This window comes from Notolabrus celidotus, chromosome 15 (assembly GCF_009762535.1).
Source record: "Notolabrus celidotus isolate fNotCel1 chromosome 15, fNotCel1.pri, whole genome shotgun sequence".
NCBI lineage: Eukaryota > Metazoa > Chordata > Actinopteri > Labriformes > Labridae > Notolabrus > Notolabrus celidotus.
The window spans coordinates 20,053,041-20,156,820 of NC_048286.1; the positions used below are offsets into that span (position 1 = coordinate 20,053,041).

Sequence of the window (103,780 nt, forward strand, 5' to 3'; positions counted from 1 at the left end):
AAATGTACAGAAATACGACTGGCATATTCTGACAACATGTTCAACCATTTTGCATGTGAAGACTTATGTGATGAACTAATGCCTAAATGTTGTGGAGGGTGAGACTATTCAACAGAGACCCATTATAATACATTTTGATCAACATGACATAAGCACAGCAGAGAATTGTGCATTATCATTTGCATGGATGTACTAAAGCATTTGCAACTTGTTCAAAGAAATGAGAAACTGCTTTTTTGATGTGCACAAGTGACACAGTGATGTGAAGATTGAACAAGTAGTTTTGAGAATTTCAATTCTTCTGAAAGCGACTGAGAAAAACTGTAAGATAAGCTTGCCCTCAAATTGAAGAGTTATCATCCAGACCTGTGGGGGCGGTAAAGAGCGACAGAAGTCCTTTCTGAGCCAAAGAAGAAGAACGTCTGTAGTGACGTCAGCAGCGTGTTGTGGGAACAGACTGGAGGAAGATGGCGGGGTCCAAGGTGAAGCAGGACATGCCTCCTCCGGGAGGCTATGCCGCTTTTGATTACAAGAGAAATCTACCGAAACGAGGACTTTCTGGTATATGCATTACACACTACACACAGGTCCACACCTGAACTCCTGATAACGAACAAGCAATAGACTTGTGGTACCATGTAAATATAAGCTAATGCTAAAGGGTCAGGGAGACAGACACGGGCTTTAATTAATCTACCACAACTAGAATGTCAAATATGAATGATTCTCTTACATATATATGGAGGAACAAGTCCAGTATCTGTTCACTGTGAAATTAATTTAATATATTCAGGTTACAGAACATCTTTGTGTGAACTACTATCGACAGCGATGATAGCTAAGTGGCTAACTCTTTGCTCTTGGTGTGTAGCTGTCAATGGCTCTGTTGGATAAACTTCCTTTAATGGGGAATATTATATTTTATATACCCCTGAACACAACAGCTACGTTTCAGTGTGAGACCATAATAATAACCAGTGGTGGACAAAGTACACAGCTTCATTACTTAAGTCAAAGTATAGATCCCCCAGGTCAAATATTACTCCAATACAATTGAAAGTTGCTCTGTCAGATTATTACTTGAGTTAAAGTACTGCAGCCTGTTGCACCAGCAGTGCGCAAGTTGTGTCCTAAATTAGGGTGTAAAGTCATCTTTAAAGTGTACGTTGAAACTAGTTAGTTTGTAACTTAAAGCTGCTGTGAGGAACTTTTGATTTATATCAATTTTGGCGCCCCTTTGTGGAAAAAGTGATACCTCTTATCTCTCCTTCTTTCCATGAAAAAGTAGTGTTTTGAACAAAAAACACACCCTGCTGTCTTTTAATAGCCAGATGTATCACTCAATGTGATTATTTGCCATGAAAACAGACAGAAAAAGGTGTTTCTAAAGCCAAATGTCAATCATGTGGTCTCACACCTACCCCCTCTGAGTGGTTTAAGGCATTAAAAATGACAACAGAGAAGGTATCAGTGTTGTTGTTTATGGTTTTGTTTGCTTTTGAAGGTCATAAAGAGGCATCAGTGTTGGTATCAGTCTGTTTCTTAGCTGTTGAAAAAACTCCTCATACTGCCTTTAAGTTGTGTCATTGTTTGGTTGCACCACAGAGATGTAAGGCTCATTCTAACTAGTAGACTGTAACGTCCAAACTAACCACAAAATTGTCGCAGATATGACGTTTACACTTCCAGGAGCCAATCAGAGGAAAGCACCAATTCTGATGCAGGGATTATATGTGTTATTTTTTGTGCCTAATCTTCTCGGAACTGACCGACAGCTGAAACAAACCAAAGTAAAGTGATAACTATAGCCTAAATCCTTAATCTGCAGTGTCTATGATAACAGTGACTTCGAGTGGTAAAATTATCAACTACAACATATGTTAATACTCAGGAGCCTGTTGCACCAGCTGTGTGTAAGTTGTGTCCTAAGTTAGGGTGTAAAGTCCTCCCTAAACCATACGTTGAAACTAGTTAGTTTGTAACTTAAGTTGTGTCATTGTTTGGTTTCACCACAGAGATGTAAGGCTCATTCTAACTAGTAGACTGTAACAACCAAACTAACCAAAACATTGTCGCAAATATGACGTTTACACTTCCAACAGCCAATCAGAGGAAAGCACCAATTTTGATGCAGGGGTTGTTACATTTTATTATGTGCCCAATAGTCTCAGAACTGACTAACAGCTGAAACGAACTTCTGCCAACCGCCGCTACTGTCACAGAACAACAACAACAAAAGGTATCTAAATCTTGATGAAGTGTCACAGTAAGGTCATAACTAAAGCCTAAATCCTTAATCTACACTGTGTATAATAACAGTGACATGGAGTGGTAAAATTATATATTCTATAGTGCAAATCTTGGTCATCTTATTTTTCCAAAAGATGTAATCTCTCTCGCTGATATCGCATTGCAGGCATAATCTAGCTGGGAGAACCCTCTGTATCTCCTCATCCTCCAAATCATCCCACCTTTCAAAATGACGCGCCATGGCAGCCGATATACTCTACGGAGGACTTTACACCTACTAGGAGCCAAGTGTAAGAATTAGGTTGTATCTTAGGCTTATGTTGAAACTATCTCAGCCGGTGCAACCTCCAAAACGTTGGCAGAGTATAAACTCTATCCTAAATGAGAAATTACGTTCAAACTAGGCTACGTTTGAGTTTACGCACAGCTGGTGCAACAGGCTGTTGGAGTACTTCCTTTTAAAATTACTTAAGTATTCAAAGTACTTCTTAAAAAATCTCAAAACGTTGTATTTTCACAATACATAAGTGCAGTCAAGAATACATAGAAGTGCATTCTGTTACATCATGTTTATCTAGAAACCATTACTTGAAATCTCTAAAAACTATACCATGGAATAAAAGCAGAAACTAAGTTACTCCAAGCACAGACAACTTATTTTGAAATGTTCAACACACTCTCTCAGGTTGGACACTGAATTTTTGTATGTTTGGGCAGAGTGGGAAACAGGGAGAACATTTGTCTGTGAAGGTTCTTAGTCATCCAGGTCATGAGAATCCAAAGCTTGATCCGTGAGGCAACTGGACTGGTAGAAATTCTTGAAGACGTTTCACCTCTCCTCCGAAAGGCTTCTCCAGTTCTGACCAGACTGGGGAAGAGCTAGAAAATATAAGCCTCTAACAGTCGTGGGTGTGTCCAGGAGTCACAAAGGGTCCTAAGTAGGGTCATTAGTCTAGTTCCTGACAGTAGTTCTCCTATCACCTGACAGTTGTTCAGTACCTCCTGGCAGTTAGCCTAGTTCCTGACAGTCATTAAGGTGATGGGTCAGCTGTGGGTCGTTAGAGTCACATGGTCTCTGGTGTGAGTGTAGTCTTACTTGTTTTGACAGAGAATTTAAAACAGCATTGTATGTAGGAGACAAATGGTGTCTTAGTCCACCACCTCTGTTAAGAGAAGGGTGTTCAAGCTTAACATAGATGGCTTCCTTGACCCCTCTTTCATACCAACGCTCTTCTCTGTCCAGGATCTGAACATTGCTGTCCTCAAAGGAGTGTCCCTTGTCCTTGAGGTGCAGATGTACGGCTGAGTCCTGGCCTGAGGAGCTGGCTCTTCTGTGTTGGGCCATGCGTCTGTGGAGAGGTTGTTTAGTTTCACCAATGTACAGTTCCCTGCAATCTTCGTCACACTGTATGGCATAAACTACATTACTCCGTTTGTGCTGAGGTGTTTTGTCCTTGGGATGAACCAGTTTCTGTCTCAGTGTGTTGGATGGCTTGAAGTGAACAGGTATGTTGTGTTTGTTGAAGATCCTCCAGATTTTCTCAGAGACCCCAGATAGGTATGGAATAACGATGCTTCGTAGTTTGTTGCTGACTGTTCTCCTCTCTGTTGGAAATCCGCTTTTTGGAGGTCTTGATGAAGGCCCAGTTGGGGTAACCGCAGGTTTTAAGTGCTCCCTTGATGTGCAGTTGTTCCTTCTTCGTTCCCTCCGTTCTTGTGGGTACCTTCTGAGCCCTATGGTGAAGGGTTCTTATTACCCCTAGCTTGTGTTCCACAGGAAGATGTGAGTTGAAGAGCAGGTACTGGTCTGTGTGGGTGGGTTTCCTGTAGACTTTAATGTTGAGGCTTCTGTCCTCTTCAATTTGCACTGCACCGTCCAAAAAGGCCAGACTGTTACCTCTGACATCTTCCCTTGTTAACTTGATGGTGTTGTCTTCTGAGTTAAGATGAGTTGTGAAGCCTTCTACTTCCTCAGAGTGGATTTTGACCCAGGTGTCGTCAACGTATCTGAACCAGTGGCTGTGGGTGTTTCCTATGAAGGAGGAGAGTGCCTTGTTCTCCACCTCTTCCATGTAGAGGTTAGCCACTATGGGAGACACGGGGGAGCCCATGGCACAGCCATGCTTCTGCCTGTAGAAGTCTCTGTTGAAGGTGAAGTAGGTGGTGTTGAGGCATAGTTCCAACATGTCACAAATGTGGTCCGATGTGAAGGCGGTCCTGTTGAATAAAGTGCTGTCCTGGAGCTAACGTCTCCGGATGGTCCTGACTGCCTCCACAGTGAGGATGCATGTGAAAAGAGAAGTAACATCAATTCTAAATCTTCCCTGATCAGAGGGAAATTTGCTGTGTTCGCTCCACGTTCAACCGTGGAGATGCACAATGTACAGGTATGACTAAACCACTGAGACAAACAGAACTACACAAACACATTTTACTGTCTTAGGGATCAGATTTCAGAAAAGAGAAGGAAATTCATGATCTGACTTCAAAGCAAAGTAGTGAGTAACTAGAGCACTGATAGAAATGTAGTGGAGTAAAAAGTACAATAATTATCTTCTGAATGTAGTGGAGTAAAAGTAATAAGTTTCCCAAAAAATAATACTCAAGTAAAGTACAGATACTCAAAAAATGTACTCAAGTACAGTACTCATGTACATTTACTTTGTTACTGTCCACCACTGATAATAACACATTTAAAAACTAATTTGACTTGAAGTCATGTGGCCTATCAACTTATGCGCAACTACTTGTTAAAACCCCCCCAAAATCTTCAGTACAGATCATTTTGAAGCCTCGAGTATTGAAGGATTTGATGACAGTTTATGTAGAGAAATCTTAATTTCATTTGTTGCCACCTTGTAGAGAGCAGAATTAGATTTGTGCCTAAGGGAGTCAAGAGCCGTAAGTGTAAACAGATGATACAGGTATGTAAGATGAAGTGTGAAATTGCAGCACATTGTAAATATAAAAAATGTGTAAAAATATATATATATATGGAAGATCACTAATTACAAACTTTTTGTGAGAGTTAAAAAACAAACAAAAAAACAACTTTTTACGCAGTCTATAAAATGCTGTTATATAAACAATGGTTCCCTTGATGGTTAATCTGCTGATAAAGTTACCAAAGACTATTGTTTTTGTTTTTTTGTGATTAATGTGAATCACAAATGTATTGTAATTACTTTCCAGTCAATTGCCTAATAGAACAGAGGATACAACAGTTTTATTCTGACAGTGTCTGAAAACACACAGCTATGGATTGGTGATAGCAGAAACAGACATCAAACAAGCGGGTGCAACTTTGATCAGTTCCTTTGATCAGTACCAGCATTAGAGGTTCCGGCTCAAACGGGATAACTCAATATAGCATCTTCAAACCCACTGTGAGGCTCCAGATTCTTCACTCCCTCACAAACAAGTCCAATTCTGCATCTCCGAACCTGCACTGAGGGTTTCACTTGAAAACTAGAGAGATCTCAAAATATTTTGGTGCTCTTTTGAACTACTTGTTATCAGTTTACTTCAACTTTACTGAGTCAGGGGTTTGCTATACAGGCAAAAAAAAAAAATCATAATAATGAAGATGCAAGTCCTCCTAAAGTTTTAGGGAGGGGTAAAAGTGCAACAAAGTGTTGTATAACTGAAGACAGTGAGAGATCACCATTTTAAAATGAAAAAAAAAATCTAACTAAAGTAACTTATTAGTTTTAAATTTTTTATATGTGATCATTGGACACCAAAATGTGTGCAATAACTAATGAACTAGACTTGGCAGGGAAGGATCAAGGACACAGTATGGTTTTTTAACCATCAGATGGAGACACTGAGCAATATTTTGTGTTTGTATTATCTTGGAAATCAACTTGTGAAACCCTCAAACTCTGAATATACTACAGATTGTTCGTAAACAGGCTGATCTTTGTCGAATAAATCAGACAATGTATCAGCAAGATTCCCCTCTAACAGATCAGCTGTTTACTTCATGTGTTTGTTGTGAGTTAGGAGGAGACAGTTTAATGAGGCTTTTTTTGTGCAGCAGTTAACACAGCATGTAAGAAAAATCCACTTTGCTTAAACACCTCATTCATTCAAACATAAATCATTTTGGTTGGACTTGTTTTCCCTTTTTACTAGTATAGTTCACTCCAACACACCCAGCAGGTTCTGGTTAATATTAGGTAACTTGTTTTCTGATAGGCGGTAGCTGATCATAACTGCCAGACAAATATTTTTACACAGAAACATCCTTTGTCAAACCGGTTTCATCAGCTGCTGAAGACTGAAGCCTTCCGATGAAGGAAAGCAAAAATCTCAAGAGACTCATTCTTTGGACATGTGTCACATAAGAGAAAAACAATGGAGAGATATATAGGGTTGCAAAGGGGTGGACATTTTACGGTAAATTTCCACAAAGTTTCCAGTAAATTTCCACAATTTTGGAAATTATGGGAATTAATGTGAATTAACTGGGATTTTAATGGTAAGGTATTATATCCAAGCATAAATATTTGTTTTGTTATAAGCAGACATCCAAAAACAGATTTATTTGTAAGTAGAACTTTATCAAGTGTTAAATATTTTATTGAACAATCAATTCTTTCATTGAAGAACAAAAACATGAATGTTGAGTTAAATTTACTCAACCAACCCAACCCAACCCAACCCAACCCATTCAGAACTTAACAATACTGCAATCCCAACAAAGTCCCATTCACAGGGCTCTCGCATTTCAATCTGTTCACACGCCACACTTTGTATTTCTCACGCACAATAATTACTAGGACAACGACCACCAAGTTGCACCGCTTTTCCCTCAGAATGAGCTTGCCACGCACCAGCTAATCAAAAAGAAAGACAGGGATATAGCTACCCAACAGCCAATCAAAAAATAGCATCACTGTATCTGGGTAAAACAACGCAACAACGATACGTTCCAAAGAAAAAGGATGCACATGCTCAATGCAGACTGATCGCAGATTCACAGATTACAAGACGAGGTCTGTCTGCACCACCACCACCCCCGCTGCCAAAAATGAGTTCAAAACTTGGGAGCCCTGCATTCAAAATGTTAAATGAAAAGTGCATGTTTTTTTTGTCAGGATTATGCTAAAATATATTTTCCCCAACTATATTTAAGTTCCCTATTAAGAGCCAACCTTCAATTAAGTAAAATCCTGATTTATTCCCATAAATTCCCATGGAAAATTTCCAACTTTGAAAATTCCTGGAATTTTGCAACCGTATTGATATAATTTTGAATATGAATGGGCTCAATCTATGCTACTATTGTAATAGGGAACTCAAACTCAATATCCCATCATCAGTTGTTGCAGTAGTAGTTGACATTTGGGCTTCCTGTTACCGGTGTTATTGGATGTATTTTCAATGTGTTAATCTGTGCAAAGAGTATATATATGCTGTTTTGGGGTATGAATGTGTACAGATGTAGAGTTTGTGTTTTTATATTTTCTGTGTATTTTGGCCTATAAATACACTGCCTCAATAAACTGAGTAACGCCATCTGCTGGAGGTTTTATTTCTAATCACCACCTACAGACCACTCTATGCTCAAATGGAGCTTTCCTATAGGTGGAGAATCATTTTTAAAATTACACGTAGAAGTGAGCTTTCAAGGTCAACATGACCATGCCTTGAAAATAAAGGCATTTTAACCATTCAAATGAGAATTCCTTCCATTGTTTTCTAAGTTTTCTACAATGAAATCATCAGTGTTGAGAGACATTGAATTAAACTGTCACTAATCACTTCTTTATTCAACAGGATATAGCATGTTTGGGATTGGCATTGGGATCATGGTGTTTGGCTACTGGAGGCTTTTTAGGTGGAACAGAGAAAGGAGGTAGGATTCTTCTATTAATTGTAACTATCACACATGCATTGTAACAGTATTTGTGGGTACTTAGGGATTATATGTGTTTGTGCGTCACAGGCGTATGCAGATTGAGGAGATGGAGGCCCGGATAGCTCTGATGCCACTTATTCAGGCAGAGCAAGATCGAAGGTGACAAAAGAAAAAAAAACACCCAAACATACAAACACAGATTCATTGTATTTTTTTGTTGCTAAAAACCTCTCTATCCAAGAGTTACATTTCATGATTTTTCCTTCTGAACAGGACCTTGCGGATGCTGAGGGAGAATTTAGAAGAGGAGGCGGTTCTCATGAAGGACGTTCCAGGTTGGAAGGTAAAGAAAACATTGTTGTTGTCATTGTTAGAGCTTTTACATGTGCAGAGAACTAATGCTGATTTTAGTCTACTTGTATTTCTAAATATTCGATGGCTCAAAGCCAGTTGCCTGATTTTTAGATATGTTATCCACGAGTAATGAAAACTTTCAATGTACAGCTTGATTACAGGTGAAGTATTCAGTTTGTTCAAATGGATTGTGCTTTTACTTACCTCGTCGTTCACGTCTAGATGAAGCTAATAAACTCTTAAAAAATGTTATATCCATCCATCCATTATCTTGACCGCTTATCCCGTTAGGGGTCACGGGGGGCTGGAGCCTATCCCAGCTGGCTTCGGGCGGAAGGCAGGGTACACCCTGGACAGGTCGCCAACCTATCACAGGGCTAAAATGTTATATTAGTAGTATTAATACTTTGGGTGTATTGATCCTTATTTCTTAATTCTGTTTGAGCTGCATTATGCACTGCGAACCACATCTCAACTCAGCCATATATTTAAATTACTGTCCGAATTCTTACCTCTGAAAATTAAAACCGTTTAGAAACTGATTATGGAGAGCACATATCCCGGACCCAGCTTATGATTGGGATAAAGTCTGGGCAAACATTCTATTGACATCTAGAAACCCAGACCATCAACAAATACATTATAACTTTGTACACAGAGTTTACTTAACACTAAGGAAGCTTTGTTCAGTGAAAGTGATTTCTGACCCTACCTGCACTTTGTGCTCTGAGACTGCCTCCGGTACTTTTGCACACATGTTTTGGGAATGCCCTCCGGTGGTCAGTTTTTGGGGGATGGTTGCCTCCAATCTATCTAAGATGTTTGAGATCAAGTTACCGCTTTCGCCTGCTACACTTATTTGAAATGATCTCACTAATACAGGCTTAACAATTAATTAAAAAAAAAAGGTGATATTAGCTGGTCTCAGCGAAAAAGCTAATCGCAACGCACTGGAAACCCCTGCATGTACTTTCCTTTTGAGTATGGGTTCTAACATACTTAGATATTGTTTTATGATATTGACTATGGTTTGTTTTTGCTCTTCTCCCCTTATTTGTGTGAGGTTAACCTTTATCACAAGCATGATGTTTCAGCTTGCGCTGATCAATATATTGTTTGTAACAACCTGCATACAAATATAAAAGAAGAAAAATTTGATCACAAAAAAAATAAATTATTTATATTTTCGATAACAGCAAATCCACCTTATCCAAAGCCAACAGTTTCTCCCTCACCATAGACAGCTCAACAGCGTCCCCCTCCCCTCAGGTGAAGAGTCTGGGTGTCATCCTCGACAGCTCACTTTCTTTCCACTCTCACATCAATCAATGTTAATTTCATTAACGAAACTAGGACGATAAATGACTGTCAACAACTCATTTTTTCATGACAAAAACAAGACTATGACAAGCTAAAGTGCTTCACTGATAATAAAAAAACTGACGAAAATGTTTAGTTTTTGTTGACGAGACGAAAACATTAGTGGCCAACTGTTGGACATTAATAATCCATGTTTCTCCCCACTGTGCGTCTTTAAAGATAAAAGTGATGCATTCCTGTGACAGGCTGAGTTGTTATCTGAGGGGCTCAGTGTTAGCTTGGTCTCTACCTGCAGCAGGTGTGCTTTATGAACCAGCTCTCCCCGCCTCCATGCATCTGTCTCATCTTCATTGATGATTTTTACCCTCCGGTGTGCGTTAGTGACAAAGACACAACCGGGGGACGTCTGTACATTTGAGATTTGCTGTTTTTGCCGCCATTACCGTAAAAAGCTCTGTGTCTAGAGCTTGATTTATTCCAGTTTGATGATGCATCAGAAACCTTCAGTAAGTTTGGATCAACTCCTTGTCATCAAAGATGCGGATGCATTTCAGAGTGTCGTGAGGTGACTGTCTGTCTAGTGTGCCTGTCACTGCAGGTACATTCAAGGACCATCGTAAATGTGCAATACAGTCCTTTCATGGCATTTTTCTGAGTCAAGAGAATCCAAATACAGTCACAGTGGTCACATCAAGAATGTTTTCTTTTGCCTTTTAGCAGGGACAGGCTGAATTATTTAAATTAAGATATTACACAAGCAAAAGTGTTAAAGGAGTGTAATGTTGTCGATTTCAACTCTTGGTATAACCCTGTTACCAATATCTGATCGACTACATGAATTATTTAAAGACTGAAGGTGTTTCGGTAAAAATCAAAGACTGAAATGTTTTGAGTTTCCGCCGACTAAAACTATAAAGGGCTGAAAAGACTAAAATGTGACTAAAACTAACAAGGCATTTTCGTCTTAAGACTAAGACTAAATCTAAGATAGCCGCCAAAATTAACACTGACATCAATAACATATCGTCTCCGCCCCTCTCTCACCTCTCACACCACTGCTATCCTGGTCCACAGCTTCGTCACCTCCTGTATCGATTATTGTAACTCACTCCTCTATGGTGTCCCTCACAAATCCCTCCATAAGCTTCAACAGCTCCAGAATCCTGCAGTCCGCATCATCACTAGAGCCCCCTCCTTTCACCACATCACCCCCGTCCTCCAGCAGCTTCACTAGCTCCCTGTCAAATTCAGAATCACCTTCAAAATCTTCCTGTATACAACTAAAGGCCATACACAACCTCGCCCTCCCCCTGTATCTGTCTGATCTCCTCCATATTGCCATCCCACCTCTCGCTCTCTCAGGTCTTCCTCCTCCCTCCATCTCTCTGTGACCTCTGCGTGTCTTAGCACCCAACTCTGGAACTCACTCCCACCAGACATCTGAAATATTGACTCTCTACCCCTCTTCAAATCAAGACTCAAAACCCATCTGTTCCAATCTGCATTCTGTTTAATTCCACTGCTCCATTTTAACTTGGTGTTACTTTGCTTGTTGTTTTTATTAGGGCCCGAGCACTGACATGCAGTGTCGGCGAAGGCCCTATTGAAACCCTAGGGATTTTTCTTTTTATTTGTTACGCCACTTCGAACGCATTTTTGAAGCCCTGAACATGCATGAAAGCACGGATATTTTTGCACAGTCATCAGGCCTGGTGAAAAATTTGGGTCTCGCACAAAAATTTGCAAAAATGTGCTCACTAGCGCCCCCTAAGGTTTTAAAAAATGCCTCCCCATTGAGGTTATTTTGATCTACATGCTTGCAAAATAATACGCATATTCATGGCATCAGGACGCACAAAAAAGCCTCTCACACCCATATCCGAAACTCAACAGGAAGAGCGCCACTTAGCTTTGAAAATTTAAAATGGCGCCCAAAAACGTCCAAATAAGGGTGCATACTTTCATACATACATTCTGTTCAAACTAGAATTGTGGGCGCGGCACACTGTCAAGAAGGGATGTTTTCTTGGCAATCTGCCAAAGGCAGTATATAATCTCAGATCTTGCTTTCAAATCATGTGGTGGCAAATATCAGGCGGTGGTTTACATGTGGCGGTGGCTCACGTAGGCAGCGGCTGCAGGTGTGCGAGGGCCCGTTCATCACCGCTTGCAGCTTTAATTGTTATTGTGTTTTAGATATATTACTAATATATTACTATCATTATTATTGTTTTTTTTGACTTAGTAACTAGCCTAAATATCTGCACTTGTGGATAGTTGCATGCAGGGAGTAGACACTAGACAACGTATTAAACATGCCTGTCTATCTCTGTTTCTTTTGTTTCCTCTTAAACTTTTGCATTTTAACCTTGTGTTTAAAAAAAGTTATTTAGTTGAACTGATGCATCTTTTTTTTAAGAAAAATTGTTGCTTTGTATTATACGTGTTACTTCATTTGTGCTATTGCTAAGAAACACTGATTCTGATACAGGCAGCTCTGAAGCTCATTAAGCTATGGCATTCAAAGCAAGCCCTGTGTTTTGTTTTGTTGTTAAAGGTGCTGTGTGTGGTACTTAGTGGCATTTAGCAGAACAGACTTTGTAAAAATGAAATATAATATTTACATGTTCACTTGTTAGGTACATGTTTTTGTATTTAGTGTGTGGCCATGCAAACTGCACCAGATGGAGGAAGAAGAGTTGTTGTTGTGCGCCAAATAATGACTTACTTGTGATACTTACCATGCATCACAAGAGTTGTTGTCCTTGAAGGCCACTGTTGTTTTACTGAGGGGAGGGCTGAGCAAAGGAGCATTTCAGTCTAGATCGCCTATTCCTATTTCTATGGCCTTGAGCTGATGTAAAAACAGCACACCAAAAAAATGCATGCTTATCTGTGAAAGGACCTCTTTGGTAACATGTTTTTGAAACATGCACAATTGATTTTCCAAATATGTGTAACCAAATTGAAGCTGGAGTTATGTAGATGTACATTAAGATATAAATCTTTAGATTCAATAAGCATTAACCATCCCAGCAGCAGCATGTAGATCTTACTGCAGATGTTTGTTTTTGGAAATCAAGGCTGTTGTATAGTGACATATGTTTACCTCACTGCAGGTTGGTGAGAGTGTCTTCCACACTGACCGCTGGTCATCCCCCATGTCAGAGGAGCTGTTCAACCTCAGGCCCCGGGAGGAGCTCTTGCACAAGCGCTTTGGCTTCTTGTCGTACGTTTGAACACCTGTGTCCTGCGCTCCACCAACAGACGCCTCATGGACCTGAGCATAATATGCTCAATTCAGCTTGTAAATGTTCAATATTAAAAGTATTGTTTTTTCTGTACCTAACTACCGTTTACCTAGTGTCATTTTTTATAATCTGGTTGAATTTCAAGACTCATATCTCGTGATTTAATATAACTTCTAACAAGAAGTAGCAGCATTTTGCATGGATTTGAATTTATGCCTAGTAATATAATAACCTAATTGATGTTCAGACTATGATTAAACAAGTCCCCCCACCCCACTCCACACCAGTGCTGATTAATCTGTAAGGGATTGTAATATCAAGTCTTGTCAGCTCAACCAAACAAAAGCAGTCTGCAGCAGCACAATGAATTTCTGTTGTGATGACAGAACTTTGCCCTTTGTACTTTGATATTGATCCCAGAAGGGAACGAGATTAGTGTCCTCGTATGATTTTACAGCCTCCAGTACAACTGACATTTACAGTGTTGACAATGAATTACCCAGAAATGACCACACCCTTAGATGCCAATAAAAGAATGTTTGATTGTTTTGAGGCAGATCTACTTCTCCTGTGAGGGAGTGTATGTTGAATTCATTTATTAACAGAAAAAGTATGAAGTTCATGCATTATTAAAAAGGGACCATTAGACAGCTTTTCTGCTGAAATCACTCTTGCAGTGAATCACCTTGTAAAATGACCAAACTTAAATAAACAGTTCAAAAAACTAGAATGAACAGGTAAGGTTTTATTTGTTTTATTGTAATACAAAATAATAAACCAGCAAAATGCTGTTTTAGTAAGGCCCATTGGTAAGGAAGGCCCCCTCAGTACACACCAAGTGACCAGAGATGACTGTTTAGCTATTGGGGCTGACTGACTTCTCCATACTTTGATTTTATCAAAGAATAAAGCCCCAGCTTTACAGTTTGCAGGATCCTGGCAGGCTCCTCCCATGTTGCTGTTGCTTACAGCTGCCGCACATCGGACCTGAAACAGCATTAAAAACAGTTTTATCAGTTGGATTATTTTTCTAGACCTAGAAAAAGTTTATGTTTTTTTCCAACCAGACAGGGTTTTACCTGCTGTCTGCTTAGATGACCGAAGTCTCAAGCTGCACACTTCACCCTCAGGTTGATCCAGTGACGCCTCCCACAGTCACTTTACTCTAAAGAGAAACAAAGATATGGATTAAGCCTTGCAAACCACATCAGGCACAAGAAAAATCAACACAAAATGCATGCAACCCTATTTAGAGTGTCTGAAACTCACCGCTGAATCATGTGTAAGGATACAAAGAGAAACTAAGTACAGTCTTTACATCAATAAGGACTGTTGTGATACATTACTGGAGCAAATCTGACGACTAGTGCTGTGAGCAGAGGTGGACTGAGCATGTAACTACCCACGACTTAAGAGGCTGCTTTTTGCGTGGTGGACTCAGGTGGAGCACTACAATCCAGAGGGGCTTCATTGGGACATTTTCTCAATGGACTTTATGAATCACAATTTGGGGAAGAGGCCATGGCATGTTTTAGGCGACATCTGCAGCAGAGTTCTACACACGACTAACTTGAAGGCATTCATGGAAACAATGAGAACTGAGTTGGAAGGATGTGAGCAAAGCAAAAGGAGATTTTTACCTCACGTGCATTGGACTATTTTCTCCACATATGACCTAGGCAAGAGCAGCTTTCATCTCTGATGAGCACTTGTTGGTAGGCGCAACACTTCACTCTCCAAGGACTTGTAGGTTTTTGAAGTAGCTGACCTCTTGAACGTAATGAAGCATTAACATGACCAGACACCAGCTGTATTATTCTTGTGCCACTGCAGAGGCTCATTACTCAAACCTCACCGGGGGTTTGATCAAAACACATTACAGTTTTTAGACCTGGACAGGATTCACTGGCCCAAAAACCATCAGTTTACTATCCAAGAGAACCAGTCAGACGGCTTCTTAAACTTGGTGGAACCTTTAGAATAAACCCAATTTCAGATTACCCCCCTTTTTTTCTTAATACTATCCCAACTACAGTGACTTGGTCCTGTCGCAGTTTAGACTCCCCCATGCGATAAGTTTTGAAATGCAAAGGAATCGAGATTATTTTCCACATTCTGTTTAATAGGCTCCATGAAGCCAAACTGACAAAGAAAAAAATATATTGATCATACAAAGAACATAAAGTACAAAACTTTTCCCGGTTGAATTATTACTTTGTGGAAACGTAGTTACATTTTCGATCACTTAAACAAGATTAGTCCATTTTACAGCACATTTAAAATGCAGATGTTGAGCAGAGCACAGAAGATACCTTGGACAGACTTCATGAACAGCCGGCCACTTCGGATGTGTAGTTCACCAGTCTGAAAGGAATTCACTCTTTTGGGAAATTGAACACACAGGAGCCTCAGCTATAGTAAGCTTTTAGTTTAAAAAAAAAATCCCCCAAATTCCCATTTGAGCAATTTAAGCTCTTATCGTCACTCAGTTTAAAACCTGGCAAGAGGTAGTCCAGTCAGAGACTGACAGGGGAAAGGGAACAAACAAATCTAGCCCCATCGGATATTTCAGTCAAAAAAAAAGAAAAATGAAGGAAAAAAAAAAAAAAAAGAAAAAAGGTTACCAAGGAATCAAAATCAGGAGACACTAATGTGCTGGACAAAATGTCTACAGCAGTGGTAGTGGCTGATCAACGAAAGCCACTTGGAGAGCTGTTTGATCCCCTGATTGGGACTTGAAGTACTAATCAGATTACACAGATGCCTTTTAGTTAACAAACGAGCTTTGAGGAATTAAGATGCCCAATCAAGCAAGATAAGAGTCTGGAACTGTACTTTGTAACATGGTTTGTTTAGGAATGACCAAAACTCATGGCTACATATTTTTTTAAGATGCTTGAGCTACTACAACAGAACTACAAAACTAAGGTCAGCAATAACACGTGGACATTTTTCTTGAGGAGCGCATCTTTGAAATACAGCCAGCCAAGTGATGATCTTGAATCAGGGAGATGTTTACTCTTGTGTAGCTGAGGATAAGAAGTGGGCACACAGGTAAAGACACTGAAAGTTCTGGAGTTTCACAACATCCCCTCAACCCACCAGACAGTCCAAAAACCCTCCCTCAATTTGTTTTAGGGGCTCCATCAGCTTAGATACGAGATATATCCGATTAAGAAGGTTTCATCAACAGCTCAAATGGTCAGAGGAGGGGGGAGGGGCTGATAATTTTGGCAACGGACATAGAAAGGCATCAGCTTAGGCTCAGGTACAAAACTGAGGGGCATATATTATAACATGATCTCATGTTGGGGCTGTATGATAGTTTGTTACTCTTTATATGATGCCTAGTGTGATTTAGTGAGTCTAATGAATATTAAAGAACACAATTTTCATTGTAATTTTTTAATTTGAGAATTAAAGTTAATCATTGTCTGAATGCAGGTTAATCTGTGAAAATGTGAAGACAGCCCCAACATAAGCCTACATTCAATGTATAGAAGAATATTAGTCAAGCTTACCATAGGCATCATAATCGCGGTAATTTCCACGTTCATAGCCAGAAGACTGATTAGTCCTGAAATTAGACAAAATGATTTTATATATAGCATATATTGCATTAAATTCTACATTGCTCTCAATCAGGAAGTGACCTTGTCTTACCTATTTTCTCTGTAGCTGCCGCCGCCACCACTTCCACCACTGTATCCTCCACTCCTGTATCCACCGCCGCCGCCGCCGCCACTTCCACCACCAAAGTTCCTCTCTGAACCAAAGCCCCTATCGCTGTAGCCTCTGTCGTATCTTTCATAACTTCTGTCTCCATTGTATCCTTATGGGGTAGAAAGAAGCACAGCAATTAAGTATATACACAATATACAATGTTAGCAAATTTTTGAATACTGAAAAAGTAAGTAAAGTTATTCCCGATGCAGACTGACAGTCTTCACCTCTGGAGTAACCACGCCCACCTCTACCCCGTGATCCGCTGAATCTTCCACCACGTCCTTGTCCCTGGAAAGTTCCCCTGGCGCGTCCACTCTTTCCAGCTGCATCCACGCGAATCTGACGGCCATCAACAGACTGCAACACAATGGTTGTGTTTAGAAAAGGAGACAATTGAAAATAAAATAAAAATGAAACTATATCCAATGTGCACAGGGCACTGAAATGCATAGGCAGTAATAAATACTATACTAAAATGGTGCAGTTACCTTTCCGTTCATTCCGTTCATTGCATCCTTCGCATCCTCGATGTTATCGTACTTCACGAAGCCGAACCCGCGAGATTTCCCGGTCTCTTTGTCTCTGATTACATCCACTGATGGAAGGAAGGGAAATTGAGTCAATAATCAATTCGCACAGAAAATCATATGATTTGATCTCCGGGTGCTATATCGCACTTCGAACTGTGCGGTAAAAACCTAACATACCTTTTTCGATGGTTCCATATTTGCCGAAGGCCGCGGCCAGAGTCTCCTCGTTGGTCTCAAAATTCAGTCCTCCGATGAACAATTTACCCTCGTCCGACATCTTCAGTGGAGCTAGAAAATAATCGTAAAGCAGAATAAAAAAGGTTTATTACAAAAAAACTATCATCGCCGCCACATAACGGTCCTCGCCAACTGAAGTAACGGAACAAAAGTAGGTCACTGATCCTTATATAATAACGGCTAATCTTATCAGAATATCACGTATAAAATCTCCAACTGTCGCTATAATGCATTTAATTCGACAACATGGAGAAAATAATGGTCTGGTATATCATCGACCTTTGTGGTCTCTGCAGAGTCAGGCCTCGGGCCTTGTGAACGTGGTTAGCGGATTAGCAATGCTTGCTAGAAATTTGCGACCGGCGCCATTTTGTAGCGGCGAGCTCGTGGTCGTCCCTTTTGTTTCTCTGACCCACTTTGAGTTAGCTTCAACTGCGGCTAACTGCTCCATCAAACAACACTCAGGGCCCAACGAAGACACAATATAGGAACAATATGGAACCACTTCTACTATTTTCAACAGAATTACATATTCACGTTCTACCATTTACTATTAAATTACAAGGCTTTTGTTCGCAGATTACTTTTTAAGGTATCATGAAACATACATTTTTTGAGGGATATTGCATAACCCTTACTAATATATCAAGAACATATATTAATGTGGTTAGTAATAATAATATTGCAAAGAGAATTCGAAGAAAAAAAAAACGACATTAAAATTGTATTTACCTTTTCAACGACAAGTACACGACTGAGAAGGAGCTCTGCAGCAGGTCGAATGAGAGAGGGGAGAGAGCGCGCTTCGTTTTTCACTTCGCAGTGACGTCTTCTTCTTCTTCCCTTTACTGTCGGGTCGGGTCACAAGAAACATGGCGCGTCAGTACCGCCACCTATCGGTGTAACTGTATACTTATTGTAAAGTCTTATCTAATGCCCTATCTTACCGTTGCTTCACACATTGAATATGTCACCACTAAGAAATTGAAACATGGATATCAATTTACACTCCATCCTACCATGTAGCCTACACAGTGGTGGACAGTAACAAAGTACATTTACTTGAGTACAGTACCACTTAAGTACATTTTTTGAGTATCTGTACTCATGGCCGTGGGAAGTAGGGGTGCTGAGGGTGCTGCAGCACCCACTGTTGGAAAAGGCATCTTACAATTTTCTCTGGATGCATAAATAAGTTGAAACAAATACATTGATTAACACAATAAATCCGTTTTTTATTGTTTTATTTTCTGCAAATGTAATGCCTGAGGAAGATTTGAGAAATAATTATAGCAATTTTAAATAATTGTTCGTTTTAAAATAACCTAATGCATGGGCCCTGTGTGTGCCTGCTTAAAAACTAAACGTATTTGGATAAGTTCTGTTCAATGCGCTTTACTGCCTTTTGGGCCTGTTCTACTAGGTTTGGCTTGTATGCTCTTTGCTGTACAACGGGGTATGAAAGTAGCAATTTGTGAATTAATAATGAAAAGTTCTCTTGAAAGCTTGTATTCAAACCAGATAGTAAAAATAAAATGTATGTGCACTATAGCCTATCAGTTGCATAAGTAACCTAATTGCAAAAAGAAAAAAAAATTGCACCTCTTACTACAGCACCCCCAACTTAAGCCACTTCCCACGGCTCTGTCTGTGCATTACTTGAATATTATTTTTGGGGATACTTATTACTTTTACTCCACTACATTCAGAAGACAATTATTGTACTTTTTACTCCACTACATTTCTATCAATGCTCTGGTTACTCACTACTTTTGCTTTGAAGTCAGCTCATGAATTTCCTTCTCTTTTCTGAAATCTGATCCATAATCCGTTAATCATCTGTTCTCATCTTTCATTCCACAACATGGAAGTTACTATGTGACTTGGCATATTCACAAATAACTACTGTATCCATCTGAATCGCACTGTTCTTCATACTGTGTATGTCTGTTTAGATAATCTGGTGCATTTTGTATTGTGCAATAACTTACCTCAGTATCTATTTATCAGATGGAAGTGTACATAGTGTGTATACATCTGTAAAAGTTGCCATATTTTATTTCATTTTACTTAATTTTATTGTATTTTATTTTATTCTATTTCTATTTTACCTTTGTCATTGTCATATATTTTTTTAACTATGTTAGTACATTGTTGTATTCCCCTTTCCCGTGTTGTAAACTGCTGTAACAAAAGAAGCTGCTGTAACAAAAATAAAGTATATCTTATCTTATCTTATCTTATCTTATCTAAGACAGTAAAATGTGTTTGTGTAGTTCTGTTTGTCTCAGGGGTTTAGCCCTATCTGTATATTGTGGGTCTCCACACTCTGCCCAAACATACAAAAATTCACTGTCCAACCTGAGAAAGCGTGTTGAGCTATGTAACATTTGTTAAAATCCAGATGACAATTTCAAACTAAGTTGTCTGTGCTTGGAGTCACTTAGCTTCCATTTTTATTCCATGGTATAGTTTTTAGAGATTTCAAGTAATGGTTTCTAAATAAACATAATGTAACAGAATGTACTCCTATGTATTCTTGACTGACATCATGCTTTGTGAAAATACAAAGTTTAGAGATATTTTAAAAAGTACTTTGAATACTTCAGTATTCTTAAAAGGAAGTACCTCAGTACTTTAACTCAAGTAATAATCTGACTGAACAACTTTCACTTGTATTGGAGGAAATTTTGACCAGGAGGATCTATACTTTGACTTAAGTAATGAAGCTGTGTACTTTGTCCACCACTGCCTACATATGGAGCTCCCTACTTAAGTTGTGTGCGTCTGCTCACTTAATGCTACAACCCTTCACATCTCGGTATGTAAAATGTCCTGCTTAATCCCAAATACCAGAGTACAGCTATTTGTTAACTGTTTATACAAAATATACTATACTATATATATATGTATATATTCATCTGCATACCTGATCACTGTCTGTTCTTGTCAACTGACAACTTTTTTAAAATTACAGCTTTTACACTTTTCTATTTGACAATACCAACACTTCTATTTGGATATAGGGCGACAGATCTAAGAGTCAGTGTTATTCATAACATTACTGCACATAAAACGAACAAATGTCTGAATAACATCAAGTCCATTACATTGACACATATATAAAGATATTCATGTAATCCATCCATCCATTATCTTGACCGCTTATCCCGTTAGGGGTCACGGGGTGCTGGAGCCTATCCCAGCTGGCTTCGGGCGGAAGGCAGGGTACACCCTGGACAGGTCGCCAACCTATCACAGGGCTTATTCATGTAATGTTATCCATATTTGAAAAGCACTTGACACATAAACATCTCTTGGTTTCCATTATTTTTCTTCTTTATTATTTGCAAGTATTTTCTTGACTTACATTTACATCTAAATATTGCATAAGAGAAATAATTTAGAGGAACATCCTCTACACAGAACAGAGCAGTTTAACATCAGGACATGTACAATTAAGGCATTGAAATACATAAAAACACACATTTAGAGGTTTTGCATAAAACACAACATCTAATATGACATATGCTACATATCAATGACAACTGATGTCACTTCAGGTCAGTCTCAGCTAAAGGTAAACACTCAGAATACTGACAGTCACAGAATAAAGCCTCCTTGAATATTTCAGACGTACAATCTTCAGAAATTAGAATAGAAAAGAAACATCATTAATAAAAACATGTCTTAATAGCCATCCCGCACAATACTCTAGGTGGGCTTGGGTGCACTGGCTGCTGTCTCACCGTCTCTGTAAAATCAGATATCAACTTAGATTTCCATCTATGATGGTACGACTACTATCTCAGTGGATGTATTTTTTTGTCCACCATCCAGAGGACTAGGGATGATGGTGACGATGTTGGTATGGGTGAGATGTCTGTGAAAGATGTGATTTCCTACGAGTCCGCCTCTGTTGCATCAAAAACTGCAGACGTTCCAGCTTACAGTGCAAAGCCTGATTTTCCTGTGTGGGTGTGTGGAGAAGGGGTCTCTCTTCATCTAAGGAGACAGATTCACAAAGTTAGTTTCGGTGTTCTTGATTAGTCATCAGCAATACATTCAAGACTTTGACAGAGTAAAAGGTGGAGAAAAAAATCTCCATACAAGAGATTCCAATACAAGAAATACAATTATTAAGCCAAGAGTTATCTGGCCAAATATTAGTTAAGTATGAGTTAAAATAAGTCAAATAGAGCATGTAACCATAGATGGGGACTATAGCCTATGTACAGTGGGCCTGAACTGACAAAGCAAGGCCATCTGACCCCCAAAATTATTAGATGTTAGCTTTGTTTACCGTGCACAAACTTCTTTGCAGCACCTACTGAAATGGCTGTTTTGAAACTTGATATTGGAGTAATAACTGACCAGTACTATACTTTTAAGTAAGGGAGTTGTGTACTTCCCCCCCCTTAATGAGCCTTAATGTATGTTAATTGTTTTCACATCTCACACAAAAGCATGGCTTTTTATCATCACCAGCCTAAAAGCTTGGTCTGACTCTTGGTCATCTGAGCCAACTGAAATGTGTATTTGCAGAGAGGATGTATGTTAACCATTATGCAATAATTATACAATCACATTTGTTTAAAGCTCACCTGGAGTTTTACTGAGATGCTCTGTGCTCTGGGTCTCCACTGCTTTACTTTTTGCTTTGTTCTGCTCCTCTGCAGAGAGCAGTGGGCTGACTGGAGGGTTTGACGCAGCAGAGTGAGAGACAGCAGGTGAAGCCCCCTGGTGGTGGAAGGCAGCTCTGAGGAGGTCATTGAGGATCTGGAGGATGATGCCGATGCCACCTCTAGGATGGGTGATGCTGCTCTGACTGCAAGGGGCCAGGGTGCCTGATGAAAAATAAATTCTTTGTTAAGTTTTAAAGACAAAATCTGATAGGTTTAGTGAATCCAGCTGCTCTGATGTGATAACTTTGTGAGTTTCTTTGTCATGTCTCCTTTGGCTGTTTTAAAACTGTATGTAATGAAGCAAAAAAAATAAACTGGAGAAAATGGAGGCAAGAAAGAGAAGAGAACAAAGGCAAGGAGGTTTAAATGAGATGTAGTAGATGACTCCATAGAACAGGGGGACCCACTGGTCGCTTGTATGGGTTTCAATAGCTTTCTCACAACCCCCAACCAGAGTGTCTGGGTCCCCACCCATCATCTCTGTCCATATTCACACCACTGCAGGGGGGCAGGATCTCAGTCCCTCAATGCAAATCATCATCAGGCCACCTCCCTTTCATTTGGTAAACACAAACCTTCAGAATACAATCCCCTCTCAGCTGAAGGTGACCCAACATTTCCATAACACTGAGTGTTGCAAAACGACCCCCGCCTTGCTCCACAGCATGTTAACAACTGCTGGAGTATCAGCTATGCTATTAGAAAATCCCTCCCTTACCCCCAACCAGGTGGGACAAGGATCACAAGGCCCCCGACTAAACAAAGATAAATGAATCAGATCAGATAACAGACAGCCAGACAAGATCAATCAATCAATCTATTTCACTACTTCTTCAAGAAATAGATAGATAGATAGATAGATAGATAGATAGATAGATAGATAGATAGATAGATAGATAGATAGATAGATAGATAGATAGATAGATAGATAGATAGATAGATAGATAGATAGGAACTTTATTAATCATTTGGGAAGGTTGCCTCAGGAAATCCTGATTCCAGCAGCAGGTAACACCAAAGGACAGAAAAGCAGTTTAAATAAGGAATACCGGTGCAGGTTTATAATATAGATGACTATTAACCCATGAGTCAGGTTCTGATCAAGGTTTTGGCCTGTTAAAAGCTAGTTATTCCGTACCTTTGTAGCCAAATGCTGCTCAGCGTTTGCTCATGGCAAATTATATTGGTCTATATAGCCAAGGTTACAATCTAGACCTTCTCTTTTTAGCAAAGTTTCCTGAGATAACGTGTGTTATGAATTTGGCACTGTGTTAAAAACGCTGGCCCATTTGATGGACCGGTGTTTCCATAGGCAAAATATGTGGAAAAGCTCCTGCATGTTCATGATTTTTTTGTGGTACACAAGGATGCATCGAGTCATTTTGTACAAGCAAATAAAAGTAAAGAGTGAATCTCCTGTGTGAATTTCTGAAAAGCCATTTGGATTCTAAATGAAAAACCAGCACTAATGTTTGTGTGGCCAAGCCATCCCCAAAGGTGCTGACAATTTGGCTCTCAATAAAAAAAGTGCACACGTTCCTCTATTCTACTATTTATGTTTTGTAGAATATGTTGCTGCAGAAATTGTATGTGTTATTGCAAAGATGACCTTAACATCCTCCAACATTATTATCTGCTGCAGAAATGGAACCCATGAAATTATACATTTTTGCCAAACAAAATTTCATATTCCCAGAACCTGACAATGCATACTGATATGTTTGTTAGTTTGTTTATTTTTATTAATCATGTCATGCACCAGAAAGGTGCCAAGCCCAAGTGGACTTACAAGACAATCTAAAACCAAAGAGGAGCAACAACATAAGAAAAAAGCTGCATGAGGTGAAAGCATTCAGTCTTAAAGCCCCCTTAACGTCAAGGATTGCACCTCAACCATGGAAGGAAGTCTCAGCACTCTTTGCCTGCCGACCTGTGGTACGTCATGTGTCACATGTAAACCTTGGACAGACTGGTTCTGTGTTCAGCATCTGAGAACCTCATGAATAGATTTCCGGGATACTCTGAAGCTTGCATAGCAGTAACAACTGGTAATACTGGTCTTCCTGCCACACAATAACCTCTCTCGCTTCTGAGTGAGCCTCGAGAGTCGCTTTTCCTTGTCTCCTCCAATTATTTTAACAACACCCAGACTGTCTCCAAGAGGAAAGATTCTTAATCCTCCTGTTACGTTGCGGGTCAAATTGACCTTTTTAAAAGTCTATTTTAGGCAATATATGCCTTCCAAACCAGCTAAATGTAGCATAAAAATCTGGGCAGCATGTGACAGAAGAGGAGTTGTGTTAATTTATCAACATCACTTCATAAAAATAATTTTAAAAAAATTAAATTAAATAAACAAAAATCTATATCATGTCAAGCTATTGTATTTATATTTAAGTCTTTCCAATGTACATTAAAAAAAGTTTTAACATGAATTTTAATGAAAAACGAGTGAGTTATCCTCATTGAATCATGATCTCTGAGAATTAAGGAACACCAATGCACTAAATCTTGATTTAAGTGGTTAGTAAAGGAGTTAAAAATTAGATTTAAAAAAAATGTGGATTTGGATTTTTGGCGGTTTTGACACTTTTGGATAACTGAATATGCCCCAAATCAAATTGACCCGGGAACATTATTGCTGTTCCAGATAACGAACACAACAGGAAGGTTAATGCAAGCGTGCGGCATCAATTCATAGTTTTCAATCACGTGACCACAGCAGCAGCCTGGAGGGCAAAAGATACCAACATGACGTCTTCCATTCATTCAGACCTTATTTATACAGTCTATGATTCAGACGTGTAAACCCGTCTCTCCCTCCCCGAAGTTCACTGTAACCTTCTCCTTAACTTACCAAAGAACACTTTATCACCACACTGTCAGGATAAAAGTGTCTGTAATATTCTCACAGAATATCACTATGGTTGCCCAGCTACATTGTTTTAGCATTAAGCGTTCCTATTGGCTGTTGAACATGACTGACTGTGATTGGTCTACGGAACGTGCAGCCCTGGCGCAGACCATACATATATACGACACAGGGGCTGTTTCTGAAACGGCCTGCAATATACTACCTACAAATGATAGGCTGATGATGATGATTCAGTAGTTCTACTCCTATTTTTCAGTCATTACAAATCCTCCCCATCTTTGACCTTCACCGTCTACGAATTAATATTTTTGTCTCTCAATACATTCACAACTTACTCCCAGTAAGCTTTCGGGATTTATTTCAGTTAAACTCTCAGATACATCTTAACCAAACAAGGTCTGCAAATAAACTCCATCCAGCTTTCTATCGGACAACATTTTCTCAGTTTTCCATCAGATGCAGAGGCACTCACTTTTGGGACAGTTTACCTGGTCATATAAGAAGTAACACAAATTTCAACTAATTCAAGAAACAAACCATAACATTTCTATTAGGTGAGTTAAGTAATGCAACATGATTCAACTTTAATGCATATTTACAAACACATACTCTCCCCACTTTCCTAACTTATAAATAAATATTCTGTTCTTTTGTGTTTTGTTTGTTTCTTAATTTTCCCTTCTTTTCTTTTCATCATTGTTTTAAATATTAATCCCTCTTATTAATCTTTTTTTGTTCTGTATGTAGATATTCTGTTTCTACATTGATACTTTGTCTTTGTGTTGATTGTTTCTATGGAGGGCCACTCGACAAGCCTTTTTTTTGGCTCCTCCTGCAAATAACATGTTAGTGGTTAATTTTATTATTGAATTGTATCTGTTATATATTGGATTGTGTTATTTAACATGCAATGTTTGTTTTGTTCTTTTATATGTGCAATAAATGAATAAATGAATAAATAATGCAGTAACTACTGCGTACTGCCGGCCGTACTGCCATAAAAAAAAGTGACTTTTAAAAATTCACTCTACATTTTTATGACGTTTTGGAGTTGAATGTGGAGAAATGTTGCTGTTATTTTAGGTGTGCACAATGCAGTACAAAGTAGTTACTACCTACTTAGTACTACTTAGTACTACCTACTAATGCAGTAGCTACTGTGTCCTGCATAAGTAGTATGTAGCAGGCCGTACTGCCATAAAAAAAGTGACTTTCAAAAATTCATTCTACATTTTTATGATGTTTTGGAGCTAAATGTGGAGAAATGTTGTTGTTATTTTAGGTGTGCACAACTTTACAAGGCGCCCCATAAGTCTGCTAGATACCAGCAGCAGTGTTTAAGATTTAGTCTTAGTCTTAAGACGAAAATGCCTGTTAGTTTTAGTCACATTTTAGTCTTTTCAGCCCTTTATAGTTTTAGTCTAGTTTAGTCGACGAAAACTCAAAACATTTTAGTCTTTGATTTTTGCCAAAACATCTTCACTCTTTAAATAATTAATGTAGTCGATCAGATATCGGTATCAGGGATGTACCAAGTGTTAAAATCGTCAAAATTTCACTCCTTTAACACTTTTGCTTGTGTACTATCTTAATTTAAACGATTCAGCCTGTCCCTGCTAAAAAGTCAAAAGAAAACATTCTTGATGTGACCACTTGATTCTCTTGATTCACAGAGAAATGCAATGAAAGGGCTGTATTGCACCTGCAGTGACAGGCGCACTGTACAGACAGTCAGTTCACGGCACTCTGAAATGCATCTGCATCTTTCAACAAGGAGTTGATCCATACTTACTAAATGTGTCTGATGTAACACCAAACTGGATTAAATCAAGCTGTAGACGCGGAGCTTTTTACCGTGATCACGGCCACAATGGCAAACATCAAATATTAGACAGACATCCCCCGGTTGTGTCTTTGTCACTAACTCACACCGGGGGTAAAAATCATCAATGAAACTGAGACAGATGCATTGAGGTGAGGAGAGCTGGTTCATAAAGCACACCTGCTGCAGGTAGTGAGCCAAGCTAAACATGGATTTTGAATGTCTGACGATCCGCCACTAATGTTTTCGTCTCGTCATCGTTTCGTCAACGGAATCAAAGCATATTTTCGTCAGAGTTTTTATTATCAGTGATGCACTTTAGCTGGTCATAGCGTTTTCGTCATGAAAAAATCAGTCGTTGACGAACATTTATCATCATTATTTCGTTGACGAAATTAACACTGACCAGCAGTGTTTGTTTTTGCCTTGTAGTTCTGTAATCAGGCATGACTGAAGTTACTCGTTTGCTGCTGTTTAATCCATTGTGGAAGTCTCAAGGACGTTGGAGATCCAAACGCCATCATGTTTGCTGTCACAACCAACACAACATAACACAGAGGCTCAACACCTTGGTTAATCTCACTGCCTGCCCCTGGAACTGCAGCCGGAGGATAGACGCTTCCAGAGCAACTTGAGGCTAGCTAGTTCCCAGCTTGACGACCCGTGAGCTTGGGACTAGTGATGGGCAAATGAAGCTTCATGAACCTGTTCTTGTGTTTGTTGAGCCCCCTAGATGGCAAACTATGAAGCCCATGCGGAAGTGTAATAAACTGCAATTCATCGAGAATCCGCTTGAGGCTGGCTGCAGAAACACCGGAAATCACATAGACATAAGTGGGAAAAAGACGATCTTTGCAGCATTAATAAACATGTTTACAGCCTGGTTCAAAAACCGGCATGGCTCTACATAGCTAATTTCTCTATCGCCACATACAGGACGGGGAGTGAATTTTATTCTAACGCAGCGATTCAGAAAATATTAAGTTTACGAGTTTTTGCCCAAATAAGGACATGCCTGACTTGACTCCCGGTCGGGAGTTGGCTAGGAGGCCCAAACCCCGCCCCTTTATGTCACACTATGCCTGGTTGAGTTCCTGGGCCCAACCCTAAAACACACATTGTTTTTGTCATAATGATGCTGACAAAGCTCTCACTGTGTAAGTGTGTTATTCTGAACTAACGCTTTTTATTTCTGCAGTCTGTCTATATTGTAGCAGCCTTATCAATACTCAAATGAAGTCAGATGAATAAATGAAAGTGATGTAAGTTATGCACAATTCAATTCAAACAGATTAATTTCTATAAGTTTATAATCCGCTACTGTGTAGATGTAAGCTTATACAGTAATACTAACCCAACAGATACTGGGTACAATACAAACTGTCTTCTCCATCAGTCACTCAGGCTGAATGTTTCCTGTTCTGCAGGTACCACAGGTGATTCCTACATAAGCCTGGGCAACCGCTCATGTATTGAGATCCTCCCTGTGGAATGCATTGAGGTGAGGAGGAGCCTCTGCCTGGCCAATGACAACCTGCAGCCAACACCTCAGCAAAGAAAGCCATACATGCAGGAAGACCATAACATCCTCCTCCTCAGTGGGATGAAGTGTTGCATGCCAGGAGATGTAGTGCACAAGCATATTTAAAACGGCTCTTTTAAGAACCACCCACCCATACTATGAGGCACAGCTCCTGGAATATTGCTGATTGACATTAAAATGATGTGATTTCTGTTATAATAACAAGAATCATAAAGACAGAAATGACATCCGTTTCAGAAAGTATGAAGTATCTCATGTTAAACTGATGGCAAAATAAAAAAGAATGATACCATGTTAACATTTAATTCTACATAGGCATCTTAATGTAGACAAGAATAATGCCATGTCTTTTCTATTGTAGCAATCACTTAATCACAGCAGTGTAGTCTCAACATCTGACTATAGTTTACTTAATATATTATATGCAGTACATATTCTGTGACTGCAAGTATAAACACATATAGCATCAAACACCAAGCCAAACCTGGCTGTCAAACTATTTTTTTGGTGGAAAAAAATATATGTAAGTTATTTTAACAACATCCAGTGCCTTTATTTTGCAGACTTTATAAACCAAAGACATCTTTGAACTTTTGACCAACACAAGTGGAATGATGAGGATATGAGGTGTGTCTGTGTATGGGGGAAAGATTAAAAAATAGATAATGGAAAACCTGACTCAGTCCCTACAGAGACTGTTGCCCCAATTACCTTGTTTGTTCCACATAAAGTAACACATTGCTGGATTTATAAGTTAGTTTATGATTTGGAATATAACTTTCCTTTGGGTGGGGCAGCAGCCTTTGCATGGGAGGACCAGGGTGTCTGACAAAAAGCTAGGTGGCTGGCAGATGAAGCCTCCTCAAAGCTTGCAGAGGCAGCATGAGCACCACTCAAGCTTTGTGAATATACATTTGAGATATTTTAAAAAGTACTTTGAATACTCAAGTATTTTGAAAGCAATTACTCCAGTACTTTAACTCAAGTGATAATTTGATGGAACAACTTTCACTTGTATTGGAGTAGTGTTGTAATGAAGACGTGTACTTTGTCCACCACTGAGTATATAGCAGTATATAGTGCATACTAAAGCTCAAAGTAAATCAGGGAAATCAGTCGCTGAGTGCAAGGATAATATCAAAGCTGTAGTAGTTTAATTTACCCTCTTTATGATGAATAGTTATTTTTTGCTCTTGATTCATACCACCTTGATGAAAACCTGGGTGCTGGGTGACACTCTTTTATGATTTGTTTCTCTATTAATCAACGGTTTTCTTTGTGGAAATGTGTGGAATAACAAATTTCCCTTCTGTTAATCACTAGCGTAGCTACATACATTAACATACTAACTCTGCTACCAAACTTTTGTGATACAGTAGTGTTGTTAGCTGTCTTAAGGCCCCCCAAACTTACCAGAAAAAGTCCCAGAAAAGACTCCTGGAGAGTGGCTCACAAAACTTTCAATGACTGCACCAGGCTGCTTGCATCGCTCAGCAGGAGATGAGGCTTGAATATTACACTGTAACACAATCAATCAATCAAGTTTATCCATCATGTGTGTAAGATATAGTGAAATGTAATAAGAAGGAGATCATGTCTTAAGTCATGCATTGATATAATATAATATAATATGATATGATATGATATGATATGATATGATATGATATTATATTATATTATATTATATTATATTATATTATGAATGTAAATATTATATAACATAGAATATGTAGCTAACCTCGTTTAAGGTCGTGGCTGTTGCTGGACTTGGAGGCCCAGGATTGGAGCCAGAGGGTGCAGGTGAACAAACGGGTGTGGCTGCTTGTAGTGGAGATTTGGGATTTGGATAACCAAGAGGCAAACAAGGGGTTGACAGGACCAGAGAAGGTGTACAGGGAGTGTTGGGAGGACAGGACTGATGTGAAGATGAGTGATGATGACCATTCACCGGGGCAGGGGAAGATGAGTGGGAGTTGGGAGCAGTTGAGTTTGAAGAAGTTCTGGTTCGTTGAGTGTTTAACTGGGTCATTGATGTAGGGACTGAGGAGTTTTGAGTTTGAGTAGAGGATTTGGAGATAGGAGGGGTTGTTGATGTTGCTGTGTTGGCGGAGGCTAAGGCCTGGGGGGGCCCAGGGGGGCTCATCCCAGCAGTAGTAGGCAGCCCAGTTTGAAGCCCTTTGCTGCTCCTAGTCCCTAGGTCCTGGTGGTGCTGATGCTGCTGTTGCAGATCTGCCACATTCTGTGCAGACAGCTGCAGCTGAACATACATCACATGGGCACCAATTCCCAGATTAAGGGTCAGAGGTGAGCGCCCTGACAAGAAGTCCCTGATCTGAAGGACAGTCAAGAGAGAAATACATTAGGGTTTACAGTTAAAAATATTAGAATTACTGTGCTGTGTTGTTTGGCTACATGAGTGGTTAGAAGACAGACTCACTAAACAGCTACTTTACAAAAAGACAACTTAAGCAAATGTTGTATTGCCTGTGCAGGACATGTTTTCCCTCTTAAAGATTAAACTCATAATGATTTACTGATTTACATGTTTACAGTCTCTTTAAGCATTTTACTAAATGGCTGATACTATGTAGCTTACATTATAGCCATGGAGGCCATACAGATAGATATTGAAGTAAACAACTTTGAATATCTTGAATAGCTTTTTCATAAAAGTGAATACCAGCTCTTTGCTTCATCTTGCAAAACAAACTTAGGTTAGTGTTTATGCATGTGTATTAGTGTGTGTTTCTTAAAAGCTACATAACTTTTGGTAAACAGGAATAGTTTAGTAAAGGAGCTTATGCAATAAAGTTTGCATGCATATTTATATTTCTCTTAAAACATGAAAAGAAAAAAAATCTTTAAAATCTCATAACAACAGAATCCTATTCTGTAAATGTCCTTAATTGATTTGGTTATTGTGTCATACTCTTAGAAAAAATAATGATGTAGAAACCAACATGATCATCTGAACAATACATTGCAAAGTGGATGTTGTGTGTTTTTCACAGAGCATTGTTTACATGGTGGAAAACACATCAGTGAATGCACAATGTAGACTGTTCAAGGAATAATTCAACTTTATTCATGCATGCATTCAACTGGTGGGTATTCATATACACTAAACTCTTACCTGGACTTCTGTTAAACTTTCCAAAACATCCATGATACTTCTCTCAGCTCTGGCAGTAGAGCACTGAGACAGCAAAAAGGAAAGAGAACAAAAACAGTACTCAACATAACCTATAACCAATTCAAATTGTGCATTGAATTACTGAGAATGTTTTAGTCCTCCAGTGTAGGATGGGTTTACTTACTACTAATCCAGCCTCCACCACAGGGACCAGGGTCAGTTTGCTGCCATCTGTTACACCTAGGTCCAACAATCTACCTGCTGTCAGTTGCCTGAAACACGCCCATCATTTAGTCAGCACTTTTTGATAAAGTGGTATTTTTGATTCTTTATGCGGAAAAGCATCAGTGTAAAAAAAATGAAAAATCCTTCACCTGTCTTTATGGAGGAGGACGATTCTGTCTGTTTGCATTCTGAGTTTGTGGGAGATGTGTGTCCTCAGTCCCTCAACAGTCTCTCCTCGGGGAACAGTCAGCTCCACCGGACTGCCGGTAGTCGAGGTGATGGACAAACGCATGTCAAGCGGACCTGTGGACGCCCCATACCCGCAGCATGCAGACCTTCCCGGAGTGAAGCTACTGAGTCCCCGCTGCTGCTGCTCCTGCTCTTGCTCCATACAGCTGACTTTTATGACAGGTCCAAAAAAAAAAAAAAAACAGCAGCAGATCTCTAGATTGAACTAAGTCGAGGGACCACAATGTCTGTCTTCTTCACTTCTTATCCCCATTCCCCACTTGTTACAGTAAGGCATATGTCAACATTAACAAAAAAGAATATATAACGTTTTCTCTGGAAAAAATCTGTAACAGTTCCTATTTCAGGCGGTGACATACGCGGCACTACTCCTCCGAGCGTAAAGCACCACATCCCTGTCTGTTAGCCCCGCCCAGAGTGATACGCAGCCAATCAGCAAGCGCCTCAACACCGGTCAGCCTGCGCTGTCCAATCCCTGCACACAGTTTCGTACATAGGTCAACCCAGTCTTGTGCCTCACTCACCATTCATAAATGATGCAATCTGCTTAGAACTATAAGTGTGTGTACAGGCTATCATCATGCCAACAAACCTTCATATTTCAAATGACTGGCATGCTGTTTAGTTATTATTATTGATGAGTACTGGTTGTATCGTAGTTTGTCATGAGATTAACCACAGTAATAATGTGCTTTGCTTCTACACATCACAAAGTCTCCACCCAAAACAACCAAACTGTATGATAAACTGTGGATTTATGAGCATGATCATGAATTTATGAGTAAAGAGAAAGGATAAGACTTGGAACAGTTTGAACAGATTTTATGTGGTTGTCTATTCCTCAAACACATTTTACATTCATTCCTGCACATTTCTGGGACATTTTAAATGTCAGAATGTTACAAAAATTTAAATGAATCTGTTTTTTTTCTACATTTTTTTGTCTTGTTGAGATACATAAACAATGAGATTTTTAGGTGCCCAAGTGTGTTGTAACAGGCCATGTCTAGCAATTACACTTTATCAAAAATGATGAAAATAAAAAGCAAGAAAGAAAAAATAATGGCTCAACTTTTCAAGTAAAGTCAGTTCACGGTGAAATTTAAATTCTCAAGCTTGAAGGAGGCTTGGTTAATTTTCAATAATCTCCCTTTTTCTCCTTATATGGGTAATGATAGCTCTGAGCTTGCACTATGCTAAATCCAGGGAAACACCCTGACAAGGTAATCTCATGCACATTGTTGGATGCTGTGTAGTTTCCCTGTCCAGCCAATGTGAGGACACCTTCACACGCAGCCTCCATCCTTTTCATTCTGCAGTCTTTGTCACCCTTGGCTGTTTAGTATTCCTGTCCCTCCTCTGATGGTTTGCAGCAGAGCCTGGGGCTGCACCTGTCACATGATGCAGTGGAGAGGAGCAACTTGGAGTAACGTGACGTAAGAAGCCGGGGCGGACAGAGAAATGCAGCTAATATCAGTCTCCATACGCTGGCTAAAAATAGCAACACCCACAACACCCCCACTTTATCTAGTCTGCGTCACTCCACTCCCATATCGCCCACCTCTCTTCCTCTCCCCTCCCCCGCGCTCACTCCTTTCCACACTCTCCTAAATGCAGACATGTCGGCTCACTGTGTCTTTTTTTGTCTGACAATAACACAACCATCTTTTGGTTTTTGATCCATTGCATGGTGGTTTTTAGTAGAGTATAATCATCTATTTGTCTCATACCCTTGACTGCTATGGCTCATAATTGAGAGGCGGCCTTTTAAGCACTGGAATGAATAGGCTACACGCAGTGAAACATATTTCGAACCTCAATTTAATCCTATAAAATCTGCACAAATCTCTTCCCTTTTTTTTCCTATCAAATTACTTAATGATGGAGATCTTCTCCTCCCTGGGCCTGTCTCTCCCCTTAATCGTTTCTGTGTCGGCACACATCCCTCCTACGTTTCACAGAGTGGAGCTAGATGGGAGAGGTTGCTGCTTTACATTCTTCAGGCCTAGCTGAGAACAATTCCACAGGATGTCCTGCTCTCCAGAGCGAGCACAGACGCAGCTCTGACGTCAACAAGTCCAGGAAAACACACACACACACACACACGCACGCACGCACGCACGCACGCACCCTCTCCTCCACATTCCTGCTACCCCTTCACAGCCTCTCCTGGCATCATTTCCCAGATGTTTCAATCCTCCTCTGGTATTTTACACCTTACAGTCCCCGGGCTTGTGTTGATAAAAATATTTGAGTTTATGGAACCAGTGATGGATATTTGAATAAGTATCTAATTTACAGACAAAGATAATCACCAGATAGCTGACGTGTTGTCTAAAAATACAGACACAGATGGAAAAGAGCATTTTTGGCTCTTTGCTAATCTTCAGTGAGTTAGTTTAGATCCTTCCTCATGATGAAGATCTGGATGAACTGCAAGAAATTAATTTCTCTTCATTGTTTTTAGCTCAACCATCTGTCCACCCCAGACCCCCAAAATACAACCCTCTCCTTTATCCTATATATTTATTTGTATTTGGGAATAGATGTTGTGATGAATCATTGGCACATATACCCAATTATTTCAAGGCCGATGCTGGTGCTCATTTTGGTATTTGCAAATGCAGAAAACCAAAGAAGAAATTTGTTAAGCAGATGTATAAAGATAATGTTCCTAACTATGTTGTGCACTGACTAATATTCCTCCAGTGTGCTAATGCTACATTTTGTTTTAAAATGAGCCCTGTTCCTCAAGAATCAAAAATTAAGAAAGCTTTATTTATCAGCCAAAGATAGGTAGGTAAACTTTAAAGCAATAGTTTGTAGAACTGCTGACCAGGACTGGGGATACTGTCAAGCAGGAACGTGTTGAATCCAACCAACAGAACCTCTGAGGAGTAGACAGAGACTGAAGATCAAGGGGAAACCTCATAATTGGCAGAGGTTGCTCAGGTAGTGAAAAATCTCCTCAGTGGCAGGGCACCAGGTGTGGATGAGATTTGTCCTGAGATATTGAAGGCCATTGCTGGGTTTTCCTTGGCTGACACGCCTCTTCAATGTTACATGGAGGAAGAATATTTCATTCATCCTTATGTGGACCCAAATCAATCTTTCAGGGCTTCTGAAGGGGGCATTGGAGTTGGCCAAACCAGTATACATGTGTTTTCTGGACTTGCAGAAGGCCTACAATAGTGTCCCTTGGGGGGTCTTGTAAGGGGTACTGCTGCAATATGGTGTCCCGGGGCAGTTACAATGAGCTATCCAGTCCCTATAAGCCAGAAAGCAAGCTGTGCCTGCACAAAGTCTGCCATGTTTCTGGTGTGTGTTGACCTTTGCCACAGTAGCGGTTCTAGACCAATTTTACTGGGGGGGCCAGGCTGGGACCAAGGGTGTTGTCAGAGGGACACATTCAACCCTGACAAAAGACACTGAGAAGGGCTAGGACCGGCTGAGAACAAACTGGCAAAATATCAGTGCATCCTTATATACTAGACATATATACAACTGTGTACTATATCACAATGCAGACTGACAGCAGCTGTTTGGCTGTTTACATTCAACATGAGTCCCTTAGTGCTCTAAGGGACTGGAACTAAGTTCCACTCGCATGTGTTCCGCCTGTAACATCAGCGCAATACCAAAGCTTTTTTTATTGTACAATATTTGTTTGGTGTGGAGGGGGGGGGCACAGGGGGGTCCAGGTTCAGTTTTACAGGGGCACTGGCCCCTGTTGGCCCCTCCCCAGAACCGCCAATGCTTTGCCAGGGTTGCTGTCAAGTTACAGGGGCCAAGAATTCTTTCTTTGCTCTTTGCAGACGATGTGGTTCTGTTGCATTGGAACTATGAAATCACAAAAGTTGATGTCTACAGAGTTAACAGCTACTATGTTTGCTTTAAATAGGACATATCTAAGACAGAAATAATCTTTGCTTAAGAGGAAATGTATCCAAGTAGTATTCATGTTATGTTTATTCACTTCTTGTCATTCTTGAAACAATCCAAAAAGACAAAAAGCTTCAAAGAGATACAAAATCACAAATCAACTTTATAGATAAGACTAACAAGAGACAAATTTCTAAGGAATGGTACTGCACAATACGTCTTCCTTCAATGTTTGGGCCTGTGTCCATTTTTTCATAATCTGTCCATAACAAATAATGGGAGACACAAAATAAAAATCAGACACATATTTGGAGTAACACTTTCTTAAACATAGAACCAAAATGTGACTATATAGGGAAAAAGTCAAATGTCTCTACTTTTACAGTTATATCTTGTAATCAGTCCCAATTATCAAAGTACATGTTGAAAAAGTTGATCTGTCTTTGTAGATGTCTTTTTTAGGTTTAGAGGAGACTAAATGTATTTCCCTTTGAGTCGATAAATATAAAAAATGACAAAGCTAAGGGCATTTCTAAAGTTACTGCTACTTTACCAACAGCAGCAACATTTTTTCCTTGACTGTGATCATGTTTCAGTTTGTCCTGAAGGCTCTGTTCTTCCAGAATAAACTGAACCTCATAAACGAATGGAAACAGAGCCAGAGGAGCTTAAAATGTCCTAAAATATCCTGGAATGTAATTTACATAGCCTAAGAAGTTTAAACATCCATGGCGGAGGTAACATGAGGTCACATTCCTGAAACAGCAGCACCTCTACTGCATATGTCCTAAAAGAGTGAGGCCTTATTTCCCCATAAGGCTTCGTTATGTCGGGTAGGTCCATTGAGTAAATACATGTAGGTCATTGAAGTTTCTCTGATCTGAGTTCAACTGTGGAACCAAACTGAACATGTGTGCTGTTATTTTGATTACACTAACAGATGTTTCAGTCTGGGCCCATTTGCTAAAGTTTGGGTTGAAAGTTTTTTATATTATAACCTGAAACGAGTTCCTCTGGTGTGGCAGCCCCTTCTCTGTGGGACTCTCTCCCTCCCGACATTCACAGCGCCCCAACCCTGGACAGTTTTTAAAAAAGCAGTCAAAACGCATATTTTCTTCAAGGCCTTTCCCCATTAACTAATGTTGTCCCAACCTACCCCCCAGACCCCCTACCTGACCCTGTGAAGCAACCTTGGGTTTTTTGAAAGGCGCTATATGAATCCCAGTTATTATTATTATCATTAATAATAATAATAATAATAATAATAATAATAATAATAATAATAATAATAATAATAATAATAATAATAATAATAATAATAAGACTTTCTAGCTCAGATCCAAGTTTATCAGGCCTTCTGTTATAAAACAGGCAGAGTTTAGACCTCCTGCCTCTTTGCTGATCACACATTCTTTAGCTCCTTAATTTCCACATTGCAGAAGAGTCTGCTACAGAGATAAGGGTAGAACAAAAATGTTTTTGTGTGATAACATCAGAAGTGCATATTAAACATTTGTAATGCACAAAAAACACCAGATAGACACAATAATGGAAACTAATGGAGGTAGTTAGTTGTTTTCTTGATATCTCATATTATTTACTGGATATCTTGGGATAACAAATCTGGTTGTCTCATACTTGGGATAATTTTGTGGCCATTTGGAAAATGAAACAATAAGCTCGTAGTTTTGGTAGGTCTGATCATGACATGCCATGCTGCCATTGCCTACACTAATAAGTGCCTGCAGACAGATCAGTTTGGTATCTGGGCTCTTCTACTACTGAGCCATGCTCTTGCAATACGTTCAATATTGTGATTTGGAATCGTCTTGCTAAAATATGCAAGTTTTGTCCAAGAGGCAACCTCCGGCTGCGAGATTTGAAGCCAATGCGGAAGTGTTAAGAACTGCAGTTCATCGAGTGTCCGCTTGAGGCTGGCTCCAGAAGTACCGGAGACCACATGCACACAAATTCAAAAAAGCGATCTTTACACCAGAAATAAACATGTTTACAGCCTGGTACAAAAACTGAGTGTAAGAATATGAAGTTCAGCATTTCCCATATGGCTGCCGCCGCTGATTGACCTCAGAACAGCATTTCAGAAACAGATGGGTGACGCCACGGATACTACGTCTTTTATTTATACAGTCTATGGTTTTGTCTCATTTTCCAGAAACAGTCTTAACAGTCATCATTGCATGTTTGCAAAACGTAGTGAGTCACCCAAAACATTTCTTTACATTTGAAAAAACCTAATTTTTCCATCAGTTTTATTGACCAATGAAAAGTTGTTTTGTTATAATTTGAGTCATTGTTGTCAAAATCTAAAGATACTCTTTCACCATGATGGTCACAAATTATGATTATGATTACCACAAAATGATCAATTTTTGGCACTACCAGTTTTGCTGATTCTTTGAATCTTGGTTTCCTTAACATTTACATTGCTAGTTTACACACGGGCACTACTATGACCCGGATTTGCAGCTGATTTTTACAACTATAGGCAATGTGAATCCATTTCAAAGCCTCTTGAAAATTCTGTGAAGGTTGGTCATCAAAATCATGGTAACTCAAAGCTTGATCCTGAAAAGTGAGTGGGTTTCACAGACAGACAGACAGACAGACAGACAGACAGACAGACAGACAGACAGACAGACAGAGTAATTGTTTCTATTATATACCATACTGCTATCATCAAATTAAATCTGATTAGATAATTGAATTAGCCTGGAGTCGTGTTTAAATGTTGTTGTGGCCTTAAAAAAAAAAAGAAAAAAAGAAAGAACTTTAATCCCAGAATACCCAACCCAACAAACAGTGCAACGCTGCCCCCATGTGGTGAAAAGCTAGATTAAAAAAACGCCCACCGTAGCCGTCACCTCAATCTCTTTCTGCATCATGTCCCAAATAGAAAATGATTAATATACAGTATATATTTGTTTAAACAGCATTCATCAGTTTGTCTATACGATATACAAAAAAGTCAGTTCAGAAATGACATTTAAAAAAATAATAAATAAAACGGACAAGCATTCAGCCGGATCAGCTGCCGCCATTCATGAGCAAAGAGCGGAGACAGAGGGCTGGCTTTCTCCTCCATCTCACATCATCATCACCACATACACCACCACCATCATCATCAGCAGCGCAGGTCACGTGTTGCAACGGGAGCGGGCGGTGGGTGTGTCCAATCGCGTGCGGTTTCATTCATAACTACAGTCTTTATTTGAAGCTTCAATTAAAGTATGCAGAGGGCGCAGGTTGTCAGTGGAGCGCCGCTTCAACAGGAGACTTCACCTGGGTGAGTCCCATCTCTTACCCTGTCCGCATCAGGAGTAGTCCACGCACCGGTACCGCGTGAAATGTGTCACTATTTCATTATGTAAGATGTTTGGAGAGGTGGTTTGAGCGGGGTAATGACTGATCGTGATGTGTTGTTCCCCTCCAGGCTGAGAGTGCACGAGACGGAGATGTGGGACAGCTGTGATCGGAGGGTTTTCGGAAGAGAGAGGAAGATGCTGCTGATGCTGATGGTGATGCTGAGGCTGCTGCTGCTGCCGCGCGCCGCCGGCTGCAGAGTGTCTCTGTAGTCAGCCTGAACGGAGCCTCAACACCGCTTGCATACACCGTAAGACCCTGCACATCTGGACACCATCGTCATCCCCGCCTTCCTCACTTCTTGTATTACTGATGCTGCTCATAAACATCCTCAACATCGTCCCATTCAGTTGGTGGAATTAACCAGAAGTAGCTGAGTGACTGTCTGTCTGAGCTTCCTCCATCTGTCTGTCTGTCTCCTGTGCTGAAACGCACGCAAACACACATCAATAGAAGAATACGGTATTTTTCTGGCTGTTTGTGTGTGTGTGTGTGTGTGTGTGTGTGTGTGTGTGTGTGTGTGTGTGTGTGTGTGTGTGTGTGTGCGTGTGCGTGTGTGTGTGTGCGTGTGTGTGAGAGTGATTTAGTTTGGGGTGTATTCTGTTAAAAAAAGTGAAGCTACGAAGTTGATCATTGAAAGTTATTATAGAACAAAAATAATATTGATAACAATGAAACTATACTGCTATTATAATACAGATACTACTTATGACAATAATGATAATATTCAATAAATACAAATGACAAAAATAACAACTTATAACAATAGCAATAAAAAAATAAATGAGGACAAGGACGACAATAACAAGAAGGAAAAAATGAAAGAAATGGAGTTGAAAAAAGAAGAGAAAAAGAGGAAAAAAGTAGGAGATGGTGAAGATGAAGAAATATAGGAAGAACACAATAGAGAAGAGGAAGAAGAGGACACTTTCAATGTGCCAAAAAGATTTAGAAAGTTACTCTGACAACTTCATAATTCAGTTATAAAAGTAATTACAAATTGAGTAAGTGATAAAGGTGTAAAACTAGTTTGAAATAAATGATAATATAATTTTAAAAAGTGAATACAATTTTGAGAATGATGTCCTTTTATGTTGCTTTCTAAAGCCTTAGATGGAAGAAAAACACAATACTGCATTTCACAGTGGCTTACATGTAGAGTAAACCATGTGTTGCATTGAGTCTTATTTCTACACAGAGTCAAAAGAATAAGTCAGTGTTATTTATTTTGTACCTTTAAATTATATGATTTTTTTTATGGCAGCTGTTGTCTTGTGATTCATTTTAAAACAAACCCTCTAAATACAGTCAGTCATGTCTCATATGTGGAAACCTTTGGACTGTTACAAGAATTGAATCAAAATTGTGTCCCATTGGGGATTTTGTAATGACTGACCCGACATGGATTAAGTGCATAAATTAGAGTAAATGCTTTAGGTTGGAAAAAAAAAAATCTTAAATTGTACCCGCATAATTATTAGGTTGCAGGAATTTTTTGACTGAAAAATCTTATTAGACTTCTCCATTGTCTCAACTGTCTGTCAAGAAACAGAAGAATGAAATCAGCACTTCAGGAAGTCAGGAGGATTTAATTAAATTCCTCAGTGAGGTGGCTTTGAACCATTCTGTCATTCAGAGAGTTAAAGAACAAACTTTCTCACCAGAATCTTGTAAAAGCTACAGCTACTGTTTATTTCTTATCTCTTAAACTCAGGTAATACTTCACTTAAATTCACCCTGTTTATCATGTATAAGTACAAAAACATTTAATTTAATTTTTGTAACATAATGCCAAAAAGTTATGAGTGTTAAGAAATGTGTGTTTCAGCAAATAATTAGAGCTCCGCATGAAAGCAACTGTAAGTGAGGCTGGTTCACAAACTGATAACCTTTTAAAATGAATGAAACATCTGTTATTATATCAAATATGACTTTTAGGAGAGAAATAAGAGTATATCAATTTTATTTATATATGCCTTTACCAAAACTGTTTTGTATTTTGTATTTTTTGGAATGTGTGTGCCTGTGTGTGTGTGTGTGTGGTTTCTATTGTTGGAGTGTTCTTTCTATTCAGAGCTCCGTCCTCATCATAGTTACCTTGAGCCATTATATGTACAAGATGTTACATAAAACATGACTCTCACATGGTGAGGCAGTGTGCAGCAGAGTTGGTGTGTGTGTGCGGCAGAGTTGGTGTGTGTGTGTGTGTAAGGTATGCAGTCATAGATCGATGTTACACAAGCTGCTCTCTGTGTAAATAGTCATGTACTGTCGACTTTTCTTTCTCCCAATTGAATGAAAAGTGTGTTGTTCTGATGATCTGGGAGAGCTTTGAGAAAATAACGTAGTGATGCCACTATATTCATCTTTTTGATGGAGCGATGATGTTATAGTTTTAACGGAAGATCTGGATTACTCGCATGGGAAATGAAAAGGCATCAAACATCTAATTATGGATGCTGCCCAATTGCATGTTTGAGACTGCATATCAGGACATTTCATGCTCTGCTGTTCAGGGTTGACCAGCCTTGTGTTTTTAACTGGCTCCATCACAATAATATATGAACACTATATAGGCATAGTGGCTATAGTTAGGACTTTCAACAGGCTGAGACCATGAGTTAAAATTCCCAAAGTGTAACATTAGAACCGTAAGTAGTTTTATAAAGACATCATTTATTTTTCACGTTATGTTATACTTACTTCATGAAACTACAAATTTTGTTTCATATATAAGTGTCAAGAAGATAAATACTGAAGGATTTTAATATGACTCTTTCTCTTTTTCTAAGGGGAAAAGAAAACAGAAAGAATCAAGCTATCAGACAAAGCCTGAGAAACACACAAGTCATTTCTCTATTAATGTAAAACAAAAATAACTTTTCAGGGTATCAAATAACCCAAATTCTCACTAGGGACAGGACATAGGTGTCTTTAATCAGCTCAAACCCTGCATTGAAATGCAAAGGATGTGCTTTAGGGACTGTGATTCTTACCACATAGGCTATAATGGTACAAAAGGGTTACAATTCAATGCCTCCAGATTCTTCTATATGCTTTTCTAAACAACAGGGGTCCACATAGCCGACATCCCTACTCTTTAAGAACACTCAGTGATAATTATGAGCACAAATAGAAGTAGTCTCATGCATGGTTCTTATTTAAAAAACACAAAGCTTGCTTGCAGAATCTCATTTATTCAAAAAATGTTGTTAATGTTAACATATGCTGTGAAAAATCCTCAAATATCTTGATTCTCTTACTCTTTTGCAGCGTGTATTTGCCTCCCAGCCCAAGCCCCTTTCCTTACTGATGACTTAGAAGTCACACTCTCTAAAAATAACTAAAAACAGGCTAATTTATTTCACAAAAACAGCTGGGCACTGTAGTTTTTGTGACAGTTTTAGGGAACTATTTACAGTGGTGGACTGATACATATTTGTTGCACTAGTGTAAATGAACAGCAGAAAGATGATGTATGCTTGGAATGAGTTTAAAAATATGATCAATGGCCCCACATTTTCCTTTGATCTCTTTTGACAACTGGAAAATAAACTTCTGAAAATCATCTTCAGAGTTTTTGCACAATTTTCATGTCATTTGAAAAAAGTGTTGGCCTTTTCTAACTGTTACTCTCTAATCCTCAGCAGGGTTCATCACGCTGACCTGGACCATGAGCAATGATTCGCCTGTTCTAACAAGTCTGACCGACAACTCCACCGTGAGTATGACTGTGTACACCCATCTACTCCCTCCCTCTTCTCCCAAACTGTGAAAAGACATCACCCACACTATCTTCATCTTTATATTACCTAGAGTCTGTAGATGCTCCTTCAAGGTACACTAAACTTGACTTTAGTCAAGAATGTCAACCAATCAGCAGCCATTAAAAAAAACACCAGTGTTCCAGTCACAGATATTTTACTCCATCTGTATCCATGGATGATTTGACTGAAAGACTGAACTGTGTATACTGCTCTCTTTGTTTGTAATGCAGTCTTTGGGGAAATTGAGGAGGGATTTATCTGAGCGGTGATTATCAGACAGTTAAAGCCATCTGGGTGGAGGAAGAATTGACAGTCGTTTGCCTCCATAGCGAGCGAGTTGGAAACATGGCTGCAGCTGATTGATTGTGTTGTTCTTCCTGTTTGGCTATGCTTGTGAAAACAGCAGATTTCATTAAGCTACAGACAGCCTGCAAAACTGTGTGCGCTGATGTGCAGCACACACATATGTTACTGTGGATGTATCAATGTGTGCATTATTATGCTGTTTTTACTCATACACACAACCAAATAGCTTTAAATACATTATACTGTATCTACTTATACACCTCAACTGAAAGGGGGCCACTGCAGCATCTGCTGAATGCAAAAATATTCTGTTTGTGTGACATGAGGTCTATTTTGGGGAGGTTTGAGGTTTGAGGTTGAATGAAAAGGGGGAAAATATTATGTTTTTATTTGCCATGATGTACACAAATGTCAGCCTTTACTAGCTTTCTCTGTGCAGCTACTTCCTGCTATTAGATTGGGCGAGTGATTGAAGCTGACAGAGATTGATTGGTGCATTTTTTTAAGGAACTACCTCCACCATTTACAGTGAACGCAGAGTCAACATAAAAAACTGCTGTTCTCGCTCTTCATCACACCTCTGCTTTCTGCTTCACCAACATTGGATGGCTGTGAGGACACTCAGCGCCCATTGATGAGTTTTTTCAGACTATTTTGAACAAAGTGTCAGATAATTGGTTACTACTTTCCTTTTGAAATGTCTCTTGAGTCTGAACTGATTGTAAGATGACACACAGATATAAAGACAGCAGCTGTAAGTTCTAAACTTTCAAAGACCATTTGAGAGTCAAAAGATGAATTGAGAGGAGATTAATCAATCAAATAATCTCTGGTTAGCCAAAGTGCAGTCAGCGGCCATTTCACCCTGCTGCTCCTCCTGTTAAGTTATCTTCATCTAAAGGTCAGTCTGTGCTCTGTGAGGGGCTTCTCCACACCTTTATTCCCTCCAAAGCTGTGCAACCTTAAACGTTAATGTTGCAATGGAGAAGTTTCCTAGTTGTGGTGGTGAAAAGAGCTAAATTATTTTCCGCCCTCTTTTGATGCTGACATCGTAAGAAGAGCCAGGAAAGTCTTATGTGGGGATTGCTTATGTGTGTTTGCATCATCCTCCTCCAAATTTCCATTTTTAGCCTGCGAGGCCTCATTTCCCTCTCATTGAGAAGAGCTGGGAAATTGAATTAAGGGTCTTGCTGACGTTTCGATTAGCATCCCCAAGCTCCCTCAGCCGAGACTGAGAGTATTAATCAGGCAGAGTAGCTGTCTCTCTCTCTCTCTCTCTCTCTCTCTCTCTCTCTCTCTCTGTGTGTGTGTGTGTGTGTAAGCAGCCAAAATGTATACAGGCGTGCATGTGGATAATAATCACTATGTGGAGTGGGGACTTAAGGACGTCTTTCGGTACTAATTCCACCCCTTATTAAATATTACGGCTCTTATCTGACGGAGTAATGTGACAATGACATTCCTCATCGCTGAAGAGTTCAAAAGGAGAAGAATGAATTAATGCAGGTTTAATGCAGCCTCGGAGCTCACAACAACAAACGACAACATAGAGAAGCATGCCAAAAGAAGCATGTGTTGTAGGCTGAAGGTGCAATTTAAATGCAAAGGATGGAGATTTACTGTAGTTGATTTAAACCGGCTCAAAAAAAGTAGACTGAGTGAATCAGTCATTATATATTTTAATTAATCAATCAAATGTAATCTATACAGCCTTCACCAAAACAAAAGTAATATCAGGACACTTTATAAAAACAGCAAGTCAAGGCCGCACTTTCTGTTAAAGACATATCCTTAATCTCCAATGAGCAGGCACTCGGCAACTTTGGAGATGAAAAACTTTTAACAGGTAGCAGGGGCGTGTCCAGAACCTTTTGACCGGGTTGGCCAAACTGAGGCTCTCACATAGGCAGGGGTGGCCAGTGCACTTACAAATAAATAACATTTACCCTTTCTGTCTTCACAACCTACTTTCATTAAAGTATTAAACAGTTGTTATATTCCTTTTGACTTAAAACAAAAACATGACAAAGTGGCATAAATAAATCTTCTAAGCTTAATTCTTTAAGGACTTACAAAAGACATTTTTTCAAAGTCACATTTGAGGGCACTAATAAAGAAATTTACTGTCAGCGTTCTAACTCATCCCAAGTTATAGATTTTACCAGAAACCCCACCTCTGACAAGGCAAACAGCCCATCATAGTTTAGGATTTTGGGGTGGCCCCTGAGGTGGCCAATTGGCTTTCAAGGGGTGCCAGTGCCACCCTTGGCCACCCCTCTGGACACGCCACTGACAGGTAGCAACCTTGAGCACAACCAGACTCGCAGGTGAACAGCCATCCTCCCCTTCACAGAAGGTGGTATATAGAAGCAGTTTGCAGGGATACAGTTGATACAGTATTTCTGTGATATTTCCCTTTTAAACTGTATTGTTTTAATACAGGAAAAGGTTCATTTTTGGTTTGGTTTTTCATCACACTTGAGGAGTTAGGAAAGGGGGTTTTAGGAGCCCTGTACTCAGCATTTTTGGTTTAGTTTTGAGCTTCTTGAAGGCAGTCTTGTTTTTGTTTGTCTCTAAATTGTCAAGAGAAAGAAGGTAAAGGAAGAAGACAGAAATCAGGACAGTCATAGCAGGTTAAAATCCAAATTATATTGTTTCCATTGTAAAACCTGATAAAATCTTTATTTATTTATTTTTACAAAATGTGTTCATTATTCACTACACAACAAATATGACGAACTGAACCCTGGGATCCAGTGCTGGCAAGTCCTGAATTCTGAACTCCACAATATAACTTAAATAAGAGATTTTTCATGCCTTTCTCTTGAGGGATAAGTAAGTGGATAGAGTCTGCAACATGAAGGAGAGAGTTAGGAATGACATGCAGCAAAGGGCTGAGGGTGGAGGTCACATTTTGGGGTCAAGGACTGCTTGAACATGGACGTGTAATTTATAACTAAACTATTAAACATTTGTGCTTTAATGACTTTGCATGGTGTTAGAATAGCGGAGTGACTACTTTGACACTTTTGTAGAAGTATCTATTTTAACTTCTATACATTCAATACAATCCATCATTTTCCACTATTTAGTTTTCATATTGATTTTAAAATTCATTATTACATTATAAGGCATGCATGGCCTAGCACCTGACTTCATTTCAAAGATGCTTTTAGTTTATGAACCAGGAAAGCCTCTCAGATCCTTGGGCTCCTCTCTTTTAGTTGTTCCTCAGCAGAACAAAAACTTTGCATGACACTGCCTTTAACCACTACGCTCTGAGATTCTGGAATAGACTGCCAGAGGATCTCAGAGGAGCTGGAAATATTGAGACTTTCAAACATAAATTAAAGAGTCCATCTATTCAGTCTGGCTTTTATGTAGGGTTCTATAATTTAATTTAATTTAGTTTAATTTAATTTAAATTAATTTAATTTAATTTAATTTAATTTAATTTAATTTAGTTACTTTTGTTTTATATTTATTTGAATATTGTATTTTTTAATAAATCTTTAACTCTTAATGTTGTAATATTTAAGTACACAATTGTATGGCTATTTTTATTGGTTTTATTGTTTTATTAATACGTTTATCTTTAGCTTTTTTATTATGTTATCTTTAGTGTACACGGCTTTATGATGTTGTGAAATTCAAATTACAATACAGTACAACACACACACCACACATCAATCTAAAGGACACATGATTAAATGTGTGGACTAAATGCATTACCTTTGTTTCTGTTGCTCTCCGTCAGGATGTGCCTGTATCTGCAGGCCAGGTGGAGAACTATGTGTTGCTGTTGGTGCTGCTGAGTGTTTTTGCTGGGGGGACGCTGGTGCTGCTCTCCCTGCTGCTCCTCTTCTGTCACCGCTGCTGCATGGGAGGACGACGCTACTCCAGGTGGGTGACTCACTGTGTGGGACCTGACAGGCTCTGATTCTTCTGCAAACACACACGGGGATTACAGGAGCCAACGTGATTGTGACAGCCGAGGATTAAAGCCGTGTAGAATATGAAAAGTGAAAGCAGTGAGGAGTGTTTTTTTGTTTCTGTGAAAGAGTAGAAAAACTGAAACTTCTTTCTGTCTCACAGAGCCAGCGATGACCTCGAGAAGACAAACACCACCTATGCTGAGGACTCTCAGCCCACCCAAGGTCAGATCTGGGTATTTTATTCAGTTCTTACATACATATTTTTCATCCCTTTTCGTAACGAACTCTTTCTCTGACTGTCCTTGTCCTCTTTGTCACTCAGAGATCACCATTCTTCTGGATGAATCAGACGCTCTCTCAGCTTCAAGCTGTCACGATGGAGAGTCAGAACGATTCGTCTCAACCGGATCTACTGGCCGCAGAGTCTCCTTCAATGAATCTGCACTTTATGAACAGGAGAAGACAACTCAGGATAAGGGACGCAGGTACTGCTCAGCTTTGCAAAGGTGAAGTTGTACATCTTAAGAACTCGGTGGTTGATGTAGCGAGGTATGATGATTCATCCTCTCCCTCAGGTACACTCTGACTGAGGGAGACTTCCACCACCTGAAAAAAGCCAGGCTGACCCACCTTCACCTTCCTCCAGCTCCATGCGATTTAAAGATCCTCACCATCATGGAGTGTGACTCAACAGAGAGTAGCACTGTCAACATCAGTGAGGCTGGCGCTCCCAAACTGCCCTTGACAATCTATCGGGTAACTGAACACATACTCTGCGAAATCTTTCACAGATCAGGTTGGATTTCTCATCTCTAAGCTGTGCTGATTTCTCTTTCCAGCCCACTGACAGAAGAGTCCCTGACTGGAAGGGACAGAGCCTGAGTGGAGGTCTGCCAGGAGACCCACATCACTCAACTATCCTGGACCAGGGCCACAGACCGGCCTCATCAGTCCTGAAGCCACAACACACACGCTCCCAGACAGTGAGTTCACCTTTTCTCACTTTGCACTGAGAATCTTAAAATGTGTACATAAAACAAATTAATACTTTGGAGCTAAACTTAAACAGCTTAAACTCAAATGGATGAATCACTGTGTAACTGAGTAGGCTACAGACTCATGGTTTTTTGACCATGAATCCTAATGACTTTGATAAAAGGACTTACACCCTGGTTCCTCCATGGGGCTTACATTTTTGTTTCTTAGAAAACATGTGAAATGTATTTGGTATACAGCATTAAATGAACCCCTTTCACTAATAATCCCTTGACCATGAGACCAAAATAGTAATTTATGGTACTTTTTTAAGTAGGCACAATGGTTTAACCCAAAAAGAACTTTTACATCCAGAAGACTAAAACTATGACTGATGTCTAAATTAAATTAGTATATCCTTGCATGCTAACACACGAGATGGTAAACATTTAAGCCAAAATGTTAAACATGGGCATGTTAGCATCGCCAGGGATTTTGGGCCCCATGAAAAAATATCACCTCAGGCCCCATCAACAAAGGCCATAAGAACCCTGTGCAACTGCTGTAACCACATCTCCAGGATCCAATCGACCCAGTCAAAGCTTTACAGAACTCTACCTTTTCAGCTGTCTTGCCTCTTGGAATCAAATATTTACTGTATGACTGGCAAAAATGAAGGATTCACTGCACACAAGGTGACTGATTTGCCCCTTCTTTTATTATGTTATGCTCACCTTCTTGTTCATTGGGTTGGGGGGAGTTGTGGGGAGACAGTTCACCTGCTGACATATCAGCTGCTGAGTCTGGTAGGGAGGGAGGGGAAACCCATTTAGCATAATTAGCATTGTGGACATCAAACTAGCAAACAGGTTGATTTTAACCACTCAAAGACTATACCAACCTTTCCTGGAGAAAAACTGGGTGACATACTGTCGCCCTGTCTTCTCACTCTCCTCACTCTCTTTTCTTTCCCTCCTTTTCTGGGACCCAGACCTTGTCTTTCCAGACATTTTAGCTGCCCTTAGCGCACTCTGTGCACTGTGGTGATGTGCAGATTGATACTGAAATATCGATACTTCCAATACCAGATCTTTATGCCCAAAATCGATTCTCAAATCAAAATATCGATACTTCTGATACTTCAATCATTTGAGGCAATGTGTATCATTAACAGGAACACAGTGGAAAGTAACTAAACCATTGAGATCTTGTCTAAATGATACGTGGTTGGTGGGAACTACAAGTTCTAGTTCTTAATAATTAAACAATAATTAATTTTATTGGTTTTATTGTTTTACCTATTTTCTTCTTTTTAGTGTTTAAAACAACATTTTCACATATTTTATATGATTGTGTCCTCTGCTTGGTTTTTCTGTTGTTGTTTTAGCTCGGCTATATTGTAAATGAGGCCGCTACCTTGATATACTTACAATTTAAAATTAATAAATAAATAACTCAGAAATACAGTACTCTTCTTAGATTTACCAGACACATTGCACAAGTATTGGTATCGGATCGGTATCACCGATACCAGACTAAATTTTACTCATTATCGGATCGGAAAGGAAATCGGTGGTATCGAACATCACTAGCGCATTCTGTGCACTGTGCAACTTCTGTCTGACTGCGCGGCACAGCTGATTCCATTTTATGCCGATACAGGTGGGTGGGTGGGGGGGATTAATATGAATTTGCCCAAATAAAGTAGAGATCTCTGATATACATTTTATGAAGACAACAGGACTGTTTCTTTAATTACCTTATTCTGAATAATATTAATTGTGATTTTTTTATTTTTATTTTTGTACTACTATTTCCGGGCCCCCTGTCAGTCATGGGCCCTTAGAATCATCCTAACTCCCCACCCCCCCCTGCCCATGTGCATGATAACATTAGCATTTAGCCAAGATCACCTTCTCTAGTTTGTTAATTTGGCCTGAGTTACATGTGTTTCACCACCCATATGTACATTTGCCAACATGAGGGAATCATGTCTATCTTTTCTCATCATAATTTCATCATGGAGTGTTACCGCTATGAAAAATACAGTCAGACCTCCAGACTCTGAGAAAAGTCTGAAGGAAAGGTTTCCAATGGAAGATGATATTTTATTTCTGTTTCACTTTTCCTCAAAATCTACAAAACCATGCTCCTTTTTTAAAAAAAAAATTTTTTACCAGTAAATCATAAGTAAGTACAAATTTGCACAGTTGGTACACATCTTGATTTTAACAGATGGGGCCCTTAGTGCAGATCAATCCATAAACAGAGCTGTGAAAAGCCACAGACTGAAAACCCACTGATGCACTGTGACATCAGTCATCACCGCAACTAAGTGACAATATGACAAACTGCTGTCCCCTGAGGGATTTTACCTCAACCCATCACGATTCATTCCAGCCTGTCTACATCAACTCCTTCTTAATGTCTCCTAACCTCCCTCCATCCTCCTTCACCTCTCCTCTTCTTTCTCCCTTCAGTTGGAGGCTGTCAGGGGAGAGAATGAGGGTGAGAGGACCATGAGAGGAGAGTTGACTCAAGCTCTGGGACAAAGTTCAGTTCTGCATTTCTTCAGTAAACTGCGGCGCCATGCAAGTCTGGAGGGGGCAGGACCTTACTTCAGGAGGTGGAAGTTTGACAGCAGTCACAGAGCTGCTAGCTTGGATGCTAAAGGTTTGGATAATGTCATACAGTATGTGAGCTTTAATTGGGGGCTGAAATCAAACAAATGTGAAAGAGTAGCATTAAAAAGTAACTCTGGGGTTTCGCAGGCTTGTTTTGGCCACCACATCAGGAAGAATGCCAATTCTGTTGTAATCATTATTTTGTAGGTGTAACTGTAGGAACAGTCTCTGATTGGTTGACAGACTGCACTAGTGAGAAGTGGAGAAGTAACAGTTTCAACAACAAAAAAATAATAATAGAAAATCAGAAAAATACACAGTGTGTTTGATTTATTACTGATTTATCACAGGGTACTGTGTTGAGTCTGTTCGAAGGACTGTAGTTTCAGGCTGCATTGGAAAGCTGCTGAATAAGAAATGATTGCACCAGCTCTCTTTAGCGTGGCACAGGTGTGAGTCTAGCATGCAGTAGCCAAATATATTAAAGTTACAGGAAAAGCTATTTACGATACCACAGACCTCTGGGTTTGATTACTTTGAGTGTACAAGCCAGTCAAGAGCTAGATGACGTACATTACAACACCTGTGGGGGAAATTAAGATAGTAGGTCAACTCTTCAGAGAAGTGCAGTGATTTGAAAGATTGTAACATATGCAGAGGTATTGACTGTGTTTTGGTTGGTTGTTGCCATTTCAACCTGTGGGGCTGATGAAAAATGTCCTATTAATAGTTGTTCAGTAAACAGCCATGATGTCATGTGATTTCCTGCAGGGTCTCCCAAGAGAAGGCCCTTTCAGAGACAGAGAGCAGCAAGTGAAACCACGGATCACACTGATGAAGACTCTTCTCCTCTTGAGGTTGAGGTTGTCGAATCTTTCCCACCAACTCCCAATCAGATGAGTGGCCTCCAGGCACTCTCTGCAGAGTCTCTGTCTCATCCTGCCACTGCACCCACATCATCTGTCTTCCTCAGCAGGTACAGCCCTTCCCCATTATTATGACTAGCATGATGAAATTCCCAGAACTGTTTATTAACCGACTGTAACGCCCCTCTGCACAGGCTACAACTGGAGGCCATGGAGGAGGTAGGTGGCAGCAACAGTGTTAGAAAAGAAGATCCCTGTTCACCAATTAATGATTGTCAAGCCCAGAAGCAAGAGGAAGCCACAGCAAATGGTACTGGAGTAGAAAAAGAAACAAAGTTTGGTGCAGGTATAAAATCAGAAGCAGCAGGGGGCGAAGCAGAATCTGCAGAAGAAGATGACTTGTTTGGGGAACAAAGAGACGTCGCCGTACACGAGAGGTTTGAAGACCTATTGAGTAAAACTGAGGACACAAGAAACGCTAGTGTGACATTTGATTCAAGGAAAAACACTGAGGTGGAAGTAGATGATGGAGATGAGATGGTGTTTGGAGCTCAAGCCAGACAACGAACGGACTCTGGCTCCTCTCTTACCTTCATGATTCGCCAGGAGAGTTCTGAAGCCCCTCCCTCCCTCTATAGAGACATTTGGAGCTTGCGAGCCTCTCTGGAGCAGTATGCCTCCTCGGACCAGAGCAGCACAGACCGGGAGTCCATCCGCAGTGACGCTGACAGCGTTTCATCCCTTGGTGGTGCAGGAGCTCGCTCTGGCTTAGACAGCTGCTTGTCCCAAGACCTGGACGATGAGCCTGAAGGAGAAGGGGAGGGAGAGGGGTTGGAGGGGGGGATCAGAGGGGCATCGGGTGGTGACAGTGAGGTGGGAAGTGGAGCTGGAGGGGAAGGAGAGGTAGGCAATCGCAAGCTCCTTCAGATGGACAGTGGCTATGCTTCTATTGAGGCGCCATCAAGGGCCCCTGAGGAAATGCGACTTTTTGGGGCTCCTGGAGCTCCTCGAGGGAAGACAGCGTCTGAAAGAAGGTTGTTCTTCACCAGCTCAGGGAGAAAAGGTTCAGTGTGTGAGAGCATTGAAGCCCGGCTGTTTCAGGAGGAGCTGGAGGATGAAATGACAGACGGCCCAGGGACAGAGAAGAAGCTCAAGGACCGATCTCAAAGTAGTGGCCCCTCTCTGATCCTTCAAGAACCACATCAATTTCTGAAGTCCCTCCATCCTCAAAAACCTCTTGAGTCTCAATCCCAGCTTATGTCTCCACTTACTAAGCCAATCCAGCAGCCCTGTAGTCCACATAAACCTCGTCTCCGCCGTCGTGACTACAGCATCGATGAAAAGACAGACGCTCTTTTCAACGAGTTCCTCCGTCATGATCCACGATTTGATCAGCAGGATTCTCCTCTGCGCACCCGGCACCGTTCCAGGGTTCACCTCCGGAAACAATGGCAGAGACACAAGCAATACAGCGACCCAGGGTCAAGTGCTGGTGGAAGGTACTCCCCCTCATTGGAGAGGCAGAGGTTTACTCCATTGCGGAGAGGTGACAGCGCAGGATACCCTCTGGACACCAGGTATCACAGCACACTATCACGCATTGCAAGTGCGGCTGACGAAGAAGCCAGTGAGGTTGCGGCTTGTGAAGAAGCAGCCAAAGAGAGCACAAAGAACAAAGATCCATCAAGTGAAGGAGCCCCAGGGGACGCCACAAAAAGTACAGCCAACTCAACCTCTGAAGGCAATGACACTACAAAGAGCCGCACAGGATCGACCGGTGATGCTGTAGGCTGCCAAGTCTCCACAATAAAGGAGACAGATAGCACAACAAGCCAGACTTTGACCAGTGTCACTACACAGAAGAGCTTCATGGATCCAAGAGTCAACAACAGGAACAACAACAGTAGTCAAGCGATCCTGTCAGAGATTTCCCTGCAGACAGAAAGCAGCCTGACAGACAAGCTGGTTGTGTCAGTGGAAGAGAGGCTCTACGGCGACTTACGCACTGCTGAGAAGCTTAGCCAGGGAGGAACTGAGGGCGTGCTTACCATGACCAACACAGCCTCACCTGGCTTCAATCCCACATAACCTGATATCAATCTGCATCAACTTTAATTTAAATCTATTTGTCCAGAGACAACAGACTGGAACAAAGTTGTCTAAAACACTTAAAACATGTTAGGTACTTGGTCATTCTGCATCCTTTACACTTGGACAAACCCTCAGATAAACACTCATAGCTGATGCAAAACACAGGTATACTCTAGAGCAGGGGTTCCTAAAGTATGGGTCAGGACCCCCAGGGGGGTCGCGAGACACAAATGGGGGGTCATGAGATGTCTTGAAGAATGTTTTTTTTTTTTAAAGTTATCTAAAAAATAGCACATTTTACCCATTATAGTAAAAAAAATATGGACAAAATAGTAGCTAATCTTGAAATAAAACCTTGAAAATAGAAAATGTAATGAGTTGTCTGCCTTTCTTTTTACCAGATGACTCCTAAGTTTAGAGTTAGTGAACAGTTATTTATCAAAAGCATCAGTAGCAGTAGGTTAATTCATAAAGGCACAGGAAACACAGCCACATGCTCATATAGGTAGGCTAATTTACTGCAGACCAGCTAAATGAAGCCACATTAAATCTCTTTGAGGGACAGTGGGGGTCCCGAGTCTTTGGCACCTATATTTTTTGGGTCACGGGCTGAAGAGTTTGGTAACCCCTGCTCTAGAGAACAGATGTATCTTTTTGATGGCCAGTTTCTTCCAGTGTTTCCATTCAGAATTTAATTTCAACTGTGACTCCATGTGACATGTGATGCCCCCGTGTTTCTTTTTTTATTTACCAGTAATACTTCTAGACCCAAATGCACATATTCCATAGCTTTGAAAATATAGGCTCTGCAGAAAAAAAAAGAATATTTTCAGACTTGACTGTGAATCTTCAGCATGCTTCTCTGTGTCCAAACAAAGTTTATGTGAATAGTGTACAGATTTAACTTTGAAAACATGAACTACTTTGATGGAAAGAAATAGAATGAGGGGGGTTCTGCCAACTATTGTTCTCATATTCAGACCATATCCTCCTCAAGTGTCCTTGTCACAACCACCATGAGGGAATGTGACTTCATAAAGAATTGTGGTTTCGGGTTTTAGAACATTATTAGAAAGAAAAAACATTTCTTTAGAGCTCTCATCACTCATATAACTCACACTTTCTGCCAACACAGCACTGAAAACAAATGTATCAAAGATGTTTATACTCAAATTACCCATAGATTTGTGTTTAATTTATCCCACTTAGTCATCAGAACAAGGCAAAACAAGAAAATAGAAGGTATCCAGGAGCTTCCGTGGGCTCGGCTTAGTGTTTGTATCACTGCTGGGACTCTGATGAGGGGGAGACTGATGGATGATACTTTAAAGGACTGACACAGGAGCCTCTCAGGCTTTTACACAGATGGTCCACAGACAGAGAGTTGAGGCTGTGAATGCGGAGGCTGAAACTGAATAGCAGTAACACTGTTGGCTTGACGATCCAATCAGAAAAGGATACGCTCACTCTGTATTAATCAGGTCTGGCAATGTTATGTATGTCTTGGTCATAACAAATGCCATACAAACAAAACCAATCATAAAAATCACACATCACAATTTGCCTTTTCTGGGTGCAAAGGCTGACCGAAGTTTGTTTTGAGTGAATCCCACATCGCTCTGCTGCTGTAAACACACACACCAGAGAACAAGATATGTTGATCCACAGCTGAAAATACTTTCCTAATACTTCAGGTCTCATGGTTGTTGGAGTCACATGTGAGACAAAAAGCAGTGCCCAACTTATAAGACAATATTAAGGTTTTCTTTAAAGTAAATATTTACGACTCATTTGTCAAGATTTATCTTAAGTAGGAATCACAAACATATTGGTTTAGTTTTCATGACTTTTGTTATTACAAAAAGAACAAACACATGCACATACATACTGCCAGCTTTACTCTGAACCTGAAATTCTGCAGGTATATTTGGTCTTAACATGTTAAATCTTGCAATCTCATAGGTGTAATAGCTTTTCTCGCTCTCTCTAACCCAATATGGATATAAAGTGTAATTAATCATCTTTATCCATGTCAAATTGCATCTCTTCAACACGAGAGCATTGCTTCATTTTACATGACAGACTGTCTCATGGGAAAACTGGAATAGGTACAGCTTGTCCCTCTCTCCCTCTCTCTCTCTCTCTCAAACACACAAACACAAGAGGTTGAGCTACAGAACATGAACATGTGCATCTTATGAAACTCATGTATTTGTTATCATTCATGATGAACCACCTGCTTTATTATAAAACAGATGAGCAATGCAGATCATTCTAATGTCTTGCAGACTTGAGAGGCTAGACCTTGTGGGACCAACTGAGGTAAATATTGTTTTTGGTCTGAAATCTTTTCTGAATAAAAAATAAAAAGAGAGGAAAAAAACCGACTCCTTTGACTGATTGTACACTGTTATACGAGTCATGTAGGATGTAAGATGATGTAATGTTAAAAAAACAGCTGGATGCCGTCATGAAAACAAAAGGCAAAAAGGTCCCCCTGCCCCTGCCCCCCCCACACACCCCACACACACACACTAATCATACGTCTGTAACATTTTTCATCCTTGCTGCGTTGTTCTCGTGCGTCTTGTTCAAGGGAGAGCCTCTCTTTCGACCTTGCTGACGTGAGAAGCGCAGCTCCCTCCCTCCCTCAGAGTTGTGACTCACCTGCTCTCTGATCTATTCCCAGTGAGTGGCTGATGATGATGATGGGCCTGGCTGCGCAAGAAGGGGGCAGGGCTCCCGCTGATGTGATCCGCACAACAAAGAGCATCACTAGAAAACAGGCGAATGGGTGGTCGTGACGACACAACACCCTGCAGCTGAGTGGCTTCGGCTCTTGATATTCTATGTTCTGACTCAGTGAGAGTGGAAAATAGGATTCTTCTTAACCTTATAAGGGCAGCATTTATAGTAATAAAAGGACAGGACATAAACCACTGAAGTGTGCAACATAATAAAAATGTACCAAAATTAACAGAAAAGATCATCCAACAAAACAGCCTGTTTGGGACATATTTTATATAAATAATAATTAAAAAAATATTCATTGGAAAAGAAAAAAACGAAACTAAATGGAAATCAAAAATCCCCAACAGGTCAGCGTTGGTGGATCTCAAGGCTTCAGTCTGTCAGTCCGTTCACAAACCAGGTGCTTTCCCTTTCATCCAGCTCTGTACAGCATGCAGTTTTTTAATGTTGGTGGTAGTAGAGTACTATCATAATTATTCTCATCATAGATCTAAATATAGAATTATTCATAACTTTTGTCATTTTTTTTTAACCTCTTTAATTTTTTACACATCACAATGTGTCTTAAAAACCGCCATTAGGGTTCTGTAAAAACAAAGGAAGTCAAAGAAACAGAAGATGGGGGGAGGGTGTGTGTGTGAATGGAAGGGGGGGAGGGGGGGGGCACGGTTGATGGTGTCTGTAAAGTTCGGTGCAACACTTTGCCCTCCGAAGAGGATGAAGAGGAGAACTAGATGACAGAACTGGATGACAGGAGTTGATAGGAGCCAAAGTATGGGAGGAAAAAATCTTCACAGCCAGTGCCTCAGTCTCAGAGCAAAAAAGAACATTTCATGCTGTCCTCCTCCTCCTCCCCGTCACTTATATTGCCGCTTCAAAAAAGACTCTGCAGGCCAGTGGTCCAAGGAGGTACAGGGGCATTAACGTCAGCAGGTTTTTCCCACAACTGTGTGGACTCTGGACACAGAAGGACGGGGATAGATCAACCTGCGAGGGACAAAACCGGAGGACACATTATAAACAGACACCACATGGACTTTTATTTTTTATCATCATGTCATCACATATCCAAACCAAAAGTAAGTTAAAAGTAGAATGTTTCACAGAGTTAGGAAGTACTAATTTAGTGCTGTTAAAACTGAGAGACTCAGCTACCAGGTGAAAAAGAGAGAGACAAACATCCCACAGCCACTTTCTCTCAACCAGGGTGAGTCATCGCCTGAACAAATTAATACACAGCATCTCCTCTGCAGTGCACCCATGACAAACAGCCTCATGCTGTGAGTGGTTTGTATGAGAAAGAGACTGAAAGAGCAAATTGTGGGCGGGAACTAGAAAGAGAGGAGCACAACCTGTTAAACTGGTGTGGTATGTGTGCTTCAAACACGTATCTGCCTCATTTTTTTTTCCTAAATAAATCAGCCAATGACAACCCAACAGATAAAAAAAAAAAAAGAGAGAGGATAAATCCAAATGTTGCAAGACCAGCCCAGTTTAGATACCATGTTTCTGACTCTTTAAAGAAACCGCCCGTGTGTTTGCCCGGGTAGAGGTGGTGAGTCAGAGTAGTGCTATCTGAATATCAACACAGACTCCCTCTCACTGCACTGTGTTCCTCTACTCCTCCTCCTGCCGCCTGGCACTCATCTCTACATGTCTGTCTGTTCAAACTTATTCTCAACCCCCGTCTAACCTGTCCACCTTAATCTTTGCCCTATTTGGACTGTACTAAAATGTGTCCTCTAAGCACTACTGCAACACAGTTCAGGTAGACCTTTTGTGAACAGTCTGCACACTCACCAGGTGGGTTGTTGCAGAGGGAGAGAGGGGAGGGGGTCATTGCTGTTTGCAGGTGGAGAGCTTGCGGATCTTGCTGGCTGTGGAGACTCCTTTACGCGAGGGGTTTGATGACGAAGAGGATCGGCGTTCGGCTTTGGCCTTGCTGTTCAGAGCTCCCCCCTCTGTGCCATTCACACAAAGTGGCTTGGCAAGAGGTGGACTGTGGTCTGCGTTCCCCTGATCCAGATCTTCTTCGGCCACTTGTCCTAAAAAAAAAACCACACATATACCGAGTCAAGATCATCTCGCTCTCACACAGGTTTTAAGCAGACTGCTGCTTTATTGTTAAATTAGAGGTTAGAGCACGAGTGTTAGGGGTAACATTTGTATTATCAACAGCAGGTTTGCAGCTGCTGTAAAAACTGTTAACATGGTTTTTAAGAGGAGACCTTTGAAAAGTTAATTAGTCAGCAGCACGAGCAAAATGTCAGGTCATACAACCGTGAGAAAAAAAACAAGAGAAATACAACAACAGGAAATCTGCTGACTGACAAAACAAGCCCCAACCTCACAATTCACCAACAGTGCGTACACACAAACGTGCTTAAACTGTGCATACCAACTAGGGATGTCAACAATTAATCGTGTATCGATTCATTGATTGTTAAGAACTTATTCGACCGCAAACATCATGTGGTCTCATATTTTGTTCTGCTATCAGGGAGGTGTTTTAAGTTTAAAGCATGTTTTGATGTGGATCAGCTGACTTAAGGTGTTGCACACAGCAAAGACGCCTAGCTGGGGGCTGCGGCTGAGTGACAGGTCTCCATGAACGCTTTTTTTCTCCTCCGCCTGCGGACTGATTATGACCCGGTTGTGCTCCCGGCTGAAACCTGACTGTGTTCACACGCTTATTTTTCTCAATAAGAACAAGTAGACAGAAAACTGGACACTGTGAGTCTAAAATCTGTTTCTGTTCAGTTCACTTTTATGACTGTATGCCTGCAGAGATTATGAGCCTGCTTCACATGTTGATATTCAGCCTGTTTAACATTTTGATCTGTAGATATTCAATACTGTCAGTTATATACATTGTGTCGTGAAGGAAAGTTTGATTCAGGGGAAAAAACACATTTGGGATTGTTTTTCAAAAAGGAAAACGTTTAGTTTTTTTTGTAATGATCAATCGATAATTGATCGGTAACATTTCCAAAGATCGATCTAGGAAAGTACTTGAAATGTACATCCCTAGTACGAACGTTTGAAAGACAAATGTAGTATTCATCAATATACTCTTACTTGAATTTATTCTTACACTGCGAACAAAAATAGAACTTTCTCGGACCATACTTACGCACAAATGATGACGACCAACTTTCCCAGAAAATGTAAGCACATGCTCTTTTAACTAAATGCACGACATATTTAAACTACCTTCAGTAAAAAAAAAAAGCCCTTAATAGAATTCAATAATAAAAACTGTGAATTGACTTAATGTATTAAATAGCCATGAAATTGCAGCTTTTTCACCCTTATCATACGTAAATATTGAATCTTAAATTAAATACTTTGTTTACAATTAAAATATGACAATGCACAGATTAAAATGTCACATTTATGTTAATTCAATCATCGACCACTCCCACTAACAGTGCCATGAATGAGTGCATCTGTTGCCAAAACCAGTTGATTAGTTGGAGCCTATTTAAGGTCATGCAGTGAACAACATTGATTACAGTTTATGTCCAAGATATTAAACGATAGCAGATCTAGCCTTGCTTGAAGATATTCATTTTTAACAACAGCACTGTGGGATGCGTTTGGAGGCAGGAGCTCTAAGAAACGAATGGCTTGTTGGTGAGCATATTTATGTTATATTTCTAAAGTCTCTATCCTGTTTATTCTAAAATGTTGTTTTTAGGTGATCTGGGATATGGTCTTAAAACCTGGCTTATGACTCCATTTGCGAATCCTGAAACCCCACCAAGAGGTGCGCTATAACAACGTCCATGCCCACACGCGTGCTGTAGTGGAGCGCACATTTGGGCTGCTGAAGGCTCGTTGGATGTGTTTGGACACAGCTGGTGGCAAGTTACTCTACGCCCCTGAGAAGGTGTGCAAGATAATTCTGGCGTGCTGCGTTAATTAAATCAAATGAATTACCATTAGCTGACAGTTGAATATCATCACTTGATCCCTCATTTCAGGAACATATTCCTGATATGGAGGTGTCTCCAATAATCGCAGGCATTCTTTCATCCTGAGCTGTCAGATCAGGTGGTCCTTGTCCTCCTCCAGTTTCCTTCCTTCTTTTCTGTTCTGCTAGCCTTTTTTTTTGCGTCCACTTTAACATCAAACGATTTTTTCTTAACCTAAGCCACGGTGCGAACCTCAGGAGACACAGCATTAACAGTCTCAGTAAGAAACCCAGGCTTGGTTTTCTTGCCTCAAACTCACGCAACCATCACTTCTATTTCTGCCAAGGTGGAATTATTTAGTTTTTTCCCTTTTGGTGCCATCTTTAGCAACTTAGTTTTTCTCCAACTCAGCACTCTTGTCTTGCTGCACAGAACAGATGTCCTTATATGGAGGAATTGGGGCGTGGTAGTATGCTGATTGCAGGTTCGAGCACACGCCTGTCAATTTTGAATGATTCTGATTCACTGATATACGCAAGGAGGTCAGAACAAAATTGGCTGGTACGCCACGGTGTGTCATGAATCCGAGGTTGATTTTGCGTACGTACTTATTTCCTGCGCAGAGTGAGAACATTTCTATGAATGTATTAGTGAATGAGGCCCAATGACTTAATTTCAGCTACAGGTGTGCGTTCCTGTACATGAGCCTGAAACTTTAAATGTGTTCACACTCTGTAAACAAAACTAACACTGCAAGAGAAGCAATCAACTTCCTATTTAAGAGAAACACCAGCCCAAACAGTTGTTTGTCTTTATTACCACACACACTATTACTGCAGCATTCTGTGAGCAGCAGTGCTAAGCATGTGTGGGAGTGAATCCTGGAAAAACCATTCAGACTCCCACACCAAAACCTCTTGTACTGGACTATTTTTAGACCACTTCATTCACATTCTGCAGCTCTATTTGGTTTTTATGTGGGGCACCACTTCTTGATACCCGACACAGACTACTGCAGGGATTATAACCGGCTGTTGCCTAGCAACAGATAAAAGATCTGAATTCTGGGTGAAAAAAAAAAGAAGATAAAAAGATGAGTCAGGAAAAGGATTTAATCAAATTTGAAAATACAGTCATTATCTATTTACCAAAAATCAGTCAACAGTCTGGAAAAGCTTCACTACAAGAAACACCTCAGCTTCTTGTTCAATGACCTTTTAGAGTTTGAGACTTTAAGTCAAAGTGTTTCAGGCGGATGAGGGTATGTCGTCTTACGCAATCATCAATAAGTAACGATCATAGCTGTCCACCAACATTCATGGACTAGCATTCATAACATCTTTACTTAACTCATTGTGTTACATTTTGTGTAATGTGGTACTTTTGAATATGACACAAGATGGATAACGTGGGGGCAAAAAAAAGTCTGATTTAGGGACGTTTAAATACTATATTTTTAAACTTAAAATCAAAATAAAGTATATAATTACATAGAAAAAATAATCCCTCTCAGTTACCCTTCTGAACCTCTTCAGGTACGTTTCTTTGATAATCTTTCATTGTCAGGATGTGTCTGTTTGGGAACAAGGCAGAGCTAAAGCATGTAGGGGACAGAGAACACACACAGCTGGCAGGATGAAGAGTGCTTTGGCAACATTACATACATTCAAACTAAATCTTCACACAGGGTAGACGCCTATTTCTTACATTCAGGTTCTCTATGTCATTCCTACTCTTCTTCAACTGGCTCTATTGTTGCTCCACTCACTTGTTCTCACTCTGAGGCTCAGGTTGAAAATAAACACAACTAATCATATACATGACAAAACTTTTCACTTTCTATCACAACCCGCAGCTGGATTAGTACGGGGCCAGACCTCAGTCGGGGTACATTAAAAAACTCATTTCAGTCTTCATCTTTAACGACAGTCTGAGACACAAGTAGGGATGGGTACTGAATTCAGTACTTTTAAAGGTACCGACCGAATTCCGTCGGTACTACCGATTCACGTAAAATCAAACGGTACCATGTTTCGGTACCTAAACGCATCCTTGTGACTGTGAGGGAGTGGAAGAGGAGGCGATTTTCCATACGTTCACCCTGTAATAAAGTTCGAGACTGATCGGGTGAACGTCTCTGCTCTCTGTTCCTTGCATCTGCGCAGGAGCGTGCCAAACAGAGCTTGCAGCTGACGGGCACGCACACTCAGCTGCAGGAGGATTAAGTTGAGATGGACTCTCTTGCTCCGACTACCTGCCCTATTTATAACCGTTCCTGTGTGCGTGAATGCCCAACAAGCAAGTTGTGTGTCCTGTTATTATAAAGAGACAGTGAACTGACTTTTCCCGTCCGCAGGCATTCACGTGTGTTAATTGATAAACTCGCCACGAGCACGTGTCAGCTTATATATCTAATCACCTATATAATCCTGTTTCTGTTCATTTCATGTTAAATTAAATAAATATGTAAAATTTTAAAATTTTGAGATTTTATTATTAAACAAATAAACATTTATTACCACATAAACACATAAAAGTACCGAAAATTGGTACCGTTGAGTACCGGTACCGATTCTCAGTTACCAGGTATTGGTACCACATCGGTTCAAATGTGAAAGGTACCCATCCCTAGACACAAGTAAGTGGTTATGTGTAGGATTGCAGTTGCAAACAACAGAGCAATGTCTTTCCCGGCTTTTTGTAAGAGAGATGTAACTGTCATCACTGATGTGGAGGAAGCGGCTGACAATGAGACAGCAGACAGACAGCTAATTATCTTCTCAAAGTCAAATGGGAGGAATAGAGGACTAAACAAAGTGCATGTATTATTCCCTATCATAACCCAACATTCAGGGAAAAAACCATCAACAAAACATTTCAAACCCAGCCCAAGTTCAGCTGTACACAATGATTCCAGTCCCCCCTCACCTGGCACTGTGAAGTCCTGAGTGTATATGATCTCATCCTCTCCGTCGTAGAGCTCATCGTCGTCCTCCTCTGTGTAGCCGTGCAGATCCTCCAGGTAGGGCACCACCGTCATACTCCGCCAGGGATCCCTGCTCTCTGCGCTGGCAGGGATGGGCACAGGGGGCTCAGATGGAGGGTGTTTCTTACGCACCCAGCTGGAGAAAAATTAATGTTAGACACAAATTAGCCAGGAATAATGCTTCTTTAAAATGTACTGTAGATAGGGACTTATAAATGTGCACTTCATCCACATTGTCAAATTTGATCTCTTACAAAATCACTCACTTGTGTTGCCTTATGTTCTGTATGGAAAACCTCTTGGCGGGGTCATACTCGAGCATTCCTGACAAACAAACGTCATAAAGGTTAATCAAATCGGAACAATCCTGGACAATTTCCACACACGCATCTCTCTGTCAAGTGTTTAACATAAAATGGTGGGAGGCTGCAGAGGCTGTGAGTGGTGAGCCGACTGCACGCAGACAATAAACTCATCCTAGGAAGATAAATGAATGCACGTTATAATCTCCTTCATCACTGCGTATCGAGGCATCCTGCAAAGCTTGAGAGGCAATGAGGTACAGTAAGGAAACATCAGAGAGAGAGAAGCCTAAACAGCTGTGCCAATGTAAGGAAGATTTTGTTCCTTAATTATCATAATGTGGGCTGATTCTGTGGGAAAAGCAGAGTGTCTGAGTGATAAGGCGGCAGTGATGCAGTGCCTATCCAGACCTAATAATGTAATTGTCTCCCAGTAGGCAGAGAGGGGCAGCATGCAGAGTGCTGATAGTAGTGCTGCGCCTGCTGAAGGACACCTTTTGTGGCGCTGGGCTTATTTTAGACCATGTAATTATGGACTGACTATCTCTTAGGTGCTGCGTCATCACACACGGACGTCACACGCTCACACAAAATGGGGGATGGGGGACCGATGAGTTATCCCAGCACCAGAATGTGGTGTTTTTTCCCTTAGTCATGGTTCACAGACAAAGAGACAGTACTTAAATCCTCCCTGTGATACAAATAACTCTAAAATAGAAGACAATAAGACAGTTGTTGGCTACTCCAAAAATAACCATCACAAGATTCTCTTAGATTTTACGGATATACTTTTACTCTGAACAGTCGCTCAGTGGCAGGAGCATTGCAGCATTCTTCTTGGTGAAAAAGCAATGCCTGACTGAGGTCTTTAGTATTCTGCTTGTGGCTCAAGATCAATGGAAACTACGTCAACAGCTGAAGGGATTTCTACAGTTTGGAGGGAGCCTCCTGTGTTGAGGAGTCACCGTGACTTTAAGTGTTACAGCACCACCTACTGGACATACACAGAAAATATCACAATATAAAAAGAAGGGGTATTTGTATTTTATGACTGCTCTCACAACATACCTGACCAATTAAGTTTCCCCTATTTATAATTCAAAAGGCTAAATGCTGAAATTAGAGCAAACCTGTTCACTACTGAAAACAAATGCCTGACGTAGTCTGACGCAGGTATACACTATAGACTGTATAAAATATAGACGTAGTATCCCTGATGTCACCCATCTGTTTCTGAAGCGCTGTTTTGAGGCCAATCGGTGGCGGCAGCCATATTGCTGCTGTCGAGCGATTGTGACGTAAAGAGGTGGGCTTTGAGCCTCCTAGCCAACAGCTACAGTGTTCCCACCTGTCAATCAAGTCAGCTGTGCCTCTCATTGGAAGACTAGTAATCTCAATATCTTCGAAATTGCCGCATTAGAAATAAATTCGACCCCCTCACAGTGTGTGCCGATCGAAAGATGAGCTATCCAGACTACACTCGTCTTTTGTACCAGACTGTAAACATGTTTATTTCTGCTGTAAAGATCGTCTTTTTTTAATTGGTATGTCTGTGGTTTCCGGTACTTCCGGAGCCAGTGGATCCTCAATGAACTGCAGTTTTTAGCACTTCCGCATTGGACTCATATTTTTTAGACCGAAGGTTGCCGCTTGGTATACACTGATGTATGCATGTAATACTACACCCTTCAAGCTTTATGTTAAACATTTAGCTCTAAAGCACTCTCACCTCGCAGCAGGTCCGACAGGAGGGGTCCACACTCCTCAGGAATAGTGTAGTCACCTTTTCCAATGTTCTCAAATAGCTTATAGATGTTGTCCCCTTCAAATGGATATAGACTAGTCGTAAGGTTGTATCTGAATGGAGTGAAGCAGAAGTCAACAAATTCTGTTAGTGCACCATAAACTGTACGTAAAAGAAAATGTCTTCTTCATGTTCAGTTGGAGAACTCCCTGGGCCTCAACGAGTTTGTTTACCAACACCAGCAGAGTCAGTAAGGGTGGCAAGCAGTAGAGGAGGTTGCATCACCATCTGGTTGAAAAATACTTTAACCAACTTCTCTGACAGTACATTCCAGGGCAGGGTGTCAGAGCAGCTGATACACTGGAGTCATGTTGTCTGACATCGTGCCACACTCCGTTTCTATCACCCTACAGTCAGTTTTGTGGTCTTAAATGGATTCTAAGACTCTGTTGGTGAAGTTTAGAGCCTGCAATGCTGATGCACTTGCATTTCTTTGAGTGCAATGGTGCTGATAACTTGCACAGTGAAATCTGAACTGATGGTTTCAATCATGCAGTTTTAGGGCAGCACAGCTTATTAGTGTTATAACTCACTGTTCTCTAAAATGTAACAACATATTTTGATATTTTATAACTACAGTTTGTCAATACCCAACAGTATGCCTACATACTGCATGCCTTGTCAAACCTCTCTGTATCTTGTTGGTATGTGAATTCATTCCTTTATATCCTCCTAATGAAATGGGATAGGAAAGGAGGGCGAGGTCCCACAATCTGATTGTTCCAGGAAAGAAAACAACTTAGCTAATGTTGTGTTTTTTAAAAACTGTGCAGTTTAAACCTGTTCAGACTACTCACAGTGTTACTCCAGCAGACCAAATGTCCACTTTAAACCCTGAAAAGGTGTCCAGTCCGTTTGCGATCTCTGGAGGCTGGAAGGCCGGAGAGCCCTGACTGGTGCGACAAGTGTCATCCTCTGCAAATGGGTGAAGGGCCTGAAACATTTTAAAAGAAAGAGATGAGTATGACTTTGGATTAGATCTTTCTACTGAACATTAAACAATATTAATTACAACACAAGTGGATAAGCACCAGTAACTATATTTAGATCACATAAAATGACTGTGTCTCACTCTGGGTCAGTGACAGCGCCGTTTTACTCCAGAGAAATTAACAAGTAGAATACAATAATAACAATCCAATAACAATAACACATATTGAATGTTTATGTTCAAGCCCCATTACAAACTACTATCAATAAAGGAATGATTAGATGTTTGACTAGCTGAATTCTGGTAGTCATGTTTAATGAAAGAAACAAAGTCCCTCGGTTTTGCAGCTTGAGCTCACCTCTGCTACTCCCAGGTCGGAGATCTTAAGTGCCCCGTCTGTGGTCAGCAGCAGATTCCCTGGTTTAATGTCTTTGTGAACTATTCCCTGGCTGTGCAAATATTCGAGGCCATCTAAAAGTTGGCAAAAGTACCTAAAAAGTGAACAGAGTTGTTACTGGAAAGAAGTGAAAGATGAGAGGATGCTGTTCTATATCTCTGTGGTCAGATGAAACAGTCGGACCTTGACTCAGTCCTTAAAGTGCAACTTGTAGGTTAGAGACTCGGATGAATCAATGGGTAGGAAAATTATTTTCCAAGTTTTTATTTAATGAATGTATGGATTAATTAACTACAGTAACTTTTGGTGTTATTTTTGAAAGTATTATTTTACTCCCACGTCAAAAACTGTCAACCAGATGTGACACAGAATCAGGGAGTCCTGCCGGTTAAGCTAATGTTCAACTTAAATAAATATGGATCTGAATGGCAGTCTGGTTAATACGAGGAAGAAATGATTGTTTTTAAACTAATAAATAGTAGAACTATAAAGATATCATCATGCTTATAATTTTTGTTTATTTCACTGTCACTTCAGTCTGTAATTATCCTCCACTCTGCACATAATCTTAGCTCACTCTGTGTCAGTGTCTGTGTGCGTGTGCATGTGTCTGTCTGCATCTTTGTCTTTTTTCAGTGTGATGTGAAGGAGAGAAACAGACAGAGGAACAGACAATTAAGGAGATACGGTGATATCAGTGCCCAATACTTTGCTTTATAGGTGTTGGTGTTGGAATAGTCAACTTCCTACTATGCAAAAAAATATAAATGCATAAAGAAATAAAAAAGCTTTTAAGTGGCTTAAAATGCCCTCTTTCGTCTAAATGTGCGCCCTTATGTCTTGTTAAACATATAGAAACAATTATCAACTTTCTCAGCAGCTATTTTCAGATTTATTCATGTAAAAACTTGAACCTGCAAGTTTGATTTTTTAAGCGCCAGTGACTTTTAGGTGGTGATCACATATAGGGTTGCAAAATTACAGGAATTTTCAAAGTTGGAAACTTTCCATGGGAATTAACGGGAATTTATGAGAATAAACCAGGATTTTACTAAATTGAAGGTTGGCTCTTAATAGGGAACTTAAATATAGTTGGGGGAAATATATTTTAGCATAATCCTGACTAAAACAACCAGATTTCATGAAAGTACAGTTGAATATCTACACTATTTCTCAATTACATGCACATAGCACACTGCTTACTGCAGGGCTATTGAGACCACGCCCCCTACATGCAGTGTGCATTCCTCCATCAAATGCACAGATGATTTCTAGAATCCTGCAGAGGCTTGAGAAGCCTGAGGGAAGATGCTTTTTTACTTGCATGTTGAATGGCACTTTTATGGGATTGCATTTTTGTTAATTTTTGAATGGGTTTGGTCGGATTGATGAGTAATATTTAACTCAACATTCATGTTTTTGTTCTTCAATGAAATAATTGATTGTTCAATACAATATTGAACACTTGATAAAGTTCTACTTACAAATAAATCTGTTTTAATTGTATTATTTTGGATGGATGTCTGTAACAAAACAAATATTTATGTTTGGATATGATGCCTTTCCATTAAATTACCCTCAATTCCCAGTAAATTCCTATAATTCCAATAGAAAGTTTCCAATTTTTAATGTTTCCAAAATCTCACAAGCTTAACTTCCTATCGAAATTTAATGGAAAATTTCCCAGAAAGCTACCGGTCAATTTATTGTAACAGTAGAGGCCTTGCAGTCTTTCTTGAATCTAAACTTAGGTTTGGAGCCATGACTGCAGTGAGACTCAAACTAAATTTAGCAGAGGCACTGAGAGAAAGAGGGAGCAGATGGGGGGAGGGAGGGGGGAAAACAGAGACTTACCCGTGAGCTTGAAATACTGGAAACCTTTTTTCTGGGACGCTGTCCAGCATTTCTTGCATCCCACAAACGCAATACTCCATCACCATATACGTAGACTGGAGTCAAGGGGATTTGCCAAACCAAACAAACAGATCCTTTAATAAAGTGGGCAAACAATAAAGCTGGCCACTTACAATCAGAAATATGTAACCACAGAAATGACCCCCACTATGAGTAGCATTTATTGTCTGCAATGACTGTGTCATTAATTATCTAAAACCATCTCAGCAACATAAGGATATATTTTCTGCTTCTCTTCATTATAGAGCACGTCCACCAGCTGGATCACATTCTTGTGTTGGAGTCTTCTTAGCAGCTGAATCTCTCTATATATGGACACAAGAGCAAAAATAACATGTAAGGGATTGATTAGGCAAATATCAAGGCAGAGAGCTGTTTCATGAAGCATTGGCCTGGGCTATGTGAATGTTGGCGATAGACCAGCTGCCATACAAAGCACTGTTTTACTGTGTGATACTAGCACAACTGTAGAACTGGTTTACAACATTTCTAATGAGCATTGAGCTGAGGTGAAGAAGGCAGTCAACTCATGTCACTTATCATCACTCACATTAGTCAGTCATTATGTTTTGATTTCTCATTCATCACCAACCAATAACGAAACTTGTGTATCCATTAAAAATGAAGAGCTAAAGCACACGAGAGACTCTTTAAAAAGACGATCTCAGGAAACAGAGTTGCAGGAATGATACTGCAAGGCTCGATTTGCCTGACTGCAGCAGCAGCAGTGAATTACAGCAGACCCATAAAAGCAGAGATTCTGACAGATCACTTTGCTATCTATGGAGAAGGAGTTTAAATCAGCAGCTGAACCACCAGGAGACTCAGCATTCATCAGAGCGCTGTGAGAGGGGGCGCTAATGAATTTGGACTGGATTGGAAGGAGCAAAGACAACAAAACGGACATCCCTGGATACGTTTCCCACAGCCACGACATACTACTGCTACAATCACACTAGTCAGCTTTACTGTGCTACAGTTGTGAGTGTGTGTTTGTATTAGCGATGCACGATATTATCGGCATGTTATCGGTATCGGCCGATATTGGCTTAAAAATTAACGCCAGCACGCCGATATCCATCCATCCATCCATTATCTTAATCGCTTATCCCGTTAGGGGTCACGGGGAGCCTATGCCAGCTGGCTTCAGGCGGAAGGCAGGGTACACCCTGGACAGGTCGCCAACCTATCACAGGGCTAACACAGAGAGACGGATAACCATTCACACACACACTCACACCTACGGACAATTTAGAGTGACCAATTAACCTGGTAAGCATGTTTTTGGACTGTGGGAGGAAGCCAGAGTACTCGGAGAGAACCCACGCATGCACAGGGAGAACATGTAAACTCCACACAGAAAGGCACCCGCCCGGCCGGGGATCCGAACCAGGAACCTTTTAGCTGTGAGGCAACAGAAATAAACACACTGCACCACCATGCAGCCCAACACGCCGATATCCGCCGATATAATTAACGGATAAAATAATGGGCTGCTGCACACATGTTGGGCCCATGTCTGAAGTTAAATTTGAATTTAAGCAGCAGTCTGTAAGGTACATGTAGCTGACTAATTGAGGCACATTTACTGTCAAAGAGTAAACCATTTTATTTAATTTGGGTTTAACTGCTGTACAGTTGCACTTTTCACATGTTCCCTGTGAACAGAGGTTAGGTTTACTTACTATGTCAAATGTGAAATTGGCCAAATTTGCCCTGGTTGTGTTGTTATGATTGTCTCCGGGAGAGCATCACTACAGTTTTAAGTAGGATGTATCTTTTTGTATGAATTTTGTTTTGAAGCAATTGTCATTAATAAATATACAGTTTTAAGTATTAAAGTATTTTTCTTATTTTGCACAAGAAATAAATATTACATAACAAATGTGATAAGAGTATCATCATAATACTGTACGCTAATTCCAATGCAGAAGAAAATTGATGATCTCTGCAATTAGGTATGCGGGAAAAAAACATCAGTATCAGTAATCGGCTAAATAAGTTGTAAAATATCGGCATATCGGATATCGGCAAAAAATCCAATATCCTGCATCCCTAGTTTGTATTAATGCAGAGCCCAAAGAAGAAAGATGCTGATACACTGTGACTCGAAAATCTGCTGTACCGTTTGAGTCATGTCATGCTTTGTACTTATAAGACCAAGACATTCAAGACAACGGTAATGATGGCATTAATTCCCCTCCTCAAATGTTACATATTTAGCAGCAAAACCCCAAACTGTGTCTGACATCATATAGGCTCAATGTGCATGTAGAAGAGTTCTGTCTATCAACATAGCATAACAAAAGAGTTAAAACCATGCACACACAAGTGAATGCATGTTTTGATCTGTGTGAATACTAAGAACTGTGCTTTTAGAGAATATGTTTTTCACCTCCTGGAACCCCCCATTAAATTTAAGGTATTATGCAATAACACTTCAAAGCTTCAAAGGATGTGCCTGAGTTGAAGAGAAATAAGATTCTCGTGGCCCGTACAGAGTTGGGGAATAAAGATTCTCCTTTTTTCTTTGACGTAATCTAAATAAACACTTTGGAGCTTCTCTATCCCTTATCAGCCTTCAGTTTATGAGCTGTGTCAGTGCTCTGCCTCATACACAATCTTACCCCTGACAAATGGATATTCAGAGCCGAGTCAGAGCCGAGTCAGCCCCTCACTTGCAAACGGATGCACACAAGCAGTTACTGCTGCATCACTGCACTGGTAAAAAAAACCCAACAAAAAACAGAGCCACCACAAACACACATAAGAGCATAACTATGATTGCCATGTGGTATGGCGTAATTAATAACCTTGATCGAAGCTGCTCATCTCTGCAGATGACATGTGGACAATATAGCAAACCCAGCTGCATCTGCACCACTACATGTTTCCATAAAAGCAATCATAACACAGAGGCTCAGTGACTGCTGCAGTCCATCTGCAGTCTCTGAGTGCAAATCGGTGCTGATGGACCTTGTGCGCTCAAAACCTGCAGGCAGCAGAGCTTTAAGGATTTGAGGAATCAGCGATATGGCAGCTCCTCTGGCACAAAGTAGCCGCATAGTGACTTGATTAAAGTCTGCATCACTACTATGATGGTCAAGGTTTTGTGTATGGTACATTCATAGACTGTATAAATAATGGACGTAGTATCCGTGACGTCACCCATCTGTTCCTGAGCGCTGTTTTGAAGCCAATTGACAGCGGCAGCCATATTGGAAATGCGGAACTCTACCAGGCAGTGTGACATAAAGGGGCGGAGTTTGAGCCGCCTAGCCAACAGCTATGTGTTCCCGTCCGGGAGTCAAGTCAGTCATGTCCTTATTTGGGCAAAAACTTGTAATCTTAATATCTTCTGAACTGTCATGTTAGAAAAAAATTCACCCCGTACAGTGTGTGCTGATAGAGAAATTATCTACGTAGAGCCATGCCTTTTTTTAAACCAGGTTGTAAACATGTTTATTAATGCTGCAAAGATTGGTCTTTTTTGAATTGGTGTGTATGTGGTTTCCGGTGTTTCTGCAGCCAGCCTCAAGCGGATTCTCAATGAATTGCAGTTTATAACACTTTCGCATGGGCTTCATAGTTTGAGACCGGAGGTTGCCGCTTGATTTTCATGTGTCCGTGTGCACTACTGTCACGAGGGCTCGGCATTCCAGGAGTGTTGCCGTAGAAACAGGAGTGGCATTGCTCAAATCAGTGCCAGAATGAGCATGCCCATCCCTGTGGCAACCCTGACAAAGCAGGAAGTGTTTGGCAGACAGGAATGCTAAACAGAAGCTGAATGGAGAAGCTGAGGGGCTACTATGGCATCCACTCACAGACAAGCCTTCACTGAGTCCTCAGGCCGGGACACATAAGGTCTCCACCAAATGAAACACATGCACACATCAAGACACACAGCAGTGATCTAACTCAAGGACACAGCCGTGTTGCCTATCACTGCAGCTTTGCCCTAAATATATAAATAAAGCCAGGAAGTGAAGGAAACAGACACCTCTGAGGAGAACTAAGTATGGAAAGGGCTCCAGATTATCCAACCTGTTTTTTCTGAGAGAAGATAAGTAAGTGAACGTCCCTTTGTCAGCAGTAACAACTTTGAGACCATGCTGATATTTGTTATCAGTTCTGAACATGACAGTTACTCACTATTCTTCTCAGAAAAACGGCTCAACCTGCCGAACCATAAAGGATTTGCCACAACACATTTTTACATTGTTGTAAGTTATTAGAGCTGCAAAGCTCAATCGTCATTTTTCAAGAAGAAATGTTAAATGTTAGCTGGTTTCAGCTTCTTAACCCTCCTGTTATGTTGCGGGTCAAATTGACCCTTTTTAAAGTCTATTTTAGGCAATATATGCCTTCAAAACCAGCTAAATGCAGCATGTGACAGAAAGGGTGTTGTGTTAATTTATCAACATCACTTCATAAAAAAAAAATCAATATGTAAAATGAAATAAGCAAAAATCTATGTCATGTTGAACTATTGTATTTATATTTAGGGCTTTCCAAAGTACATTAAAAAAGTTAACATAAATTTTAATGAAAAATTAGTGAGTTATCCTCAATGAACCATGATCTGTGAGAATTAAAGAACACCAATGGACTAAATCTTGATTTAAATGGTAAGTGATGGAGTTAAAAATGAGATTAAAGTAATGAGTATTGGGATTTTTTTTGGTTCTGACACTTTTTGATAATTGAATTTGATAAGGTCAAATGGACCCAGGAACATTATTGCTGTTCCAGAGAAACGAACATAACAGGAGGGTTAAAGTTATAATTTGCTGCTTTTCTTTGAGATTCATGGCCATAGATAAAGAGTCTCTAGGTTTCAGACTGTCAGACAAAATAAACTATTTGGACTTTTGGAAAGTTAAACATGTTTTTTTTTCAAACTCTTATGACATTTTGAAGAGCAGATGGATCAATATGAAGTACTTGTTAGAGGCAGGCCTTTAAATAATTTCTGTGTAGCTTTCCGTTTTGTGACAATAAGTTAGCCTTCGTCTCTAGTAGCAATTATCTTTCACAAAACATTAGGGTTTCCATAGTTTCTCTTTTACAAGTTTAATTTCCACCTTTACGTCACTCACCAAACCGTCATGTGACATGTTTTCAACCCAGGCAACAGTTGTTAAATGCAGTGTCTACTCCACAGCACCTTTCAAGCTGTAATAGGGCTCTTGATGGCCTCTCACAAGAGGTGCATTTCGACCAAGAGTTCCAGGGTCTTTTAGCCCCCAGAACTACTTTTTCCGGAACTAAAAGGTTCCTGTGCCCCCATTGTTGTCTGCGTTTTGACCGCGGGGTGAAGTCCCGGGTAGATTGTGCAAATCAGGCCAGTGATGTATGGAGAAAAAAAATTATATTAAATAATATTTTGAAATCTTAATAAATAACTAAACTAGTATATATTCCCAGGAACTCCCTCTGTGTTTCTACAACTGTGTTAACTCCACAAACACTGTTACGTTCAACTGCAAGTCCAAGGACCTTTGAAAAGTACTACCCCCTAAGCAGGGGCTTTTCAGGGGGAGGTTAACTACCCCTGAACTAAATTTAGACCCTGGTTGCTCTGGTCGAAACGCTCGTAGTTCAGGGGTTAAGTCCATAGTTCTGGGGTAAAGTTCCTGCGGTCAGAAAACGCCTAAGGACTCTTTTTAGAGGGATTTTTGTATGTGATAACCTTGTCTTGACAACTGAGTCTTGGAGGCGGCAGGCTTTCTTATTGGTACTTCAAATAACAATGTCGCAGATCATCTTGAAATACTCTCTTGTCTTCATGATTAATGACTTTCTGATTGAAGACATCTCAGGCCAACTTCTCTCTAACAGCAGTGTGTGTCATTGTAAAGGGACTAAATATGCAACAAACTATTGTGCGGTTTGAGTTTGCAATTTTTTATTGTTTTCACTCCGAAATTAAAAGAGCCCTACAGACATCAATTCAATTTTCTCCCAACCTCATCGTGTTAATAAAGGGTGGATAAGGCTGCTAGTGCTCTTTAAATGTGTTCGAGTGAGAGAAGCAATATGACTGAAGGGTCTCAGTGCAGTCAGCTGCTGCTGAAAGACTGCTTTCAGTCTCAAACTTTAAGTTGTCTTTCTTTGAATGGTTACCACAGTATCTAGTAGAGTAAAAATGAAGTGTGGATATCAGATAAATACAAACTACTGCAGTATGGACCCACTAAACGAGTCTTAGCGACCTGCCACCACTCTTGATCATCCATCAGTCCTTCCCTGCCGTCTGGACTGCAGAATAAAACGCTGTCTCTCTCAGTGAACTCATTTGACAGTTTTCTAAATCTTCCTCTATAATTAGCGCAGTCCCTCAGTGAGAGGCTAGAGTAATATTTAATAAAGTCCTCTGTGATTAAAACTTGTGATACTCATCCGGTAACAGGGAGCGCAGAATAAAAAGTTTGGATCTAGATAACAATAACAGCAAATGGCATTCAGTTACAGACCTCATCCAATCAAACACTTTGAGATCTATTATCAGCTTTACAACTAAGATTTAAAGAAAAAGATGCATGGGACATGTACTACTCAATATAACATGATTCAAGGTAGATTATTCAGAAGTATTATATAAATCTTGAGATACACTGGCACAACTTAGTCATTTTTTACTTTAATACTTCCTCCTTTACCTCAGTTATATTTCTAGTGTTTGCAATGTTTACCAAACAATCCATCTATTGTGTCTATCAATCAATCTAAATCAATCTCACTGTCTAAACTTCAGATGTATCCTTCTCTTCCCTCCTTTACTCTGGCACTCTCTTCTGATTGTTTAATCCTGAAGCTCCTACTTGCCTTATGATGACTACTGAATATTTACAGAATGGAAAAGCTCTGTGTTTGTTTTTTACAGGCTGGGACTCTATACACATGGTCACATAACATTCAGATCTACCTAATAAGTAATTAACTGTTCGATTAACTCTATTGATATAATTATTACGTACTGATGCTGGTAGAAACGTTTTTTACAATTAGAAATATCCTGATTTAGAATCATAGACGGTATAACATATGGACGTAGTATCCGTGGCGTCACCCATCTGTTCCTGAGAGCTGTTTTGAAGCAAATCAATGGCGGCAGCCATATTGGAAAGCGTGCTCAACCAGGCAGAGTGTGACGTATAGAGGCAGAGTTTGAGCCTTCTAGCCAACAGCTATGTGTTCCCGTCTGGGAGTCAACTCAATCATGTTCTTATCTGGGCAAAAACTCGTAATCTTAATATCTTCTGAACCGTCGCGTTAGGAAACCCCCCCCCCCCCCCTACAGTGTGTGCTGATAGAGAGGTTAGCTATGTAGAGCCAAGCTGTTTTTTGAACCAGGCTGAGAACATGTTTATTGATGCTGCAAAGATCGTCTTTTTTGAATTGGTGTGTATATGGTTTCTGGTGTTTCTGCAGCCAGCCTCAAGCAATTTCTTGATGAATTGCAGTTTATAACATTTCTGCATGGGCTTCATATTTTGAGATTGGAGGTTGCCGCTTGTTTAGAATATGAATTTATAAATTAAAACTAGAGTTTCATTCAGGCTAATGCTTCAGACAATGAAGTTCTGACTTGATGCAGGGAAGCAGATCATCTAGTGTCCTCAGTGCACACCATTTGAGTCAAACACAAAGTACGTGTGGTTTGAAAACTTTGTGATGGATGATGTGCTTTGTTATGGGTGATGCAGCTTATATGCCAGAACAAATAGGCTACAAAACCTAAACCTGAAGAGGTCACAATAAAAATGCCATATAAGGTTATTAACCCGAACAAGATATTGATAAATCAACAAGATATAACTACCCTATCAATTCCATGTACTTCAAGGGAAATATTTGAGTAATAAGAATGATGTAAGTTGAGAGTTCAGAACAAGAAGTTGTGGTCAATAAAACACTTCCATTATTAAGGGTAACTGATTCATCTCTGGCTGAGAATATTCTGTATCTGAACATACAAAACAAACAGTGTACAGGTGGAAAATCAATGGCACCAGTGTTATGACTTTGACTGCCAGAGTGCAGAGAAAAAAGGAGATGATGCAAAAAAGATTAATAAAACCCAAAACACACTCACTTTTTCACATTGGCTTCTCCATTGGGAATCCGTCTCAGCTTCTTCTTCTTCAGTATTTTGACAGCCCTGCGACAAAGTGTTTCTGAGTCCAGCATCTCTTTCACTTTGCCATAAGATCCTTCTCCCAGCAGGTCCCCCATCAAGTACTTTCCTATAAGCTTTGCCCTCTTTCTCCGGGGCTGGTAGATCACCTCCGTAGAGTCGATGCGGTGAATGAAAGTATCCATCTCCATCAGTTCATTTTCATTGAGATACTCAAGATGATGCAGCTCGCCGGTACTCATGACTAGTTCAGCAGCCGCAGCTCAAGCTTCCTGTGCAAAACTGTTTGCAAATAGTTATGATTGCTGCTGGAAAGTAATCCACTGGTAACCTTTCAGCTCTGAGCTGAGTATTTTAATTCCAAAAGCTGGAATACAGATTAATTACAAAATACTGAACCTGTGAGAGGGAGTAATCAGGCCTGAGAGCTGAGGGGGGAGGTGTGGGATCGATCCCAATATTGTAAACACTGAGGCTCTTTTTTACTCCATATATGTGCAAACAAGGGCAAGAAAGCAGTTGGGTCCAATGCTAAGTTAGCGCTTCAGTTTTGCATTTTGTTCTACATCTGTAATGAGTACAGTCGAATAGAAATGAGAAAAATGTCACTCTCAAAATGATATCCCTCCTAGCTTAACTCTATAGCACTTGTACGAGTTTAATACTATACAGCCTTAGGTCCAGTCTTGTTTCAAGGCCATGCAGCACAGCATTTCTGTCAAAAGGTCCATGCCTCAAAGCATAGTTTTCTCAGGAGACACGTGTGTACAGCTGGACAGGATCCAAGCACATCTACAGCCAAACGCATGCAGCAGTATCAGCCCAACTTCTGGCATCAGCCCGGCTCCTGAAGATCGGCTGAGCCATCCGATGTGTCAAACCCTCTCCTCAGGTCTCCTCCATGCTCCTCCTGCTGACTGGTGCCTGTAAACGAGGGTCATTAAAGAATTATCGATGATGCTATACTCCTCCTTATCTCTCGCTTTTTGAACAGAATCCCCCAGATTTGGTAAACAATCTGTCCAGACATTAACACTTGACCGGTTCCCCGCACTGAGCTTTAACGTGCACAGTTAACCAATGACAAACATGTGTATATTTACCAACCTATCTACTTAAATTAATCACATCAGTCTAAGAGTTGCAGCTGATAAAGTCGCTCGGATTGAAAAAATCATATCAAGAGTCTTGTCTGTTAGCTAGCTTAAAGGCTAGCGTAGCATGTCTGCTTGAATGAACTAGCATACCAACATGAACTCTCGCTATTTGCTTCTTTGACTTGCGCACCTTTGTCCCCCACTGTGTATTTTTTTATTCAAGAATCTGCATTTAAACAGTCTAACCTTATTTGTTGTACATGGGGACTGACGGAGAGCAAATAGGGACAATATCCGAAACGTCGTCACACATTTATTGCTAACGCTGGTTGTGCAGCGCTAGCTAGTTAACTTCACCTCATCTGCCGGTGAAACAGCGATATTTGAGTGTGTGGCTTTACTTCATCATTTTCAGCTAATTAAAAATCTCGAATTACTCCTTACTTACAAATAATACTCCAAACAATGGTAAAAATAAAAAATATATACAGCCAGCTAACGCAGGCTAACCGGATTCCAATGTAAATCGCTAGCTGGATAGTTAACAGGCCAACTAGTTAACTTCTGGTTCCGTGTCTCACCTTGATCTGGGTGGATATCCTTCTCCTGTCTTGATAGATTTTCCTGCTGTCGTGACGGTCCAACTTGAACAAGAGTTCCACTTGGGGTCTAGTGAAATACCAGTGAAGATTTCGGACTCTTCGTGTTACTCTTGCTTCTCAGGTTGTCGCCATCTTGTTTACCTCCCCCCTCCTCGCGTTGACAGACCATACGTTAATGCGTCAAATCAAAGTTTTCATCCTCCACACATACCAACCAGACATATAGTGTATCTTTTAATGCATATCTAATTTCGTGATCTGCTCCTACTTATTACATGTTGTGAAATATTTATAGTAAATACTTCCAGGATGATATCCAGTGGTGGACAGTAATAAAGTAAATGTACTTGAGTACAGTGCTTAAAGGCCCTGTGAGGAGTTTTGAACTGACAGAGAAACAGACTAAAAATGATACTGATGCCTCTTTATAACCTTCAATAGCAAACAAGTCCATCAGCAGCAACACTGGCACCTTCTCTGTTGTAATTTTTAATGCCTGAAACCGCCCTGGGGGGGTAGGTGTCAGACCATGATGATGGACATCTTGCTTCAGAAACAGCCTTTATTGGACTGTTTTCATGGAAAATAATCACATTGCCTGATAAAGTTGACTGTTGAACACAACAGGATGAGGCTTTTGTTGAAAACACTACTTTTGCATGTATAGGACAAGAGATAAGAGATATCACTTTGTCCACAAGGGGGCGCCAGAATCGATACGAAACAAAAGTTCCTCACAGCACCTTTAAGTACATTTTTTGAGTATCTGTACTTGAGTATTATTTTTTGGGGATACTTGTTACTTTTACTCCACTATATTCAGAAGACAATTACTATACTTTTTACTCCACTACATTTCTATCAGTGCTCTAATTTACTTTTGATTTTAAATCTGATCCCTAAGACAGTAAAATGTGTTTGTGTAGTTCTGTTTGTCTCAGTGGTTTAGTCGTACCTGTACATCGTGTGTCTCCACGGTTGAACATGGAGCAAACACAGAACAAATTTCACTCGGATCAGGCAGTTCATTTAGAGGTGGTAATGATGGCTATAATTCTGCACATGAGCACCCATGGTCATATATTCAGGCCGTTAGAGGTTTTTTAAATGAAGGCTGATACGTATCGTTTGAAATGTTCTCCCTGTTTCCCACTCTGCACAAATATACACAAATGTACTGTCCAACCTGAGAAAGCGTGTTGAGCTACGTTACATTTGTTTCATTCCAGATGAACATTTCAAACTAAGTTGTCTGTTCTTGGAGTAACTTAGTTTCTGTTTTTATTCCATGGTATAGTTTTTCTAGAGGTTTCAAGTAATGGCTTCTAAATAAACATGATGTAACAGAATGTACTCATGCTTTGTGAAAATACAAAGTTTTGAGATATTTTAAAAAGTACTTTGAATACTTAAGTATTTTTACAAGCAAGTACTTCAGGACTTTAACTCGAGTAATAATTTGACAGAGCAACTTTCACTTGTATTGGAGTAATATTTGACCAAGTGGATCTATAGTTTGACTTAAGTAATGAAGCTGTGTACTTGTCCACCACTCATGATACACACCAGATCAATGTAACCCTGAATGAAGATGCATAATTGTACACACTAGTTATACAGTTGTGCTCATAAGCTTATACACCCTGGCAGAATTTGTGATTTTTTGGGCCATTTTTCAGAAAATATGAATGATAAGAGAAACACTTTTTTTTCACCCATGGTTAGTGGTTGGGGGAAGCCATTTATTGTCAAACAACTGTGTTTACTCATTTTATATCATAATGACAACAGAAATTACCCAAGAAATCATAAATTCTGCCAGGGTATGTCAACTTATGAGCACAACTGTATATGACAGTTACAGTCAATGATCTATATATTTTGCAGCTTCTCAAAAACTTTCATTTCATTATCACCAACCTACTTTTTACTACAGTATACTGGCCCTGATCCCAACTATTACATTGTGAGGATTTGCTGCTGTACTTTGTTCAAACATCATATTCATCACACCCAGAAAAGAATCTGACAAAGTAAGCAATTCAAATTGCATAGCATGCTGGAACTTGCAGCGTCTTTCTGGTGTTTTATAGACTTAACAATTAATGTATAATGTGAATAACAGCAATTCTAAACTGTACATGCAATTCACTATGGCCGACCACCCAAAGACTTGGTGTTTCTCCTGCTGAGGCTTAAGTTGCCTCTGACTGATGCTGTGGCCAACACCAGAGCAGCTCTTGCTTAGCTGGGATTTCAGAGTTATAATTATCCTGTGTAAGCCCCCTGGGGAATGGCAAACTGAAGGTCTGATTTCACTGATCTGTCACCCTGTTCGACACTGGCCAGCCAACTCCAGTGACTGACTAACTGTGGACCAAAAGTGATCCTTATAGTAGGTTTCAACATGGTTGGATGAATAACTGGACTTTTCCCACAGGTACATCATAAACAAGGTGACTTTATCTTAGCTTCTTATTTCCACTTAAAAGTGGATAAACAGAGGAATACAGAAGTATTAACACATATTTGGGACAACTCCACATTTCTGTAGGATACATTTTTATTGTGAACACTGCAGCATATAGTGAAAAGAAGAAAACTGTATTGCACCCTGGAAATTATACAATGAAAGTTATAAACAAGATTATGTTACAAAACAGAATTGTGTTTATTATTTGAAAATGCAAGGTGAAGAGGCTCTAAAGGGACTGAAGATGAAACAAACAAAAGAGTGAGATCATTTTTGGGAGTCAGGCAATTTGAAGTGTACATTTTATAAGTAGTCACAGTTATTCCATTTAAAAAAGTGAAATGCAAAAAAAGGTGATCAAATATTTAGGGAAGCTTTTTAGACTTGTTTCAAACCAAATTTAACATCAAATGTAACGGAGAATCTAACAGTCTTTCAAGTTATCTCCACACCACACTTTTTTATTCACATTTTAAAACGTATTTTGTGCAGCAGTGTCTATTTGACAACAGAGCAGAGCTGTGGCCGGTGCAGAAGTAGCTTTTAAGTTATGATAAAAAAATTGTATAAACCAAAACAATCCTCCACATCAGTAATATGGTCTTCGTGGGTTATTCTGTGGAAATAAAGATAAAACATTAGATCAAATTATTCTTACTGAACAGCATACAACCATGTTGAGTAATATTTAACACAAGATTACTGCCAGAAGCATTCAAATAAGATGAAAGAGAAGTTACCAGGGGGTTTGGCCTGAAGCGGTACGCAAGCATCATCCTTTTTCTGTACGCATCATATTCATCGTCACTTTTTGTGAGCATAGCAGGACGGTCGACTCCAAATCCAGCTCCATCTACTGCAGTGGTTCCCCTACAGTGGGACAGAAAGAGAAACTCAGACTGAATGTTCCCTTTTTGTACTCGCTGTGTGTAAAGTACAGAGCAAACAAATACTGCTTACCATGTTGTCTAGGTGGATAGAGAATACCAATTTAAGTACAAAACCTTCTACACAATGGAGATTTTGTTATGTCACAGTAGAAAAGCAAAGGTGAGAATAATCAAGTCTGAAGTTTCCCTTCCATAAAATGTCAAAATGTGTGCTGTGTTAAAGAACTAATGAATGCATGAATAGCCGACAGTGACTTTCAGAAGTTGCACAGATAGACATGTAAGATAGGAAATGATATCCATTCAGGGAGTCCAAACAAAGAGATTTCAAAGCTGACACAATACTCAGTTTCTCTTGGCTTTTCCATTATTTTTTAGAACTGGACTTTTTTTTTTTTAAACTTTTATTTGTCTTTGAGGTTAAAAAGAGAATGCCTAAGGATATTATACCATATATATATTTATATTCAAATGTTCAGAGAAGCTTCTCTAGAGAAACTATCTACTTTTTCTGTCATAAAAAGGCATAGGGCTGGTCATAAATATTTACATTTAGCAAAGGAAGGAAAAACTTTATGTAATATCATAAGAAGAGATATCTAAATCACCATGACATTCATATTAATGAAGAAAAGGATAACTAAGATCTAAGTGTAGTACATTTTGTGTTGTTACCCTTTCCAAATAAATAAATATATTAGGGGTGCAACAGTACAAGTAACACACGGTACGGTCGGTACCTCTGTGTTTGGGCCACGGTACGGTATGTACCTCTGTATGTGTTTTGTGCATAAAGAGAACTTTTTATACTGATCTTTTTTTTCTTTTTTTAGGGTTTGTGTTTGAGCCAAATAATTTGGCTTTGCGTGCTTCGTCATAGAGGTTGGGAATTACGTTGCTGAAATGTGTATGGCAGGGCACAACAGAACGTGGATTGAGCGTTTTCATTAAGTGGCGAAACCCCACATCTTCTGAATGGACAGCTGTTGTTTCGCTGGTGGTACCTTTTCAAGTCGCTCCACCGTCCTGTGTTCAGGAAGTGTAACATCAGGATGCCTACACTGGAGATGCTTGATCATATATTGATTGTGTTTCCTTTAAGTATGGGACAAGTGTCAAGCAGCGTTTGCAGACAGTAAAATTTCTGTCAACAGTTTTCACTCCCTCCTTGTTGTATTTAACGGTGAGACCAGAGTTAATCCACACCGGAGATTTGAATGAAGACAATGCTTCTTCAAACTGTTGTCTCTTATATCCTCTTCTAGTGCTGGATATGCTTATTTTTCCCCGCTTCTGCGTGTGACGTGATCCCTGCACTCCGTGTACTGTTGCATCCCTAATATATATATATAAACACAATCTATAATAATTTTAATGGCTTTAATTTGCATTAACACCTGAAATATTACACAGTGAATTAATGCCTAAAGAGGAACAAATGTGATGCCACTGAGACAGGGTAAATAAAACAGATATATTTTGACCTTATAATTGCACAAAATAAAGAAAGTGCATTTTATTATGACTATGGCTCAGAGAAAACTATGACTCAGTAAAGAAGAATGCTCACTTGTTGACAGGAGTCGTGATGCCCTGTCCTTCACTGCCCAGACCTTCGCCTTCCTTCCAGCCCATCTTCGTGAGCATTCGGAAACCGAGATTTTCCACTGTCAACTTAAACTCTTTGTACTCTGAGTAGTCCGGGTCCCGGCCCTCCTGCAAGCCAAGAAGACCAAAAGTTGTACATTCATGCTTATTCACTGATATGTCAAGTAACATGCTGTTAGGCGAATCTAAAGCAACTTCCCACTTTCCGTTTACTTCCAATATATAGAAAAAATGCTTTCCTCTCTTTATAACATGCTGCTTTCTATCAATTGAAGGGGACCATATGTGAGGTTTTTAAATAACAGAATTTCTGTTGTAAGACATTTCCAACTGACCTTGTAGCACTTACATAGTGTATGACCTTCCTGTGTAAAGTGGACCACTAATAACTGACACAATTTAAGTCACAGAAAAATGTGAACACAATGGGAACCTGAGATTAACTTTTCTATGTCCACCTCCATAAAGAAAATGTATGTAAAATACCTATTGGCACGTTTGGTACCTGACAAAAACAGACTCTAACTGTACCTAATTTCATCAATCACAGAAGTCATCTTCATTCACCTCTAAAACTGGGGTCAACGAATAAAGACAATCCCAGTGGTAGTGCCACGATAAGTCATTCCCTATCAGGCCACAGAAAATAAAAGAAACTAACCTTGAGTGCTTTAAAGGTCTCCATGAACTTTTCCAGCTCCTCTGGAGGAAGAAAATCTCCAATAAAGTGTTTCCCTTTCCCCATTTCTGTCAGGGATTCAGCCCACTCTGAAAAAGAACAAGTAGACAGTGTAGTGACAGTTGATCTCTGCTTCTTGATGATAATAATAATAATAATAATAAAAAGTGCTTTACAGTGGGCAATAAAAACAAGTAGAAGTGCAAAGCAAAATGGAGCGATAAAAAAATAAAATGAAATAAAAACTAAGAAGCATGCAAGCTTATTAAACAGACCCTTAAAAACAGAGTTAAAATTAAATAAAATCACACAATAAAAGGTTTTCTATAAAAATGTGTCAGGAGTACCGACATAAAACAAGGGACTGATTTTGCAAGTCTGATCTCCTCCGGCAGGCTGTTCCAGAGTGTAGGAGCCCTGACTGAAAACCCCCTGTCCCCTTTGGTTTTCAGTCGGGTCCTTGGAACAGTTAACAGAGCACTGCCTGAGGATCTCAGACTGTGACCAGGTTTGTAGGGGGATAAAAGCTCAGAGATATATAGAGGGGCAAGTCCATGTAGTGCTTTAAAAGTCAGTAAAAGAATCTTAAAATCAATCCTAAAATCAACAGGCAGCCAGTGTAGATGAGCTAAAATAGGGGTGATGTGGGCACATTTTTTAGTTCCTGTTAAAAGACGAGCTGCTGCATTTTGAACTAATTGGAGACGGTGGATTGATTTCTGACAAAGACATGAGTACAAGGAATTACAATAATCAAGACGGGAGGATATAAAAGCATGAATGAGTTTCTTTAGATCTTTAGCTGACATTAAGGACTTGACTTTAGATATATTTCTGAGCTGATAAAAACAAGACTGGACAACTTTTTTCACTTTTTTGATGGCGACTTATTTCAAGTATCCACAACTGGTATTGTTGCACAGGCAAGAACTTTTTTTTTTAATCAGTGATGGTCATCCTTACCTCGTGTCTTCTCCATTTCCATTTTACGGAGACGATGCTCCCAGGTGCCCGCCTGCTGGTCCACCTCTTCATCGCTGTCGTATTCATGTTGGTGATCCCTTATAGCCTTTTCCCACATCAACTGCATCTCTGCCATCGCTCGCTTGTGTTTTATGATAATATCATACATCTCTTGCATCTAGAGAGTGTGTGGGAAATGGTTACACACACAAAGTCAGGAATACTCAAGCAGAGATGGTAGATCACAGGGCATAGTAGTCTGGAATTATTGGTATGATCATGAAAGTGAGTTTTGATTATTCTATAACACAGATTAAATAGATCAATCTCCATATTCATGTTTTAGCTTTCACTACCTTGCATCTTCAGTTGATTTGTTTTCTTACCTCCTGCTGCTCCTTGATTTGTTTCTTTTGGTCTTCAGATAATTCTGTCACACCCACCAGTCCAAGAGGCTTCCCTTTTTTATATCCCAGACTTTGAAGATCGTTGGCTGAAACAGACACCAGCACAAAATAATGTACTCAACAAATACAGAAAGAATAGTATCAACCAAAAGCAAATGACAATGTGATTCACAGACCAGGGGTTATATAAAAAACAATACTTTAAGGACAGGTATTATCTTCTTTCACAGAACCACAGATCTTCTATGACTCTTCCCAAAATACACATTAGTGTGAACAGTTTCAAAAATATACTTAAACTGCATTCTACAAGGCTTAAGCAGAGATTATGTTCATATCAAATTCTACCATTAAAAAAAAACAAAGTGCCAATGTGCATGTATATTCAGTATGTGAGTTCATTTACCAGAGAGAGCGGGTGCATTAGGGTCTGGAACCTCCGGAGGGACAATGATAGGAGGAATTGGTAGCTCCACCTTATCATCCTCGGCCCCCCATCTACTCTTTCTTTTCCGTTTGACAGGTGGAGTTTCTGTCTCTTGATTCTTGGGAAAAGAGGCAGGTTGTGTCCTAAACTCTGCTGCTGGAGGCGAGGAGGACTCTGAGGCTTCACCACGGTACTCCTGTACTTTTTCTTTGTAGTAGCGGTGGACTGGGCTTTGGTGGTCATATAAAAAGCTGAAACAGACAGTTGATGTTTTGTGTGGGGTGGAACTACAGAATTAGGAAAACAAAGTTATGTTCTGTTTACAGTGACTGACCTGCAGGCAGGGTTGTCTCGGTTCTGCTCAGCAGCGATGGCTTCCACCTCGGGACCACCCTCTGACACAAACCTAGCCAGCTTCTCGGCCATCCGCAGGGTTTCCGCGTCCACTGAGGGGGAGACTTTAAGCAGCCTATCAGTACTGGGACTCAATTCACACTCAACTACTGTACCGTATTGAACTGGCCCTCACACACCACCAGTCTAGAGCCAATAGGGGATAAAAAGAGGAAGGAGGAGCAAGGGGGATATGGGTGGTGAATGGGGAACTGTATGTATGTGAGGCTTTTATACTGTAACACACAAAGCCCAGAGAGTGTCAGTCCACTACAGAATACAGTACACCTTTACTGAGAGACCTTCATTAAAACCTTCATATGTAAACACTTTTTGTACATGAGATCTTCGAAGCTAAGATAAAGTTATTTACGCCCATTTAAAAACACATCTGAATACCTCCGTCAATATCAATGAGTGTGCTACAAATGTAACTGCAGTTTAATACAAAAAAATCTGCAGTCAAGTAAAAGGTTGAATGTGTCCTTTGCCCCTGTGATTTATGTTTAGGGCAACATTGGTGATGGCATATTTATTCTAGTTTGTGACATCATGCTCTACTATTGAGATATTTATAAGCTGAACAGATTACTCTTGTCTACCTGGAAAGTCCAACATGTGATGTTAGCAGTATACATTAGCATACAATATATCCTAGTGCATCTTACTGGTCAGGTGAAGTCCAAATTTGCAACTTCAATAATGCATGACACAATCTAATGTATCTGTGAGGAAGATCTCTGAAGTGGTCGTGAATGTATACACAGACATTTAAGAATAATGCAATCCATGTCCAGTCACCACAGTGTGACATTAAAATGTTGGGCAACTATAAAAGAAACTGAAAAGGCTAAAATGACCAACTCTTCTTCCTTTTAGTAAATACATGTTAGTATAATTGAGAGGAATGTGAGATAAAGAAAACAGGAGCAAATGACAGAGTGTGAAGAAGGGAAATCTTACCATTATCCGATGTACTCTCCGGTCTTGGCAAATCCTTCCTCAAGACTGCAACTCTGTTTTTGAAGTAAAGATACTCCAAGCTGCTCTTATCGTATAAAAATCTAAACGGAAAGGAAAAGGATACATCTAGTGCGTTTTAAATTACAGTCTGAATGATTCATCTGCATGGTCCATACTGTCCCTCAAACTTACGAGAAAACAGGATTGTCCTTGTAGTCCTCCCTGGCCTTTCTCTCCAGCTCTGGTCCTCCCTCCGCCACAAAAGAGGCCATCTTGTCGATGATAAGTTTGGTGTCTGTGTCCTCTGGGGGAGAGACTTTAAGCAGGCTATGAGTACATTTACTCTAAGGAAACTTATGACAAAATGTCAGTCACACGGCAGAGGACGAACTGACATATCCAAGCGATGGAGCTGTCTAGATACATACTGTAAAACACAGGCCTTGAATTACCTTTCATTTCCAAGAATCTGATGTAATCTGCATCTTCCTCTTCATCTTCATCTTCTGGAGAAGAAAACACACTCGGCCTCTGGCTGAGAACAGGATTCTTCTTTGACTGTGAGTAGCTTTTGTACTGACTAAGCATGCTACTGACTCCGAGGCCAGGCCTCTTGCCAACAAGAATACTTTTTTTTTGCTGTGGGTTCCCTCCTGGTGATGGAGCTAAGGCTGCAGAAGATTTGGTATCAGTGGTTGAACCTTGTAAGACAAAAGAATATCCAACTTTAGCCTTCAAGTAAATGTATTTATTATTTCAGTTTATATGGTTAGTGTTCTTCCACCTTATTAGTGTTAATGTTTCCTATTCTGATAAGTTGCATTGGGTCAGGAGGCCAGAAAATAGCTCTAACACAAACTGCACAGCTGCTAAGGATGTACAGCAAAAAACCTGAAGATTTTTTTCTCCTAATTATCTTTATCCCTTTAACTTGAGCCAAAATTACAAGGTTTAAATGTTTCACCATACAACTGAACTCAACCCTGATATAGTACATGTGATGAAGACATGAAAAAAGACAGTAAACATACAGATTATGGTACTTACCATTTTCAGATTTAACCTTCTGCATCTTCATGAACTGCTGCAAGAAGCTTCCGTCATTTACAAACTTGTTTGAAGAGGCTCCTTGAAAACTGGCAATACTTTGAGAAATACTGTGAACAGAATTCATATTAGAATTTAACTTTAACATACACTAATGTAACATTTCAGGTCATTTTTATGGGAAAGAATTATGCACATCAATAGTGCAAAAATCACCAGAAATCACTGTATTGAAAAAACAAACCCTTTTTTTTGTTTTACCTTGGAGGCAGAGGTTTGTTTGTGGTTCGCACATTCATCTTTGCTTGCTCAGCCATCTTTTCCTCTATCTCCTTCTTCTTCTGAGCTATCAGCCTCTCTTGACGGAGAATATTCATGTTCATTTTGTTTTTCTGGGGCTGAACAGGCCTGGACTTCCATCCTCCTCGCCCTGAGAAAGAGAAAGGAAAGTTACAAACTAAACCACAATAATCATAAATCATACATCCGCAGAGCTGGTACTCCACAAAGTGACATTTTCTGGTATGCACTACACAAGCTTACTCAAAGCTTGTTTAGAGTTCAGTTATATTAGGCAGATAATAATTGCACAATTATAATATTCAATTCTGCACACAAGCAAACAAAAAGCTCGCCTCATTTTCCACATCTAGTCCTAACATATGTTGATTGATATATCTGACAGTCTTGTGAATATAAAGGTTGTTATTACAGATATATAAAGTGAATACAAAGTAAACAATCTGATATGATAATGAACTAAATGGAAGTTTAGCACATCCAACAACGAGCTAATGTAACGTACTGGTTATGCTAGCAAGAAAGATGTCGCACGGCTACATGAGCTAGCTAGTTAACATGAAGAACTCGGGACATGCTAAATGATTAGCGCAAACATCTCATTCATATTCACAATTTACATTTACCCAAGTCACTTGAGTCCATGGTGGTTGCAGGAGGACAAATATATTTGAAGTCAAAGCCAACACACTAATAAGGCCTTTCTGTGCTACTATAGCAGCTCACTCAGAGGTAGTTTAGTCTGCTAACACAAACAAGAGCAACACATCCGGTTGTAGTTTTTACAAAATAAAAGCACTCTCTCGGCATGTCTACTGAACTCCAGATACTAACAAAAACACAGTTAGTTCTGCATAAAATCTAAATAATAACAAGGATGTAAGATATGTACAAAATTACAGTGTAAGTAATGCAACAATCTTAAGAAATCAACCCCATGATGTAACATTAACTTGAGTGACCCAGCACTTGGTACTTTGGTAATTATTGTGGTGATGACAAGTTAATTGTCCATGATGATAATGGAAGGTCTTAAATTGTTTGGTTGCTTCATTGTAGATGTTCCTTATTTTACTATTTAAAAAAAAAAGAATTAAAGATATTTACTTTTGTGCATTGCCTTTACACTGCTTGGCAGTACCTGCATCCAAATGGACTTGAAGCGCTTTTACTCACGTTACTCTTACTGATCTTGTTTCCTCTTGTCTAGATCTTTCCTTGTGTTGTTCTTGTTCTCGTATGTATGTCACTTTGGATAAAAGCGTCTGCTAAATGACATTGTAACATTGTAACATTACACAGTAAGTAGTCCCTGAAACAACTCATTGACACCCAGTTTTAACTTGATTAAATTCAAGATTCAAGATTCATGATTCAAGATTCAAGATTCAATAAAGCTTTATTGCCAAGTAATTAATTTTTGATATTAGAACACTATTTGGGTGGAGGCTTCAAATAAGCTCTCTGAGTTTTCTACCTCTTCCTGCACAGTATATTATTTATCTTTGCTCTTTTTTTGTGTGTATTTTTTTAATTGTGCAAATAAATAAACAGAAACAGAAACCCCTGTACTACATATATTCCAAATAATTATGCCACTTGTATGGTCAAATGGATCAAGCATTTATGTCCAGCAACAAGCTTCTCTTTTTGATAGAAGTAATTCTGTCATTTCTAAACCATTAGTGTTGTGGTGCAGAGTGCATACCTAGAGACATTTTTATTTTTTCTGCACCCATCCCATAAAGTATAAGGCTTTGATCTTACATTATTCTGCATGACTGAATTCAATAATCATATTATTTTAGTCTGTACATATTAGTCATGCCTTTGTGTTGTTCTTTGTATTTATAGCTGATGTTATTGTTATTATTATTATATTTTTAAATTTGTATTATATTTTTATTTTTATTATATTTTTATTTTTATTTGTATGCCTTATGTACAAAGAGAGCACAGTTTAATAAAGTCAAATTCCTTGTGTGTTCAAGCATACCTGGCCAATAAAGCTGATTCTGATTCTGATTCCGAATTTAAAGTTAGATGTTATACTTTATCGCTTTTATTTTGAAGTAAATCACCGGAAGCCGCCCTCTTGGTAAGTTTTCAGCAGCTGTCATGGTAACGTTCTCGTTGGCATTCGTGTGTTTCCGCTCCAACCCGAGCTCCCCTTCGTTATAGTCGAGTTGTGTTGTCCCTCGTCGCTTCCCGTCCGTCCCATTCGAACTGCTCTTCTGCTTAGAAATGGCTGAAGCTCCCCCACGGCCCTGCCGGTTTTTTTGTCACCGGTGTTCCGCAGAGATTAGTCCACGCTTACCGGTAAGTACTCAAGAGCCTCCTCTGTGTACGTGAGGGAGGATAAATTATATTCAGGCTTGTGTAGATTTGTCGTTTGTGTTTATGTTGCGGACACGCAGTCACGTCGTCTCGCTGCTGCTGTTCAGCTACGCTAGTTAGCTTCCCCCAAACAACTGGCCAATGTGACAGCAATACACTGGCTTTGAAATCCCGTTTTAACCTTGTGTTAGAAGAAACAGTAGATTTTACTATGATTATATTCAATGGCAGCTGGGTAGAGCCTGCCTTGTCATTTCTGACACGCCTGGCAGTAGTGGCGCAAGAAAGAAAGCTCGGTGTCACTTTTTTCCACTAGTATCACGCCTCTGTCTGTCTGGGGGCTTTAACTGGTTTAACATTTGATTTAATGATTTACAGACCCTCGTTTTTATGTATGATTTGTTTTCCACAATACTCACTGTTTTGCTGCTGTACTTATACCCAGTGGTGGACAGTAGCAGAGTAAATGTACTTGAGTACTGTATTTAGTACATTTTTTGAGTATCTGTACTTTACTTGAGTATTATTTTTGGGGATACTTATTACTTTTACTCCACTACATCCAGAAGACAATTATTGTACTTTTGACTCCACTACATTTCTATCAATGCTCTAGTTACTCACTACTTTTGTTTTGAAGTCAGCTCATGAATTTCCTTCTATTTTCTGAAATCTGATCCCTAAGACAGTAAAATGTGTTTGTGTAGCTCTGTTTGTCTCAGTGGTTTAGACATACCTTTGAAATATTCTCCCTGTTTCCCACTCTGCCCACATATACAAAAATTTCACAGTCCAACCTGAGAAAGCGTGTTGAGCTATGTTACATTTGTTTCATTCCAGATGAACATTTCAAACTAAGTTGTCTGTGCTTGGAGTAACTTAGTTTCTGTTTTTATTCCATGGTATAGTTTTAGAGATTTCAAGTAATGGTTTCTAAATAAACATAATTCAACAGAATGTACACCTATGTATTCTTGACTGCATTTATATATTGTGAAAATACAGTGTTTTGAGATTTTTAAAAAAGTACTTAGAATACTTAAGCATTTTTTAAAAGCAAGTACTCCAGTACTTTAACTCAAGTAATAATTTGACAGAACTTTCACTTGTATAGGAGTAACATTAGCAAGGAGGATCTATACTTGCACTTAAGTAATGAAGCTGTGTACTTTGTGCACCACTGTTTAAATACTGTAGGGAGAAGTAAAACTTATGCAGTATCACTTCTGTCCAAAGCCAATCTTAGTAATCAAAATTGCTGCTGTGGCAAACAGCCCGCTTGCCTGCCACAGCAGTGTGTTTTCAAGCCATGCAGGAGAAGCTTCTTGACTGTTACGGTAACCCTTTCTTTATTGTCCCCCGTCAGCTATTTTACCTTTGTGACACCGTACTCCCAGGAGGATATATTCACTGATTTGAAGTGTTCAATATTTGTTGTTTGTACATGGAGACTGCAGTCAGTTCTCTTAATGAACTTTGTGCTATAATAATGTTAATAATAATAATAATAATAACAATAACAATAATGATTTGCCATTGCTGCACCTGCTCTCTGGATCTCTCTCCCTCTACACATCTACAACTCTGACTTCAATCATTCAAAACCACCTCAAGACCTACCTGTTCAAAAAAGCACACAACACATGACCTCTACCCCCGCCCCACCTCTTTCCTTGTTCTGTTTTATTTACCTGTTTTATTTTTACTTTTATTTTATGTAAAGCAACTTTGAGTATTAAGAAAAGTGCTATATAAATCCTATGAATTATTATTTATTATTATTAGTGGACTTTGTGAATAGCAATTTTCAAAACAGTTTTAAAGTGCTTTACAATGAAGAAAATAAGAATTATGTATCAAGCCATTTCTACAATTGAATTCATCACATTTGTATAACTGATTATTGACTCATGGTAGATCTCTTATTATAGCCTATTACTATTCCACAGCAGCCTGTACAACAACCCCACAGCCGAATCAGCTTCTTCCTGACAGTCTAAAGTTAATAACCCTTATATATATATATATATATATATATATATATATATATATATATATATATATATATATATATATATATATATATATATATATTATAAGGTTAACCTATATTCTGTACACTGTGCAATAACCCTGCCACTTTAACATCCTGTATATAATACCTTCATTCCCAGTGCTTTTGTACATAACTGTAACTATTCTGCGTTTCTGTATCTACTTATTATTAATCTGAATTATATTATTTCATTCGTATTTATATCTTATTTTATTCCTTCTTTCTATTAATATTTTGACTTTTTCATACTGTGTATTAGAGCATTCTGTAACAACTGAATTTCCCCCGGATCAATAAAGTATTTCTGATTCTGATTCATTCAAGATTCAAAGCCATTGAATTACTGTATTGGGTTAAGTTATGTGTGCCTAGCAGACAGTCATCTGTGTGTTTGGTTTTAGGTGTTCGCATACTAAATAATCACTGTACATTTAATTACAGGACTACACTTGTCCACGCTGTGAATCTGGTTTCATTGAAGAACTCCCTGAAGAAAGGAGGTACAGTGTGTGCCAAATGTGATTCATCGATGTTTACTGAAATGGTTTGAGTCTTAGCTTTTCATTGTGTTTCTGCAGTACTGAAAATGGATCTGCATCAACATCCACCTCATCCACCGGTGATCAGAACCGCCCAGTCTTTGAGGTCAGTGTGACTTCATATATCAGCTGGTACAAGAAAACATGCATCTACTTCTGTCATGCTGACGTTATCCTTGTCTTTCTCTACCAGAACATGGATCACCAGCACTTATTTACATTCCCCTCTGGGTACGGTCCCTTTGCGCTTGGGATTTTTGATGAAAACTTTGACCTTCGAACACGGCTACCCACAGAGGACAACAGAGAGACAGAAAACAGGAGAGAAAGGGAAATGGCATCACGGCAACGATACAGTGCACGGCAACCCCGGGGTCGACACATTCCTCGACGACAGGGTACGCGCCATGAAGGAGTGCCCACGTTAGAGGGGTGAGACTTTTTCAGCCTTGCTATGTGTGTATGAGAGGTTAATGTGGGGCACAGAGAAGAAAAAGGGATACAAAAAAACAACTCATTTTGTTTAAGTAATGTGTTTCCTAGCATTTAATCTACTTCCTTAATATTAATGTTTCAGAGTGTAATGATGTTTTAAGTAATGTGTTACTCATTTTGCTTAGTGCTTGTTTTGACAATTATACATCATCAGAATCTGGTGAAACAGATAAGCAAGTGGAGTGGTAGTAATAATAGTGAAAATAATAAAAATAATTATACTAATAAATAACTACAAATACAAAAAATAAAAATAATATAAAATAAATAAAAATACATACATAAATAATATTAAGAATGCTAATCATATCAAAAAATAATATTAATAATAATTAACAACATCCAGGCTCAAATCAACTGCCATCAGATTCATCAATCACAAGTAATAAGAACATGAGTAAAATACAATAAATAAAAAAAATTATGAGATAATAATCAGTATGGAAAATAACACTTTTGTTTTTTTTAAACATGACATTTCTCACCTCTAAAGTGTATGAATAAAATAACATTTTCAAATGAAGATAAGTATTGTTTTATTTTTGTGACAGTAGTAGTATTAATAGGTACAAACATTTGGCATTAATACAGTTTACATGAGAAAACAAGATTCATTTCTCAGTTTCATCTAACAGTTTTTTCATGTGCTTTTTCTTACATCTGTAGAATTATCCAGCAGCTAGTAAATGGGATTATAGCGCCTACAGCCATGCCAAATATTGGGATGGGTCCATGGTAAGTAAAACAACCTGCAATCCTTTTTTGTTAACTTGTTTCACATCAGTGAGTCTCTGCTGTTGTCTGCTGTGTTAAAGGTACAGTGTGTAGTATTAGATGTCATTTAGCAGATAAGACTTGGTAGGAATGAAGTGTAATTTTCACAAGTGTTTAAATTAGTGAATAATCCCCTGAATATACAAATTGTTTGTTTTTCTGACTTAGAATGACCCCTGTAAATCTCAGTACTCAGTTCCCTTCCACCGATGTGAGGCCCTTCATCTTCTACCGTACCACAGAACAAACTAACTAGTAACATACGGGGTTTTTTTATGTTTAGTGAGAGGCTGCACAAAATGCACCGGTTGGGAGACAAAGAGGAGAGTGGTTGTTGTGGGGAAAATAATTTGAATTGATAGACATTTTTGATGGTAAAAACGTAACAAATGGAGAATCATATTTATCATGCATCACTGGAATTTCTTGTCCTCAAAGGCCAACGTGGCTTCACGGACAGAAGGGATGAACAGGGGAGCGTTTCAATCTAGAATCTGCCTGCACTAGATGTTAAGTACTCTTATTTCTATGCACTGTACCTTTGACTCTTGTTGTTCTTGTCTTTCAGGGGAATGCTGCATTCCAACCCAATGGATTACGCCTGGGGTGCCAATGGTCTTGATGCTATTATAACACAGGTATTGAGAGTGTAGTTCCTTCATGACACTGGATCTCGTAAAATGTAGGTGGCTACAGTGTCCCTTTTTTCTATAGAGCTACAGGAATGGTGCTGTCAGTGTTATCAAAATAATGACTCAAGATTTATGGAGATTATGTTTTGATTAATTTTAGTTTTGAAAAATTAAGACACAAGGATCAGAAGTCACAGAAAGGGTTTCTACATGTCATAGAAATGTTGATCCTAAAAAAACTTCACTTTTTCCCATAAAGCAGTTTCGAGCTGTCCAGAATTAATCCATCTAAAAGTTTTCATTCATGAGAAAAGAATTCTGGGGGATCATTTTTGTTATGATTCTCTTTTTTTTAATTTGTAGTTATTGAACCAATTTGAAAACACGGGTCCCCCTCCAGCCGACAGGGAAAGGATAAAAAGTTTACCAACCATATCCATAACTGAGGAACATGTGGGTAAGTCAATGTCTCATTCTCAGTCTCTTGGTTACAGTCTCTCGCTTGTTGACTCTTACATCATTCTGGATAAAAAACAACTCTTTGCTTTCTTTGAAAGATCTGGCATAACTAAACGATGATCAATAACCTCCTAGAATAGACTTCAAATCAAATTCTGTAACATTTTTTTTAAACAATAACCAGCCTCTCAGGAAGTTGTCTTTTCCATTTTTCTGTCAGTAAGAAGTTTCATGTTATAACAGACTTATGGAGGATAATTACCTTTAACCATTTTTCTTGTCACTGGTAGTGAAGTGCTTGAATTTACCCGCACACTGCTCAACACTGTCTCAGCTGAAACAAACAGAATCTGTGGGATCACAATTTTCCATGCAGCTGACACTTGTGACCGTGGGTGTCGCACACTCACACAGTATGTGGTTTTCTGTTTGAACAGGTGCTGGTTTGGAGTGTCCTGTGTGCAAAGAAGACTACAGCGTTGAGGAGAGTGTTAGACAACTTCCATGCAATCATTTATTTCACAATGACTGTATAGTACCGTGGCTGGAACAGGTATGTATTTGTGTATATATGAAGAGTGTCCCAAACAGATCTGCAAGATTGATATCAGATATTAAACAATTAAATCACTTAAACCGACTATGTTAACTTGAGTAAATGCATAGCTTATGGGTCACATTACACAAAAATAATTTATTTTATCACATTGTGGTTTGATAAACACTCACCAATTGCAAGTGAAACTCCATTTAAAGGACATTCAATTTAGTCATCACAAGATTCTTCAGATTGAGACTTTAAATATCATTTTACAAGGCATGTTGTTCATACAATAACATCAGTAGTCAAGTTTCTTTTAGATCTCGTCAAACTCAAACAGGGTCATAGCAAATGAAATGTTTGCACTAACCAGTCTTAGTTGTTTGAGTTCCTGGTTGTGATTCCATTCAGTCATGTCATTTATTGATCCTGACTCTCAGACAATGAAGACTCAGGAGACTCTGATGGGCTACGTTGAAATAGTTCACGAAGAGCAGTCAGTTCTCTCAGGTCACCCTTCCATCGTGTTGTTTATCCCCCTGAGATAGCGCTAAGGTTAGGGGCAGATGCTTTCCCATATATGGTTACTCTCTGGGTGCACAATTTACGTATCTTCGCCTACAATGGATAATTTTATGTGCCAGTACCCAAATGTTGGAGACATACTTTGTCTGCAACACCAGTAGGGTTGCACAGGGAGGGAACATTTCCGGTAAATTTCCATGGGAAGTTAAGCTGGGGAATTTTGGAAATATTCCAAATTGGAAACTTTTCATGGGAATTATGGGAATTTATGGGATTGATGGGAATTTATGGGAATTATTGGGAATTGAAGGTAATTTAATGGAAAGGTATCATATCCAAGTACAAATATTTGTTTTGTTATAAACAGACATTCATCCAAAATAATACAAGTAAAACAGAATTATTTGTAAGTAGAACTTTATCAAGTGTTAGATATTTTATTGAACAATCAATTGTTTCATTGAAGAATTGAATTACAGTAAATACTTGGTAAGGTTACTCTGCTCTCTGACCCTAAGCTTGACCTAACAGGCCTCAGTGTAATGTTACACTGGGAGACCATCTGATGGAGGTGTCTGTGCGCACAGATATCTGTGATACAGATCAACATTTAAACCACAATTAGTAGGTGTCCGTTACTCTCTACAATGTGAATAAGTGAACTGTGAAATGAAAAAATACCAGCAGTTTTGTGAACTGTATGGATATTAATGACGTTTCAGTGACCGAAAAGATAAGCAACATTTACTTTGTGTTATCAAAACTGATGTTTGATCAAACTTTGCTGAAGGGAAAAGTTGTCCAAACCCACCAAGACTTGAAAGCAACTCTTGTGATGGCTCAGATGTTTTGCCTTCATTCAGCTCCTTATTGAGTTTAAGTTAAGCTCTTTTATTCATTGAAGGGGAGATCGTTTTGTCATCGTTAGCTCTAATCATTATGTCATACATTCTTAATTGTAAAGATGTGATACCATGTTACCAGGACTGTTTCACATTAGACTAAGAAAAGATTGTTGATTTGAGAGTTATTATTTCTGTGAATGCCCTTGAACCACCTTCAACTGCAATCAAATCCACTCTTGTTGCCAATTTTCTGTTGGGTTTTTATAAAAATTAGCTACCAAGTACCAGAACATCCCCATTTTATTTAACCTACTAAACTCCTGTTGTTTTTCTCTAATAGGGCAAACATATAGATACCCTGTTATACACATGGTACTCTGTGAATAAGAAAACATTGATCATTATCTGAAGTCCATTTGGTGAACTGTTGTTGGGTAATATAATGAACAAGGAAAGGGAGAGGATGGTGGATGGGAAAGGCCTTGTGTTGAAATAGTAGCAATTCTGATACTTGGATTTATCAAGGATAGGAGAGAGACAATGTGTTGCAAAAACAGCTACTGAGTACACATTACCAAACAGCAGGAAAACTGGGAACTGTAGATTACAACTAATATGCACACTTCAATATTTGTTCATGTATTTCATATCCCGACATATTGCATTATTGAACCATTATTGCACATCATCCCCCCATATCAAGCATGACCTACACCACCACCAACTACCACAACACAACCAAAAAGTCATTGTTAGTTATCCATGTTGAATCTGTTTGTTCATCAGTCATGTCAACACAAATCAATACTTGAACTTTTTCCACAAATCTCTTCTCTTCATATTCCCTGCAGCACGATACGTGTCCTGTGTGCAGGAAGAGTCTTAGTGGACAGAACACAGCTACAGACCCGCCGGGGTTATCAGGAATGAACTTTTCCCCATCCTCTTCATCCTCTTCCTCCCCCAGCTCACCTAGCAATGAGAATGCTGCCAGCAACTCGTAGAATTTACTACCACGGCCACCTCACATCAGAGAAACCTCGCAACACGAGTGAAACAGGCAACAGCTGCTCCTCTCCACAGCTGAGACCAGGACAGCTATCTGTCTCAATTGAAGGGACGATATGGAGGTGAACTCTGAAATTGTTGCAGACTGTAAGTTATTCATTCTTCCCCCTGTGCTGAACGAATGCTGGGTCATGTTCCTGCTGCTATAGTGGCCAGGATATTGAGGAGGTGGACTGGGCAGTGTTGAAGAAGGCTAATCAAGGGGGGATCATGCTAAAACTGGAGCAGAGTTTGAGCGTGAATACCTTTGTTTTGATGGAGAAGTGTCTTCACAAAAAGGAAGAACGCATTTTATAATAATTAAGAGGAAGAAAAAAAAAAGCTCTTTGAAAAAAACAAACATTTCCTGTAGTGATGCAGAGTACATAGGTGTGTAGATAGAGAATTCATTCTGAACCGTCAGCCGCTGTACAGCCAATGGATCAAACTAAAACTTTGCAGAAAGGGAACTGAGTGTAGGTTTTTATTTATTTGCACCTTTGTTTTTTATTTTGCACAACATTCTGCCTGATATTGAGAATGTGAATTTGGGGAAACTACTGAACAAAAAAAGGGAGATTTGCATTGAATGAGTCTTTTAGGACTTATTTGTTTTTAAGAGATTCTCTTTTTTATTAGACCTTGATCCAGTGTACTTGGTGTATCTTGAAACATCCACACAGCTCAAACCCCACTTATTTATTGATCACCTGCCGAAGATAGAAAATGAGAACTGTAAAAGGAAAAACAACACATAAATATGGCATGGGATCATCTTACCTCTATGGAAATGACCAAATGTGTTTCATACAACAAGTGTTTATTATTTTATTTACTGATTTTTCGTACAGTCACAATAAAGTGCTCAAAAACACATCTTAAGCTTTCTGTTAATGACTTTGCATTCCCAAAACATGTACATAGTCTTTTGATTTCCATCAATAAAAGGTAGCGATCCAAAACTAGTGATGGATTAAAAAAAGCACACTTAATAAGGAAACAGTCGATGTTGTGGAATTAGAAAGTTTGTAGTTCTTGGAAATAGAAGTAAACAGATGTGGATATAACATACCAGCCCAGGATCAGCCACATTGTAATAACGTCATCTCTGATCTAGACACTTGTATCTGGGATAATTCAAAATAATAGTCACAAGTCAACCTTGTGTTTGCTACTGTGCCGCTTGTGTTCTCACAAGGATTTTTAAGGATTCATCCACCCTTGGAAGTTTTTGAATTTAATAATTTCAAGACAGTGAATCAAAGTAAAGCACATGCATATGTCTCAAAGTTAACTAAACTGAGAACTAATAGAAAATAAAAACATGTTCACATAATTCCTCCCAGTAAACAGACCGGCATAAACTATTAAGACACACCCTTTAATTTAAACATATATTCATAAACAATAAAGATTGTTTTTCCAGTGCTGTCAGTTTGAGGCTATCAGAATGCCATTAAAGTCTGAAATGAATGCATTTTTTTTTAAATTTCATGCTATTTAGTCTATTTCAACACCATTGTTTGTCCTATAAGTCCTGCTTCTACTTTGATGGATTGTAATAACACCACACAACTTTTGAATGCCACATTTCACCTAAAAATAACACCCACACAGCTCAGTTGACAAGTCAAAAGTAAAATGTACTTTGGGTTGAATGGAATTACTGAACTATGAGGGCTGTTTTCGATGCTACATACTACCTACGTATGTAGCATGCAGTAGGTACTGCATACTTCATACTGGGTTTGAAAGTAGTATGTAGTATGACTGTTCTGTTGGATCTGTTTTGCAGTATGCTGGGTCTTGCGTCGCCGGATTTCTGGTTTAGGAAAGCGGAAGAAAACTACGGCCAAGCTGATAGCGAAACTGCTTCTTTAGCATCACTTATGATTTAAAAAGCTAAGAAGTGGTTTATATGGGATTTAATAATTTTCACAGCACCTAAAAACTAAGTTCCCCTCATCAAAAAAGAAAACGTGGAAAGTTAACGCTGTGCATTGTGGGAAGTATTACATTAGGGAGACTGGTCTGATGCATACCGAGAAATTTTCCTGAATCAGTACAACGTCCTGGGAGTTTTGGCATACTGCAGATTTTGCTCTTGTTCCCACACTGTATACAACATACTAAATTTTGGCCAAATCAGTACGTACTGCTAGTATAATAGGTGGTTTCGAAAAACAGCCTTAGCGTTCGAGTTACCATCTATGAACCAAGCATACAGGTGCAGCTACTCAGACTGATGTCAGAGGGCAACCACATCCCAAAAGCTGGCAGAGCACTGTTTTGGAATGTGCAAATTGTCACAGACCAGTGGATGAAATTAAATTCAAAAAGTTAACTTCAGTGCTTGCTAAATAGATGCCAACTGACTGCTGTCTGGCCAGCTTTGTGGAAGACTCCCAACTAAAGGACATCTTCAGATTGGCAATTTGAGTAACCAGTTATATGCCTTGCTGTTACAGGGAACAATACTTTCACACATACAAGATGGACGAAACAACCAAACTGGAACTCCTGAAAAGTGTAAATGCTGTAGCTTTCACTGGGGATCACTGTACGTTTGTGAGTCATCAAAATCATCTCAGAATAACTTCAAACCTTATTGACACTAAGTACACAGTTTGTGGGGTGCTGGTGGCCTAGCGGTCTAAGCGCCCCACATATAGAGGCTATAGTCCTCGTTGCAGGGGTTGCCGGTTCGATTCCCGGCTGGTCGACCATTTCCTGCATGTCTTCCCCCGCTCTCTGCTCCCCACATTTCCTGTCTCTCTTCACTATCCTATCAAATAAAGGCAAAAAGGCCAAAAAAATATAACTTAAGTACACAGTTTGTACATGCACTTTTTTGTAGTGGTATCCTTTAGAAATAGACCTTTCCAAGAATAAGCACCTTGAAGCACACTGAAGATGTCTTCTACCTCTAATTTACATTATGAAGAAAGATAAACCTAAGACAGAGAAATAGCTTGAGAAATTCACCCAATGTCACTGGGCCCTTTGAAGTACAATTCAAAAGAAAAATAACTTCCAAATATACGCTTTAAACTAAGTACCATAAGGTTGGCCTTCGAGACAATGGTGTCACCAAAAACACAAACTTTATCCTGATGAATTTAAATCTATCACTCCCTCCATTTGACCAACATGCAGCTCTTGTGGTTATAAAGGTCATGTATTTATGCTTTTACCCCTTATTCCATATCCTCACCCACACTTGACAGGTCACCAGCCTGTCACAGGGTTTACGTGTAGAGGCAGACAACGACTCACACACACCTATGGGCAATTTTGGAGCGACGAATCAACCTGGGGACCAGGGTTTTGGACTGTGGGAGAAGGCTGCGGGAGAGTACCCGGGAGAACATGCAAACTCCATACGGAAAAGCAACTGCTCAACCAAGGATTCAAACTGGGAACCTTCTTACTGCGAAGTAACAACTGTAACTACCACACCACCGTGCAGCCCCACATTCACAATGAGCCTGGCACATTTTATAACCAGTTAATTAGCAGCTTGTGTCTGAATCACCAGACCAGTCACTTGAGAGGTGTTTTTCTCTCAAACAAGAGTAAGCATTACATTTGTACTCCCTGTGGTCCCACAGTCGAACATTTAAAAAGCTGTTATTGATTTAAAATTAAATTTAATTAAATTTATTAGCATGACCTTTACAAAACAGAGGTTCTGGTTGAGGTAATAATGCTCAATTTGTTGTAAAACTGTAGAACAGGGACACACAAATTTGTTTTCAGAATTCAAACAAATTGGTTTGTCTTTGTGACTCACAAAGAAGGTCATCACTTGGTCAACCCTCCTGATTTTAAAGTTATATTTTTGGCCTTTTTGCCTTTATTTGATAATACAGTGAAGAGAGACAGGAAATATGGGGAGCGGGGGAAGACATGCAGGAAATGGTTGACCAGCCGGGTATCTAACCGGCGACACCTGCAACGAGGACTATAGCCTCTGTATGTGTGGCGCTTCGACCGCTAGGCCACCAGCGCCCAAACCCTCCTGATTTTGATTCATGGATAAGCTGCCACAGCCTTGTGTATAATTGTAACATGTTTCTGGGCCATGCATATACCACCTCCACCACCTTACCTTGTCTGTAACACTTGAATTTCATTCAAAATCCTTGCAGTAGGTCTGTGTGTCTTCTTCAAGTCTGAGAAAGCACTGTACTGCATGCATCATCCTACCAGGGAATAGAAGTGAACTTTGATGCGGCTGTGGAGCTTTGGGATCCAAGTGAAATGAGGATGGCAGAAAGAGGGAGTTGGAGACAAGAGGGAGAGAGCTGAGGCTTATAACACAAGATAAGTAATCTGCAAAAAGAATCAGCAGGAACTTCAATCTTTTTTGATTGCATGGACTGCTTGTGTAAATGTCTATTGTTGAGGAGGTCTACAAGCTATCCTAACCAAAATAGACTGAACCAAAACTAGATCAGAGAAAGTAGGCTGGCTACTTCATCTCTGTTCAGGTGAGAGGTCACTCCATCATCATGGCCCACATCCGCAGTGGGGATAATGCTGTGCACCCTGGTAATTATGGCCATCAGCACAAATAGACTACCTTACATACAGTTTAATATACCTCCATCAGACATGAACAATATAATGGCAACTATTTCTAC

General features: G+C 39.6%; 7 protein-coding genes and 1 long non-coding RNA gene across 12 annotated transcripts; 3 read left to right on the forward strand and 5 right to left on the reverse strand.

Annotated features, from left to right (window-relative positions):
* Window positions 1-395: 395 nt before the first annotated feature.
* Window positions 396-13,139, forward strand: ndufa13 (NADH:ubiquinone oxidoreductase subunit A13). Its single transcript, XM_034703726.1, has 5 exons — window positions 396-561; window positions 8,035-8,113; window positions 8,204-8,275; window positions 8,390-8,459; window positions 12,910-13,139. Exons 1-5 carry the CDS (start codon window positions 468-470, stop codon window positions 13,027-13,029), a joined length of 435 nt encoding a protein of 144 aa, XP_034559617.1. The 5' UTR covers window positions 396-467; the 3' UTR covers window positions 13,030-13,139.
* A 632-nt stretch (window positions 13,140-13,771) lies between these two features.
* cirbpa (cold inducible RNA binding protein a) lies at window positions 13,772-18,398 on the reverse strand. 5 transcript variants are annotated; one of them, XR_004634162.1, is made up of 8 exons: window positions 18,267-18,398; window positions 17,475-17,585; window positions 17,256-17,362; window positions 17,013-17,124; window positions 16,705-16,873; window positions 16,563-16,618; window positions 14,121-14,206; window positions 13,772-14,028 (listed from the first exon to the last, which is right to left on the reverse strand). XR_004634162.1 is itself a non-coding variant. In XM_034703725.1 (7 exons), the coding sequence occupies exons 2-7, from the start codon at window positions 17,572-17,574 to the stop codon at window positions 15,398-15,400; spliced, it is 552 nt and encodes a 183-aa protein (XP_034559616.1). In that variant the 5' UTR covers window positions 17,575-17,585; window positions 18,267-18,398; the 3' UTR covers window positions 15,143-15,397. The 5 variants fall into 5 exon arrangements, 3 of the variants coding, with proteins under 3 accessions (XP_034559616.1, XP_034559614.1, XP_034559615.1); XR_004634161.1 differs by having other exon boundaries at window positions 13,780-14,028; window positions 14,121-16,618; XM_034703725.1 differs by lacking the exons at window positions 13,772-14,028; window positions 14,121-14,206 and adding an exon at window positions 15,143-15,405.
* A 2,457-nt stretch (window positions 18,399-20,855) lies between these two features.
* LOC117826266 (midnolin-like) lies at window positions 20,856-32,432 on the reverse strand. Its single transcript, XM_034702207.1, has 7 exons — window positions 31,967-32,432; window positions 31,777-31,864; window positions 31,593-31,655; window positions 30,198-30,791; window positions 29,873-29,978; window positions 22,139-22,381; window positions 20,856-21,539 (listed from the first exon to the last, which is right to left on the reverse strand). The coding sequence occupies exons 1-7, from the start codon at window positions 32,206-32,208 to the stop codon at window positions 21,379-21,381; spliced, it is 1,497 nt and encodes a 498-aa protein (XP_034558098.1). The 5' UTR covers window positions 32,209-32,432; the 3' UTR covers window positions 20,856-21,378.
* A 440-nt stretch (window positions 32,433-32,872) lies between these two features.
* Window positions 32,873-34,143, reverse strand: LOC117827105. Its single transcript, XR_004634150.1, has 2 exons — window positions 33,942-34,143; window positions 32,873-33,457 (listed from the first exon to the last, which is right to left on the reverse strand). It is a non-coding gene; the product is annotated as an uncharacterized LOC117827105 (long non-coding RNA).
* A 2,631-nt stretch (window positions 34,144-36,774) lies between these two features.
* On the forward strand, window positions 36,775-56,262 carry LOC117826667 (voltage-dependent calcium channel beta subunit-associated regulatory protein-like). The gene is made up of 10 exons (XM_034702917.1): window positions 36,775-36,781; window positions 42,980-43,050; window positions 47,160-47,305; window positions 47,498-47,559; window positions 47,660-47,822; window positions 47,913-48,093; window positions 48,177-48,320; window positions 50,793-50,985; window positions 51,708-51,912; window positions 51,997-56,262. The coding sequence occupies exons 1-10, from the start codon at window positions 36,775-36,777 to the stop codon at window positions 53,888-53,890; spliced, it is 3,066 nt and encodes a 1,021-aa protein (XP_034558808.1). The 3' UTR covers window positions 53,891-56,262.
* A 632-nt stretch (window positions 56,263-56,894) lies between these two features.
* On the reverse strand, window positions 56,895-79,002 carry stk11 (serine/threonine kinase 11). The gene is made up of 11 exons (XM_034703352.1): window positions 78,714-79,002; window positions 76,994-77,959; window positions 69,117-69,200; window positions 68,836-68,925; window positions 66,943-67,075; window positions 66,451-66,587; window positions 65,579-65,706; window positions 63,814-63,871; window positions 63,490-63,683; window positions 58,445-58,689; window positions 56,895-57,631 (listed from the first exon to the last, which is right to left on the reverse strand). The coding sequence occupies exons 2-10, from the start codon at window positions 77,275-77,277 to the stop codon at window positions 58,481-58,483; spliced, it is 1,317 nt and encodes a 438-aa protein (XP_034559243.1). The 5' UTR covers window positions 77,278-77,959; window positions 78,714-79,002; the 3' UTR covers window positions 56,895-57,631; window positions 58,445-58,480.
* A 2,277-nt stretch (window positions 79,003-81,279) lies between these two features.
* Window positions 81,280-89,636, reverse strand: sugp1 (SURP and G patch domain containing 1). The gene is made up of 14 exons (XM_034703647.1): window positions 89,511-89,636; window positions 88,846-89,014; window positions 88,585-88,694; window positions 87,990-88,238; window positions 87,730-87,853; window positions 87,538-87,638; window positions 86,516-86,639; window positions 86,161-86,432; window positions 85,734-85,840; window positions 85,348-85,525; window positions 84,367-84,473; window positions 83,668-83,813; window positions 81,948-82,077; window positions 81,280-81,823 (listed from the first exon to the last, which is right to left on the reverse strand). Exons 1-14 carry the CDS (start codon window positions 89,527-89,529, stop codon window positions 81,797-81,799), a joined length of 1,863 nt encoding a protein of 620 aa, XP_034559538.1. The 5' UTR covers window positions 89,530-89,636; the 3' UTR covers window positions 81,280-81,796.
* Window positions 89,637-91,030: 1,394 nt separating this feature from the next.
* On the forward strand, window positions 91,031-100,010 carry LOC117827092 (E3 ubiquitin-protein ligase RNF126-like). The gene is made up of 9 exons (XM_034703560.1): window positions 91,031-91,203; window positions 93,719-93,777; window positions 93,856-93,922; window positions 94,010-94,248; window positions 94,978-95,046; window positions 95,654-95,723; window positions 96,081-96,174; window positions 96,614-96,729; window positions 98,939-100,010. The coding sequence occupies exons 1-9, from the start codon at window positions 91,129-91,131 to the stop codon at window positions 99,089-99,091; spliced, it is 942 nt and encodes a 313-aa protein (XP_034559451.1). The 5' UTR covers window positions 91,031-91,128; the 3' UTR covers window positions 99,092-100,010.
* The last annotated feature ends 3,770 nt before the right edge of the window (window positions 100,011-103,780 follow it).

Coding starts and splice junctions, on each gene's coding strand:
- stk11 (XM_034703352.1), bottom strand. CDS start 77,277: ATGAGTACCGGCGAGCTGCATCATCTTGAGTATCTCAATGAAAATGAA. Junction 67,076..68,835: donor CCAGTATTTCAAGCTCACGG/GTAAGTCTCTGT, acceptor TTCACTTTTTAG/GTACTTTTGCCAACTTTTAG. Junction 63,684..63,813: donor CAGAACATAAGGCAACACAA/GTGAGTGATTTT, acceptor ATTTTTCTCCAG/CTGGGTGCGTAAGAAACACC.
- LOC117826667 (XM_034702917.1), top strand. Junction 47,306..47,497: donor GGAGGACGACGCTACTCCAG/GTGGGTGACTCA, acceptor TCTGTCTCACAG/AGCCAGCGATGACCTCGAGA. Junction 48,321..50,792: donor AACACACACGCTCCCAGACA/GTGAGTTCACCT, acceptor TTCTCCCTTCAG/TTGGAGGCTGTCAGGGGAGA.
- cirbpa (XM_034703723.1), bottom strand. CDS start 17,574: ATGTCGGACGAGGGTAAATTGTTCATCGGAGGACTGAATTTTGAGACC. Junction 17,363..17,474: donor ATATGGAACCATCGAAAAAG/GTATGTTAGGTT, acceptor TCCTTCCATCAG/TGGATGTAATCAGAGACAAA. Junction 16,619..16,704: donor GGCAGCTACAGAGAAAATAG/GTAAGACAAGGT, acceptor GTCTAATTTCAG/GACTAATCAGTCTTCTGGCT.
- LOC117826266 (XM_034702207.1), bottom strand. CDS start 32,208: ATGGAGCAAGAGCAGGAGCAGCAGCAGCGGGGACTCAGTAGCTTCACT. Junction 31,865..31,966: donor GTCCTCCTCCATAAAGACAG/GTGAAGGATTTT, acceptor GGCGTGTTTCAG/GCAACTGACAGCAGGTAGAT. Junction 21,540..22,138: donor GCATCTCAGTAAAACTCCAG/GTGAGCTTTAAA, acceptor CTGTCTCCTTAG/ATGAAGAGAGACCCCTTCTC.
- LOC117827092 (XM_034703560.1), top strand. CDS start 91,129: ATGGCTGAAGCTCCCCCACGGCCCTGCCGGTTTTTTTGTCACCGGTGT. Junction 93,778..93,855: donor GAACTCCCTGAAGAAAGGAG/GTACAGTGTGTG, acceptor GTGTTTCTGCAG/TACTGAAAATGGATCTGCAT. Junction 93,923..94,009: donor AGAACCGCCCAGTCTTTGAG/GTCAGTGTGACT, acceptor TTTCTCTACCAG/AACATGGATCACCAGCACTT.
- sugp1 (XM_034703647.1), bottom strand. Junction 86,640..87,537: donor GGAGAGTACATCGGATAATG/GTAAGATTTCCC, acceptor GGCTGCTTAAAG/TCTCCCCCTCAGTGGACGCG. Junction 83,814..84,366: donor AGACCTTTAAAGCACTCAAG/GTTAGTTTCTTT, acceptor CTTGGCTTGCAG/GAGGGCCGGGACCCGGACTA.
- ndufa13 (XM_034703726.1), top strand. CDS start 468: ATGGCGGGGTCCAAGGTGAAGCAGGACATGCCTCCTCCGGGAGGCTAT. Junction 562..8,034: donor ACCGAAACGAGGACTTTCTG/GTATATGCATTA, acceptor TTTATTCAACAG/GATATAGCATGTTTGGGATT. Junction 8,460..12,909: donor AGGACGTTCCAGGTTGGAAG/GTAAAGAAAACA, acceptor ACCTCACTGCAG/GTTGGTGAGAGTGTCTTCCA.